Source organism: Microtus oregoni, unplaced genomic scaffold (assembly GCF_018167655.1).
Source record: "Microtus oregoni isolate MIOR12 unplaced genomic scaffold, Mior012 000038F_ref0000394, whole genome shotgun sequence".
In the NCBI taxonomy this organism is placed as follows: domain Eukaryota; kingdom Metazoa; phylum Chordata; class Mammalia; order Rodentia; family Cricetidae; genus Microtus; species Microtus oregoni.
Genome location: NW_024543097.1, coordinates 2,754,369 through 2,898,547, shown reverse-complemented (window position 1 = coordinate 2,898,547; position 144,179 = coordinate 2,754,369). Strand labels below are relative to the sequence as shown.

The 144,179-nt window shown below is 40.9% G+C and overlaps 2 protein-coding genes across 4 annotated transcripts; one reads left to right on the top strand and one right to left on the bottom strand.

Moving 5' to 3' along the window:
• Positions 1–7,527: 7,527 nt before the first annotated feature.
• Positions 7,528–24,495, bottom strand: LOC121433471 (sp110 nuclear body protein-like). 3 transcript variants are annotated; one of them, XM_041631897.1, is made up of 10 exons: positions 24,364–24,495; positions 21,652–21,816; positions 20,984–21,152; positions 15,974–16,240; positions 15,367–15,450; positions 14,319–14,396; positions 14,127–14,210; positions 12,676–12,960; positions 9,390–9,458; positions 7,528–8,061 (listed from the first exon to the last, which is right to left on the bottom strand). In XM_041631897.1, the coding sequence occupies exons 2-10, from the start codon at positions 21,796–21,798 to the stop codon at positions 7,910–7,912; spliced, it is 1,335 nt and encodes a 444-aa protein (XP_041487831.1). In that variant the 5' UTR covers positions 21,799–21,816; positions 24,364–24,495; the 3' UTR covers positions 7,528–7,909. The 3 variants fall into 3 exon arrangements, with proteins under 3 accessions (XP_041487831.1, XP_041487832.1, XP_041487833.1); XM_041631898.1 differs by having other exon boundaries at positions 21,652–21,799; positions 24,364–24,489; XM_041631899.1 differs by lacking the exon at positions 14,127–14,210.
• Positions 24,496–26,864: 2,369 nt separating this feature from the next.
• On the top strand, positions 26,865–82,124 carry LOC121433451 (nuclear body protein SP140-like protein). Its single transcript, XM_041631873.1, has 19 exons — positions 26,865–26,997; positions 32,862–33,024; positions 33,909–34,074; positions 36,120–36,203; positions 38,959–39,036; positions 39,435–39,518; positions 43,716–43,811; positions 44,530–44,583; positions 52,007–52,072; positions 53,949–54,026; positions 55,684–55,788; positions 57,712–57,854; positions 59,673–59,720; positions 61,947–61,985; positions 78,039–78,148; positions 78,853–78,958; positions 79,234–79,311; positions 79,501–79,644; positions 81,524–82,124. The coding sequence occupies exons 1-19, from the start codon at positions 26,966–26,968 to the stop codon at positions 81,620–81,622; spliced, it is 1,773 nt and encodes a 590-aa protein (XP_041487807.1). The 5' UTR covers positions 26,865–26,965; the 3' UTR covers positions 81,623–82,124.
• Positions 82,125–144,179: the final 62,055 nt, after the last annotated feature.

Below are 144,179 nucleotides of genomic sequence, written 5' to 3'. Positions count from 1 at the left end.
CCATTTGGGCAAGAAACTGCTCTTGCCTGGACTATTGCATAAACTGGACACAGAGAACCCGCAGAGAGAGGACTACTGAACTTGCCTAAGGTGAGATGATCTTTCGGGGTTCCTGATTCATGAAAGAGTCTGCGAGACATTCTGCAGGACACAACAGATAGTGACTGAACTGACTTTGAATTTTCCTGCTTTATGGAAATGTCTGCTGGATACCATGGGCCTGAAGGCTTGAAGATGGATGCCCCAACGGTACAAAAGAACTTTGGGTGACTGTCCAGGCAGCGAGATTTCTTTGTCATTTCTAGAGTTTGAAGTTTCTTAGTTCTTGTTTACTTAGGTAATATATCTTTCTGGAGTCTTTGATGGAGTTAAGAATAGTTAGTTGTAGTTTTCCTTAGTTATGATAAAGATTATTGTAACTTTTACTTGATAACTGTTTTGTTATATGTAATTTTGCTATGTTAAAGCCTTTTTTTTTGTTTAAACCGAAAAAGGGGAAATGATGGAGGAAGGTCATTGGCTAATAAAGGCACTGCCCTGGCCCATTTTATTGGTTAGAGGATAGGTGGGAGGAGTAAACAGAACAAAATGCTGGGAGGAAAAGGAAGTGAGCTCAGAGACTCCACCGCTCTGCTCTCGGGAGCAGACGCCTCAGGGAGACGCCATACTCCCAGCTCCCAGGCAGACACACGCCATGAAGCTCGACCCAGGATGGACTAGGCTAGAATCTTCCCGGTAAGACCGGTGCTCACCGATTATTAGAGATGGGTTGATCGGGATATCAGAATTAGCCAGTAAGGGCTAGGGCAGAAGGGCCAAGCAGTGATTAAATGAATACAGTGTCCGTGTAATTATTTCGGGGCATAAGCTAGCCGCCAAGCAGGCAGCCGGGGTGCTGGGGATGCAGCCCCGCTGCCCTTATTACTTCATTCGGAGGAAGAGATGGGCAGGCACCAATGCAAGAATTCACCCAACAAGCTGAAAAACAACATGAAACCACCAGAACCCAGCAACCTCACAACAGGAGGACATGAACACCTTAATCAAGAAGAAGTAGAAAAAACTGACTTTATAAAAGTGATAGAGGCCCTTAAACAGCATATAAAAAACGCCCTTATAGAAATAGATGAGAAGTATAACAGAAAGTTTGAGGAATTGATTAAATCAGTGAATGATACCCTAAGAAACCAAGGAAAAACAATCAAGCAGATAATGGAAACAGTTCAAGACTTGAAAACTGAAATGGAGGCAAAGAAGAAAACACAAACAGAGGGCTGGCTAGACATGGAAAATCTAGGTAAACGAATAGAGACTACAGAAACAAGCATAACCAGCAGAATACAAGAGATAGAAGAAAGAATCTCAGATTCTGAAGATAATATAGAGAAAATAAATGCACTGATCAAAGAAAACAGCAAGTCTAACAAACTCTCATCACAAAACATTCAGGAAATATGGGACACAATAAAAAGACCAAACTTAAGAATAATTGGAGTAGAAGAAGGAGAAGAAGTGCAGTTCAACGGTCTAGAAAATATACTTAATAAAATTATAGAAGAAAACTTTCCCAACCTGAAGAAAGATGTACCTATGAAGGTTCAAGAAGCATAAAGAACACCGAATAGGCTGGATCAAAAAAAAAATCCCCTCGCCATATAATAATAAAAACACAAAGCATACAAAATAAAGAAAGAATAGTAAGAGCCGCAAAGGAAAAAGGACAAGTTACTTATAAAGGTAAATCTATCAGACTTACACCTGACTTCTCTATGGAAACCATGAAAGCCAGAAGGTCCTCAATAGATGTACTGCAAAAACTAAGAGACCATGGATGCAAACCCAGACTACTATACCCAGCCAAGCTTTCGTTCACTATAAATGGAGAAAACAAAATTTTCCAGGATAAAAACAAATTTAAACAATACGTAGCCACAAATCCAGCCTTACAGAAAATAATAGAAGGAAAATCACTAACCAAGGAGTCCAACAATGACCACAATAACTCAGACATCTAGAGACCCTTCACCAGCGCAACTCAAAGAAGGGAAACACACAAACCCTACTACTAAAAAAAGTGACCGGAGTTAACAACCACTAGTCATTAATATCACTTAATGTCAATGGACTCAACTCACCGATAAAAAGGCACAGGCTAAGAGATTGGATACGAAAACAGGATCCAACATTCTGCTGTTTACAAGAAACACACCTCAACCACAAAGACAGGAACCTACTCAAAGTAAAGGGCTGGGAAAAGGCTTATCAAGCAAATGGACCTAAGAAACAAGCAGGTGTGGCCATACTAATTTCTAACAAAGTTGACTTCAAACTTAAATCAATCAGAAGAGATGGAGAGGGACATTTTATACTCAAAACGGAAACAATTCATCAGGATGAAGTCTCAATCATGAATATCTATGCCCCTAATATAAAAGCACAGACGTACGTAAAAGAAACATTACTAAAACTCAAGGCAGCCATCAAACCGCACACACTAATAGTAGGAGACTTCAACACTCCTCTCTCACCAATGGACAGGTCAATCAGACAGAAACCTAACAGAGAAATTAGAGAATTAATGGAGGTAATGAAGCAAATGGATTTAACAGACATCTATAGATTATTCCACCCAAAGAGGAAAGAATATACCTTCTTATCTGCAGGTCATGGAACCTTCTCGAAAATTGACCACATACTCGGTAACAAAGCTAACTTACACAGTTACAAAAAAATATTAGTAACCACCTGTGTCTTATCAGATCACCATGGATTAAAGTTAGAATTCAACAACAATGCTACCCCCAGAAAGCCTACAAACTCATGGAAACTGAACAGTCAACTACTGAACCATACCTGGATTAAGGAAGAAATAAAGAAAGAAATTAAAGTCTTCCTTGAATTCAATGAAAATAAAGAAACAACATACTCGAACTTATGGTACACTATGAAAGCAGTCCTAAGAGGAAGGTTCATAGCACTAAGTGCCCACTTAAAGAAAACAGAGAAAGCACATATTGGAGACTTAACAGCCCACCTGAAAGCTCTAGAAAAAAAAGAAGCAGACTCACCTAGGAGGAGTAGAAGACTGGAAATAATCAAATTGAGGGCTGAAATCAACAAAATAGAAACACAGAAAACAATCCAAAGAATCAATAAAACAAAAAGCTGGTTCCTGGAGAAAATCAACAAGATTGATTAACACCTATCCAAACTAATCAAATGGCAGAGAGAGAATACGCAAATTAATAAGATCAGAAATGAAAAGGGGGACATAACCACAGACACAGAGGAAATTCAGAGAATTATTAGATCTTAGTACAAAAGCCTATATACCACAAAACTGGAAAATGTAAAAGAAATGGGCACTTTTTGAGATAAATAAAATATACCAAAGTTAAATCAGGACCAGGTGAACAATCTAAACAGATCTGTTAGTCGTGAAGAATTAGAAGTCGTTATAAAAAACCTCCCTACCAAAAAAAGCCCAGGACCAGATGGTTTCAATGCGGAATTCTACCAGAACTTTCAAGAAGAGCTAATACCTATACTCCTTAATGTATTCCACAATATAGAAACAGAAGGGTCATTAACAAATTCCTTTTATGAAGCTACAGTTACTCTGATACCAAAACCACAAAAGACTCAACCAAGAAAGAGAATTACAAGCCAATTTCACTCATGAACATCGACGCAAAAATCCTCAACAAAATACTGGCAAACTGTATCCAAGAACACATTAGGAAAATTATCCATTATGATCAAGTAGGCCTCATCCCAGAGATGCAGGGCTGGTTCAACATACGAAAATCTATCAATGTAATCCTTCATATAAATAAACTGAAAGAAAAAAAACCAGATGATCATTTCATTAGGTGCTGAAAAAGCATTTAACAAAATTCAACATCCCTTTATGATAAAAGTCTTGGAGCGATTAGGGATACAAGGGTCATACCTAAATATAATAAAAGTTATATACAGCAAGCCAACAGCTAACATCAAATTAAACACAGAGAAACTCAAAGCCATCCCGCGAAACTCAGGAACACGACAAGGCTGTCCATTCTCGCCATACCTCTTCAATATAGTGCTTGCAGTTCTAGCAATAGCAATAAGACAACATAATGGGATCAAGGGGATTCGAATTGGAAAGGAAGAAGTAAAACTTTCGTTATTTGCAGATGATATGATAGTGTACATAAGCGACCCCCAAAACTCCACCAAAGAACTTTTACAGCTGATAAATAGCTTTAGTAATATGGCAGGATACAAGGTCAACTCCAAGAAATCAGTCGCCCTCTTATACACAAAGGATATGAAAGCAGAGAGAGAAATCAGAGAAGCTTCACCTTTCACGATAGACAGAAACAGCATAAAATATCTTGGGGTAACTCTAACCAAGGAAGTGAAAGATCTACATGACAAGAACTATAAGGCATTGAAGAAAGAAATTGAAAAGGATACCAGAAAATGGAAGGACCTTCCTTGCTCTTGGATTGGGAGGATCAACCTAGTAAAATTGGCAATTGTACCAAAGGCAATTTATAGATTCAATGCAATCCCCATCAAGCTCCCATCAAAATTCTTCACAGATCTGGAGAGGACAATAATCAACTTTATATGGAAAAACAAAAAACCCAGGATAGCCAAAACAATCCTATACAATAAAGGATCTTCTGGAGGCATTACCATCCCTGACTTCAAACTCTTATTACAGAGCTACAGTAATGAAAACAGTGTGGTACTGGCATAAAAACAGAGAAGTTGACCAATGGAATCGTATAGAAGACCTGGATTTTAACCCACAAACCTATGAACACCCCCTTTTCGATAAAGGAACTAAAAGTATACAATGGAAGAAAGAAAGCATCTTCAACAAATGGTGCTGGCACAACTGGATGTCAAGCTGTAGAAGAATGAAAATAGACCCATATCTATCACCATGCACTAAACTCAAGTCCAAATGGATCAAAGACCTCAATATCAGGCTGAACACACTGAACCTGATAGAAGAGAAAGTGGGAAGTACCCTACGACAGATGGGCACAGGAGATCGCTTCCTATGTATATCCCCAGCAGCACAGACATTAAGGGCAACATTGAATAAATGGGACCTACTAACACTGAGAAGCTTCTGTAAAGCAAAGGACACTGTCACTAAGACAAAAAGGCAACCTACTGACTGGGAGAAGATCTTCACCAACCCTGCAACAGACAAAGGTCTAATCTCCAAAATATATAGAGAACTCAAGAAACTCGACTCTAAAATGCTAATTAACCCAATTAAAAAATGGGGCACTGAACTGAACAGAGAATTCTCTACAGAAGAATTTCAAATGGCCAAAAGACACTTAAGGTCATGCTCAACCTCCTTAGCAATCAGGGAAATGTAAATCAAAACAACTTTGAGATATCATCTTACACCTGTCAGAATGGCTAAAGTCAAAAAACACCAATGATAGCCTTTGCTGGAGAGGCTGTGGAGGAAGGGGTACCCTCATCCATTGCTGGAGGGAATGCAATCTTGTGCAACCACTTTGGAAATCAGTGTTTCGGTTTCTCAGGAAATTCGGGATCAACCTACCCCTGGACCCAGCAATACCACTCTTGGGAATATACCCAAGAGATGCCCTATCATATGACAAAAGCATTTGTTCAACTATGTTCACAGCAGTATTATTTGTAATAGCCAGAACCTGGAAACAACCTAGATGCCCTTCAATGGAAGAATGGATGAAGAAAGTGTGGAATATATACACATTAGAGTACTACGCTGCGGTAAAAACAATGACTTCTCAAATTTTGCATGTAAATGGATGGAAATAGAAAACACTATTCTGAGTGAGGTAACCCAGACCCAAAAAGATGAATATGGGATGTACTCACTCATAATTGGTTTCTAGCCATATATAAGGGTCACGGAGACTACAATTGGTTAACCTAAAGAAGCTAAATAAGAAGGTGAACCCAAGGAAAAACATATAGTTATCCTCTTGCCTATGGGAAGTAGACAAAATTGCCGGAGAGAAAATTGGGATCTTGGGGGTGGGGTGGGATGGGGGTAAGGGGAGATGGGGAGAGAAAAGTGAGAAGGGAAGGAGGGGGGAACTTGGGGAAACAGGAGGATTGGGACAAAGGAAGGTTGGACAGGGGAGCACAGAAGCACAATTCTTAGTTAAGGGAGCCACCTTAGGGTTGGCAAGAGACTTGACCCTAGAGTGGCTCCCAGGAGCCCATGGTGATGTCTCCAGTTAGTCTCTTGGGCAGCTGAGGATAGGGAACCTGAAATGACCCTATCCTATAGCAATACTGACGAATATCTTGCATATCACCATAGAACCTTCATATAGTGATGGATGGAGATAGAGACAGAGACCCACACTGGAGCACTGGATTGAGCTCCCAAGGTCCCAATGAGGAGCGGAAGGAGGGAGAAGATGAGCAAGGAAGTCAGGACCACGAGGGGTGCACCCACCCACTGAGACAATGGGGCTGATCTATTGGGAGCTCACCAAGGCCAGCTGGACTGTGACTGAAAAAGCATGGGATAAAATCGGACTCTCTGAACATGGCGAACAATGAGGACTGATGAGAAGCCAAGGACAATGGCACAGGGTTTTGACCCTACTTCATGTTCTGGCTTTGTGGGAGCCTAGCCAGTTTGGATGTTCACCTTTCTAGACATGGTCGGAGGGGGGTGGACCTTGGACTTTCCACAGGGCAGGGAACCCTGACTGCTCTTTGGACTGGATAGGGAGGGGGAAAGGAGTTTGGGGGAGGGGGAGAAGGGTGGGAGGAGGGGGAGGGAACTGGGAGGCTGGGAGGAGGTGGATACTTTTTTTTCCTTTTCTCAATATAAAAAAAAAATATCTAAATAACCCAATTTAAAAATGGGGTACCGAACTGAACAGAGAATTCCCAACAGAAGAATTTCAAATGGCCAAAAGTTATTTAAGGACATGTTCAACTTCCTTAGCTATCAGGGAAATGCAAATCAAAACAGATTTGAGATACCACCTTAAACCTTTCAGGATGGCTAAAATCAAAAATACCAATGATAGCCTATTCTGGAGAGGATGTCGAGTAAGGGGACACTCATCCATTGTTGGTGGGAATGCAAACTTGTACAACCATTATTAGAATATCCCACTCTTTCAACTTCATGGCTTTGTGATGGTAGATTTTCGTCCTGTCCTCAGCCACAGCCAATCATAACTGTGTGAATTCAAGAACAACTCTAAGACTCTACCTGTCGCTCATGTAGCCCAACATTACCAAGGCCTACAGGAACATAGATTGATACCAATCTTCTATTTTTTTTTTGTTCAGTAATACTTTGTAGTTGTCGTTTTTTGCTTTTTGTTTTTCCAGAAAGAGTTTCTGTCATGGAAACAGTTCTATAGACCAGGCTGGCTTCGAACTCAGAGATTCCTCTGCCTCTTCTTCCCTGAGTGTGAGGATTAAAGGTAAGCGCCAAGGCTACCTGGCTCAGAAATACCTTTTTATACAGTTATATGACCAAACAACTTATTTCATTTTAAGTAAAAATTTTTAATTATTGGTTTTTAGCTATAAACAATGTACAAATAGGTAGACATAAACAACATAGACATGGACCTTTGAAAGTTCTTAGTTATCTTTAAGGTTGTAAAATCTAAAGGATGGACACTCTTTCTCTGCCTTAGGTCTCAGCTGTGATGACCTGTGGCTATGATCTTATGACCTGTGGTTATGTTTCTTTAACAAAAACTCCTCAGCCACAGTAGACCATTGCCTCTCTTTGCCCCCTCTCACCTCCATCCTCATCCTTTCTCTGTCTTAATATTGAATTCATGAATCTTCCCCACCCCTGTGCCATCTCTAAGGGACCCTGCCATACTGAGCCTTTCCAATGGCAGGTCCCACTGCAGCCTTATCCTGTGCTCTGGATATCTGAACATCCAGTCCTTGCCTTCTGAGCCCTGGTCACCATCCTCAAATTCCTGGTTGAGGCATTCTTCCTCTGAGTCTTCTGATCCACCACTTTGAGCTTCTTCCGGACTCCTTGTCCAGGTGAGATCACCCCTGGGCCAAGAGAGACACATGAATGGATGTACCCAGTGGAACTTTCCTTCTTTCAGATTTCTTTCCCCATTCCACCCTCCCTTCCAGATCTCCGTGCCTCACTTTTCTTTTACTGTTTTTTTTTCTGATGTGCATCATGCTTTCTCCCCCCAAGTATGTTCTCCCTATGTTCTCACCCCAGGGAGCTTTCAGAAGAATTAACTAGATTAATATGGGGTTATTGGGAGGTTGCTTTCTGTTTCATGCTTGTAAGACTCCTGAACCATGAGATGGTCCCATCAGAGCCCTGGGATTCTTCAGGTGGGGAAGGAGAGCCTTCCATGTAGCACGCATATGCAGAACAGACAGCATCCAAGACCACTAGACACCTCTCCTGGGTAAAGCACACAGAAATACAGGAGGGACAGGCGTAGTTCCTGCCATGAAGTCAGCTCCCAGGAGTGCCACTGGAGTGTGTGGCTGAGGCCCAGAGGCTCTGCTGGAGGACCAGTAGGCTTCACTGAAGAGAGGGAGAGCACAGCGCTTTTCATTGCTGGGACTTAGGAAGTGGACATCACAGGACAGCCACAGCCCACTGTCACAAGGGCTCCTCTCCAGAGCTATTCTGGCACTTGTCTCATGAGCTGCCTGGGGTGGTTTCAGAGAAAATGGCCCCTAAAGGGAGTGGCATTATTAGGAGGTATGGCTTTGTTAGAGTAGGTGTGGACTTCTTGGAGGAGGTGTGTCTCTGTGGGGGTTGGCTTTGAAGTGTCATACATGCTCAAGCCATGCCCAGTATCTCAGACCACTTCCTGCTGCCTGCAGGTCAAAATATAGGACTCCCAGCTACTTCTCCAGCACCATGTCTGCCTGCAAACCATCATCTTGCACCATGATGATAATGGACTAAATCTCTGAAAATGTAAGCCACCCAATTAAATTTATTTCCTTTATAAGAGTTGCTGTGGTCATGGTCTCTCTTCACAGCCAAGAAACCCTAAGACACGGCCCCTTAGGGCTAGGACCCAGGCTCTTTTACATTTTATCTCACAGAATGAAGTTGTTAATTCCCCCTTTAGTTTGGAAGGATGGTGCCATCCTCATGAACATAAAGAGGAAACCTGTCGCTCTCCATCCTTCCCCTTGGACCACTGCAACCTCCCATCAAAACAGAGTGCACTGGTTACCCAGTGACAAAACTGGTCGGGTGAAATTTAAACCAGATCACCACACTATCCAGAACACCTGTGTGCCTTCTCATTGAGTTTACAGCAAACCTCATTTCTTCTATACCAGATTTTTGGCCCCTCAGGAGCCCCCTCCAGCGTCCCCTTGCCTCCTTATCTCACCTTGTGTGGGTCTTTTCTTCTGACGTCTTCTTTTGGGTGTTGACCAGATGTCTCTTTTCCTTTTTTTTGCTAAGAAGAAAGAATACAAAATCTTTTATAGTCACAAATATAGATCTGTCAGTATTTTTTATTTAGAAAAATTAAATAATATTTTTTGTTCAGTAATTGTGTGTGTATGTGTATATGTATGTGTGTGCATGTGTGTGTGTGTGTGCTTGTGTGTACATATGTATGTATGCATGTATGTGTGTGTACGTGTGTATGTATGTATATATGTGTATGTGCATGCATGTGTATGTGTGTATATGTGTGTGCCTTAACCTTGAGACAGCTCTCCAAGCTCACCCCTAAACCTTTAAAAAATCAGCTGGAAAGGAGAGATCAGAGGTTGAACAAGAAGAAACAAACTTCAAGGACTGCTGTAGGACAATGGTTTTTTATCCTGTCACTCATATTATTTTCAATAAAATGCTGATTTCCAGTTTATAATTAATGTAAGCCTCTGTGTATTTCTTTGGGACTGAATGGCTGCAGGATGGGACATGACAAAAATCTCAGTCAACAAATGGTGCCCAACGTGTAAACAACTGCATCCACATAAAGCCTGAGAGAACTTGGGAAGTAATTCTAGACAGAAGAGAATAAAGTTAAGCAGGGCTCATTGACAGCAGGATTTTCTCAGGTGGGATCTGTTTGCTGGAGGCCAATGTGTCACTTTTAAGAGAGGCTTCCTGATTCAGCTTTAGCTGCAAAAACTGTGCAGCCCTTTTAAGAGGCCCCACCACAAAATACTTAAATGGTATTTATGAAGAGCTTACAGCATGCTTCTTGGTGGTTGCACAGAGACCTTGAAATACCATAGAGTTGTGGCAATAAACATGGCTCTGGTTAGTGTCTCTGACATGAGGCTAGAATCTCAGAAAGCTAAGGAATGGGCTGGATTCAGCTATCAAAGCCACTGCTTTAATCCTAGCCATATCACTTAGCAAATAATAGACTCATGTGGTCAGGAAAAGAGAGATACAGTAAAGATAGTTTCAGGCAAAATAGCCTCTAAACAGTTTACAGTGTGTTTAAAAATATATGTAGGCTTTGGAAAGAAAAAAAAAAGAAGGATAAAGCCTTTAAAAGAAAAAAAAAGAGAGTAGTTGGGTGTGGTGGCACACACCTTTAATCCCAGCATTTGGGAGGCAGAGGCATGCAGATTTCTGTGAGTTCAGGGACAGCCAGGTCTACAAAGTGAATTTCAGAGCAAAGATACACAGAGAAACCCTGTCTCAAAAAGCCAAAAATTAAAAATAAAAATAAAAGAGTTTAAAATAAAGCCATGTAAAGATGGAAAACACACAGGGAATCTGGATACTGTATGTTATCATGCTCTCTTTGAATTGTCTGAATGCTGAGGAAGGAACAACAGCTGCTAAAAGATATTCGTTTATAAATGCTGCTGAATTAATTCAAGATAGGTATTTTGAAAATAACTTGACATCAAAACTGAAGTTAAAAGGTATGTTACTTTGAAGAGGTTTTGCTTTTGTTTTCACAGGAAATGAGAGGTTGTGGATTGATTCCTGGATAAGAAAAATCAGGTTTAACCAAAGAAGACCTCCTGAGAAATCTCTGATAGGGGTGGATGGCCCAGATGTCTGAGTTCTACCTACATCCAGAACAGATTCAAGACTGCTGCCTGAGATGATCAAGCCTCATAGGATACGCCAGTCATGACTTGATCATAATTCTAAATTTTCTTTAGGTCCCCATAAGATTATCAGCACCCCCAATCAGCAAGAAGTAGCCTTGAAAACTACCCCCACATTCCCCCCAAATGGACTATGGATATTTTCCTTTGTTTAGAAAGTTGGTTACAAGTAGTTATGGATAATGGTCAGAAGAAAAGCTAAACAAAGGATATTAGATTCATAGTTCTTGCTTCTCTCTCTCTCTCTCTCTTTTTTTTTTTTTTGAGGGGGAAGTGCTGCGGACAATGGCCTTTTATTCTGTTACTTGTATTATTTTTAATAAAATGCTGATTGGCCTAGTAACTCAGGCTTCCTATTAATTAATTCTTACATCTTACATTAACCCATTCTTGTCTGTGCTAGCCACATGGCTTGGTACCTTTTTTGGTGAGGCAGTCACATCTTGTGTCCTCTGCATCTGGGTGATGACTGCAGACTGAAACTTTCCTCTTCCCATAATTCTCATTGCCATGCCTGTACTTCCTACCTGGCTACTGACCAATCAGCATTTATTTAAAATACAAGTGACAGGGTACAGACTATTGTCCCACAGCAGTACCCCCCACTTTTTAAAACAAGTGTTAAAGTAAAAATTCTTGTATTAGTTATTGGGAAATTAAGCTAGGTTTGAATAATGGTAGGGCCTATGGATGGTTTCTGGACGCGAGAAACCAAGAATTTGTGAAGGAAAGAGTAGCCAGATGCGAGGAGATAAAGACTGGAGCAGCTGGAGTACTGGGTGGGTTGCCTGCTATCTGCAACTCCCTGAAAGCATCCAGGACCAGCCTGCTACCCATGATGCCTTGAAGGCATCCAGGACCATGGCAGAAACTGAAGTGGGAGAAAATTAGGCTTAAGAAGCTCCAGGAACCCCAATGGGGAAGCCATTGGAGGACAGTACCAGAGTAGTCACAGAGTTTACTACTATCATTACTGTTATTATATTTTTTGGTTGTGGGGGTGTTGGACACATGTACCGTGGTACCCATGTGACAGGCAGGAGACAACTTGAATGAGTAGGTTCTGTTCCTCTGCCTTATAGATTTCAGGGATCAAATTCAGATCATCAGACCTGGTACCAGCCACCTCTAACCAATGAGCCATCTTGCTGGGCCAATAACAACACATATTTTAGCTGATTGGTGACACCTTAAGAAAGAAGCAGGAAATCAAAGAGTGAGATAGAATGTAGGTAGCCAGGTGGCCATCCAAGCTGCTTGCCACCATAAGGTGTAAGAGTGAAGGATGGCAGAAGCTGCCTGAACATGACTCACGAGGAAGCAGTGTTCTGACCAACTGTAGTTAACGAAGTTAGTGGAACAGACACGCTCAGCAGTTGTGGGATAGGAGTCTGTGACTCTGAGGACGTTTAATTCACTACATCTAAGTGCCTTCTTGTTACCTATCATTTTCACGAGGCCTTTGAGAAGGTGGAAGGAAGAGAGACTGCAGAAATGCTGTGATTGTAGAACTGGTGGCATTGTAGATGCTGGGATGTGACAGAGCTGGAGAAGCAGGAAGCATCCTGAGGGAAAGAATGGCTATACCTTTTTTCTTTGCAGAAGTGCTGGTTGCTTCCTGGGCCATTTCCAGGTCATCTGGTGCTGGAGAATCCCCTTTCTGCTTTGCAGGAGTGCTGGTTGCTTCCTGGGCCATTTCCAGGTCATTCAGAGCTGGTGAATCATTTTTCTGCTTTGCAGGAGAGCTGGGTGCTTCCTGGGCCATTTCCAGGTCATTCAGAACTGGAGAATCCTTTTTCTGCTTTGCAGGAGCGCTGGGTGCTTCCTGGGCCATTTCCAGGTCATTCGGTGCTGGAGAATCACTTTTTGCCACTAGCAAAAGAAAACAGAACCCACCTCAGAGCTCAGAGTGTACTGAAGAGAGTGTGTGAAGAAAGACAGTAGAAGAACTCTACCGAAAGGGAGTGAAGCCAGGGATCTGCCAGGCAGCAGGGCTCTGCCTTCATCTGACCTTGTTAATCTTTCTAAAACTTTTTGTACCTGAGTGTTTTGCCTGCATGTGTGTCTGGGTACCACATGTGTGCCTAGTGGCCACAAAGGCCAGAATAGGGCACCATATCCTTCAGGGCTGGAGTTACAGATGGTTATGAGCTTCCATGAAGGTGCTGGGAATTGAACTCAGGTCCTCTGGAAGAGCAGCCCGTGATCTTTGCCACTGAGCCACTTTTCCAGCTCTGACCACCTTGCTGTTGCTACCTATGCATCTGTTAACAGCAAATACATTTTGAAATTCTGCTAACTTTGATGCAATAAGAAAAACAAGGGGGCTTGAAGCTGTAACAGATAAAAGTCCTCCTTAAGGCTGTCTGCTGCTTACACAACACAATGAAAATTGTCTTAACTTCTGGCCAGATACCTGAGGCACACTGTACACCGTTTACAGTTTACTATAGAATTACTACTTTCAAAGTAATTTTTCTTTTCATATCATTTAATAACAAGCATTCTTAGCACTCTATACGATAAAGAATTAACCAGCACCGAGGGTCTACTCCCACAGTCAGGGTGATGTCAAAGTTATCAATACCAATTGCATCACCCATCACTGGGGACACACAGGGTTTCTGCTGTCTGTCTGTGTGGCATTTTGTTGGGGTCATTTTGAGTCTTACTTATTGCAGTGACTTTGTCACAGAAGCAAGGTCACACAGTCCAGCCCTGCCTTGTCCTCTTCTCTCCTGGAGTCTACCACAGTCCTTTGTGGCTGAGGAATTCTCTCTGTTAGTTAATACCTTAACATTTTAACACCGATTCTTGAGCAACATTTTAGAGTCTGGCAGACGTGAGTGGGCTTTCTGATCTTTGTGATCGGTTCCTACAAGTCTACCTTCCCGGTCCTTCGCCCTTGCCTTCCCCACAACTCTCTCTCTCCTTTCAGGAGCTCAGGGTTCCTGACTCCATAAGCACCCAATCAGAGGTAAGTTTAAACTATCCCAATCAAGACTACTAAGAGTTAAATCAGCCTTAGCCAGTGTTACCTTGCACAGCACCAGGGGAACAGAGAGGCTGCCCTCCTGAGGCTTCTTCCTCCTTAACCTTGGATGTTAAGTTGCCTTTGTTCACTGGAGGAGGAAGGAAGATCGTGGGTTACGAGGCCTGGATGTCAAGGAGGAGAATGGGTGGTGTAAATGCCCCAAAAAGGATGTCCGTTTAGGCCAAAGGCAAGTTACCTGGGATTGGGCCTGGCCGACTGTGGGGCATCTCTGGAGAGTCATCTTTATCATTTCTCTGTGGGTCCACGGAGGATGCTGAGCAGAGGGAAGAAAAGAATCAAGGCTTTCAGGATGAGCAGGTAGGGACCAGAGTGGTAAAGAGAACAAATGTGTTTCTAACTGACCAGCGAGGAACGCAGGCAACCCGGGTAAAGCAGGATAGAGAAGCAACAGCGAACGGTTGCTTACTCTTAATTAGCAACTCATTAATTTACTAACAGTATTTCTTCTTTAAAAAAAAAAAAGGCAGAGGATGAGACCTTCTATTGCTGTTAGCTTTCTGATTCTGTTGAACTTTAAGTGGCATGTTTCAGAGGAGTGGAGGAAATGTCCCTGAGTTCAAACATGACTCTTTTATTCTCAGGCCTGGAGAGCAGGGAGTCCATAATACATATCTTTGGCAATGTCAGTAATACATCCTGCTATAGTTAATGTAACCAAACTTCATTATAATGGTGGTTTGGGGAAGGCAAGTGGCACAAGTCTGGAAGCTAAATCAGGTCCCACAGACCATTAACATTTTTATAATACTTTCTAATAGTTTTAATAACATACATATGCGCTGGAATCGAATTTATCTAAAAATAAATACGGAGGGTTGGGCATGTAGGTCAGTGTTTGTCTAGCATGCAAGAGGCCTTGGGTTCTACCCTTAACGTACTATAAAATGAGTAAGGCTGAAACTCAAGGCTTCTGTAGTCAGCGAAAAATCACCAGTAAGTGTATTCACATGTTATGTGCCATTTCAGAACAGAAAGTGGGATTCTATATACTAGGGATTGAACCCAGGAGTCTCACATCTACCAGGGGAGTGACCCTCCACTAAGCTACACCCCCAGTGCCCAACAGCAGCCTTGAAGATTTCCTTTGCAGTGTGAGTCTGCAGAAAGTCCCGTCTGTGTCTCTCCCCATTTATTCTCATGCCCATCTATTTCTCCTGAAGTTCCAACCACAGCCTCCCTTTGGGCATGCACACGGTCCCCATCCACAGCCCAGTCAGTGTTACCTTGTCCAGTGCCAGAGGAAATTCTGGACGTCCTTTCTGAGTCTGCTTCCTCATCAGTTGTAGCGGTTAAATTGTTAGAGGCAGCTGAAGTAGGAAGGAAAACCATGGATTACAAGGTTGGCTATAAGGAGGAGACTGACGAGCCTAAAGTAGCAGTTCTCAACCTGTGGACTGCGACCCCTTTGGCAAACCTCTATCTTGAAAAATATTTGCATTACAATTCATAAAAGTAGAAAAATTACAGACAGGAAGTAGCAATGAAAACAACTGTTATGACTGTTATTACCACAACTTAAGGAACTGTATTAAAGGGTCACAGCACTAGGAAGGTTGAGAACCACTGCCCTAAAGGCTCAGGGAAGGTGAAGTACCAAGGCCAAGGACAGAGGCTGGGGTGTCCAGGTGTACCAAGAAGGTGTTCTGGGATCTGAGCCTCCCTGGCCGCTGGCGATGCTTGCTATTATCTTAGAAAGGGTTGTATGTTGGTGGAGACGAGGGTGCATAGAAAGGAACAGATTAACAAAAGACAGCAATCCGGGGTTCTAAGAAACAGGGAACAAGCATCTCAGGTATGGTTACAAGTTGTAGGAGAAGATCTGTTTCTTGCCTGGAGTGGTCTTTCCTTCCTGCACGAAGCCAGCGGGAGGCACAGCTCGGGGAGAAGGACTGGGCTGCTTATCCAGGATCTCAGTGATTTGCTGTGAGGCTGCTCGGGGCTCACCGACTCTTGGAGCAGAGGACGGATGGCTTGGTGGAGATGGTTGTGGCGGTGGCAATGGCAGCAGAGTCTGGAAAGAGCGCCCTTCTGCTAGGACAGCTGGGGCTTTCGGTAAGGTCTGCGTACTTCTCTTATTCCTTTCATATGCAGTAACAACTGGAATTAGCAAAGGAACACACATCACGACACTGGACGTTATCTGGCAGATAGGATTGCCTAGTGCACCTTCTCCCACAGCACAGGAGGCAGAGTTACTGATTTTCCCCAGGTGCACAGAACAGGTTCATCACCATCCGTGTCCATTTGTGGCTGCTTTTAGCTTTTATTTCATTTGGACACTCAGTGCTATTTAGTCCCTGATATATCACCAAAACTTGGGTGGACCATATAGAAACCCACTACTGTAGAAGCTCGCTAAAATATACACAAATATAAGTTGAATTTAAACAAAGTTATCATATAACAGGGGAGACAATGCCCTGATAAGTTATCATATGCAACCAAATAAAACTCCTAGCTCCAGGAAAACGTCACATCTTTTTGAGTCATTGTCCAAAGAAGTACCAGAGGTTCCCCTGCCCCAAACATTACAGATCATTACCAGTGATATTGGTTACTCTCCATAACCTGCTAATAAGACCCTATTGCTGAATGCACCATACACTTATGCCATGTTGCAGGAAGAAATCACGCTAGTGTTCATCGAGAAGCTTCACCACCACGGACTAGCATTCTTAGTGCTGGAGAAGGTCCTATGCACACTACCAGAGGTGAAAAGTCATCATCAGTCTCACCCAGCTAGGAATGTTGTGAGCTACAATAGTGAGTTACAATGCTGCGACCTGCTGTACTCACTACGGCAATAGTGGCACAAACGTTATGGGGGTGACCAACTACCTTTCTATTGGATGTAAGGGCAGTGTTATGAGATCGAACCCACATTCAACACTGTTAATATGTCCAAATATCTAAGACTAGATAAGTCATGGACCTCAAGTAAAACCTACTACGTTAATTTTCTAAATGAGCATAGCAACACAATCACTACTCATGATGTTTTGCTATATTCATCGTGATGGCTATTATTGGCCATGAACTTGACTACATCTGGAATTACCATCTTTTTAGGTGGTAAGCCCCACCTCTAATCTGAGACAATTTTCTGGCAGTTTATATAAAGGACATGGAAGAAGGAAGCTAGCTCTCTTTGCATGATTGTTCTTTCTGGCAAGAACTGGCAATAGAGCTTACTTCTTTGGGATTTCAGAGTATACTGAAGACCAGCTAAGATACCCAGCCTCTTTGGTTGAACAACTACTGTATTATTGAACATTCCATTGGTGGACAGCCATTGTTGGACTAGCTGAGCTACAGCCTGTAAACCATTTTAATAAATCCTCTTTCTATAAATTCTATTGTTTCTGTTCCTCTAGAGAACCCTAATACACCCATAGATCACTGCACTACTCAACCCTCGCCAGAGAAGCTTCTTCTTGTGGAAGATGGGAATTAACACAGAGACCCACGGCTGGACAACATTCAGAGAGTGGGAGATGTCTTAGTTAGGCTTTCTATTGCTGCAACAAAATACCATGACCAAAAAGCAAGTTGGAGAGGAGAGGGTTTATTTGGCTTACACTCCAGCATTGCTGTTCACCACTGATGGAAGTCAGGACAGGACTCAAATGGGGCAGGATCCCAGAGGCAGGAGCTGATGCAGAAGCCATGGGGGGGTAGCTGGCTTGCTCCCCATGGCTTGCTCAACCTGCTTTCTTATAGACTCTAGGACCACCCACCGTGTGCTGGACCCTCCCAAATTGATCACTGAATAAAAAATGCCCTTCACCTGGATCTCATGGCAGCATTTCCTCAACTTTGGAGTACTCAGTCCTAAATGGGATATCTGTCACGTCCTCCCCTCAAAGCTCAGGGGAGGTACAAAGAGGAGGTACAAAGATCATAAGACCAGAGGTGGTAGATAACTCCATGTAAACAGCTTCCTTTGCACACAGAGGGACTGGTGCATACTGAACTCACAGAGAATGTGTCAACTTGCCCAAGACCAAGTCCAAACCAGACAAACATCTGAGCCCTTAGAATGGGAAGTGGGCACAAAGTTCTGCTTCTAACAAAGAAGCTATTTGTATCTAATACTTGATGGAAAAGGAAAAATCAGTTTTCATCAGTGAAATGACACTGGATATATCAATAACACTCCAGGTCAGGCCCCCATGCTGAGGAATAATTGGCTAGCACAAGATGGACTCCATTTTTTTCTTTTTCTTTTTCTTATTTTTTTTTTTTTAGTTTTATTAGTGTCTATATGTGCTTTTTGTCTGTTTGTTCTGATTTGGGTTTTTTTTTGGGGGGGGGGTTGTTTGTTTTTTGTTTTTGTGTTTTTTCTAACATAGGGTTTCCTCTATGTAAAAGCCCTGGCTGCCTTGGAACTCACTCAATAGACCAAGCTGGTTTCAAACCCACAGAGATCTACCTGCCTCTGCTTGCCAAATGTTGGGCTTAAAGGTGTATACTGGGCTTGAGCTTCCTAAGAGAGAGAAAGACTATGAAGTGGGGTGGGTAGAATGGGAGGAGCTGAAAGGAGTTGAGGGAGGGGAGAGGATGTGACCAAATGTTTGGAAAAGGTTTTGAAAGATAACAGCAAGAGTAAATAAATAAATAAATAAAAGAAAGAAAGAAAGTTAAGCAAAACTGGTTTTGACACATAAAATTGGATATTTTGTACCCAGGGATTTAAGTTCCTGTAATTTTAGTTTATAGAACTTAGTCAATTGTGCAAAATTTTAACATACAATTTTAATTGTGCAATTTTAACAAAGGTTCCTATTTTAACAGATAAATATATCTCCTTGGAGTAAATGAAACAAAGTCTTCTTAGCAGAGTGCATTGAGACCTTGATCTTCTAGTTTCTGCTCATTCCTGCAGGTCCTATTGCACCCTACAATCTGGTCACTTCAGTGGGTTCGACCTATGACCTTTGTCTCCATCCCAACACCAGGCCCTTGGCTTTGCACACACTGTTCCCTTTAAGAGATTGGGGCTGGTTTCTCTTAAGACTGTTCTTCATCATTTATTTCAGAAATAAAGATGCCTTGACCCACGAATGGGAAAAATCATGGACACAAACAAGATTCAGAACAAAACCACAGAGCTGCACTGGCAAAGAGATGAGCCCAGTCAGGTCTCGGAGGACTTCAGCCTATACTGGAAGCTCGTGTTCTCCTGGTCTTTCCAGGGACAGATGCCTGGGCAGCTGCTCTGGTTTTGAGGTGCAGCCTACCCGCCACTGTTCTCTTAGCTTAAGGAATCATCTGTCCTCTGGGGAGGAGCCTTTAGATGGTGAAGTGTCATCAATAGTGACCCCAGCGACGACAGTGTCACAATGCAGTGTGACTGTGTTTGGACTCTGCTGAGTATGTTCTCTCCAGTCTCCATTGGTTTTATAGCCTGATGGTTCTCTTCATCCCACTTCAACTCGCCAGACCTGTTTCTGCCCTTCTTTTTATTCCTTTATTTATCCAGCTGCTATAGTTTAGATATCCAATGTCCCCTCAAAACTTAGACGTTAAGGGTTTGGATTCCAGGGTGACACTACAGACATGGTTCTTGACCCTTTTGGGGCTCATATGACCTTTTCACAGGGATTGAATTTCAGATATCCTGCTTATCAGATATTTATATTATGGTTCATATCTGTAACAAAATTACAGTTATGAAGTAGCAATGAAAATAACTTTATGGCTGGGGGTCTCCACAACATAAGGAGCTGTATTGAAGGATGGCAGCATTAGGAAGTCAGGGAAAGGGTGATACTTGAAGAGGAGGGGCTGACCAGCCCTGTTCGGTCACTGGAGCATCCCTTGAAGGGGACTATGGAATCCAAGTCTCTCTTCATTTTCAGAACACACAGTGAATAGTTTTACTTTGCCACACATTCCTGCTGTGACACACTGCCTCGCTACAGGCTTCAACCATGACAGGCCAGAGCTCTCCCAAACCTATTTCTCATTGTAAGCTAAATTATCTCAGGCATTGTGGGCCAGAAATGGGGCTCTACAAACGTCCCAGCTCTTCCTGTTCCATCACCCTTCATGCTCCATCCTTTCTCCTACCCTCTTTCCATGTCTGTGTCTGTCTCCCTCATCTTTGCGAGCTCTTTCTTCTCTCCTCCAACCTTACAAGCTGCTTTCCTGATGGCTCTGTTGCCGTAGTGGTTACTATCTTAGCCTCTGTCTTGGGAAATCCATATAGGCGTTCCCAGTCCTACTTCTAAAACAAATCACTGTGGGAGTTCCCGCCGAACTTTCCTTGTCTGTCAAGAGCAGTTAACCATGACATCATAGGTTGTTTTAAGGACACATGAGATGATCATAGAAATTGTGCTGCACAACCGCACTGTCTCAGAGAGATGCGCATTGAACCCGTTTCTCCCCTCTCCGTCTCTAGAGCTCGCTGTTTTTTTTCCACATCTGACCTCTGGCATATCTGTCACCTCAGGTGCTCCCTGGAGATGGCCCAGTACCCTTACATTTTCAAGACTGGCGTGGCGGGCTCACACCAGTAACACCAGCACTTGGAAAGAAGACCAAAGCAGAAGGACTACATCATGAGACCCTGTCACAAACAAAGTTATACCTGAACAAAAATTCACTGAGTAGCTGCAACAAAAACATCTGTGCCCAATAAAAATTCACCTTGGGGCAATCAAGATCAAGGCAGCACAGGCTACCCCCTCCAGCTGCTTTTGTGAGTCAATGCAGTTTACCTGTTCACAGGAAGAGCAGGCATTGGGATGCATATTCCACAGTGGAAACAAACCCAGGCTTTTAGTACAGTAACACTGCCCATGGAAAAGATTTTGGAGAAACCAAGCACGTTACCATTTTTGAAGCTTCTGAAAACTTCCCCCAGGCTGGGGTATTCGCGCAGGTTGACTTGGCTGAACAGTGTCAGCAGCAGTGACGGGTGGAAAGTCCGCTCCAGACTGGTGAGAACATTGTGCACCACTCTGGATACAGGGACCAGATTCCGACAAGCATCCAGAGAATCCTTCAAAGTGTGGAGCAAGGAAGAATTAGTTTGAATGGTTCTTCATTGAGCTGAGAAGTCGATATTTGTGGTTTTCTATATTGTAAGAAAGCTACTTTGGGCTGCTGAGGCTGGCTAAGTGGGTGAAGGTATTGGCCATTGAGCCTGAGGACAGGGGTCGGATTCCCCAGGATCCATATCATGGAAGGTAAGAACAGAGTCTGCAAGTTGTCCTTCGACCTCCACATCACGCATGTGCCCACCTCCACCCTCAAACAAATACATGATTGAAATTTAAAAAAAGAAAAGAAGCCAGGCTTGATGACACATGCTTTTAATCCTAGGAGACAGAGAGTCAGATCTTGAATCTTTTCTGTTGAGGCCAGCCTAGTCTACAGAGTGAGGTCTAGGACAGCTAGGGCTACACAGAGAAGCTCTGGTGGGTTATAGGCCTAGATCTCAATAGTGGAACATACTTAGTGGGGACTGGACTGCCTTGTGGAGGGTCCACAGGCCTCACCTTATATATTTTTTCAGTGATGAAGCAGTGGTCTCGGAGGGCTTCGAAGAAAGGGAAAGGCTTGTTGATGGCATAGGCAATGTCCAGCTTCGTCTGAATGAAGTGCTGGAGAAGAACGTCCTCAATGGCCTTTGTCATGGTGAACATCCTGGGGAAAGAGGCAGGCTGAGGAGACAGAGACAGAGGCTGTTCAGAGTATGGGGAGTTGCTCTTGTTGGAATGGGTACTTGAAGGTAGTCATCCTAGTCCTCAAGCATCCCTTAGTGGTCTGTAGACCCAAGTCTAAAAGATCTGTGCAGACAGAAAACAAAGGCAGTGCCCAGAGACCACAGAGGCTGAGAGTGACAGACAATAGCATGCCACCACCCTGAAAGGCATTTTCAAGCATCAAGTGGCTTTTGAAAATATCTGCTATTCCCTGAGTGGTTGTTATGTCCAGCCTTTGTTGTTAGGATTTCACTGGTAGTATCTTCCTGAGTTCACAAAGTATGCAAGATGCTCACTGTCATTGCAACTATGTAGCTGTGGAGAGCTCCAATGCAGACAAGGGTGGGGTAACTCTCATGCTAGATGACACAATGTGGACCCGGCTGAGAAGATATCAAACACTGACTTTTCTTCTGGCTGCTGGTTTACAGTTGAATGAGTGCTTGACACTGAGCAGGGTTAGAACAGATCAACACATTGCAGCTGAACCCATCCCGTACCAATGTTCTCAAGAACAGGGACCGCCAAATGTGGGCAGCTAAAAACCTAGCCATATTTAGACACTGAAAAAAACCACATATTTTTACACAAACAGGCGACACAAAATAAAACCAGGAAGAGTGTGAAAAATAGGATTGGTCAAAGTGATGTCACAGTTTGGATTTATAAATCCACTTCATTCTTCCAGACAGACCTGTACCTGTTCCCATAACCATATGATGTTCATAAAAACCGACCACTTCCAGATCATGAGGAAATAGCCAGACAGTTGTGACAGGACCAAAACTTCCTAGGTGACACAGCAATGGTAAAGTGTTGTAAAAGCAGAAACCCTAGTAAACAGTGCCATCATTTGGGGGAGCTCTTGGTACTTGGCAGTCCTGGGGACTGAGCCCTTGTGCTTCTTTGGTAAGTGCCCTATCACTGAGCTATGTCCCCAGCTAACACTGAAGTTTATTTTGTTTTATTTTTTAAACACAAAGCAGACAAGGATACCCCCTTTCATCTTTTGTTAAATAGAATATTAAACTGTAATTAGTGAGCGTTTCCAGGGATTTAATCCCAGTGGCAAACTAAGCAGTCCTGTTCATTTCTACTAATTTCCAAATTCCTTAACCTTGGCAGGGAAAAAAAAATAAGGAAAGAAGAAGAAGAAGAAAAAGAAGGAGGAGGAGGAGGAGGAGGAGGAGGAGGAGGAAGATGAGGAGCATCATCATCACCCGCTGCAGGACTGTAGGGCAGGACAATGGAAATACCATCAGTAGGCTTCAGTCCTGAGAAAATCCTGGCAGTTGAGGCCTGGTGTGAGAGAAAGTTGTTGACAGAGCTCATGTGGAGAGAGGGGAGTCCAGAAGGGATACACACTCTGGGCTCTGTTTAGGATGGCTTACTATACAGCAGGATTCAGACTAAGACTGACAGTGTTCTCATTCCTCATCTGCCATGGTTTCCAATTGATGAAAACCAGACTCCAGAGAGGTTAAGTAACAAAGCCCAAGGAAACCAATGGTACAGCAGAGTCTGCCTGGTGCTAATATTTTGTTTTTCACTGTGCAAGACACTGTATCTCAAGCCTGACAAAATGACTCATAATTTCTGTGGAGTTTGAGGCCAGCCTGGTCTACATAGTAAGTTCCAGGACAGTCAGAGCTACATAGTGAAACTCTGTCTTCAAATAAAAACAGGAAAAAAAAAAGATACTGCATCTCATAGACACCAGCATCCAAGTTTTTATTATGTTAAAGGGTCTTACAAATAAATTAGGAAAAGGCAAACACACAGTAGGAAAGACAAAGCCCAAACAAAACAATCAATAAAATAAGCCACATGTACAATAAGTGCATTAAAACACAGCAAGTGGGAAGAGCTGGGAAAGTGGGAACGACTTGATAGTAGATATTCATATCAAAGCAGCCTACAGAGAAAACGGTAGTCATAATCCCTGATAATGGTAGAAAAGTAAACCAGCTCAAGGGTTCCCTGCCTCATTTGGTAATCAGTACCATGAACCCTAAAATACGAATCCCTTTGAATTTTCATGCACAGGAATATATTTCAAGGAAATGAACATAAATTTGTCAAAACAAACAAACAACACTTCCCCCCCCCCAAAAAAAAAAAAACGAAACCTCATAACAGGCTACAGAGACGGTCCGTATTTTTCTCTTTCTCATTAGCTTCAAAATTAGGCAAATGCCTGGTAGATGCTGAAGGCACCACCCACCGTGGGCACATGCAGGGTTCAACCTCAGAAGCAAGCACAGGAAACTGTCCCCAACAGTCTTTAACTTCCCGAAAAGAAACTGTGTCTTAGCTTCCACTGCGCGCCCCTCCAGGCCCCTTATCCACTTCCTAGTAGGTCCTAGGCACCCGCCCCAAGACTCCGGAAAACACTACTTTGTCAAGAGACAGCCTGGGGACCCTAAGGTCCAGCAGGTAAAAGCTGATCCCCAAGAATGAAGACTCCAGCTTTGCAGATTTGCAGAACCCAAGAGCAGAACGCACCTGGATGCTGGGCTGTCTCCTAGGCTCACTAAAGCGGCCAGGGATCCTTTAAGGAGATTCTGGACCCTGCCAGGAGACGCCTTCCGGGAAATCTTGCTGCCTTGGCCTTGCCGCCTTGGGCTTCCAGAAAAGAAAACCGAAAGTGATCTCAGCACACAGAGCAGGAAGAGAGAGCGCCACTTCTGTCCCCGTGTCCTCCCCCACCCCCTCATCTCCCCGCCCTCCGGCCTCGGGCCTAGGGAATCCCCAGCAGCGTTAGTAGTTTGGGTTACAGAGGCCCTGCTGAGAATCCAGGCCCTTCAGGAGTGCAGTAACAGGCGGGGGAAGCTAAGGACCAGCTCCAGAGAACATGGAAGGGGGTTTCCACTGTCTCCTTCTCAATCTGTTGCCTCATTTTAAGCTTTCCTCGTTTTAATCTTTGTGGAACGCTGAAATGTTCTCAAACTGGATTGAGAATAAATTTGCTAGAAATCGTCAAATTGGAAACAACAATAACGCTAAACAGAGCTGACATGTTTAAAATGCTTAGAGTTTGTCAGGAGAAAATTGAAAGAAAAGGCAAGGAAGTGAACCCCACTCCCACCCCAGCCCCAGCAGGTGAAGCCAGGCAGAATGGGGCTGCACAGCCCTTTGAAGATCCCTGAGGAGCCTGAAGCAGGATCTTTGAGAAGCTTTCAACTGAGAGTTCTGGGGAACTCTGCTACGTTTCCCAAATGTACTGACCCACGGAGAACTTCCTCCCAGGACCCCCATGAGGACTCTGCGGCTTTAGATTTGGACCAAGGCTAGCCCACACAGGAGAGAGCCCCTCTGTTCTTATGGAGGCACCTATAGTCACATTCCAGCCAAGCACAATCAGAGCAGCAGACTTGACCCAGACTGTCCCAGGGATAGGGACTCAGAGAGGAGGGAGAACACGGCAAGTTCAAGTTCATGCAGGTTGTGTGGGAGCATGAGAGCAGGCTTGTGTGCCAGAAACATGCCCCACCCCAAGAATCCTTTAGAGCCAGAAAAGCTATTCCAGTAGACATATATAAATAAGGACAAAAGGCGTCATTATATACCAACATACGCAAGAGTATAGTAATAATGCTAAAACCTCGCCTGCTCATTCACACCAAATGAGAGCCTATTAAGACTATATATTTTAGCACAGTTTTATAGCTATGTAAAATACATTCATAAAGTGATTATTTTGGTGAATTTCGCCACAAGGAAGACACAGGTCATCTCCCCCTCCACCCCTGTCTGAGAAAGGACCCTATTCTTGACAAAGAAAATCCCTCCTGGACTACAGCCCCAGGTAACCACAGATCGACTGTTGCATAGCTAAGTTTGGTATGAAAATGTCATATAAATACATATTCATTAAGTGTACTTTTTGGTGTATGGTTTCGCTTGCTCATCGGTGTACTCTTGAAACCTGTTGGTGCAGGTCAGAAATTTTCCTCTGCAGCAGAAGTCTGAGCCTTGAATTCAGCACAAGCCTTCAGCCCCATCCACCTTTTCTTTGACACCATATTTTACGTCTATTTTCAGTCTTCTGTTTGTTGTTTGCTTATTTTATTTGCGTTTTTACTCTCCTTTCTTTCTTTCCTTCCTTCCTTCCTTTCTTTTTATTGGTGTTTTGAGACAGGGTTTCTCCGTGTAGCCCTGGGTGTCCTGGAACTCACTCTGTAGACTAGGCTGGCCTTGAACTCACAGAGCTCAGCCTGCCTCTGCCTCTCGAGTGCTGGGAATGGAGGCATGCACTGCCACTGTCCCTTACTCCTCTTTCGTTACCTTTCCACTTGAAACGAGTTTTCTGACTTACAGAAGGAGGTTTAGGTGTGAGTGATAAAGCTGTACAGAATGAATGTAATGTGCCCATCCTTCAAATCTGTCCTGTCCTTGACGGGCTACAGCCCTAGCTATGAACTCCTTACGCATTCTACAAGAAATCTCTTGTTTTCAAGACCTGGGTGAAATTGGTAAAGCCCTTTGTTGCCCAGCTTTCAAAGGCATATTTCTGCCTGGGTTTTCTGCACTGCCCTTGTTTGGAGGAGGCAGGGGAGAGGGTTTTCCTGCTTCTGGCTACATTCAGAAGCTCCAAGAACTTTAGGAGGCCACACCTTCCAACTTTTCCGAGCCTGGGGCTCAAATATCAGGTCTAACTCTACAGCTCTGGCTCACTAGGGTTCCAGGACAGCCCCAGGTCTGAGAGATTGTGGACAATTTACTCTTCCTTGTCCTTCCAGGCACCACCCCAGCTAAGGACAAAGGAGACACTTTTTTCCCTTTTCCCCGCAGCCTGAGCCCTGAGCTGACAGACTCTCCCACCGTTCCTTAGAGTGAGAAAAAGGATCTATAGAAACTTGAGTTGTCTTTGCTCCTCCAGTCTGGGGAAGAGACTGGGCAGAGGCAGAGTGGACAGGGAGGAGTGCGGGGGAGGGCGCGGCCGGGAAAGGCCATATGTGAATGCAACCACGTAAGTCACAGCTGAGCGGTTTCACTTTCTTTTTCCTCCTCTTTAAAGGACCTGGAAAGTGTTCTCTCTGAACATCGGAGAGGCTCAGAGGTGGTACAATCCTTGGCTCAAGGCACCTTCAGGGTTGTGTAGGGGATGGCAGGAGGAGACAATGGATCCAGTAGCAGGTAAGTCCTTTCCCCTCTCCTTATCCTGTGTCTCTGCTAAGATCTATGTTTGTATGTGTTACCAGGGCCTCTCAGGCAGGGTCCTTGTGTCCACGGGAACGTGAGACAATGAGATCACAAGGAGATTAAGAACTGGGACAAGCAGTTGTCACTGCTGTTGGCTAGCTATTGGAGAGTCCTATAGCCACCTCAACTCACCTCACTTCATTTCCTTGTTCCTGTCACATAACTGGACTGACACTGTGTGGACTTCTGGGAGCTCCTGTAGGAATGGCTGGCTCATAGGGGCTCTGACATCTCATCTCTCCCTAATTATCATTCTAAAAGATAACTTTGTCCAAAAATGATCACTTAGAAAAAGTGAAAACTTAATTCCTTCTGTTGCCAAGTTTTTCTCAGTCTGAGTGAGGGGACAGCTCACTCTGAGCCCTCCTGTGTGGCTTAGGTCAGTTCAGGAGTTCCATCCCTGACATGGAGGAAGGGAAAGGTGATGAAAACCAGGCAGGTGGGGAATGGGTGTTGCCTTTACGCCTTTAACTTTTTTTTTTTAAATCTTTGCTGGTTACATAGTGATTAGAAATGGATCGAAATTATATTACCTTACACACACACACACACAAACACACACAGAGAAAGGGACCGGAGAGATGGCCCAGTGGTTAAGAGTTCATAATGCTGTATTAGTGGACATGGGTTGGGTCCCCAGCACCCATCCTGGGGCTTCCGGCTTCCTGTGACTCCAGCTCCAGGAGACCAGACATCCCCTTAAGTCCTCCACAGGCACTGTGCTTCCATGCAGGGGACACACACTGAGACAGACACAAATATACATAATTGCAAAGGAAAAATAGAAGAATTAAGACAAAAGTGTATGGAGCTAATTGTCCTCTAACAGTGACTCAGTCAAGGCTACCTCTGGTCCTGCAAAAGTTCTGAGAAAGCATCGCTTCTCCTAAGAAACTTGGTCAAGTCCAATAGTGATGCCGACAGACCGCTGAATCTTTTGGGAGTGGGGTGGTATAAATTACTGGTTCAGTTTCTTTACTACACGTGTGTTTGGGTGACAGGTCTCTCAGAGCGTGAATTTTGGTAGTTTCTGTTTTTAAATACATTGGTCATTTTTGTTGCTGCTGTCATCCAGTCTGCAGATACAGGATGACTGCTCTATCTCGTCTCTGCTGCCCTTTGAATGTCTGAAGAATTCATAGCTTGTGTCTTGTTGTTTGTTTGTTTATTCCTTGTTAACCTGACTAGAGATATAATTTAAAAAGATAAAGATAAATTTATCGATCTTTCCAAAGGAGTAGTGTTTTAGTGTAAGGATAATGCTAACTTATTTTAATTTTATAGAGTTCTACTTATATTTTTATTACATCTTTTGTTTTCATTTGGGATGAAATTGTTTTTCTTATTTTCCTGATTCTTCAGAAGATTTTCATATACTCCTCTCTTAGCTTTTGATACCTACATTTAATGCTACACATTTTCCCCAGCCACTGTCTTTGTTACATGTCTGCTTTAATTTTTTTTTTAACTTCAGGGCAGGAGGAAGGGCGACATTTTTACCTGTATACACCCATAGGGTTTGTTTGTTTTTTTTTTTTGATTATATTAATTTATTGTATGTGTGCAAGTATACACAGTGTGTATATTGAGGTCAGAGGACAACTTGTGGGAGCTGGTTCTCTCCTTCCTAATGAGTTTATGGGGATCAAACTCAGGTTCTCGCTTAGACCTGGTGCAGGGTCTTTATCTACTGAGCCATCTCACCAGCCCCTAAAATGACTCTATTTTATTTACATTAGTGGCAGTTTTCAAATGTATTCTGTTTTCAATGATTATATTTAGACCATTCACATATAGACCGATTATGAACAAAGAGTAACATCTACCATGTTTATAAATGCTTTCATTTTACATTTTTCAGCCTTTCTTTCTTGTAACATTAACTCTAATTGTTCTCAATAAAAACTTTCAAGTACTGAGATTAAAGGTGTGAGCCACCACCACCTGGCTCTGTTTCTCTTTTAGACTGGCTCTATCTTGTATAGCCCAGGGTGGCCTGAACTAGCAGAGAGTCCTCTGCCTCTGCCTCCCGACTCCTGGGATAAAAGGAATGCCACTGCCTGGCCTCTAGTGGTTTAGTTCTGCACTCTTATCTCTAGGCAAGCTTTGTTTATTAAAACACGAACAAAATATCACTGCACTTTCTTTTTGGGCCTTTTGGCTTTAGTCAACAGCACTTTATGATTGATTCTTTTTTCCTTGATTTCCTTCATCATTTTTTTTGTCTTGTTTTGTTTTGTTTTGTTTTCTTTTTTTGCAGTACTGGAGATTTCTTCTGGGCATCCTCTTGAGAATGATGTTTGGAGAAACCTCTGTATCTTATGGCTCTTTGTTTTTGCTGAACAGTCTATTTTCTTCACTGCTCATTGCTTTGCGGCATTTGTAGTTTAGTTTTAACACTGCGGCACTCTTGGATTTCTGATTAATTTGCTGCACTGCTCCAGTTTGGTCACAGCATCCAGTGTGAAACTGTACTGTTTTAGTTTATCTTCTGTGAAATAATTCAGCTGTAACTCCTGGTTTTGCTCCAGTTCACTTATAAGGAGCTGAGTTCAGATCCCTAGAACTCACATAAAATCTGGATGTGGTGGTGTGTGTTTTTAACTCCAGAATTAGGGCAGCGGACACAGTTGGCTCTCTGAAGTTCACGGGCCAGCTAATCTGACTGAATTAATGATATTCAGGTTCAGTGAAAGACCTTGTCTCAAAAAAAAAAAAAAGGAGAGCACCTGGACTCCTTACCACAACACACACACACACACACACGCACACACACACACACACACACACACACACACACAACTTCTTTAAGTTTAAGATAAAAATTATTGTATAGTTTTGTTATATTATTACATGTGGAATATAGACTCTTTGTGAAACATAATGCTTCTGAAGTTTTTTGATATTGGATATTTTTTATATCCTTTATGTTTGTCGTGTAGCCCTGACGAGCATGGAATTCACTATGTAGACCAAGCTGGCCTTGAATTCATGGTGAACCTCCTGCTTCCAGCCCTGAAGTGCTGGGATTAGAGGTGTGCATAACCACATCCTTTTTTCCTTAAAAATTGTGGGGAATGTCTAAAGCTAGTTTTCTGGGTTAAATCTAATGTGAGTTACCATTAGTTACAAACTTCAGACTTTTAGATTATTTATCCTTAAAAGTAGTAGCAACGGACCTATCACTATCACAGTACTGTATTTTTATGGAAAATAACAATATTTTCTAAAATAACAATAAAGGAGGGGATGTAACCTTGCTTTACCTTCTTGCAAATGCTTTTACTCTCCTGCTTAGGCAAGCTTCCCAGACTTCCCTGGTTACATCTGTATCTAATCTGCTGTGATGCCATAGCCCAAGGAACCTCTGAGAAGCCCGCTGGATACTTTCGGGAGGAGGAGAGAGATAAAGAGCAGGTGGTAGTTCAGTATTAGTCTGAAAAGAGCGTGTCCTCAGTGACATCCGAAGAAGCCTGGAGCAGTGTCAGGATTGCCCAGACTACACTCCACAAGTCACCATTCTCAATGACTTAGCATTAGGTGACATTTAAAAAAAAGTTGTATCCTGAGTGACAGCACCAGTTGATGTGCTGGTATGGATGAGGGAGGGCCGCTCACAAGGCCCCACCCCTAGATGAAGAGCTACAGGGAACTGACGGCTGCTGAGAAGGAGAATCAACCAGTATCCTCTAGGGATAACCTAATTCTGTTAGGTTATCTAGTTCCTAGTGGTTAGCCCTAAACACATATGCATAGAGGCAACACTAAAAGAACTCAGCAGATTCTATCATCTATCTGTCTATCTATCTGTCTGTCTGTCTGTCTGTCTATCATCTACCTTTCTCTGTATATATATATATGTATATATATATATATATATATATATATATATATATATAATTTAAAAAGGTATTTCAGGGGGGAGTGGAGAAAATCACTGGGGAACCTGAGGGGGAAAGGGAGAAGTAGAAATGATATAAATACAGCATTCATGTATGAAATTTTCAAAAACATGATAAATTTCTAAAAGTAAACAAAAGGCAAAAAGAAAGATGCACCGTATTTTTTTTTTTAGTTTTGTTTTTAATTAATTATTTAGGTTAGCATACAAAATACTGGTTCTCATCACGGCCTCTTCATACTTACATGCCATAGTTTAACTTGTCTCCTCCCCCACTTGCAGGAGCTGGTTCTCTCCTTCTACCCCGTGGGTTCCAGGGTTGAACTCAGATCATCACACTAGAGGGCAAGCTCTTTGGCCACTGAACCATCTCACTAGCCCTCCGGCCACTTGTTGTGTAGTAGAAATTTGCTGGTCGGTATTGATTTCTTTCTTCCATTAATTGAGACGGGGTCTTGCTAGATAGCGCAGGCCTGCCTCGAAGTCACTAGGTCAGGGCTAGCAAATGCCTCAGTGGATAAAGGAGCTTCCCAGGCAACCTAAGTTTGATGCCCAGAACCCATAAAAGAGTGAAAAGAGAGAAACAACTCCACTCCATGAAGTTGTCCTCTGACCTCTACATGTGCTAATACTGTGAAGTGTAAATACTCAGTAAAATTATAAAGAAAGCAAATCACTATGTAGGCCATGATGGTCCTTCTGCTTCAGCCTCCAGGATGCCACGACTACAGACCCTTGTACTATGCCCAGCTCTCTTGCTTCTGCCATTGTATTATCCAACATGATTTGTTTCCATTTGTTCACCAGAATGAGGTCAATAACATGAGCAAACAACTCCCATGTCTCTTTGGGCTTCTGGGCCTCCTTTCCCTAGAGGGTCCTTTCCCTGGACTCTGTCTTTGGGCAGAGAGCAGCGGCCACCTGCGATGTTAGGCACTGTGCTGAGGACAGCATGGTTAATAAGCGCTGGTTCTAAGTTGTTAGAGAGACTCTCCCCCATCACTGCAGGGAGGTGGGGAGCAAGGAGGAGAGAAGAAAGCATGTGGAGCAATAGAGGATGAGCCACTCAGTGTGGGCTTGGGTAGAACGCTTTTTCCATCCTGGATCAACCGCTGATCAATTTTGCCTGCACACATGAGCTGGAAGAAGAGGGTGTACCAGTCTTTGCTGTTTCCTGGTACCCTGCGGTCGATGGATTGTTTCATTTCTGCGGCTGTGATAAGAGACCCTGACACAAAGTGACCTGGTGAAGAAGGAACTTATACTCTCATAGGGCCAGCTTACAGTTCATCATTGCACGGAAATCTAGGCTGGAACTTGAAGCAGCTGGTCATACCCATAATCCAGAGCAGAGAGAAGAGAATGCAAGAGTGCCTGTCAGTGTTTAACTTATTCCCAACACTTAAGGCTGCCCAGGATCCCCCTACCTAGGAATTGGTGCTGCCCACAGTGGACTGGGGCTTCCCATAGCAATTAGCATAATGAAGACACACCCAGACTGATGGATCCATAGACCACCTTAACCTAGACAGTCCTTTAAGACTCATATATCCCTGATGGTTTTAGAGTATGTCAGGTTGACAATTTAAACTAACCATTGTGTTGGGCATGGTGGAGCGTGATTTGAATCCCAGTCCTCAGGAGAGGCAGGTGAATCTCTGAGGCTAACCTGGTCTACATAGCAAATTCCAGGCAAGCCACACTTACAGGTGATAGCCTGTCTCACACAAATAAAACCCAAAGCATCAAAACTTGCACCACTATTTTAGATGTTTAAAGTTTCAATTTTACTTCAAATCATTCCTTTTAGTGGACCATTCTTTACACCAGAAGTTATCTAGTCATTGGTAGTATCTAGTAAACCAGTTTATACTTATACATGAAATGTATCCCTTAGGGCAAGCTCAGAGTACCTGAGCGAAGAGGAGTCACCTGAGTATGAGCTCACTTTCAAGTACTTTAAAGAAAATAAGGTGGAAATCGCGAGTGCCATCACAAAGCCCTTTCCTTTCCTTATGAGCCTCCGAGACCGTGGCTACATCTCTGAGCAGAAGTTCCGGGTGAGTGAGGAGAAGGACTCAGCCCTGACAGTCAGCCTGCCCTGCCTGTGCTGTATTTCTCTGAACCTCGGGATGCACCCAACAGGCTGAAGGGCATCCAGGGAGTAGGAACCTTTACTTCTTGGAAGTCAGAGGTGACAGGAGAAGCAGGCATCACAGGAAACATTCCTATCTGTCTCTGCAGTAACCGGGGCTGAGGTACATGGTGACAGGGGAAATATGGGATGTGGGAATGCTCTAAAGGGCAGAGCACCCCAGGTTTGCTTGTGCAGTTTAACAACAGAAGCTAGAATGCAAGTAGACATGTCCAAGCAGGGCTTCTTTACAAAGGCTACTTATTCCAAATCCCAGAGCCTGAGAGCTTTGAAAGTCACAGGCAGTTGGGTCACAGGAGAATAGAACCGGAAGTCATACTTGCTTCTTGTTGTTCAGGTGCCACTAAGGCCCTAGAATGTTGGTGATGGGGTCCCCTGGGGATAATGACAAGCCTTCTCTTCTTTGTGCATTGTCTTTGCCCTGTGGCCAGGATGATCACTTGGTTGCCTTGAGCCCTGCAGACCAGGTCAGTCTCCAGGGAGCTCCTGTCTGGTCCCAGCCTCTCATGGCCTGTTAGGGCCGCAGTGGAGCATCTTGGCTTGGCTCTTACAGACACATCCTTTGATTATTCTTCAGAGCTACTCTTCCCTGTCAACTGTGTGTCAGCATCAGAGCTGCTCTCGGATAAGCACGGGTCTGTCATTGCAGAGAGGACATGTAAGATGTCACCTCATCAATGCAAAACTCAGACACTTTACAAGAAATCGAATGGCATTTGAACCATTCTAAGCCTCTCTTATAAATTCATAAATCCATTGTGACATAATTCTTCCTTCAATATTTTTAAGAATTATCAGCAAAGTTGTGAAAACCAGATGCCACCGGAAATAGTGTATGACATCCTCAGTGACCTACAGAACGAGTTTAGCCTGCCGCTTATGGAAGTGATATTCAGCCCGACGCATCTGAAGGCCTACCCAGATTTAAAGGAGACTCTAAAAAACCGCCCAAATGGTAACTATAGCTCTCACCTGCTTCCGGGAGTTCAAGACAATTTCATTCATTCATTCAATCACTCATTCATTTTTTTCACTGATAGTTGACATGGAATTTATTGAGGGACTGTGACATGCCAAACACAGGGGTAATGTAGGAAATACACATGGCCCATGTAGTCAGTAGCTTACACATAGGCCAAGTAACACAGAGATAAGTGTTCAGTCCGAACCTGAGTTTCATACTGTTAAGACACACTATGAATGGCAAGTTCCCTTAGAAAGGAGCTGGCTCTCTGGTACTTACAGACATGTCCAACAACCAAAATGTGTTCCTTGTATCAGAAAATTTACCACTCAGTGGAGTCCTACATTAACTTCCTTCTTTGACAAACAGAGAGATCACAAGGGAAACCCCTCTTGGACCCAGGCACCAGAGAGGGGCACTCTGTGTCAATTTAGAGTATGAAAAGAAGGTGGACTCTTAGAACTGAAGGGCTGGCATGTCGCATGAATGTGAAGTCAGCAGGTCCTGGGTAGAGAACAGCCTCTGTAGCTCCCACTGGTCCCCTGTGGCCTCAGCTTTCCAGCTCCCCTACCTCTAAAGGACTTTCAAGAAGGTACACCCTCATCAAACTCCTTGTGAAGAATATTTTTACATTTCTTGGGTATCTTTCCCCTTTTCCCTCATGTCTTCTGGGTCCTGTCTCTTCATCTGTATCAGTTGGTCACCTTGAAATGCAGCTCTTTAAGGTCCAGAGTTGGTGTTTCACTTCTCACTGGCCACCTGAGGGTCACTGGCAGCCACTTTCTGTGTTGCCTTTCAGAAAGCAGTCTTTCATTTCACCCAACCCATCCTTCCTGGGGAAGCACTGATCCCCCTTCAGGAAGAGGAAGTACTAGAGTGTCTTCCTTGACTCAATTCAAGCAAATTCTCTCTATTTCCCTCTCTACCTCCATTTCTCCCTTTTTCTTCTTTCCTGCATCCTTGAAAGATGTTGACTTTTCCCCTCCCTCCGTCCCCTCCTCCTTCCCTTCCTCCCAGCCTCCTTCCTGTATCTACAAAGTTTTATTTTTTCTACAGAAGCCCCTCTGCCTTTCTTGACGTAGCTGTGTCACTTGTAAAAACATTTTCTGCCTTTGTTTTAACCTGGAATTGGCTTTCACTGTCCTCTGACATTTTTGAGGAGATACAAACCATGATTGCTATTTTCCCACTGCTGTGTCTAACTTTCCAGGGTACCAAAGGGCCTAGAAGGTTGCCCAGAAACACCAGAGTCCAGTATGCACCTGGATATAGAACTGTGAGATGCAGCTTGGCTCACAATTCAGATTCCTAATCGCTTTTTTCCCTTCTCACTGGTTCATGTCTGCTTCTATTACATGCTCTGCAAGGAAACTTCAGCACCCACTCAAGCCTTCAGCAGGCTAGCTTGCCAAAACCATGGTTTTAGATTGAGAGGTTATTCAAGGAGTTTCCACAAATCCATTCATTTATCTCCAAAAGCTTGCAAATTGAGAGGGCAAATTCTTCTTCATTCCATTTTGTATGTTAAGCAGATGCTTAGACATATGTAACTTGGTCAGGCCAAAGTCAAGCCTGAGCAAAGGACTAGCATCCCTCAGAACACACTGTAGTGATGTTGTGTGAGGCAGGATTATGGGGTTGCTAGGATCCCTGAACATGGTTCTCATGGGAGATCTGGGGGGACATGAGGAGTGTGCTGGGCCTGATACAAAGGTGAAGAGGAGAGATGGTAGAATTGGAGCCTGTCACATGGGGATTAGAGCTCTAGGGTCAAAGGAAGCTCAGAGATGAAAGGAGGCTGTGCTAAAGAGCATTGACATCAACAAGGAAGGAAAGGGCTGAAGCATGTGTGATGCTTTATATTGTAGAACAACAACATTGGGGACCAAAAAACAAGAAGAAAGTAAGAGGGGTGAGCAGAGAGAAAAGAGACAGAGCAAGGCTTTAGATGGGTGGGGGCAAGTATCTCAGATGAGGTGCTGGGAGATATCTGCCTCATCGCTGTCTGATTCGGTCATTGCCATGTTTCTCTTTAGTGTCCAACAACCACAGGACTCCTCAGAGGATAAATGGAAGAGATGCTGATGAGAGGCCCAGACTGCCAGCACTTGTCGCAGAAGGTGATTATGTTCTTAGACTGCAAATTACCTCACTGGTGCTGTTTTCCTGTCTTCACCCTTCTCGTCTCACCATTTCCAACGTGCACATGCATGCACACAAACACACACACTCACACACACCCACACACTTTTGTTCAGCTTGTGGCTGCTGTCCCCAGTGGGAGACAAGAAGGGAAGGAGGGTGAGTCTCTGAATAGAAGAGAGCTTTTGGGTGATTAAAGGGTACAAAGTCATAAAAATGAAGATTAGAGGCAAGAACGGGAGATTCCTAAGCAGACTTGAGTTTATCTGGAATCAATCTGGCTTAATATATGGCCACATATCACTTAATAATGGGGATGAATTTCTGAGAAATGTGCCATGAAGTGAGTTCTTTATTGCATTGACACTGTAGAGTTCTCTGCCCCTAAAGATTCCAGTTACTGGGTCAATCACTCACTGATCATATCAGCCTATCTGATGTCTGTCTTAACGTGGTCCATCCTAGGTTAAAATGTTATCATATGTCACACGAATGTGTTCTCAGGATGGAGTTTGATAAGAGAGTGAAAAATGTAAACACATTTGCTAGAGATCACACAGGAACAATGAAATGTGGCATTAGGGGAAATATGCGGAAGGGGGTATAAAATTAGATGACGAGAGAAAGGACAGAAAAGGCAGGGCAGCAGTCAGCAAGAGAAGGTCAACTCAATGAGCTCCATAAATAGATGCATGGTGTAGAGTCAGCAGTGTGGGAAGATGGTGCTGGAGACGGGAAAGGAGATGGGGCCAGGAGGGCTGCTCACAGACACTGGCAAATCTTGGAGGTACAAGCATGCCCACTCTTTAGGCAGTGACTTGATAATCTCTCAGAGTCCCACCTATTCATATCAGGTATGAATTCAGGTCATTACCAGCTGTCTTTCATGTTTTTTTTCTCTTTAATGACCCAGAAACCTTCTTTACAAATGAGTGGAGAAGGCAGATCAGAAGTCCAGAAGGTGATACGAATTTCTTTTCTTTTTTAATTAATTTATTTTATTTTATGTGTCCTGATGTTTCGTCTGCATGTTGTCTGCATGAGGGTGTTAGGTCCTCTGGAACTGGTGTCGTGAGCCGCCATGTGGGTGCTGGGAATTGAACTCAGGATCTCAGGAAGAATAGTCACTGATCTTAACCACTGTGTCATCTCTCCAACCCCACTGATACAGATTTCAATGACCTATTTTCTAAGTAGCTTTATTTCTCTGTTGTTACAGAGAAGAACCTTCATTCCTTTTACCCCCTTTCTTGTTCACCAATCCATCATCCATGTACCAACACAGCCATCTAGTTATCCATCTACTGCCTGTTTATACATCTATCCATCTATCTATCCACACATCCACTGACTCACCCACGTACCAATATAACCACCCATCCACCTGCCAGTCTGTTTACCTATCTATCCATCTGTCCATCCGTTCATCCATCCCTCCAACCATTCATCCATCCATCTTTCCAACCACCCGTTCTTTTCTTTTCTCCCACCCCTCTCCACAGATGGCCAGATTATGGTCAGCTTTTGAATTGTTTTCAGGAGACACAAGCAATATAGAAGTCAAATTCAGGCTGGTTGAGATTTTCTTGAGTACAGATTGTACATCAAGAGAGGGAAGTTGAGAACTCCAGATGGAGCCATCAAATCTGGGGCTCTGAGTGATTGCTAGTTTTACTTCAATAGACATGAGATCCTAATATCACCATTTGGGGTACAGTACTGAGGAGGATTGATCCCCTTTAGCTACTTTCCCCTTGATTGGGCATGGGGAGTACACCTGAAATTGATAAAACTCTTGGAGAAGACCTTTGAAGAAGATTTGGCAAGAAGATCTCCTTCTTTGTCCACGGTGAACAAGACTTCCTATGACATGAAAGGATGCTAAAACAGAATATGCAGAAAGGGCAGAAAAGAAAGGTTTAAATTCAAATTTAAGCTGGAAAAACCAGAAACAGCAAGTTAACTAAAGAGAACAGACTGAACTAGAGAAATGAGAACAGTGTGTGTGTCTGGGGGAGGGGGAGAGCTAATATCAATTATAAAACAAGCAGAGAGCTGTGAGCTTTTGGGTGGCACTGGGAATTGAACCTGAGTCTCCTGGAAGAGCAGCAAGCACTCTTAACTACTGAGGCATCTTCCCAGCCCCTCGCTCCCCCACCGACATCAGATCTCTTGTTTTTACCATACAGTATTAGAGACAGCCCTTATTCTCAGGTGCCTTTCCTCATCCAGTCTTGCTCCATCAAAGGCATTGTCTCCAACTCTACAAGACACGCAGACGTGCAGTTGGCACACCCTCCTCTCCCCTTTAGTTCAACAACTTCTTGCTGTTATAAGGATTCCATTCATTTTTTTTCCCTAAAGTTCGCACCTTCCTGTCTGCCTCTCTTGTTCTTCAAGACAATAGAATGTATAAAACGTTCTTAGTTATTTTGACTCCCTGGTTCTTCTTGTATCCTTTGCCATTTGTGTGGAACAGGGAGAGAGGCTTGTGACTCCTGTTTGGAAGAACCCGATTTCTAGGAGAAGAATATGTGGAGGCTTTTTTCATGTTGAAGTGGTGGCTGATGGGGAAAGACAGTGCCTTGCTCTACTCAAGCTTTGTATTACACAGTCAATGTCACTTTGATCCCTTGTCCTCCTTATTTTCTTATATTCCACAAGCTTCCTGGTTCCCACCTGAGCAAACTGAGGTCCCCCTGCATGGTTTGTTGTATTCTGGTTTCTTTTCAGCATCCTGTAGTCCTGGAAGTTCCCAAATGAGTGATGAACAGGCAGGGGAGATACCTAGATTCCCACAACGCATCGGAGGTAAGTGAGCCTTTATTTGCCAGTCAGCTAGTGAAACTGCAAGAGAGAAGGTGTCTTCACCTGTCCCCCCATTCCCCCCACTTATCCTATTCTTATATTCTCATAGAGAAGAAACCGTAGAGGCAGCAACGGGGGTCAGAAATAATGAGGAATGAAGTGTGCAGAAAAGCAACAGATTTTGGCCAATGTTCTGCCTCTGGTGGCAGAGGAGTCATGTCAGTCTCCCCTTCAGAGTCCCAAAACAGAGACCTTCATCTAGGAGACACTAAGCCAGCTTGACTCTCCTAGTTGTCACCGGTGGCTCTCCTACTTTGTTTTGTTTTTTTTTTTTTGTTTTTTTTTGTTTTTTTGTTTTTTTGGCCATTTGAATCCACTGAGTCTTCCATTCCTTTCTACAGAGGGAAGTAGTTCTTGTGAACAAATATTTGATCGACAAAAGCCCCAGGATGACAGACCCTCATCAGCACCAAGACCTGAAGCAGGTGAGCAAGGGGAGTGTGGTGTGGTCTGCAGGGTTCTGGGCACTAAACTCTGAGCTGGTGTTTCCTGCTGCGTTTGCTCTGCACACATTGTGATGAAGAGATGTTCATGCCCTGGCTATGGTTCTTTATAGTGCCCACAGCATTCTGGGAAAATTCAAGGAGAAAAAAAAAGTCTTGAGAAACATCATGAAGGAATATTATTTGTGGTAAGGTACTCACATATCAATTTAGTAGGAACCTGCGGGACCAGACAACACTCCTTGCCTTTGTCTTTCCACAGCCACTAAGACCACACTATATTGAATTCATAGGACAGTTTCTTGCTCTCATTTCTTATTCTCTATGGAAACTAAGAAGCTCATAACTTTTAACGTCTATGCAGGTTGATCATTGTTGTTGTGTTTTCATAAACTTGTAAAAGTGCTCAAAGAGGTTGGGAGAGTTTAACTCTTAAATGTCAGGCTCACAACCAAATATATATATGAGGAGGGCCCGCTTGTTCGTCCTGGCCACCCAGAACCAAAATAGTCACTAAAATTAAATCACTGCTTGGCCCATTAGTTCTAGCTTCTTTTTGGCTAATCTCTTATATATTAATTTAACTCATCTATTAATCTGTATATCACCACAAGGTGGTGACCTACCAGCAAAGTTTCAGCATGTCTATCTCTGGCAGCAGCTCCATAGCATCTCTCTCTCACTCTGCCTTCCTCCTCCAATGCTATAGGCCAAGCCAGTTTTCTTTATCATTAACCAATAAAATCAACACATAGACAGAAGTACTTCCCATACCATTTCCCCTTTTCTGTTTAAACAAAAAAGGAATGCTTTAACTTTAACATAGTAAAATTATATATAATAAACAGTTATCAAGCAAGAATTACAGTTACAATATTTATATCTACTTTATCTCTTACCATAACTAAGGAAAACTATATCTATTCTTCAGGTCCATCAAAGACTCTCGAAGGATATAATATTACCTAAGTAAACAGGAAGTTCATTGCAAGCAACTTCCAAAATTCTAGAATTGCTACCTGGACAGTCATCCAAAGTTCTTCTGTAACGCTGGAGCATCCATCTTCAGCCTACAGGCCCATAGTATCTGACAGACTTTTCCACGAAGCAAGAAATTTCAAATGCAGTTCTGCCTATATTGGCAGTTTCACAGTCACTTTCTTCTGTGTCCTGCAGAATGTCTGACAGACTCTTTCATGAGTCAGGAACCCTGAGGGGTCATCTCACCTTTAGGCAAGTTTAGCAGTTATTTCTCTATGGGTACTGCATGTCCAGGTCATTAAGCAGCCTCTTTGATGCCCATCTTCCTCTTGAAGTAGCTTGTGCTGCCAGGAGCAGAAGTGTCTCATTGTCATGAAAAATTCTAAGTTATTAAAACATTTTAAATGCCATATTCTGAAGGTCTCTGAAAGATTTGAAGAATACCTATCTCACTGAAATATATCTAACTGAAATGTATCTCTATACATATAGAAAATCTAACATGACTACAAGCTTGACTATTATAGATGAGTATTAAGTTATATTTCTTAATTATGCATTACATTTTTAAATTTTATGTGAACTACACATACACAATACCTTAATCAAAGGCAGAAATATACATATACAGTATAACAAAATTTACCTTAAATTTGTATCAATAAACCAAGAGCCATACCAAAGCAAATTATTCATCTCTATATCATATCCCTCTTTAAATGTAAACAAACAATTATGAACAATATTTGGGAATATGGGCATAGTTCTGTCCATACTGCTTCCTGCTGTTTGGAGGTCACTGTTAATCAAGTCTTTCATGGTGAATTCTATGTGCTAGGTTCATCTCAGTCAGCAGTTGGGTGAAGTAATTTTTGAGGGGTGTTTTAGGCAACCTTCAGGGTGTCTTGTTTCATCAGACCATACCAGTATGGAAGCAATCCAAAGGTTCTCATCCTCTGTGGAAACAAGAGAAGAACCTCTTTTCCAAAGCAACATATCCTTAGACCCAAATTTGGAAGTCATGATACCTTTATAATATACATGCTGATTTAGCTTAGCAGCCCATACAATGAAATGTCTCTCTGTACTTAGCTCATTCACAGTCAAAAAGTTCAAAGATAACACAATAACATACATAAATTCAGAGACTCTGTTTGACTTTTCATTTTTACATGATTTATTTTTCTTTACTGCTTTTAATCCATGCCTATCTGTACTCTCTCTTTAAAGATTTTACCCGTTTTTAAAGCATTAACTTTATTTTGTGACCCTCTGTACTCTTTTTTTTTATAGTGCTCAAAGAGGAAGTATTGTATCATCTGACTGATGTAATTTAATGAAACCCAAATCTATTCAATCAGTATTATTTGGGCACTTTCCCTACATTCTTTAACACACATGTCATCCTGCCTTCCCTTTATTCTTAAAACCCTTATCACTTTGTCAAGAAGGGAACTGTTATAGTTGTAATTCTCTAGAAGCACAGGAATCAATAAGTTTCTGGTATGTTTTAGAACTTGACAATGACAAGGAGATCAGAGGTCAAGTTTCCAGATGGTCTTACCTGGGCCTAGGTGGCTAGATTCTCATGATCTGAACCCAAAGTTTATGTCTTTGACTACTCAGGGGAGCGAGCCCGCAAGGGTCCAGCAGAAAGAGGTTTTTATTTAGCAAATAGGGTTTTTTAAAGAGAGCAGAAGAAAAAACATTATGGAGAATTACAAAGCATGTGAATAGTTTTATATGAGATAGTGGAGTCCCAGAAGGATAGCGCTAGAAACTATTAACACAAAGGCAATGTAAAATGTGGTGCATACTGAGGAGGTAAAGAAGACAGTAAACGTTAGGAAGAGAAAATCCAGAGAGCTAGTGAGAGGCACAAAGACCTTCCCAAGCAGCATTGAAAATGGAATTGCTAGGAGAAATAGCTACCACCTAGTGTTAACTAAGGAACAGCTATGCTTGTGAGTCCTGTTCTCTATGAGGCAGGCTGGGGCTGGCTGGGAGTGGGAAGAAAAGATTGTGTTCAAAGCACATGGCTCCTAGGCCACAGCTAGATTCACTTGGAGCTTTAAGAAGAAGGAAGCTCATTAAAGGGGGTAGGGGAGAGGCAGGAAGTGAAGCAGAGAAAAATGTAGAGCTCAATAAAAATCAATAAATAAAAGGAGAAGGTAGCTCAGGGGCTTAGACTCTACAAAGCAGAAGTGCTTAGCAAAGGCTGCTATGGAGACATCAACCCAGCATTTGGAGGGTGACTGCTGCTGATAGGCTGGATTTCAAATTTGTATCATTGCTTCTGATTGGCTAGATTTCAGAAGTTTGGTTAGTGATTAGGTAGTCACTGGCCAGTTTGGGATGGGTTTGAAACTGGTAAAACTAGCAAAAGTTATCCTTTACTATTTACAGAGAACAGTTTTATTTTTGTCACAGACTATAAGAACTTTGAAAATCTTTCAACGATATGTAGCAAATTAAAGGAAATTTAATTTGGAAAAATGGAAAATAATGTATGTTATGGAAAGAGATAGCTCCATTGGATCCTGGGTGTGACTGCTACAGCAGATTTTATTTGTTTTTGAGTTTTCGTTGTTTTTGGTTTGTTTGTTTCCCTAGAAAATAGCTCTCTCCTTCATTCAGAATCTACCTTGCTGTGCAGTCAGAGAGCAGTGGGGGCTCTTATCTGACACTGTCTCAGGATCCACGGACAGCAATGTTGTAGTTAGGGTTACTAGCCAGAATGCTCGATCACCGGGTGAAGAATGAAAGGGGGTAGGAGAGCTTGATTCTAGCCTGCTGTTCGATGACAGAGAAGGCAACTCTGTCCTAAAATAATCACAGAGATGCCATTCTGATAAAGGGGGGCAAGACAAGAGAGGAAAAAATAAAAAAGAGGAACTGAAAGTCAGACAAAAGGAGAATGCAGAAATATTTTGAAGGAATAAGAAAAGGCAGTGGTTCAGTTTAGATATAAAAAGGCCATGTGTCCGATGCTTGGAATGGCAATAAAAGACCCCAGTCAAGTGAGTTCAAAGTCATCCAGGAAAATTAGTTGGCACCATGTCTAACAATGAACACAAAGAAAACATGTGACAGCATAGCCCAGTGGTAGACTGCTTGCCTAGAATGGGTGAGGCTCTGAGTTTGGTACCCAGTATTGCAAAATTAAATAACAAACCAATACCTACAATTTTGGCACAGGAGCAGAGCGATCCACAAGTGGAAATAAGATGTGTTCCTGTGTCATGTGTCTCCCAGCAAAGGACCCAGAAGCAAGGATGGGAAGTAGCCAAGCAGGTAACTAATAGACAAGGCTGCACAAGGTTGTGGGTTAGGCATGGCTGAGAGAATGCCATAGCATCCAGCTTGTGGTCCAGTCCATCCCTGAATCCAGTTCTTTGCACTTGCCCACTTGGAGCTGGAGAGAAGCAGGAACCCTTTGCAGAGCCACATTTGAGAGGATGGAGGAGGTTGATCTCATGTGGATGAAGTAGAAGCAATGCATTCTTAAAAGTTACCTTGTCTGCTGCCTTGATGTATTGAATGGCACCAGTGCTTTCTTGCCACCCAAGACAGCAGGTAAACGTCTGCAGCTAGATAATGGAGTTGCTTTGTTAGGGCCTTAGGAAGGACCTGAACGAGTACTAGCTGCTGCTGGTGAGGAGGAATGAGTTCAGGCCAACTCTTCCCAACCCAGTGTGCATTTCCAGCCAGACTCCTCAAGCGTGTCAAAGAACTAATCAGGGCTTGCCCAGAAATTTCCCCACAAAATTAGTATTTAATCTGTGAAAAAAAATATGTTAAGATTTAAAATGTCCCATTGGGGGTGGGGGAGTCAAAAATGGCCAGCACCCTCCCTGGATTCCTAGTTCTCAGTTCAGCAGCCTTAGGTTCTTCTAGAAGGAGGAAAGGAATGACGGTTCGAACACAGATGGAAGCAAAGACTTTGCAGTATCCTAAGATTTGTAATTTCTCTTCATTATTTCTTACCTCATTGCCATTTATTGTTTTCTAGATACCATGGAGACTGGAAACAACCCTACTGTAGAAAAATCCAAGGGGAAGAGTGGTAAGGAAACAGATGAGAATTTGTGTGCCTTTGGTGTTGCTGATAAGTTATTTAGTGCTAGAATTATTATTGTTCTTGTGTGTGACAATGGGGTAGACTGTGGTGACCTCTCCTGAGTTCCTCCTTGCCCTTGAAACCTCTTCTCCTAATGATAAAGACCTTCTACACAAATGATCAAGATAAGGCCTTGTTTAGTGGGGACAACGTCTGACTGTTGGTGTAGGGTGACCACTCTGATTTTATGGGTCTGAAGAAGTGAACCTTCTTTAGGTGGTGGCATATGCCTTTAGTCCCAGAATTCAGGAGGCAGAGGCAGGCAGATCTCTGGGTGTTTGAGGCCAGCCTGGTCTACAGCACAAGTTCCAGTACAGCCAAGTTTACACAAAGAAGCCCTGTTGGGAAAAACAAAACAAAACAAAGAGGAGCCTTTCTTAGATGCAGAGAGACGAAATGGCTGTGGAGGAGTCGTCAGAAAGATGCAAGACTGAGGATGCAGGAAGGGACCAAGGAACTTGGGTGAACTTCAAGACGTGGAAGAGGTGAGGGAATAGGTTCTTCACGAGGAACAGATGAAGGGCTGGGGACACCTAGACTCGAGACTGGTGAGATCCAGGTCAGACACAGAACTGACATAACTCTTAAATAAACCCGTGATGTTTAAAGCTACTGAATGTTTGGTAATTTGTTCTCAGAGAAGTAAAGAGTCGTACATATTTTGGAGTAGTGAGGAATTATGTAATAGTCTTCATGACAGTGACAGACCACATGTATGAGAGTGGTCTCATAAGATGGCTTTACTGTGTAGGGTTGCAGCTGACTTAGTCTGTAAGTACATTGATGATCTCACAGTGAGAAGATTCTAACAACACATTTCTCAGGACGCACCCCATTGGTAAGCAAAGAATGAGTTTTCTGGAAGTGAGATGTAGCCCTTACATAGTCATAAATATTCAGAAGTAGTATTGAAGTTAGGCAATGAGGAGAGACTAAAGAATTTGTTTGTCATTTGTCTTTTTTTGACAGGGTTTCACTGTATAGCTCTGGCTGGTCTAGAGCCTGCTGTATAGACAGATCATGTTGGCCTTGAACTCATAGAGATCTGCTTGCCTCTGCCTCCTGAATGTTAATATTAGGGGAAATCCTCACTCAGTTTCTGGGCCCTTGAGGAGTAATTTCAAATTAGAAAAGTCTTAGAATGCCCCAAGCAGTGAATTCAAAGACTCAGGAGGAAGTGACAAGTGCTCTGGAGAAAACCTACATTCATTCAGTTTATATCCTCTTGATATTTGATCACATGGTCATTAACCAGGGCTCAATGTTCTTTGCAGTTCATATTTAAGATAAAATTTATAGTGAAAGGCCCAAATCCTAAGTACACCCTTTGATGAATCCTGCTAACTGCATTATTTTTACAAATAAGTCTTATGGCAGGGCTGGAGAGATGGCTCAGTGGTTATGAGCACTGGCTGCTCTTCCAAAGCACCTAGATTCAGTTCCAAGCACCCACATGGCAGCTCTCAATTGTCTGTAACTCCAGTTCCAGGGGATCTGACATGTTTGCACCAATGCACATAAAATAAAGTTAAATAAATTATTTTTTAATAGTCTTATGGAGACACAGAGCATAAACAGGAGCCTGCGAAGGTTCTCTGTGTCCTTTCCGCCCACTACCCATCAAGGCAGCCACTTTTTGTTCAAAGATAATTTAGGTTGATTTGTAAGTACTTTATAAGTAGGATTTTCCCAGCATGCTCTTTGCTGTGAAGTTTCCCTCCCTCCATAGAATGACTTTGCTATTAACTCACAGTGAGGTACGCAGTGCCAGTTGGCTCTTTTTATTGCTAATGAGTATATACATTGTCTGAATAGCTCTAATTTGTTTGTGTGTTCTCTCCGACGTTTCCTGCTTGGGATACTATGACGAGGCTGTTAGGAGCATCCTTGCAGAAGCCTCTCTGAGGCCATGTGCTTTCATATTCTTACAGGGTAGATGTCTTCTTGTCCCTCTGCCAAGATCCACAAGGACTGTGATCCGAAGCAGGCTATGTAGATGCTGCACACATAGGTCTATGTGGGGACAAAGAGCATGGCATGCCCAAAGTCCCTGTCTTATAAGGCAACGGTGGCAAATGTGACCTTTTCCCTGTGGCATCTAACAAAGTTGATAAAGTATAATTTCTGATTGTCTCTGACATCTCTAAAGTTAAACTCTCTGTTTCTGTAAGGGGGAGTATGTGGAATGTTTGGCCTTCACACAGGTCCTAAAAAAGAAAACATGTCCCTAAAAAGGCACGTTTATAATAGTTGGGCTCCTCTAAACAAGAAATTCTGAAATTACTGAGTGCGAACGAGAACAGATCATGAGGCACACAACAAAACTCATTTTAAAAGTTTAGAGAGAGAGAGAGAGAGAGACAGAGAGAGAGAGAGAGAGAGAGAGGTGCACAGGCCTGAGGAAGTTGGTGCAGGAAGAGAGCATGGGGCTGGCATGCCGGGCAGTTAAAGACTGCCTAGCACATGCGCACATGGACTTACGTAGTTGAGGCATGCATAAATCACTTGACCATGCTACACATAGGTCACGTAGGGCTTGAGGGCCTTGGGTGGCTATGTAAGTTGCTTGAGCTCTTGATGGCACATGCACGGCCCAGAACCTGGAAATACCATCACTTGAGGTGGCTAAGCATTTGTCAAAGTGCTACGCGATGGAAATGATGACATTTCACCTTTTTGTTCATTATAAAAATTTGGGAGGGGTTAGGAGTGTGGAAATGGGGTGTCGGATCTCTCGAGGCTACTTCCTGCTGGCTGGTGGGTGTCAGAGAGTTGGGGTGCTTGGCCACGTCTTGGGGTAGTTGGTTACTTCCATGTTTTCCAGGCCTTGTGTAACTGTCTGGCTGGCAGCTTGAACCTGACAAGATGCTGGCCAGGTAGAATATTGTGTTTAGAAAAATTTTGATCCTGGTGACTAACGGAGGAGGGTCCCAAGATGGAGGATAGAGTGGGGTTCCCCAGGGTTCCCAAGATGGAGGAGAGAGTTTCCCAGGAGTCCCGTAACCAAGGAAGAGTTAAATGATTCTTATCCTAGGTGATCAGGGAAGAGTTAAATGATACCCTGGGCCAGTCTGGTCTGTTCAAGTGGGTCCTGCTCAATGGGTCCTTTTGTATAAAAAGGTACCAGGTATAGGTGGCCTGAAGCAATGTGCCTTCCTGTATGTGTGAGGGGTGGGGCAGTAGTTCCTCTAAGGTTTCCATGCAGGAATGAGACGGGGGAATAGTTAGTATTAGGTTGAAGTAGGAGATTTGAGATAACAAGGGGTGGGCAGCATTGGAAAGTGAGTGCAGCATCTTCCACTAGAGCCACCTGGATGGAAAGAGCTTGGGAAGGAGGTAAAGTTTGTAAGCCTTGGTAAGTTAAGAGATGGGACAGATTGTAGTGGTAGAAAATAGTGATGGGTGACCCAAAGGTTAGTTTTTTTGACTTATGATTAAGGAGCTCAGCAGCTGCTAAAGCACATTTGCAGGGTGCTCAGCCCCCAGTGGTAAGGTCTAGCTTCTTTGACAGGTACGCTATAGGCACAAAAGAAGGTCCCAACTGATGCCCTAGAACCCCAAGGGCATATCCCTCCTTTTCTGTTACATAGAGGGAGAAAAAATGAGTTAGGTCTGGGAGATGGAGAGTTGGGACCTGGATAAGGGCTTGTTGAAACCTCTGGAAGGATTTAATAATGGGATCGGGGAGGGGCTCATTCGCAGAACTAAGACCATCTTCATATATGGGGTGGGCAAGAAGAACAAAAGAGGGGATCCAGGAACACAAGAAGCCAGCTGTTCCTAGGAACGATAAAATCTCCTCTTTTGTAGAAGGGACTGCAAGAGACTGGATTAGTTTTTTCCTCTCTAAGGTAATAGCTTTTGGGGTTGGGATAATAGTTAATCCCAAGACTATGACCTGAAAGATAGACAGTTGGACCTTAGAAGGTGAGACTCTCTAGCCCTTTTTGGACAAGAAATTTGAAAGAGCAGAGATATTAGTTTGGCTGATCTCTAGGGACAGACTGCAAAGTAAAATATCATCTACGTACTGTATGAGTTTAAAATTGGGGAGAGACAATGAAAGTAGACCAGAAGCTAAAGCTTGATCAAATAGATGTGGGCTGTCCCGAAATTCCTAGGCAGGACAGTTCAGGTGAGTTGTGTGGAGAGGTGAGTGCTAGGGTCAGTCCAGATGAAGGCAAAGTTATCTTGAGATTGAGAGCTAAGAGGAATAGAGAAAAAAGTCATCTTTGAGATCCAGAACTGAAAAATGGGAGGCTCCTGGAGAAATAGTGGAGAGAAGTGTGTAAGGGTTTAGGTACTACAGGATAAAGTGGGACCACTGCAGAGTTAATGAGCATGAAGTCTTGAACAAGGCGATAGGCTCTGTTAGACTCTTTAACAGCAAGTATAGGGGTGTTAAAAGGAGAAGAACCGGGGTGAAGTAGCTTAATTCTTAGAAGGTCAGAGATGATAGGTTTAAGTCTCCTAAAGCTCTGGAGTTAGAGTGGGTACTGAGTTTGGGTAATGTACCTGGTAGGATCCTGTAATTGGATAACAATGGGGGAATGGTGTCTAGCAACAGACGCGTTTTGTGTGTCTCAGACTTGGGGTTTTACCTGAGAGGCTGGTAGAGGAAGAGATACGTTGAAGCTGGGAGGTTGGGAGGCTAGGAGGAGAAGGAGAGGAGCTGCTGGCGAGCCTGGGGTGAGGTGAATGGGAGGAGCAAACAAAATAGAAGCTCCCACTTCAGCTAAAATAATCTCTTCCCATAAGAGGTCCAGGGTAAGTTGGCATGCCTAAAAATGAATGAATGAGAGGAATGCCTTTGAAAATGCAATTGTGTGGTGGGGTCTGATGAGTTAGATAATGCTGTCCTCCTACCTCAATAATAGGGAAAGTAGAAGGAGATGTGGGTACCCCAAACTCTCTAAGTACCAAGTATGGGGCTCTGGTATCCAAGAGAAGGGAGATGGCCCATCCTGATACTGTGATATTTACCCATGGCTCCCTATTACACACGACAGTCGTGGTCGGGTCAAGGGAGCCTGGGCAGCCTCAGTCATCCAGGGCCAGACTGAGAAGGTTGGTTTGGGAGTTATCTGGGTCTGATGTCTCCATTCCATTATGTGCATGAGGACAGTTGATCACCCAATGTCCTTCCCTATGGCACTTCAGACACAGTCTTGTTGGACCAATATGAGGATTAGGGCATGCCCAGGCCCAATGCCCCGTTTTACCACATTTAAAACATGGGCCCGGTGGCTCTTGAGCCCCAGGGTGCAAGGGAGTGGCACAGGCAGGATGGTCAGTTGCCTAAGCCGGTCAAATGGTCTTGGCCAGCATTTGACATTTCTGTCTACGGTTCTTATCATGCCTTCCATGGCATACCTTAAAAGCCAGCCCTAAGACTTCTGCCTGTGGGATATCAAGGGGCCTTTATCCAAATAATTAAGTTTAGACCTAATGTTGAGGAAGCTCTGGGAAAAGAAATGGGTTATGAGGAGCTGTTTGTCCTCTGGGGCCTCTGGATCTAAATTAGTGTACTGCAAGAGAGCCTTTGTGATGTGCTCTAAGAATGCAGATGGATTTTCATTTGGGTCCTGAACAACATCTAAGAGTTTATCATAGTTTACTGGCTTGAGGGAAGCCTTAAGGAGATGCACCAGGAGGCAAGTTGTAAACTAGCCTCTAGCTAAAATAGTACCTGGGGTGTTATAATCCCAGTGTGGAGCCCACTCAGGGATGGCTTCTGCCCCAGGGAGGTGTGCTGCATTAGTCTGGTGAACCTCATCTGCATGTACTCTGGTCTGCTCCCAAACTTGCCTGTGCTTCTCAGGAAGTAGGTTATTAGTTAGGATCATGAAAATATCATGAAAGGTGTGACTATAAGATTGAGTAATGTATTAGAGTTGTTTTATGAAAGAGGTAGAATTAGATGTGTAAGACCACAGTTTTTGTTCTACGTGAGAGAATTCTGAGAGCGAGAAAGGAACGTATGCCTCGACCATTCCATCCACACTGGCTACCTCTTGCAACAGAACTGCTGCTGGTTGGTTTGGTCAGGGTCGGGTCCCTTAGCAGCACGCGAGCTGTGAGAGGAGGGGTAAAAGTGAGTGCTAGAATCGGGGCAGCTGCCGCAGCATGGCACTGGAGAGGAGGAAGGATCCAGAGGGGCTAACGGAGCAGTTGATGGAGGAAAGAGAGAACTGGAGAGGTAGAAGTAGCTGTCTGCTGAGGTTGGAAAGGTGGGGGTTCATTAGCAGGGTCCAGAGTGGAAATGGGGTATTCCTGCAGCTTAGATGGTATAGTCAGGAACATGTGAGCAGGTGAACAGCTTGTAAGGACAGAGGGCTTAGAACTTAGATAGAAAAAGACTTGGATATAAGATAACTCTTTCCATCTTCCTGTGCGCTGACAAAAGTTAGAAAGTTCCCTCAGAATATTGGGATCTAAGGTACTGTTAGGTGGCCACTTTAGGTTATTATCTTATGTGTACTTAGGGTATTTCTTAGTATAAAGGCAGATAATCTTGGGAATCTGTGAGTAAAGCATGAAGAATTGAGGTTTTAGGGTCTCTAAAAGACATCCCAGGGAGGAAGGTGGACTGATAGTTTTTGAGGGTTTATTTCCCATGGCTAAGAATGTGAAAAAGGTGAGGACCCAATAGCAATTAACCATGAACATCTTTGGGATAAAGCGAGGGTTAAGGGCTAGGTCAAAGTCAATTTGATACCTGTCCATACAGGAATTAAGGACTGGATAGAACCACTCTGAGTGGCCCGAGAGAGGACAACAGTCAGAGAGATGAGGACAAAATTCAAGTGGTGAGGAGTCAAATCTCAGTCCTTAGCCAAGGGGAATAACCAGGGATGAATGTCAGCGAAGGGCTTAACCATAGCCTTGAAGGTTCCCCCTCGTTTCTTGGAACACCATAAGGTTGCCGGGAGATCAATGGTTAAGTCCTAGGGTTCAGACAAACAGTTAAGCTGACCAGAAGGGAAAAAACTCACCGATCAAAGCCACTGGATACTTGATAATTCCTTATATCATGTTAATGAAGTCTGTTGCCTTCTCCCTCCCCTTTTGGAGTGAAGTGTATAAACATGCAGAAAATAAATAAATTCTTCCTGGTGCTTTTATTTCTTTCATATCTCTGTTCCTTTTGCTCGGTAATTCTAATCCTCATGCTTCTACCTTGGAATGTGTGAATTTCATTGAGGCTGGACCACCATGAACCCTCACATGACTAAACTGGTTGTTAGAGTTTTTCCTCATTTCTAAGATCTGAAATTTGAAAACAGTATCTGAATATGGCTGACATATAAGGCTTAGAGAATTACACTTATATCTTTGAATAATTAATTTTATTATTTTTGTTTTGTAGGAGAAAAGAAAGCTCACAACTTGTCAAGAGTAAAACAAAGAAGGCCACAAACTGTACGGCCAAAAAGTAAGCAAGCAGCTGGACGGAGTTACAGCTGTTGAGTTTTGTAAGGTGTTGTCCATTGCATGCTTGGAGACCTGTGAGTTTCTGAGCCTTAGTAGTGTGTGTGTGTGTGTGTGTGTGTGTGTGTGTGTATGTGTGTTGTATTTACACTGGGCATATGGGTACACATACTTGCACCTACAAGTATAGGCCTGAGGAGGATATTGAATGTCCTGCTCTCTCTCTCTCTCTCTCTCTCTCTCTCTCTCTCTCCTTTATTCCCTTGATGGTTGTCAGCCAGTAAACCCCACTGAGCTTCTTGTCTCCCATCCCTTAACACTAGCATCATAGGTGCACACATACATATTTTTTAAGTGGATGCTGGTATCTGAACTCAGGTCCTTATGTTTGAACACTGGTGGCTCTTAGCCCCTGAGTAACCTTCACCCTCCCACAAAAGGTTTATGTAGGTCGTGTTCCAAAGAAGGTTTAATGAAGCAAACAGGTTGCAGGTGTATATGTGCAAATGTGTGTATGTGCCCCACCTATTCATTCTCCTGCCTCGCTATGGGCTGTTCAGCTCTTTATTAGACCAATCAGTTGTTTTAGACAGGCACAGCAACACAGCTTCACAGAGTTAAACAAATGTAACATAAAAAAATGCAATACATCTTTGCATCGTTAAAACAAATGTTCCACAGCACAAACTAATGTAACACATCTGAAAATAATATTCCGCAGCATGAAACCATTCATTTTGTTTATAAATCCAGGCCTTTCAATGTAACTATTGATCTGTCTAGAGAGGGAGATGTACGTAGATATAGAAAAATAATCGACAGTCCATTTTCACAAATGTTCATTGAAGGGCTGGTGAGACGCTCAGTGGTAAAGTGCTTGCTACACAAGTTTGAGGCCCTGAATTTCGATCCCTAGCACCCACATAAAAAAATGACATGATTACACATCTGCAATCCTTCACCATTGAATCCATCAGGTTTGCTGAACAGCAAGCCTAGCCAACCAAACTGATGAGTTCTGGTTTTGGTGTCAGATCTTGTCAACAGTTAAGATGGAGAGCCACTGAGGAAGACGCTTGACTTTGGTATCTGGGCCTCCACACATACATACAGAGGAACACAACGTGTATACATTTGTATGCAAAAATGCATGCACTGGTTATATTTGGCTATTAGAATAGAAGTGATGTCCATATTTTTATTTGTGTTTAAAATATTGAACATGATCAACTTTTGTCATTAGAGGAGAGAGAGAGAGAGAGAGAGAGAGAGAGAGAGAGAGAGAGAGAGAACAATCAATCTTAGAAGATTTTTGAACAAGTTAATCATGGTGATGTTTTCTACAATCTTATTCCTATAACTTGTATATATTTACAAACAGTACCCTACCATCCGATTTTAGTAATGGTCTAAGGGATTCCTTCTTGATGGACAAAAGCTAAGTGTCTTTTTCTAAATGATTATCAATTTTGCATCAGATCCATGAAATTGGCTTTGGAATCCCATTCAATATTTATTTCACCAAACTAAGAATCATACACTCTTGACAATGACCCAGCTGTGCTCTAGATTGATATGTATATTTTTTTGTTTAGAAAGGACAAGTGGTGGTTTTGTCTATCTTTTTGAATACATATTTTGTAAACCACATTTTTATTCAAGTCTCTGTGTAGACAGATTTCTTTCTAATGTGTTAATACAACAGAATCCTTCACAGGCTTTAACTTTGACTTCTACTTGCTTAGACACAGCTCCTTGTTGTGAGCTCTCATCCACAGTGTGTTCAGAAAGTACTCTGACTTAACAGAGTGGCCTCCCTTGCTACTTCCCGTTTTCAGTTGTTGCTTTGCTCAATCTGCATTTGTCTGTATCTCTCCTAGATGGCAGCAGAGTTGGTCGCCAGGCTGTCAGGAGAAAGAAAACGAAAAAGAATCCAGGCCGTTCTGCCAAGACCAGGGGTAAGATGGCCTCTGGGGGTCTTTCCCTACACCCATGAGTGCACACAGACTTTGTTAGGATTTGGGGAAAATCTAAAGCCTTAAAAATTTCTACTCAGGCTTATCTATCAACTTGAGAGCAGGAAAATCTCAAAGCAAAGTTGTTTGGAGCAAGACTGTGAACTGTATTTATATCATCAATATTATGTGTCCTAATTTCTTCCTTACCTTTGAGTTGGTCTCTTAAAGGCTATTGGCTGAAGGAGTGGAAAAAGCCCCTACAGCACCACACATTGATTATTAAAATGTCTAGACTTGGTGAAGTATAAGCAGAAAGCAAATGTTCTCTCTCATAGCCCTTTTCCTCCTCCCTTTGGGTGAGTTCTTTTTAATTTTGAGCAGACCATGTAACTTCCCAGTTCCTAGAGCTGGAATGGAGGATGGACGGCTGCAGGGAAAAGTTTTCCCAGTGGGCTATGGGTGTGGGCTGTCAGAAGGAGAGAGAGGAAGGAGGTATTCTCAGGCATACTTTACCCTTCCAGAGTCCTGGTGACATCCTGGGTAAGAGGGAGGAGACTCCCTTGGAAAGTTGTTCCTGAGTGGAAGCCCTTCTGTTGCTGGTGCTCCCACCATGTACAGAGAGGAAGCAAGGGCATTAGTTTCCATGACAGCTTTATGTAGCTGAACTAACCACGGAGACACTGCCTGTTACTCACTGTCTCTGAGAAACTAGAATCGTGATGATACAGCTGAAAGAAGACCAAGAGCTCTGGGCCACGGTAATGCTGCCTCCATTCACCGGGAAGAGTGGAGACAATCTCTGCCATACGCGGGGTATCACCCACCAGTGAATGCACATCAAGGTGGCCCAGAGTGGTGGGAGAGACCTGGGTCCAAGCCTTCTCTTCTATGACTACATGGACTTCGGCCTATCCCTGGGCTCTTCTTTCCTCAATTTCTCCATTACTAAAGAGGAGGGTGATTTATGTCAACCATCCGATGTCCATTGTAGTCTTGATCAGCTACTGCTCAAATAGTATCAGCATCACAGACAGTTCTCCCCTCCCACACCACGGTCTCTGCACTGATGACAGGCAGGGAAAATGTAACTCCTCATCTCTCCGAAATTTGTTTGAGGAATTTTCATCTCTATTTTCTATGGAGTTGCAGCTCTGCTCTACATAAGAGCTTTCAGATTATTCTAGAACTTTTGGGGGTTCTCTCTGTTACAGACAGAAAATGCTGTTGTGAGGGAGAGGTGGAGCAGAGCAGACAGAAAAGGAATTCCACCCAACTCTGCTAGGTTGCCCATCATCTCTCCCTTCTAGTAGTCCAGTCAGTGCTCAAATGGGGGAGATTAGAGGACCATCTCTGCCTACCATCGTTAGTACAATAGAAGAGTCAGGAAGTGCCTATTTCATGGCCATGTAGCCATCAGAGTGAGAATAAGGACAGTTTATCAAAGCCAAAAGTCTCTGGTAAAGCTTGTTCTTTTTAAAAATATGTTAGAGGTAAAATATTTGTCATTATGTATCCAATATGCCACTTGCAAAAAGGACTTAGAAGTTAGAGATCTGAGGAGCGAAGTGTTCCTAGTGTTAAAGGAATGACCCCAAGAGAGAAGAGGGAACGTGCACACCTGCAAAGAGACAGAAGAAGAAATCTTCTTTTTTTCCAGTTCCGAAAAGGTGCAGAAATAAAAATGCAGGTTTCAGTGCTGAGCTGCTTCCCGTGACATGTGGTAACGTGAAGGGAACATTACACAAGGATAAATTCAAGCAAGGTAGGTATCGTGGATTTTTTTTTCACAACTGCTAAATAAAAACATCACAAGCAATAATGGAATTACTTAAGGAACTAGAAGAATTGGCTTGAAAACAGGAAGGATCCTAATGCTTGAAGAAACCATGCCTAGTAGATGCTCGCAATAACATGTATGGAGCCATGATGCCCAGAGAACCAGAGAAACTTCCATTAAGAAATGGAAGCTATTGCATATTTTCCTCCCAGTCAGACATAAATGGGGAGGGACCCTCAGCCTCTACCTCCACATCCCTGTGTCAATAGCACCAGGGCAGGGCACTTGTCATGGTGAGAGCATCACAGGATTGAGAATCAGAGAACCCAAGATCTAGACTCAGCTTTGCCAAGAGAGGAGGTCTCTTTGTGTAGTGTGGGAAGGACTTTCTTGGCATGAAATTCCTCATTTTTAAATAGAGTACAATAATATAAAGCCTGACCCATAGTATATCCACGAGGATTAACTTATATTATTGGTATAACATATTCTGGTTTGCAAAAAAAGAAAAAAATAGACAGCCCCCCCCCCAAACCATAACCCACTATGATGGACTTCATCTCAGATCTCTTTTATTATGAGCCTGTGGATGGCAGTAGATATAAATACATTGTCACTATTTTTAACAGCTTTACTGAGTTATAATTCATATACCATATAATTCAGCACTTGGAGTCTATGATCATTAAGGGTTTCTTTTTTTGGTACACAGAAGAAAAATTACCGTGCAAACATATTTGTCCCCCTCTGTCTATTAGGAGTTGATACTCATTCCTAGTTCCTTCTACCGAGCATTCACCCAGCTAATTCCTGGCCTATAAATCTGCCTCCTTACACACTTCATACAAGTGACATGCCTTAGCGTATGGCACTTGTGACTGCCTGCTTTCACTTAGCATGATAACATCAAGCCTCATCTGTGTAGTTTATGCAATATATGCTTCAAATCACAAATAATGTCATATTCCATTGTATGATTATTTCATGTTTCCCTCATTTATTCAATTTGCCTCATTCTGCCTTGGGTTATAATGAATAATGCTGTTTTGATAATTTGTGTATACCATTTATGTGATATAAACACTGAGTTTGAGGCACATACACAGAAGTGGAATTGCTGGGTCATAGGATGATTATATGTTGAACTCAGTTATGAATTACCAAATGTTTTTGGTATCGGTTACATTGTTTTATATTCATATCATCAGTGTGTGAGACCTTCAACTTCCCTACAGTAAATAGCTACTATTTCTTGTTTTTTGTTACGGTCATCTTGGTGGTATGTAAAATGGTGTTGTGATTTTGCTTGCATTTTCATAACAATGAAGATGCCCAAAACATAACTATTTTTTTTATTAACCATAGTCTGTATTTTCATCAGACAATATTTACTTTTGTTAATAGTACTTACCTCCAACTGCAGTGATGGCCAAGCACCTGTTCAATAGTCTCATAAATTTGGTTAGACAATGATGCCACAGAACTCCCGAGTTGCAGAATCCAGCTGCAGCCTCAGCTCTAAGATGAGGACTCCACCTCCACCTTGCCGGGGGCCTCCTGGGACGGGTTGTTCTCCAGCCTGAGAGATCAACACCAGGTTGAAATCCACGCACCCTGAGCAGTCAGTCACTACCTTGTCCCTTTCTACATGACCCTGAAACAGTTTTAAAAAGATATCTATTGGTGGCAATTGTCATTTTCTTCACGCATGAAAATCAAAGAAGCATGAAAGGCTTCAACAAAGCCCTTTAGGGAACTCCAGGGCTGAGCTGGGACTCCTGAAGCCAGAAAGAAGGCCAACTCTATTGACTTTGAGCACACTTTGGGTGGTTCCAATTCCAGTGTGGGCCATGAATCTGAGCTCCAGGGACAAAGCAGGCTCATGATCAGTCTACTGCGGTCTTACAGGGATCTTCGTGAAGTCCATACAGAGTGAAGCTGGGGGCTGGTACACACCCACTGAGTTTGAAAACTTGGGAGGCCATGGACGATCAAAGAATTGGAAATTGAGTGTGCGCTGCTACAAGCGGCCCCTGAAATTCCTGATCCAGGTATTGCAGTGGAGGGGGGAGGGGGGTCAGTGCCTCTTCTTACACTGTTTATGGATCAAATAGCTATGAGATATGGGGAATCCCTAATGCCCATAAGGTTTGCCTGTCACTCAGGAGAGAGGCAGCCCATATTCATAGCCTCATTTCTGGAGGTACACCTTGCTGATGCTGACAAATGATAGATACAGAATCTCTAAGAAGGAAATGGCAATTCTTGGTTGGGGTTCTTGAAGAGAAATTTCTGCATTGAAGCCAAAGGAGGAGTTGACGGCCAGACAAGTGAAAGAGAATCTAGAGAAAGGACTGCTAGCAAAGGCAATTGTATGGATACAGGAGATGAATAATGTGTCATAAATCATCAACTCAGGATGTCTGTGCAGGAACTTAATGCCATCCTAATGACCTCAAATTTGAAACATTGACAAGGAATTAGTGATGTCCTTGAGGTTAGAAATTGCAGATGAAATGTATGATCATCATTGTCACCATTATTTGGTGTGAAGGGGCTGAACTCAGGGCTTCAACTAAGCTAAAAAAGACATCAGCTCTCTGCTAACCTCAACCTCTGGTTCTACTTTGCTTGCTGTGTTACTATGATAAACATTATGACCCAAAGCAACTTGGGGAAGGAAAAAGTTTATTTGGTTATAGGCAGCAGTCCATCATGAAGGGAAGGCAAGGCAGAAACACAGGGCAGAAATATGGAGGCAGAAACTGAAGCAGAAACTACAGAAGAACTGGCTTGCTCCTTGGTTCATGTTCAACTGCTTTTCTTATTCAGCTTAGGCCCACTTATAAGTGATGGCACCACCCACAGTGGGCTTGGATTTTCTGTATGAATCCACAATGAATAAAATGCCCCCACAGACATGCCTAAAGGTTATCTGAGACAGACAGTTCTTCAGTTGACATTTGCTCTTCATAGGTGTGTCAAGTTGACAATCAAACTAACTAGGACACATCTGCAATGCTGTTAGTAATGGACCATCATGGACATGATTTCCTCATCTCCCTATCCTTCAAGCTAGTTTTTTTCCCTAGAATTCTTAGCTTAAATATCTCACCTCTCTTGACTGGGCCCTCACCTCCCAGAGACCCTTCTTAAACTGTTGGAGATTAGAGATTGATTCTCTGTGCTGATGGTTGTGGCATACTCTTTAAATCCAAGCACTCCTAAGTCAGAGGCAGCTGGATCTCTGAGTTCAAAGACAGTCTTGTCTGCACTGTGAGTAGGTTGCCAGACCTCCACAGAGAAGCCCTGTCTAAAAAGAAGAGAGAGAGAGAGAGAGAGAGAGAGAGAGAGAGAGAGAGGGAAGAGGAGGAGGAGGAGGAGGAGGAGGAGGAGGAGGAGGAGGAGGAGGAGGAGAGGAGAGGATGTGTTTCTTCCACAAACTTTCTCCATTATCTCCCATAACCAAATTTCTGTCATGTGCTCCAAATTCATCAGAACATGTGACACCCTATATGCATGAAACACATGTCTGTTAACTGCCTAGTCCTGTGGAACTAGTTCCTAGTGGAACACTAGTTCCTAGTGGAACAAGTTGAATTGTGTCCCGTGGGAACAGAGAATGTGTAATGGTTGAACAAGGGATTGTGAGGAGAAATTCTCAGCACTTGAGGAAGAGGGATATGAGGAGGTCTTTCCAGCTGCCACAGGCCAGCATCTCTAAGTTGTATGCGATGAGAGGGGAATGGAGTTGGACAACGTGGGTCTGTATGGAAGATCCAGGCAGAACTTCTGGAAGGAGACTGACAATTCCCAGTGCACACTGCTGAAATACAGATAACTACATGCTCGATCCTTCTATCTTGCAGAAAAAATTTCTCCCCAATTTTCCACAAACTTATGGCAAGAGAAAAAAGGTGAGTTCTCATCATGTGGTTTTACTCACAAAACTTTTTAATTTTATGGTGTCTTGGTTAGGTTGTCATACTTAAAATCACCTCTCCTTCCTTCCTCTACTACTTCTTTTCTGGTTTTCAGCCTGTGTCTTCACTCAGGCTGTGTGTAAGGCCAGGTCTTCCTTTGAGCTGGAGATGATAAAAAATCACCAACATAGGCTTCAATAGGCCATGAAACACTCCACACTGGGCTTCATAGCTCACTGAAAATTTGAACTTCAGGCCTGTATATTATTTGTCATTTGCATTATTGTCTGACTGGTTTGGACTCTGAACCACTGGGACACATCAATCACTCAGTTTTCTTGAAGGAAACTAACTCCTAACCTGGTCAATGACTACTTTAAAGTCCATATTCTCTACCTTCCTCTAAATTCTAAGAGTATCTCTTTTTGAATCACTCAAATGAGCTAGAATTGTCCAACCCACAGAACCATTTTTAGTCCTGGATGCAGTGTTTCATAACAACAGGGGCACTTGCCTCTTCTTTTGAGCCTCAATTTGTAAGAACAGGATTCTCAGAGAAACAGAAGCCACAATCCATTTCCACTTTCATAAGCCTCACAGAGCTTCTTCACCTGTTCAGAGTCATGGGTTCTGGAATCTTCCTTGTTACTCTCGGTATCACATGACAACTTCCCAGCTCTTCCAGGACCATTTAACCTTTCTGGTGGTGGCTGATGTGTGTCAGACAGTCTGGTATGGTTTCCAGAACCATCGTTTCTGTATGCTAACATCTGCATTGAGACACCTGAATTCTCTTTTCCCAAGCGAAGCCATGTTTACTCATCTTTTAATGCACAATTGCTAACTATACACAGAAGACCCATGGACTGGACAAAAGATAGAAACAGTAGCCCTGAGGGACCTCAAGGATTGTGTCCAAGTCATTGTCCACATTACAGAATAACAAACAGTGCGGCCTGGGAGACTCTAGAACAGTGGACAGTAAGAGCGCCCTTCTCAGGTGATTGTAACGCAGATCCTGCTTGTTTCCAGCTCTCGGCCCTGGACTGGGGTTAAGGGTTGAGATGGCCTGTGTCACAGAAGGGAAGACTGACAAATCTTTCCAATGAATGTGCAAAACAATGTGAAGTCCTTTTTTTGTGTCTAAATGTGCTGCTGGCCTACCTGCTCTTTGAGTTGTGAATAGAGGGCGGAAGGCCATTAAGAGAAAGCTGCAGCCCTGAGTGCCTTAGGTTCATTTGATTTTCAGGGCTATGGCCCATGGAGAGCTACAGAAGGTGATAGATTTCCTCTCTAGGATCACCCAGACCCCAGAACTCGTTGAGCCTTATGTGTTCTGGGCTATGATTGGTCTATCACAGCTTCAGGCTCACCTCAGCTGCTCTGAGGTGAGGTGCTGGTGGTCATGGCTGATACATCCTGGATGGTCAAATTGAAGAAAAAAATGGCCGAGAGCCATTAATGTTGGAGGACAGGTAGAATTGTTCAAACCAGCCTATAGAAACCAGACGCTGCCTCTTTGCCTGACTCCAAAAAGGCATCCTGAGGACCAAGAGCCAGGAGGTGGAACTCGCTTTAGGTCCAACAATAGTTTGACATCATCTCTTTCTCTGAAGAGATACACAGGTCCATAAAAATAGGTATGGAAAAGAAGTAGATATATTTAAGAGAAACCCTCTAGACAGAATGAATTATACCAATATTTTCAATCAAAGAATTCAAGAGTGAGAACCCTCTGTCAAGTGGGAGGGACCATGGGAACCCCCTACAGGTGCGTGAGACCATGGCTTCTAAAGGCTGAGGTGAAAGTGAAATTGAGAAATACTTTGGAGTGGTCATGATCAAAAATCCTTAGTGGGAGATTAGGTGCTGGCCTTATGAGGCTGAAGCTGATTTTGCTGTTGGCATTAAGCTTTAATTTGTTAGATGGGAATGCTTGAGCTGTTCCTATCAAGTTGATTCTTAGTAATAATACTAATTTTAGCCAGGGATGATGGCACATGCTTGGAATCCCAGCACTCCATGTTCCATATGTAGAAACATGAAGATCAGTAGTTCAAGTCCAGCCTTGGTTATATAGTGAGTCTAAGAGCAGCCTTGGCTACCTGAGACCTATCTCAAAAATAACATCAATAATGCTGGTGGTGATAAAACTAATTTAAACAACTATCATTTAAATCTTACATTTAACATTGTCATTGAAATTTTCTCTTTCTGCAGAGAATACAGTATTTGTCCAGTGCCCCAGCTAACGCTCATGTAAGTACTGACTCTTAGCTACAATCCCTGGAAAGTCCTAGCCTTCACCTTGGTACATTGCCTGTGTCGTGGTTGCCTCTTCCCTGAAGGGGGATCCCTGTCAGCTTGGGTGCGCTGCTCTGGGAGATGAACCAAGATTACCAGATTTGCTCCCCACCAAGGTGGGAGGAGCCAGTCTGGGTGTTTGGGCCAGAAGCTTCCTACCATGGGTTTCACCATGTGTTCTCATGTTCCCATCCTACCATGTGCTAGCGCGTGTTCTCATGTTCCCATCTTACCATGTGCTAGCGCGTGTTCTCATGTTCCTATCCTACCATGTGATAGTGTGTGTTCTCATGTTCCCATCCTACCATGTGCTAGCGCGTGTTCTCATGTTCCTATCCTACCATGTGATAGCGCGTGTTCTCATGTTCCCATCCTACCATGTGATTCACTACGTGTTCTCATGTTCCCATCCTACCATGTGCTAGCGCATGTTCTCATGTTACTATCCTACCATGTGCTAGCACATGTTCTCATGTTCCCATCCTACCATGTGATTCACTACGTGTTCTCATGTTCCCATCCTACCATGTGATAGCGCATGTTCTCATGTTCCTATCCTACCATGTGATAGCGTGTGTTCTCATGTTCCCATCCTACCATGTGATTCACTACGTGTTCTCATGTTCTCATTCTACCATGTGCTAGCGCGTGTTCTCATGTTCCCATCCTACCATGTGATTCACTACGTGTTCTCATGTTCCCATCCTACCATGTGATTCACTACGTGTTCTCATGTTCCCATCCTACCATGTGTTAGCATGTGTTCTCATGTTCCCATCCTACCATGTGATTCACTACGTGTTCTCATGTTCCCATCCTACCATGTGATTCACTACGTGTTCTCATGTTCCCATCCTACCATGTGCTAGCGTGTGTTCTCATGTTCCCATCCTACCATGTGCTAGCGCGTGTTCTCATGTTCCCATCCTACCATGTGATAGCGCGTGTTCTCATGTTCCTATCCTACCATGTGATAGCGCGTGTTCTCATGTTCCCATCCTACCATGTGATTCACTACGTGTTCTCATGTTCCCATCCTACCATGTGCTAGCGCGTGTTCTCATGTTCCTATCCTACCATGTGCTAGCGCATGTTCTCATGTTCCCATCCTACCATGTGATTCACTACGTGTTCTCATGTTCCCATCCTACCATGTGTTAGCATGTGTTCTCATGTTCCCATCTTACCATGTGTTCTCATCCTACCATGTGTTAGCATGTGTTCTCATGTTCCCATCCTACCATGTGTTCTCATCCTACCATGTGTTAGCATGTGTTCTCATGTTATTATCCTACCATGTGATTCACCATGTGTTCTCATGTTCCCATCCTACCATGTGATTCACTACGTGTTCTCTTGTTCCTATCCTACCATGTGCTAGTGCGTGTTCTCATGTTCCTATCCTACCATGTGATAGCGCGTGTTCTCATGTTCCCATCCTACCATGTGTTCTCATCCTACCATGTGTTAGCATGTGTTCTCATGTTATTATCCTACCATGTGATTCACCATGTGTTCTCATGCTACCATGTATTAGCATGTGCTCCCATGTTATCATCCTATCATGTGTTTCACCACGTGTTCCCATGTTCTCATTTACATGAGGGATGGAGATGGAAATCTAGATCTTTGGGGTCCCTGGGACAGAGCCTGGAGTGGCAGTGGGCATGGCTGGCTGTGGATGAAGGGTGAGGAGCAACTATGAGAGGAGACAGCATCTGTAGAAGGCAGTGTGTGTAAAGAACACGTCCCAGCATGCATCCCAAGTGCAGGCAGAGTTCAGGAGAAACAGGCCAGGCTTCATGCATGCTAGGTCTGGATCGTTCCACTACATACAGAAAGTTGCCTGCAGAGTAAGTTGGTCCTCATGCCTCATGAATTCCCTGGGGTCACTCTGAAGTGAGCCATCAGGGACCCATCTGGCTAGGACCAAAACCATCACCACTGAGCAATTCACAGAGTATTTTCCCTCAGTCACCTTAGATGGTTTTCAAGCATAGGTACACCATTTGTATTAATCAGGGTTCTCTAGAGTCACAGAACTTATAGAAGGAATCCATCTCTTCATATATATATATATATATATATGTGTGTGTGTGTGTGTGTGTGTGTGTGTGTGTGTATGTATATATATGTATATATACATATATAATAAATTTCAAAAATATTTAATACATTATATGAATAACTTTAATATATATAGAATTTATTGGAATAACTTAAGAGCTTCAATCCAACTAACCCAACCAGGGCTTTCTGTGAGTGGAAAGTCCAAGAATCTAGTAGTTGCTTAGTCCCATGAGGCTGGGTGTCTCAGCTGGTCCTCTGTACATGCTGGAATCTCAAAGAAGTAGGCTCCACTCCAGTGCCAAAGAAGGGATGGATGTACTAACAAGACAACAGCAAGCAGGTAAAGAAGAACCAACCCTTCTTTCTTCCATATCCTTATATAGGCTTCCAGAAGAGGGTTTGGACCAGATTAAAGGTGTATCTTCCTGCCTCAAAGTCTGGATTAAAGGTGTGTGTCATTCCACCTCAAGATCTGGATTTAAGGCATTCTGTCTTCCTGCCACAATATCTGGATCAATCAGAGATGTGCCTCCATTTCTGGATTGTTCATTCCAGATACAGTCAACTTGACAACCAATAATAGCCACCACAATCCACCTCTTGTCAATCATATCTCCTTGTGTCATGATTAATTTCCAAATAAAAACAAGAACCATGTCATAATAATGCCTAAACATAATATAACTATGCCATGTACACTCACACGCACATTATATATTAACCTGTGTTGTTAGTGTCCTCTTGTTTGTTCCCAGCTGCTCAGCTCCAAAATAACCGCACAGAAACTATTAATTACAGCACTGCTTGGCCTATTAGCTTATGCATATTTCTAGCTCACTTTTATTCTTAAATTAGCCCATTTCTATTATTTTATATTTTACCATGAGGCTTGTGGCCTACCAGCAAGGTTCCAGCGGGCAGCTCACGTCTTTCCCCTCTGGCAGCTCTATGATGCCTCTCTGACCCTGCCTTCTTTCTCACAGCACTGTTTAGTTTTCCCTGCCTACTTCTCTTCTGTCCTGCTATAAGCCCAAAGCAGTTAATGAATGAAATTAATTTTATTCATTAATGAATAAAAGCAAAACATTTCCCCTTTTCTGTTTAAATAAAAAAGAAGGTTTTAACTTTAACAGAGTAAGAGTAAAATTGCATATAGCAAAACAGTTATCAAGCAAGAATTGTAGTTACAATATTTATATCTACTTTATCTCTTATCATAACTAAGGAAAACAATAATCGTAACTATTCTTCAACCCCGTCAAAGACTCCAGAAGGATAGAATATTGGCTAAGTGCACTGTAAGCAACTTATAAAACTCTAAAATTGACAGAGATATCTTACTGCCTGGATAGTCACCCAAAGTTCTTCTGTACTGTTGGGGAATTCATCTTCAGCCTACATGACCATAGTATCCAGCAGACTTTTCCATGAAGCAGGAAATTTCAAAGACAGTTCCACCTATATTGGCAGTTTCACAGTCACTTTCTTCTGTGTCCTGCAGAATGTCTGGCAGACTCTTTCATGAAGCAGGAACCCTAAAGGACCATCTCACCATCTTTAGGCAACTTCAGCAGTCATTTCTCTGTGGGTCCTGCATGCCCAGTTCATACAGCATAACACCAAGCCGTGCAGGCAAGAGCATTTTCTTGCCCAAATGGCTAACAAACTCCATAAGGAGCCTCTTTGATGCCCATCTTCCTCTTGAAGTAGATTGGTGCTGCCAGGAGCAGATGAGTCTCATTGTCATGAAAAGTCTTAAGTTAATAATTTAAACATTTTAAATGCCATATTCTGAAGGTCTCTAAAAGATTTGAAGAATACCTATCTAGCTGAAATATATCTCTATTTGTCTAGAAAACCTAACATGACTATAAGCTTGTCTATTATAGATGATTATCTATTAATCTATATTTCTTAATTATGCATTAAATTTTCAAATGAACTGCACAAACACAATACTTTAATCAAGAACACACACACACACACACACATATATATATATATGTGTGTGTGTGTATGTATATGTATAAAACAAAATTGATCTTAAATTTGTATCAATATACATCTCTATTGCAAACCAGGTCATACTTATACCTAACATGACATAACTATCCTTCATACAACCACAAACAAATTTTAAATTTAGAATAGGTGGCAATGTCCCTTAGAGGACATCCTACTACTAGCATTCTCTTAGTTGTTATAACATATGATAAGGATATTGAAATAACAAATACCTGCACAAACACATTCTTACCAAAATACAACAGAAGCACTCATGTTGGTTATAATCCTCATTTCTGCAACTGATCATGTGGTCTTAGATGGTCTTTAGATTGGCTTTCTTCTACTACCTATTCTGTATTTCCTCTACCTGAGGAAAGCCTGTCAACAGATCTTTGCTCTTTTACCAGAAAAAATGACCCATACCTTCATTTCTGATGGGTCTGTGCCCTCTATCATCCTGCCTGGATTAGGTTGCTGTAATTTTCCATTGACTTTAATCATGGGGCATGTAGCACTAAGAGACACCCTAAAGGATCTCCTGCACTCCAGACATCTTCCTTCTTACTGCCTCTGTGGAGAAGCAATCCAATCTTCCCATGGTAATCTGGATCTATCACTTCTCCTAACAGTGTTCTTTCTTTCTTAGCCTGTTGGTTTAAGGGCGATAGAAGCCCAGAGTGGCCAGGGGGAAATTCTGAGATCCAGTTCAATGGAATGTTTGCTGTGGCTTTTGGTAGGAGCACTCCCTTCTCTGGAACCAAAACTTCAAGGCCAGCAGAACTTAGGGATGTGGGAAAAAGAAACAAAAGCTTTCCTAATGGGTCACCAAAGATGATAGTGAGCAAAATTATTTCCTTTTCCACCCCTGTGGATCCTGGCTATGGGAGAAACGGTACCATATATTGGACACTGATTCAAAACATATACTGCCTTCTGGAGACCCCTATGCCAACCCTCCATCCTGCTGCCACCTACTTTTCACTTAACTGTGACTTCAAAAGGCCAATCTGTCTTTCTCTCAGATCAGCTTCTTCAGGATGGTGAGGAAGATGGTAAGATCCGTGGGTTCCATGGTTGCAGGCCCACGTCATATTTCTCTGGCTGTGAAGTGACTTCCCTGGTCAGAAGCAATACTGTTAACCAAGTTAGTGGATTAGGCATTCTGTGAGCACAGATGGTGGTTTTGGCAGAAGTATTAACCAGAATAAGTATCAACTTCAGTAAGAAAAAAGTATTGTCACTTCCATGGAGGAATTTGTTTAATGTAGGCAACCTGCCACCACATGCTCGCTGGTCACCCCATGTTGTAATAGGGAGCTGCGGGTTGCATCCCTGGCACCTGGCTGCCCACATGGCTAGCTTATGCCCCAAAATAATTACACAGAAACTGTATTCTTTTAAACACTGCCTGGCCCATTAGTTCCAGCCTCTTATTGGCTAGCTCTTACATATTAATCTAACCCATTTCTAATAATCTGTGTAGCCCATGAGATTGCTTACCAGGGAAGATCTTAACCTGCATCTGTCTGGAGTGGGAGAACCATGGCGACTCACTGACTCAGCTTCTTTCTCCTAGCATTCTGTCCTGTTTACTCCGCCTACCTAATTTTCTGTCCTATTAAAGGGCCAGGGTAGTCTCTTTATTTAACCAATAAAATTAACACAAAACAGAAGACTCTCCCCCATCATTTCCCCCTTTTCTGTTTAAACAAAAAAGAAAGACTTTCACTTTAACATAGTAAGATTACATATAACAAAACAGTTATCAAGTAAGAATTACAGTTACAATAATTATATCTATTTTATCTTTTATCATAACTAAGGAAAACTATAACTATAGCTAACCATTCTTCAACTCCATCATAAACTCCAGAAGGATATAATATTACCTAAGCAAACAAGAAATCCAAAGCTCTAGAAATGACCGAGACATCTCTCTGCCTGGACAGTCACCCAAAGTTCCTTGGTACCATTGGGGCATCTATCTTCATCCAGCAGACATTTCCATGAAGCAGGAAAATTCAAAGACAGTTCAGTCACTTCCTGCTGTGTCCTGCAGAATGTCTTGTGAATTCTTTTATGAAGCAGGAACCTGAAAGACCATCTCACCTTTAGGCAAGTTCAGCAGTCCTCTCTCTGTGGGTTCTTTGTGTCCAGTTTATGCAACAGTCCAGGCAAGAGCAGTTTCTTGCCCAAATGACTATCCAACTCCATAAGGATCCTCTTCGATGCCCATCTTCCTCTTTAAGTAGATTGGCATTGTCAGGAGCAGATGTGTCTCATTGTCATAAAAAGCCCTAAGTTATTAAAACATTAAATAGCATATTCCATAGTCTTTGAAAGATATGAAGAATGCCGATCTAACTGAAATATATATCTATATATCTAGAAAATCTAACTAACATGACTACAAACTTGACTATTATTAATGATTATCCATTAACAACCTATATACATTACATTTTTAAATGAACTACACAATCACAATACCTTAATCAAGATCAGAAACACATATACATATAACAAAATTGACCTTAAATTTAAATCACTAAAGCAAAATCCATATCAATGCAAATTATTCATATCTATATCACTTCCCCCTTTAAATGTAAAAGAACATTTATAGACAATATTTTGGGAACATGGGCGCAGTTTTTTCTCTCCAAACTGCTTCCTGCTGAATGGGGGCGTTGTTAATTAGGTCTTTCATGGTATAACCTGTGTGCTAGTTTCATCTCAGTTGGCAGTTGAGCGAAGCAATTTTCTGAAGGTATTCACAGCAACCCTTCAGAAAGGCGTGGTCCATCATACCAAATTGGGATAGAAGCAATCCACAGACTCTCACCCTCTGTGAAAACAAAATAAGAAACTCCTTTCCAAAGCATCATGTCATTAGATCCAAATTTCAAAGTCAAGGCATTTTCAAGATATGTATGTTGGATTAGTTCAGCAGCATTTATAAACAAATATCTTTTAGCAGCTGTTGCTCCTTCCTCAGCATTCAAACAATTCAAAGAGAGCATAATAGCATACAGTATCAAAATTCTCTGTGCATTTTCCATCTTTGTGCATTTTATTTTAACCTCTATTTTGTTTATTTTTATTTTTTGCTTTTTGAGATAGGTTCTCTGTATCTTTGACCTGGAATAACTCTGTAGACCAGGCTGTCCTTGAACTCTCAGAGATCCACCTGTCTCTGCCTCCCAGGCATTGGGATTAAAGGTGTGCACTACTACACCTTAAACGCACAGAGATCTGTTTGTCTCTGCCTACTGGGCACTGGGATTAAAGGCATGTGCTATCACACCTTGAAGTCACAGAGGTCAATCTCCCTCTGCCTCCCAAGTGTTGGGATTAAAGGTGTGTACTACCATACCCAACTACTCTCTTTCTTCCCTTTTTAATTTGCTTTTTACTTTAAGAACTTTAATGTTTAGCATGCATATATTTTTAACACACTGTAAACCATTTAAACATTTTCTTTGACTTTGAATCTTTCTTTTACTCTATATGTCTCTTTTTTGACCACATGAGTCCTTAATTTAGCAAGCAATATCAGTAGGATTAAAGCCATGGCTTTGCCAGCTAGATCCAGTCCATTCCTTTGCTTTCCATCCTCATGGCTGAGGTACTGGCTGTAGCCATGTTTACTGCCATAACTCTATGGCATTTCAAGGTCCCTGCCAGCAAGTAAGTTGCAGCATTATGTCCACAGACAACACACAAGTCCTCTCTCTGTAGTCAGCCCTCCTGCCTCAAACAGTCAGAGTTTGTCCTGGCAGGATGACCCAGAAAGCCAGCATTTTTAAATGGCGCAGCTTTTTTCCTGCTATGGCTGAAAACCGAAAAGCATGCGTTCAGATTTTTGTCAACACCGTTTAAGTGTTTCGAGGCAGGACCTCTTAAAAGAGCTGCAAGCTTTGCAGCTAAAGCTGAGTCAGGAAGCCTCTCTTAGATGAGAGCGCTTGCTTGCCTCTGGCAAGCAGAGTAGACCCGAGAAATTGTTGCCCCACATTGGCTGCCACTCTGTTGTAATAGGGAGCTGCGGGATGCGTCCCTGGCACCCAGCCGCCCGCATGGCTAGCTTATGCCCCAAAATAATTACACGGAAACTGTATTCTTTTAAACACTGCCTGGCTCATTAGTTCCAGCCTCTTATTGGCTAGCTCTTACATATTAATCTAACCCATTTCTAATAATCTGTGTAGCCCACGAGGTGGCTTACCAGGGAAGATCTTAACCTGCATCTGTCTGGAGTGGGAGAACCATGGCGACTCACTGACTCAGCTTCTTTCTCCCAGCATTCTTTTTTGTTTACTCTGCCTACATAATTTTCTGTCCTATTAAAGGGCCAGGGCAGTCTCTTTATTTAACCAATGAAATTAACACAAAACAGAAGACTCTCCCCCATCAACCCCAGAGAATTGTGCCATAGCTGGGACTCAACGTTGGTGTGCTGTTGGCAGACCTGACTCTCAGCAGCAGCTGTAGCAAAGTCAGCCTTGGTGAACAGAAGCCCATGTTGTTGAGCCCAGCCATAACGCCATCTCAGTTATCATGGCCTCTTTGTTCAAGGGCCCATTGGGCAATGACAGGAATATCTGGGGAAAGAGGCTGACCACTACCTGATAATTGAACTCCTCCTTAGCTAAAGTCACTTTTTGATGGGCATTTACATGGGACACAAGTGTCTTTGCATCGTTTGCCCTTTGGATAGCTCTATCCAAATACTTCTTCCCCAGATGTCTTTCTCACCAGTTTTCCAATCATGCACATTCCAAGTCCCTGACTATTCATTGGCTACAGCCCATGCATGAATCAGTGAACAATTGCACATCTGGCCATCTCTCCAAACAAATTGTAATACCACATTTACTGCCTGAAGTTCTGCCCACTGTGAAGATTTTCCTTCACCAATATCTTTCAGGGTTTGTTGCAAGGAGGGCCCGCTTGTTCATTTCAGCTGCCCAAAACCGAAAAAACTACACAGAAATTGTAGTAATTAAATCACTGCTTGGCCCATTAATTCTTGCTTTTTATTAGCTAATTCTTACATCTTAATTTAACCCATTTCTAGTATTCTGTGTAACACCACAAGGTCATGGCCGACCAGCAAAGTTTCAGCTTGTCTGTCTCCAACAGAGACTCCGTGACTTCTCTATTGACTCCTCTTTCTTTCTCCCAGCATTCAGTTCAGTTTTCCTTGCCTACCTAACTTCTGCCCTGCTATAGGTCCAAAGAAGTTTCTTTATTCATTAATGATAATCACAGCATACAGAAAGTAATCTCACATCACTGGCCAGGATTGCCTTTTGCCATGACCAAATGTAGCCTTCCTTTTCTATGTTTGAGGATTTTTCAACTTATACAGGTCAAACAGAACTGCAGTAGGTTGTTTTAACTGTGTGATATTCCATATTAAACCTAGAATCTCCACTTAGTGGGCCCCTACCAATAAACTCAGCTGAATCCAGTTTTATGCTCCTTCCACTATTATCCCACACTTTTAAGATCTATATCTATATATATTCCCCAGATTTCTGCTTGAATGAATTAGCAAAATCCTTAAGCTCCTTAGTAGTGTAGCACATTTTTTCACAGACTACATTTTCTACATCTGCTCTAGGAGCCTGCTTTGCCTTGAGTCTGGTTATAGGTCTAGAGGCAATTACTGGTAGGCCTTGAGGGATATCAGTATTGTCTTGCTTGGCATTTCTTTTAGAGAAAGTCACTGCTTGTTTAGCAGACACTGAAGGATTGATTACCTCAGTAAAAGGTGAAAGGGTGGGGTTGAGAGTACTACTCCTTCAGGTGAGATAAACCCTTTAGAATCTGAGGGTTCAAAGTTCTCAACTTCAGTAGGTTCTTCCCACACAACTGATGGAGGAAGGTCATTGGTTAAATAAAAAGAAACTGCTTGGCTCTCATTGGTTAGAGATAGGTGGGAGGAGTAAACAGAACAGAACGCTGGGAGGAAGAGGAAGTGATCTCAGACTCCACAGCTCTCCTCTCGGGAGCAGACGCCTCAGAGAGATGCCATGCTCTGCTCCCGGGCAGACGCACGCGATGAAGCAAGCCGCCAGGTTAGAAATGCTGAACCTTTCCCGGTAAGACCGGTGCTCACAGATTATTAGAGATGGGTTGATTGGGATATCAGAATTAGCCAGTAAGGGCTAGAGCTAAAGGGCCAAGCAGTGTCTAAAAGAATACAGTTTGTGTGTTGTTATTTCGGGCATAAGCTAGCCGGGCAGGTGGCCGGGGTGCTGGGAATGCAGCCCCGTCGCCCCATATTACTACACACAACCCCACCCCAAGATATAGGATCCCATTATTTACCAATTGACATCCTTACTTCCTCTTGTGACCCCCTGAGACTAAAAATTGGATTCAGACTCTAATTCAGGCAACCTTATAAGAGATTCAGTTTGCCCCCAACTTGAGCTCTGTGGCTACTGGCGGGAAGATTCTCTTCCAAGGCACACATAGAAACTTTTAGACTGTTTGTCCACATCTGGAGCAGGTCAGCTTTAAGTTCATTGTCCTTCACTGCATTCTGAAATTGATTAATTTTATTGTAGAGCTCATTCCTATCCTTTTATCAGTTTATCCAGGGATGCAAACTGTAAAAAGTTTCATATATAGGGTCACCAAATCCTTTGCCACTCACAATTGCTTAATCTAGATAGTCAAGGGCATTTATATTCTTAAGTTTGTAACACAGTTCACACTATTGGCTTTCAGTACTTTTTGAGCTCCCAGGAGATGGAGTGCCTCTGGAGAGGCTTCAGTACCTGAAGGGGCTGGTGAATTAACAAAACCTATTCTAGATACTTAAAAGATTCATCCTTCTATTTCTGTTTTGTAGAACCACTCTGGCACCAAAATCTGTATTAGTCAGAGTTCTCTAGAGTCATAGAATTCATGGAAAGAATCTATCTATCTATCTATCTATCTATCTATCTATCTATCTACACAAAAAGGGACTTTATTGGAATAACTTACTGACTGCAGTCTAAGTAATTCAACAAGGACTAGTTGTAAATGGAAAGTCCTGAATCTAGTAGTTGCACAGTCCCATGAGGCTGGGTGTCTCAGCTGGTCCTCTGTATATGCTGGAACCCCAAAGAAGTAGGTTCCAGTGCCAGTGAAGGAATGGATGTGCAGGCAAGGCAGGAAGAGAAGAATGGATGATCTCTTCCTTCTTCCATTGTCCTTATATAGGCTCCCAGCAGAAGCTGTGGTCCAGATTAAAGATGTATCCTCCCACCTCATGATCTGGATTAAATGTCTGTGTCTTTCTGGCTCAAAATCCTGATCAAAGGCATGTTGTCTTCCTGCCTCAAGATTCGAATCACAGATGTGTCCTCCATTTCTGGACTGTAGTTCATCTCAGATATAGTTAAGTTGACAACCAAGAAAAGTCATCCTAATCCTTCCAGTCCTGTCAATGTTTTGCACTCACCAGCATCCTTGTATTTTGTGGATCTTGGTAAACAAAGCAAAATTTGAAATAAACTTAATAATTAGCGTTCTTGAGGACAAGAAACTGGATAGATTTGGGAAATGGGAGATGGCATAGAAGCAGGATGGACTCCTAAGTTTGAGGTGTATGAAGCATGTTTTCTAAAATGGAAATGTCAAAGAAAGAGAAGGGTGCAGCAGGATGATGGCTAAAGTTTAGCTGATGAGTTTGAGGTGCATCTAGGGGGTTTTGGAGGAGACATTGCTGAGCATTAGGACACGTAGAGGTACAGAGGAGAGATGAGACACTCTGAAGCCGAGGACACCAAGGGAAGCCTGCAGCTGGAGAGTACCTCTGATCATATGGACAGAATGTGGCCAAGGATGGAAATCTAAGGAACTTCAATCTTTGTTTCTTGAGGAGGAAGAGGAGAAGGACCCAGGAAGGAAAGTGGTCCAGTAGTTTAGGTGATAGAGCAAAACCAAGAATACTGATACCTCAGGTCAGGCTTCTCCTAAAGGCAGAGATGGTGGAGGGCACAGATTGGTTGACCCTCTCACCTTCCCTACTTCTCTTCTTCCCACCATTCACTCAGTGGTGGACCAGTACTCAGGTCAGTCTCGTGTTTGTCCTTCAGACGGTGACAAGAAGGTAGAATTTTCCCAATAGCCCATGGACTACAATGGGTGATTTTTCTTTCACATCATCTCTCCTCCTTTCCCTCTCTTTCATCTTTTTTGATTTTTTTTTTTTTTGCGATAGGATCTTATGTAGGCTCAAATGACTTCAAAGTCACTACGTAGCCAAGGTTGGCCTTGAACTCCTGATCCTCCTGTCTCAACTTTCCAGTGCCTAAATTCCTGGAATGCTCCACCATGGGAGTTATCTATATGGGCATAGAGTTGCCACCCAGTTCTCCAACTGTCACCATTCTTTCTGAAGGTGGCACCAGTAACCCATGTGCTCCTGTCCATGAGAACTCAGACACTTTCTGATTCCTGTGTCAAAACTGACCATAGGAAAGGTCCACCAGCTTCCCAAGGGAGGATGTGAGATACCCATTTGAATAGTTCTCTGGGTGACAGTGAACTGTAACCTGTCAATCATGAATGATAGGGATTGCTAGTTAAGGGACTTCACCCATAGAAGGAGAGTGCGGAGAACTTATAGATTGTTTTAGACCGTTTCAGTTATGTGTTTTTTTGGTACAGAGGTTTCAACTTGTCTTCAAACTCATGATTTTTCTGCCTTAATGTCCCGAGTGGGTGCCTTAATCCACACACTCCACTTAGAACATCTAAGTTTCCTTGCTATCCAGGCAGTGTCTAATACTGAGCCTTAATGTTGGTGTTGTGCCACGCTTTCTGCACAGCAGTGGTTCAGACATAAACCGCTTAAACACCTTGAGCACACGTGTATTTATGTACCATATGGTGGATATGCATTGCTCTCTTCAGCATTGCTCTATACAGCCTATTGGTTTTAATAAACAGACCTTAGTTTGTAGTAACCAGTTACAAATACTGTCAAAATTGAACTTCTCTAGATGAAAACTGAATTTGTGCCGGAGGCCATCCCTGGTGGTAGACAGGTCCCAGCAGAGGATGTTAGGAGTTGGCTAGGGAAGAAGGTAAGCCAGGCCATGGTGGTCAGGAGAATCTTGCAGCCTGCCTGACTCTCAGTCAAAGTGCGTCTTTGTTTATGCAGAATTTAGTAATCAGGCATATATTCATGTTGTTCCAAAACATAGAGCATATCAAATTTTTTGGGACATGTGTGTTAGTTCCTTTTGCTCATCTCTTAGTCATCATTCATAAACAATGACAGAACAGAGTTATCATTTCCATTCATTATCTCTCATGATTTGACATCATTAAAAAAAAAGAGTTATTTTTACTCATTAACCCTATAACTCAATTTTTAAGAACCTAGAGGCATCCCAAGATAAGTCTTCAGGCCAAAACTGCTGCAGTTATAATTCAAATTCTGGTATAATACAATGTTTATATTTTATATTTCTATATTTGTCTATATATCTAATCCTGACATTCTGTTGTTCCTTGGTCACACTACACCACAGTGACACTGTATTGCTAACTTTTCTAAGAAAGGAGATCCTGACATCTCATTCTTTTTATCATCACTTCAGTCCATACTTTGACAATCAGTATAACTTCAGATAATCTAACTTTGTTGTTGTATGTGCCACGTAATTATCAGAGTGTACAGTGGGAAGAGGCTTGATCTGTGGTCAACTCCTCTAACCCACCAAATTTTGTTGACCTTTTTAAGGTTACTTTGTTTTTATTATCTTGGTGCTGAGTAACTACAGGAATAGATGCTTTAACAATATCTCATAGCCTCATAAAGAGACCTCTGGTTTTTTATGTATGTCACAACCTCAAGGAAGACCTTGGAGGTAGATAAGGATATTTCCCTATAAGCAGAGAGGTAGTATGTTCAAGACTTTCCTGGGGAAGTTTAGAAGCAGTACTCCTGGGAGAAGGCATAAATGATTCATAAAATATTTAACATCAATTTAATATTCCCAATATGTGTTGTGTAAGGTTTTCTGACCTGCCCAGTTCCTGCAGTCATTAAATCCCAAAGAAATAACATAGAAATCTACATTAGTTATAAACTGATAGGCCTAGTAGCTTAGACTTCTTATTTACTTATTCTTATAACTTATGTTAGCCCATTGTTCATGTCTGTGTTAGCCACGTGGCTTGGTACCTTATTCAGCAAGGCACTCACATCTTGCTTCTTCTGTGGCTGGGTCAGGACTACAGACTAGGACTTCTTTCTTCCCAGAATTCTCCTGTTCTCATTGACCCACCTGTACTTCCTGTCTGGTTGTCCCACCTATACTTCCTCCCTGGCTACTGGCCAATCAGCATTTATTTAAAATATAATTGAAAGAATACAGACCATATGTACAAATATTAAAAGTCCCCAAATACACAACAAGTGGAGATAAAAATCAAATGTGGCTGGGCTTTTGTTGTTCTCATCAGATGTGACCATGCCAAATTTGACTAAAAGCTCTCTGTGTTAGACCTGGAAAAAAGTCCAAACTCCATTGATTTGGGGAGGTTTTTCTCTTTCATAGAACAGAGATCTCTTTTGTGTTTTGACGTAGGAGTGTCTTTATCTATCTGTTGCTTTCATTGGTTAATTAATAAAGAAAACTGCTTGGACTGATAGGGCAGAATTTAGATAGGTGGAGTAGACCTAGCAGAATGCTGGGAAGAAGGGAAATGAGACAGTCGCCATAGCTCTCCTCTCCAAGATGGATGCAGGTTAAGATCTTCCTGGTAAGCTACCACCTTGTGGTGGTACACTCATTAATAGAAATGGGTTAATCAAGATGTGAGAATTAGCCAGTAAGAGGCTAGAGCTAATGGGCCAAGCAGTGTTTAAAAGAATACAGTTTACATGTAATTATTTTGGATAAAGCTAGCCATGCAGGAGCCGGGTGGCGGGAAGTGACCCGCCGCTCCACACTACAATGTTTCAAGAACATGATGGCAGAGCCATCCTTGCAGGGGAGTCAAGGTGGGAGAAACATAAAATAACTGCTCCCATCACATCCACCAGCAGGAGCACAGAGCACAGAGTTAATGTGTGTTTATGATCACTACACTTTCTCCACGCAACACTCCAGGAACCCACAGTACGCAGGTCTAACTGTAATTAATATAATCTCTACTAGACATGCTCAAAGGTTCACAAATAAAACCATTCTAGTCTCCACCCTGGGTGGTGGCCATGACTACAGACTTTGGATTTTAGAGATGGTGACTCCAGGCCTTACATGTGCATTTTCTTGGGTCATGTGGAATCTTCTATAAGATTCCAACAGCCATAGAGTCCTTTGCTTTGTACCCACTTGGCTGGTCATTTGCACTCATATCTTGTCTTCTCAGAGTCCCTACCACTAGCTCAGGGCTCTCTAGTTATAGAACCCACTGTCTAAAATACTCTTCTACAGACCCTTTCTTCAATTCATTGCGTGTTCATGCTCAATTACAGGATGTGATATTCTCTTAGATTATTCTCCATCCAATTAGATTCCTAGTACATCTCCTTTTGATAAGTTGATGCCATTGCTGTATGGAAAAATGGACTTAATATTTTATTTCAGAAACTCATTTTCTGTATATGATAGAAAAATTAGTCAGATTATGTAAAATCTTGTTTTGTTGCTAGTCTTTCTGTGTCAGGATCTTTGGTTTTCCAAGAAAGATTGTTTTAGGATTGGTTCATGGCTTCCTTCCATCAAACATTACTGAAGAGCAGCAAGTCTTGTTCTGCAATTTACATTCCAAGCTGTTCCTTAGTGTTCCAGGAAGAAGCATCCATGCTCTTGCAGGTTCATGTAAAGGCCACACGTCGAGGATTGCCACAGTAGTGGCTCTGTGGGTCTCATCTCTCAATGATGTAAATGTTCTACTCTCTACATGCAGAACTCAGATGAATGCGAGGTGTGCCAGAATGTAGGGTTGCTCTTCTGCTGTGACACTTGCCCCAGAGCCTTCCATGAGGAGTGTCACATCCCTGCGGTGGAGGCTGAGAAGTAAGTGAGTTGTGGTCCCCATTCTGTCTTCTCCTAGACACTCTTTCCTTGTCACACACATTACCTTTGTAGATTGTGAACTTATGCCTCAACAGGGGGTAAGCAAGAGCTCTTACTAACAGACACCAAACAGGAAGATGCAGAGAGCTGTTTCTAGATGCTGTCAGCAAAAGGTTGATATTCTCTGTGTTAGGGGAAGCTTCTCTTCTGTTACAAAGGCTGGACCCTTTGTCTACAGACTAACTACTGCCTTTTCCTCAAAGGTGTTCACCAGAGCCCCTTGTGCAAGGATTGAGAGTGGCATATGCCAAGTTCTTTTGTTTTATATTTATTCATAAAAGAAGGAAATATGACCACGACCCACATTTACCCAGGTTGTAATGGACCAATCAAGGTCTAAAGTTCCAAGAATTTGTGGAAGACCATCTTCTATGTACAGACCTAATAGCCTAGCCTCTCTGCTCCCAGAAACCAGAAATGTGGTTTCCCCCACTGACCATAAATCCCACTTTTTCCAAGGACTGGCTCCTACCACAACTCTGATGGGAGTAATGGCAGCTTAAGATCCTACATGGGGTTGCTCAGAGCCCAGGGACCTCTCCCCCAGATGACATCACCAGCCATTCTGAAAGCACAGTGGCAGGCATACAACAATCGCTGTTTTCAGGTCTTGTCCCCTACTCACTTCATGTTCAACTTTTCAGGACACCATGGAGTTGCATCTTCTGCAGGATGCAGTCCTTAGGAAGCCAACAGACTCATCCAGAATCTGAGGTACTACAGAGGCAGATGGCGCCCCAGGAGCAGTTGGTGAGTCCCTGTGAACCCCACACTTTCTCCTTTCCCCTGGAAGAGCACAGAAGAACAGCAGCAATGGAGCCTGCTTCCCCAATCCACATTCCATCACGCTGCTGTCACAGCACAACCCATTGGCTGAAGAACTAACTCAGCCTTTATAAGTCTGTAACCAAGAGACACTCGTGTTGGGGCACATTCCAGATATGTCTGAGTGGTGCCTTTCTCCTGGGTATGTGTATGGATTCTGTCTTAATAAGTCACTTTGACTAAGTGTTCTTTTCTCGCAGAAGTGTGAATTTGTCCTCTTGAGAGTCTACTGCTGTTCTGAGAGTTCCTTTTTCTCCAAGATGCCATATTATTATTATGTAAGTAATGGTGGTGAGCCTCCCATCACTGGCTACTATGATGTTTCATGAATGTGAGGGACATTTGTGGGATTGGGATCACAATCTCCCAGGACCACAGACTCTGTTGTTTCTGTGGCCTTTCTAGAGCCCTGTGGAAGGTAAGCTGAGCCATGTCCATCACTCTCCCATTGTTATTTCTGTCACCAGTTTAGAGAGACATCTGTGGGTATAATGGAACCTATGTGGTTGAACTTGATCAAGAAAAAGCTTAAAGGGAGAAAATACTCGCACGTGAAAGAGTTTGTGCAAGACATGAGGCTCATCTTCCAGAACCACAGGACCACGTTCAAGGTCAGCACCCTCTCTGCCTGCATCTCATTTTCTTTCCACTGGGTTGGTTACTCTTTCCTTAATTTCTGGTACCTGTAATGAGGTTGCATAAGCAAGAAGTCAGAGAGTGCCAGACACAGTGGGGCATGCCTGTGATTACAGCCTTCAAAGGCTGAGGGAAGAGAATTGTCTTGTGTTCAAAGCCTGCCTTGTCTATAGTATGAGACCCTATCTCAAAGGGAAAAAAAGTCTGGAGGTGAACAATATTTCTCTTTTTGATTTAACATGAATACTATGTTTCACTAACAGAAAGGTCGCCAGCACCACAGAGCTCTTTTCCTTCCCAGTCTATAAGGCTAGAGGACCAGAAAGAGGACAATTAAGCTGCAATGTCCCCCGACAAGGGCATTTATTTCTATTAATTGATTAATTTTTTAAAAAATATATGTATTTCTTTTTTGTTTCTTTGAAAATATATGTATTTTAAAATACATGTGGCCAGGCTTTTGTGGCCCACCAGCTCTCAAATAATGACATGGAGACTTATTATTAATTATGAAAGGTTGACATTAGCTTAGGGTTTTTTTTCCCACTTGCTCTTAAGGCTTAAATTATTAAAGATTAAATTATTAATTTATGTTCTGCCATATGGTTTATTACCTCTCACCAGTAATGTGAATATGACTTCCTCTGCATCTGGCTGAAGAATCCCTCGCCCTTCTTCTCATTCCCATGTCTTCCCAGAAGTCCCCTCTTATCCTCTCCTGACTAGTTGTTGGCCATCCAGCTCTTTAGTAAACCAATCAGAAGGCACGTTAGGTAGCTGAACTAGTACAGAGTCACATCTTCAGAGTGTAAAAAAGATTATTTCACAACACAAAGTGTGATGGCACAAGTTTTTAATCTCTCTCTGTGTGTGTTTGCACATGTGTGTGTGTGTGCATTTGGCAGAAATGTCACAGTGTATGTGCATGTGAGTGTAGTTACCTGTGGAGGTCAGAGACCTCAGATCCCCCAAAGCTAATGTTACAGCAGCCTTCATGATCACCAAGCTATTTCTCTAGATCCTAGTTGTCTTAGTTAAGGTTTCTATCATTGTGAATAGACAGCATGAGCATGCAGTTCTTCTAAAAGAAAACTTATTTAGAGCTAGCTAACAGTTGCAGAGGTTTAGTTCACTAACACCATGGTGTATGATACACAGGCAGACATGGTGTTAGAAAAGGTGCTGAGAGTTTTACATGTTGATTCACAGCAGCAGAAGGAATATGTGTCTAACTGGATGTAGCTTGAACATAGGAGAGCTCAAAATGGGCCCACAGTGACACACTTTCTCCAACAAGGCCACACCTACTCTAATAAAGCCACAACTCCTAATAGTGCCACTCCCTGTGGTGACCATTTTTTGGAAACCTTCACACTAGTTTAAATATATATGTGTGTGTATGGACATGTGTGATATATATGTATACATGGGTGTGTGTGTTCATGTGTAAATGCAGATGCATTTGTGTCATACTACACATGAGGATCAAGTTAGAGGGCAACCGTGGGTGTTTTTCACATATCATCATGTTGAGACAATCCTTTTGTCACCACTGTGGTGGTGGAATTACTGATGTGTGTTACCACATGAACTTTTCCATGGGTTTTGGGGATCTGAACTCAGGTATTCACACTTGTGTGGCAAGCATTTGCCCACTGAGTCAACTCCCCAATCTGAAAATGTTTCTGCTTGTTACTTTATAGAGACATGATTCTCAGAAATAGCAAAGTCTGAGTTAACTTACATGTGACTAGACCATGAAGTGAACAGGTTCCATCAGAGGTTAGACATGCTGAGGAGATGGTTCTCTCACTGAGAATGAGTACCATCATTCTTGCCTTTGTTGTTTTCTAGGACCATAACTTTGGCCAAATGGGACTTAGACTGGAGTCTGAGTTTGAGAAGAATTTCAAGGAAGTGTTTGCTATTCAGGACACAAATGAAAACAGTTGACTGATGTCACAGATGTTGCTGGTGTCCTGGCACCATGTCCTTTTCCTGCCAGGTCTTCCTATCTGTAGTAGTGAACATTCTTTACCGATGCCATCATCTCCAGGGGATTCTCTGGGTCACATGGGGACAGCTGCAAATGGGAGTTACACCTCCTGGTCTTGTGGTCCACCCCCCCTGCCTCCAGCGGGAACAAAGGGTGTGATAGGTTGCTGTTCTTTGCTCCCCAAGGATCTAGGCTAGAGGCAGTCTCCAGATGGCCTGGCCCAATTTCCCCTGTGACACATATGTTCCTGACAGCACTTCATAGCTAACCATTATCCTCCAAGATGTCAACTCATGTGGTGAGACACTCCTGTAGTCCCAGCCCTTGGAATGCTGAGGCAGGAGGATAGCTGCAAATGTGATGCCAGCCTGGGCTACATCGTGAGTTTCAGTGACTTTGGTAATAAAGCAAGGTCCTAGTTAAAGAGCAAATAAACAATTCACCAAATAAAATTTTAAAAAGGCCTTATATTGTGGTATATTATTTGTGTTTTAATAAATAAAGCTTGCCTGAAGATCAGTGCAAAGCAGCCACACTTATTCATACAGGCCAGGCAGTGGTTGCAAACATCTTTGTTCCCAGCAGCCATAGCAGTTAGCCATAAACACTGGGCAGTGGTGATGCACGCCTTTAATGCCAGCAACAAAGAGGAATATAAGATGGAAGGAGACAGGTCTCAGTCTCAGTCTCTATCTGAGGATAACTGGAGGCAGTATTGTCCACTTCAGTCTGAGGTAGAGGTAAGAGCCAGTGGCTGGATGCTTGGCTTTTCTGATCCTCAGGTTGAACCCCAATATCTCTCTCTGGATTTTATTATTCATGTTACATTTGGTGCCAGCACTTGGCATACAAATTCACAATAAAGCCTTTTGCCTGTGGCATTACAGTCACTGGTATAGGCCAGAGCAACAAGCGGCCAGAGTCACTGCCCTAATAGCTAGGTTTTCTTTTTTCCTCTCCTGGAGGGCTCTCCCTGAACTCCCTTTTTGGGATGCTGCCAAACTAGGTGGCTGCCTTGAAATCCAGTCAGGCTTTTACTGTTCTACACAGCAGCAATCAGCCTCACATCTTCATCAACATCATCGGCAGCTTTGGTAAGACAATTGGAAGTTCTTAAAGAGAGGAATTAGTTAAAAGAGAGAGTTTTTTTTTTAACACATTAAAAAATGGGAAACACCATGAGAAGGAATTTGTGTCTCTGTATGATAATATGATGGACAGTTTGAAAATGGAATGATTAAATAAGAGGATATCTAATTTTGATAGGATTCATGTAATATCAATTATAAACATTATCAGCTTTATCATTTTTGTCTTATGACCAACAAGTTAGTTAATCTGAATGCTAAGATACAGACCTCAGAAAACTTAATAAAACAGACCACAGAGATATTCAAATTAAGACAGAGGAATTGAATGGAGAACTAATGTCAGTGTTGCATTGTAAGAATAGAGAGGAACAGCCTAATGTTTTCAAACAACCAACCTTAATATATCCAGTAACCTTACAGGACTTGCCAGATGACAGAGGCTCTATTACATCTAACTGGACTCCTATGCCAATTTTAGATTCAAGGAAATTCAAGGAAGCAATAGTCTTAAATGCCACGCATTGTAGCAGCGTAAATGAATGCAGACAGATTGTAAAGAATATATACAGCTTTAATGAAGAAATAGACTTACAGTACCAGGGTTCCCGTGGAAACAGGAAGCAGAAGGGAAGGTTGGGCGCACGCTGGGCAGATTTATATAGGTAAACATTAGCCCCAGGCGAACCCGCCCCCAGAGGGCGGGGCTTAACCCTACAATGCATTCCCCTTTTGTGAAGCAAATGTTAACCTCATGGTCAGATTGTAATAGAATTATTACTAAAGCATGGATAGAGCTGGTTAAAGCTATTTTAGAGCCTGTTCCACAATTACAATAGAGTAACTGGTTCAGAGAAGAGGCTAAGAGTATTGGACAACAGAGGAAAGCTAGAGGTATGGAAAACCCCTAAGATCAAATACCTGGAAAAGGAGATTATGCTACTATAGAAAGGCAATCTCTATATGATGTTCACACCCTGGTTTTATGACATGCAGCTTTAAATGCTTGGGGCAGAATTGAAGAAGTGGAAAAAAATGATTAAATCATTTACTAAAGCCATATAGGGCCCAAAAGAAATCTTCACAGATTTTCTTACAAAGGATGACATCAACAATAAATAAATAAATGATACCAAATTCAGAAGTTAGACAAATAATAATTGAACCTCTGGCTTTTGAAAATGCTAATTGTCTGTGTGAAAGGATAATTAGGCTACTAAAAGCAAGGTCAGCACCTTTGGAGGAATGGGTTCAAGATACAATTAATATTGTGTCCCATGACCATGTTGATGCATGGTAGGAGAGAGGTAATTTCCAGAAATTTGAGGAAAACTTGAAATGTCAAATGTTATAATTGTGGCAAACAAGGTCACCTTAAATAGGATTGGAGAAATGATGTTACTAGAAACAATTTTTTCAAAGCATAATCCATTCACAATGTCCCTCCCTTCTGGTTTATGCAGAAGATATGGCAAATGCAGGCATTAGAGTAATAAATGTAGGTCAACAAGGGATAGTCAAGGTAATCCTTTGCCATTGGGAAAATCCATGAGGGGCCTCTTGCTGGCCCCTATGTCAAAGTGGGTTAGTCATTTCCTGCCATTGCAGAGGAGCCTCCTTCTCAGAGCAGTTAAAGAACCTAATGTCTATTATAAGAAATCATACTGCTCTGGATGATAGACTAGCTATAGAAGAAAGAACAAAAAATTCAGGAGAAACCATAAAATGAGTATTTTGGCAAACTTCTATAAAGAAAAAAAAGATCAAAGTTTAAAATTACAAATGAATGACATCGTCATTGAAGGTCCGTACACAGGTACAGATGCAACAATAATTTCTTCAGAATCTTGGCATCCAAATTGACCTCTTCAGGAAGTAAATGTTCAGCTTTTAGGGATCAAAACTTATCTCAGGTAAACAAGAGCACAAGATAGGTTGCATGTATAAGGCCAGAAGAACGAAGAAGAATATTAAACCGTATGTGGCTAACATAGCAATGAATTTGTGGGGATGTGATTTGCTACAGCAATGAAATGCTCAAATTAATATTCCCCCAATCTTAGAAACAAACCAAAAATTAACATATGTTTCTGGGAAAATATTACAAGATACTATAAAAAAACAGTCACTACTCAGGTTGTACAAAATCAGGGCACAACCAGTTGCTAATCTTCTAAAGGTACCAACAGCTCTACCTTTAAAATGGTTATTAGAGAATTATTAAAGAGACCACAGTTTCCAGCCCAGAATACTATACCCAGCCAAACTTTCTATCTCCATAGAAGGACAAAACAAGACATTCTATGACAGAAATGGACTTAACCAATACCTAGCCACAAACCCAGTACTACACAAAGTGCTACAAGGAAAACTCCAACCCAAGAAATTGTCCTCATCAACATAAACACAGACAATAGATGATCTCACAGCAGCAAATTACAAAGAATGGGAAAATACACAAAATAACATCACCAACAATGAAAACTAAAATAACAGGAGATAGCTATCCTCGTCATTAATATCTCTTAATATAAATGGGCTCAACTCATCTATAAAGAGACACGAGCTAGCAGATTGGATATGAAAACAGAATCCATCCTTCTTCTGCATACAAGAAACACATCGCAACATTAAAGGCAGGCATATCCTCAGAGTAAAAGGGTTGGGAAAAAATTTTCCAATTAAATGGACCTAAGAAACAAGCTGGCATAGATATCTTAATATCTAACAAAATAGACTTCAAACTAAAACCAATCAAAAGAGACAACAAAGAACATTTCATATTAGTCACACGAAAAATCCATCAAGAGGAAATCTCAATACTGAACATCTATGCCCTGAATACAAGGACACCCTCATATGTAAAAGAAACACTACTAAAGCTTAAGTCACACATTAAACCACACACACTAATAGGACGAGATGTCAACATTCTACTCTCACCTCTAGACATGTCTGTCATACAAAAAATTAACAGAAAAATAAGGGAACTAAATAATATAGCTTCCTTTAAGCATCTCATCAAACCTTTATAAAAACTGACCACATACTAGGTAACAAAACAAACCTCAAGAGATATAAAAAAAAAAATTGGAATAACCCCATGTATCTTGTTGGATCACCATGGCTTAAAATTAGAATTCAATAGCAATACTAATTCCAGGAAGCCCACAAGCACATGGAAATTAAACAATACTCACTTGAATCATCAAGGAAGAAATGGAGAAATTTAAGACTTCCTAAAATTTAATGAAAGTGACCACAGAACATACCCAAATTTATGGGACACAATGAAAGCAGTGTTAAGAGGAAAGTTCATACCACTAAATAAAGAAGCTGGAAAAATCCCACATTAGTGAATTAACAAAACATTTGAAAACTTTAGAACTAAAAGCCAACTCACCCAGGAGAACTAGATGGCAGAAAATAATCAAATTGAGAGCTAAAATCAAAAAAAAATAGAAACAAACAAACAAAAAAAAACCAATACAAAGACTCAAAGAGACAAAGAGTTGGTTCTTCAAGAAAATCAACAAAATAGACAAGCTTTTATCCATTCTAACCAAAATGCAGAGAGAGAGAGAATATCCAGTTAACAAAATCAGAAATGAAAAGGTGGACAAAACAACACACATGGAGGAAATTGAGAGGATCATCAGGTCATATTTTGAAAACCTGTACTCCCTAAAACTGGAAAACTTAAAGGAATTAGACAACTTTCTGGATAAATATCACTTACCAAAATTAAATCAAGACAAGATAATCAAATTAAATAAACCTATAACTGCTAAAGTAATAGAAACAGTCATCAACAGTCTCCCAACCAAAAAAAGCCCAGGACCAGATGGTTTCAGTTCAGAATTCTACAAGATTTTCAAAGAACTATACCAATAATCCTCAAATTGTTTCACAAAATAGAAACAGAAGGAATATTGTCAAATTCATTTTATGAGGCTACATTACCCTGATACCCAAACTACATATAGGCATTACTAAGAAAAAGAATTACAGACCAATCTCACTCATGAACATTGATGCAAAATACTCAATAAAATGCTGGCAAACTGAATCCAATAACACATCAAAACATTATCCAACATGATCAAGTTGGCTTCATCCCAAAGATGCGGGGCTGGTTCAACATACAAAAATCAATCAATTTAATCCATCATATAAACAAACTAAAAGAAAAAAATATGATAATTTCATTAGATGCTGAAAAAGCATTTGACAAAATCCAACACCCCTTCAAAATAAAGGTCTTGGAGAGATCAGGGATACAAGGAACATATCTAAATATAATAAAAGCAATATACACCATGCCAACAGCCAACATCAAATTAAATGGAGAGAAACACAAAACAATTCCACTAATATCAGTACAAGGCTGTCCACTCTCTGCATATCTCTTGAACATAGTTCTTGAAGTTTTAGCAATAGCAATGTGACAACCAAAGTAGATCAAGGGGATTTAAATTGGAAAGGAAGAAGTCAAACTTTCATTATTTGCAGATGATATGATAGTATATATAAGTGATCCCAAAAACTCTACCAAAGAACTCCTACAGCTGATAAATACCATCAGTGATGTGGGAGGAACAAGATCAACTGAAAAAAAAATCAGTATCCCTCCTATACAGAAATGATAAAGAAGCTGAGAGGAATATCAGAAAAACATCACCTTTCACCATAGCCACAAATAACATAAAATATCTTGGGGTATGTAACACTAACCAAAGAAGTGAAAGACCTATTTGACAAGAACTTTAAGTATTTGAAAAAAATTTGAAGAAGATCCCCCATGTTTTTGTATAGGTAGGATCAACATAGTAAAAATGGCAATCCTACCAAAAGCAATCTATAGATTCAGTGCAATCCCCATCAAAATCCCAACACAATTCTTCACAGAACTTGAAATAACAATAATCAACTTCATATAGAAAAACAAAAAATCCAGGATAGCCAAAACAATCCTATACAATAAAGGAACTTCTGGAGGCATCACCACCCCTGGCATGAAGTTATATTACAGCACTACAGGAACGAAAACAGCTTGGTATTGGTATGAAAACAAAGATGTTGACCAATGGAACTGAATCAAAGACCCGGATATTAACCCACAAACCTATGAACACCTCATTTTCGACAAAGGAGCAAAAATTATAAAATGGTAAAAAGAAAGTGTTTTTAGCAAATTATGCTGGCATAGCTGGTTCTCAACCTGTAGAATTAAAATAGATCCTTATCTATCACCATACACAAAACTCAAGTCCAAGTGGATTAAAGGACTCATTATAAGTCCAACCACACTAAACATGATAGAAGAGAAAATGGGAAGGAAGTAGCCTACAATACATGGGCATAGGAGACCACTGCCTATGTATAATCCCAGTAGCACAGACAATAAGAGCAACAATGAATGAGTGGGACCTCCTGAAACTGCAATGCTTCTGGAAAGCAAAGGACACAGTCATTAATTCAAAAAGGCAACCTTCTGAATGGGAGAAGATCTTTACCAACCCCACATCAGACAAAGGTCTAATCTCCAAAATATATAAAGAACTCAAGAAACTAGGCATTAAAATTCTAAATAACCCAATTAAAAAATGGGATACTGAACTGAATAGAGAATTCTCAACAGAAGAATTTCAAATGGCCAAAAGATATGTAAGGACATATTCAACTTCCTTAGCTATCAGGGAAATGCAAATCAAAACAACTTTGAGATACACCTGTCAGAATGGCTAAAATCAAAAACACCAATGATAGCCTTTGCTGGAGAGGTTGTAGAGAAAGGGGTACACTCATCCATTGCTGGTGGGAATGCAAACTTGTGCAACCACCATGGAAAACAGTGTGGCAGTTTCTCAGAAAATTTGGGATCAACCTACCCCAGGACCCAGCAATACCACTCTTGGGAATATACAAAAGAGATGCCCAACCATACTAAAAAAGCATTTGTTCAACTATGTTCATAGCAGCATTATTTGCAATAGCCAGAACCTGGAAACAACCAAGATGCCCCTCAATGAAAAAATGGCTAAAGAAAGTGTAGCACATATACACATTAGAGTATTACTCAAAGATAAAAAATAATAACACCTTGAATTTTGCATGCAAACGGATGGAAATAAAAAACACTATCCTGCGTGAGATAACCCAGACCCAAAAATATGAATATGATATGTACTCACTCATCACTGGATTCTAGCCATAAACAAAGGACATTGAGCCTACAGTTTGCAATCCTGGAGAAGCTAAGTAATAAGGTGAATCCAAAGAAAAACATATATAGATCCTCCTGGAAATTGGAAGCAGACAAGATCTCCAGGCAAATGTTGGGAGCATGAGGGTGGGGGTGCAGTGGGAGGAAGTGGAGAGGGGGAGAGAGAAGGGAGAAGGGGAGGGTTGGTGAGAGCTTGGGGGAGTGGGTTGGTTCAGATGGAGGAAGGACGGATATGGGAGCAAGGAAGAAAATTTTAATTTTAATTAAGGGAGCCATTTGGGGTTGGCAAGAGGCTTGGCTCTAGAGGGGTTCTCAGGAGTCCATGGGGACATCCCCAGCTAGAACCCTGGGCGATGGAGGAGAGGGTGCCTGAACTGGCCTTGTCCTGTAGTCAGACTAATGACTCTCTTGAATATCACCATAGAACCTTCATCCTGTGACAGATGGACATAGAGACAGAGGCCCCACATGGGAGCACTAGACTGAGCTCCCAAGGTCCAGTTGAAGAGCAGAAGGAGGGAGAAATTGAGCAAGGAAGTCAGGACCAAGAGGGGTTGGTCCACCCACTGAGACAGTGTGCCTGAGCTAATGGGAGCTCACCAAGCCCAGCTGGACTAGGACTGGATGAGCATGGGATCAAACTGGACTCTCTGAATGTGGTTGACAATTGGGGCAGACTGAGGAGCCAATTATAATGGCACTGGGATTTGTCTCTACTGCATGTACGGGCTTTTTGGGATCCTATTCTATTTGGATGCATACCTTCTTAGCCTGGATGGAGGTGGGAAGGCGTTTGACTTCCCAAGCAGGGTACCTTGCCCTCTCTTAGGACTGGAGGAGGAGAGGAAAGCAGGAGGGAAGTGGGAGGAGGGGAGGAAGTGGAAATTTTGATTGCTATTATTTATAAAGTAATAAAAAATAATCTGCTGAGAAAAAGGAATACCAAATAAGTTTAAATCGTGCAGGGTAGATTACGATTATTATCAAATTCTTGACATGGACCAGTGAGGAAAGTCCTTCTGTATGTGTGTTGCTTTTATTGGTTAATGAATAAAGAACCTGCTTTTGGCCACTGTCTTAACAGAGTGTAGCCAAGCCAGAAAAGATAGAAAGGGAGAGTAGGCAGAGTCAAGGAGACATCATGTAGTCCAACTGGAGACAGTCTCCAGGCACAGAACTTTAGGTGGTAAGCCACAGCCATGTGGCAATACACAGATTAAAGAAATGGGTTGAATTAAGATATAAGAGCTAGTCAAGCTCTCCCTCCTTCTGCTCCTCATTGGGACCTTGGGAGCTCAGTCCAGTGCTCCAGTGTGGGTCTCTGTCTCTATCTCCATCCATCACCAGATGAAGGTTCTATGGTGATATGCAAGATATTCGTCAGTATTGCTATAGGATAGGGTCCTTTCAGGTTCCCTATCCTCAGCTGCCCAAGGAACTAACTGGGGCCATCGCCTTGGGCTCCTGGGAGCCACTCTAGGTTCAAGTCTCTTGCCAACCCTAAGGTGGCTCCCTTAACTAAGAATTGTGCTTCCGTGCTCCCCTATCCAACCTTCCTTTATCCCAATCCTCCTTTTTCCCCAAGTTCCCCCCATCCTCCCCTTCTCACTTTTCTCTCCCCATCTCTCCTTTCCCCCATCCCACCCCACCCCCAAGATCCCAATTTTCTCCCCAGCAATTTTGTCTACTTCCCATAGCCAAGAGGATAACTATATGTTTTTCCTTGGGTTCACCTTCTTATTTAGCTTCTTTAGGTTCTCCAATTGTAGTCTCCGTGACCCTTATTTATGGCTAGAAACCAATTATGAGTGAGTACATCCCATGTTCATCTTTTTGGGTCTGGGATACCTCACTCAGTATAGTGTTTTCTATTTCCATCCATTTGCATGCAAAATTCGAGAAGTCATTGTTTTTTTACCGCAGCGTAGTACTCTAATGTGTATATATTCCACACTTTCTTCATCCACTCTTCCATTGAAGGGCATCTAGGTTGTTTCCAGGTTCTGGCTATTACATATGAACATAGTTGAACAAATGCTCTTGTCATATGATAGGGCATCTCTTGAGCAGAAGGAGGGAGAACATGAGCAAAGAAGTCGGGACCACGAGGGATGCACCCACCCACTGAGACAGTGGGGCTGATCTATTGGGAGCTCAACAAGGCCAGCTGGACTGTGACTGAAAAAGCATGGGATAAAACCAGACTCTCTGAACATGGCGAACAATGAGGGCTGATGAGAAGCCAAGGACAATGGCACGGGGTTTTGATCCTACTTAATGTGCTGGCTTTGTGGGAGCCTAGCCAGTTTGGATGTTCACCTTCCTAGCTATGGACGGAGGGGGAGGACCTTGGACTTTCCACAGGGCGGGGAACCCCCACTGCTCTGTGGACTGGAGAGGGTGGGGGAGAGAAGTAGGGGAAGGGAGAGAAGGGTGGGAGGAGGGGGAGAAGGGTGGGAGGAGGGGAAGAAGGGTGGGAGGAGGGGGAGGGAAATGGGAGGCTGGGAGGAGGCAGAAACTTGTTTTTTTTTTTTCCTTTTCTCAATAAAAAAAAAGAGCTAGTCAATAAGAAGCTAGAGCTAATAGGCAAAGCAGTGATTTAATTAACACAGTTTCTCTGTGTAGTTATTTCAAGGCTGAGCAGCCCGGAACAAACAAGTAGCCTCCTACAACAATGGACTGTGCATCCATTTTATTTTCCTACTTTGGGAACACTTCATATTTTCCAGAGATAAAGATATATAGAGGCTTGAGTGAGAAAACATAAGTAGGAAATACAGGTCCTTGAGGTCGTTCTGAAACTGCGGAAGTAGGAATCAACCCTACCTATGGGATTGTCTGACTTGAACTCATAGGACTGGCCAGAAAAGGCACAGTTTCTGCTGCCATTCTTTTTTTTTTCTTTTTCTTTTTTTATTGAGAAAAGGAGAAAAAAAAAAAAAACAAGTTTCCGCCTCCTCCCAGCCTTCCATTTCCCTCCCCCTCCACCCCCCTACGCCCCCTCCTCCCACCCTTCTCCCCCTCCCCCCACTCCTTTCCCCCTCCCTCTCCAGTCCAAAGAGCAGTCAGGTTTTTCTGCCCTGTGGTAAGACCTAGGACCTCCCACCTCCGTCCATATCTAGGAAGGTGAACATCCAAACTGGCTGGGCTCCCACAAAGCCATCACATTACGTAGGATCAAACCCCCGTGCCATTGTCCTTTGCGTCTCATCAGCCCTCATTGTTCGCCATGTTCAGAGAGTCCAGTTTTATCCCACGCTTTTTCAGTCACAGTCCAGCTGGTCATGGTGAGCTCTCAATGGATCAGCTCTACTGTCTCAGTGGGTGGGTGCATCCCTCGTGGTCCCGACTTCTTTGCTCATGTTCTCCCTCCTTCTGCTCCTCATTGGGACTTTGGGAGCTCAGTCCAGTGCTCCAGTGTGGGTCTCTGTCTCTATCTCCATCCATCACCAGATGAAGGTTCTATGATGATATGCAAGATATTCGTCAGTATTGCTCAAGGATAGGGTCATTTCAGGTTCCCTATTCTCAACTGCCCAAGGAACTAACTGGGGACCTCAGCTCCTCTAGGGTCAGGTCTCTTGCCAACCCTAAAGTGGTTCCCTTAACTAAGAATTGTGGTTCCGTGCTCCCCTGTCCAACCTTCCTTTATCCCAATCCTCCTGCTTTCCCAAGGCCCGACCACCTTCCCTTCTAACTTTTCTCTCCCCATCTCCCATTACACCCAACCCACCCCACCCCAAGATCCCAATTTTCTCCCCGGCAATTTTGTCTACTTCCCATAGCCAAGAGGATAACTATATGTTTTTCCTTGGGTTCCCCTTCTTACTTAGCTTCTTTAGATTCACCTATTGTAGACTCCGTGACCCTTATTTATGGCTAGAAACCAATTATGAGTGAGTACATCCCATGTTCATCTTTTTGGGTCTGGGATACCTCACTCAGGATAGTGTTTTCTATTTCCATCCATTTGCATGCAAAATTCGAGAAGTCATTGTTTTTTACCGCTGAGTAGTACTCTAGCGTGTATATATTCCATACTTTCTTCATCCATTCTTCCATTGAAGGGCATCTAGGTTGTTTCCAGGTTCTGGCTATTACAAATAATACTGCTATGAACATAGTTGAACAAATACTTTAGTCATATGATAGGGCATCTCTTGGGTATATTCCCAAGAGTGGTATTGCTGGGTCCAGGGGTAGGTTGATCCCGAATTTCCTAAGAAACCGAAACACTGACTTCCATAGTGGTTGCACAAGATTGCATTCCCACCAGCAATGGATGAGGGTACCCCTTCCTCCACAACCTCTCCAGCAAAGGTTATCGTTGGTGTTTTTGACTTTAGCCATTCTCACAGGTGTAAGATGATATCTCAAAGTTGTTTTGATTTGCATTTCCCTGATTGCTAAGGAAGTTGAGCATGACCTTAAGTGTCTTTTGGCCATTTGAACTTCTTCTGTTGAGAATTCTCTGTTCAGATCAGTGCCCCATTTTTTAATTGGGTTAATTAGCATTTTAAAGACTAGTTTCTTGAGTTCTCTATATATTTTGGAGATCAGACCTTTGTCAGTTGAGGGGTTGGTGAAGATCTACTCCCAGTCAGTAGGTTGCCTTTGTGTCTTAGTGACAGTGTCCTTTGCTTTGCAGAAGCTTCTCAGTTTAAGTAGGTCCCATTTATTGAATGTTGCTCTTAATGTCTGTGCCTCTGCCGTTATACATAGGAAGCGATCTCCTGTGCCCATCTGTTGTAGGGTATTTCCCACTTTCTCTTCTATCCTTTTCAGTGTGTTCGGGCTGATATTGAGGTCTTTAATCCATTTGGACTTGAGTTTTGTGCACGGTGAAAGATGTGGGTCTATTTTCATTCTTCTACAGGTTGACATCCAGTTGTGCCAGCACCATTTGTTGAAGATGCTTTCTTTCTTCCATTGTATACTTTTAGCTCCTTTATCAACAATAAGGTGTTCATAGGCTTGTGGGTTAAAATCCGGGTCTTCTATACGATTCCATTGGTCGACTTCTCTGTTTTTATGCCAGTACCACACTGTTTTCATTACTGTAGCTCTGTAATAGAGTTTGAAGTCAGGGATGGTAATGCCTCCAGAAGATCCTTTATTGTATAGGATTGTTTTGGCTATCCTGGGTTTTTTGTTTTTCCATATAAAGTTGATTATTGTCCTCTCCAGATCTGTGAAGAATTTTGATGGGATCTTGATGGGGATTGCATTGAATCTATAAATTGCCTTAGGTAGAATTGCCATTTTTACTATGTTGATCCTCCCAATCCAAGAGCAAGGTAGATCCATCCATTTTTTGGTATCCTCTTCAATTTCTTTCTTCAATGCCTTAAAGTTCTTGTCAAATAGATCTTTCACTTCCTTGGTTAGATTTACCCCAAGATATTTAATGCTGTTTGTGGCTATCGTGAATGGTGAAGCTTCTCTGATTTCCCTCTCTGCTTCCCTATCCTTTGTGTATAAGAGGGCGACTGATTTTTTGGAGTTGATCTTGTATCCTGCCACATTACTAAAGCTGTTTATCAGCTGTAAAAGTTCTTTGGTGGAGTTTTGGGGGTCGCTTAAGTACATGATCATATCATCTGCGAATATCGAAAGTTTCACTTCTTCCTTTCCAATTCGAATCCCCTTGATCCCATTATGTTGTTTTATTGCTATTGCTAGAACTTCAAGTACTATATTGAAGAGGTATGGAGAGAGTGGACATCCTTGTCGTGTTCCTGAGTTAAGCGGGATGGCTTTGAGTTTCTCTCCGTTTAATTTGATGTTAGCTGTCGGCTTGCTGTATATAGCTTTTATTATATTTAGGTATGACCCTTGTTTCCCTAATCTCTCCAAGACTTTTAACATAAATGGATGTTGAATTTTGTCGAATGCTTTTTCAGCATCTACTGAGATGATCATATGGTTATTTTCTTTCAGTTTATTTATATGCTGGATTACATTGATAGATTTTCGTATGTTGAACCAGCCCTGAATCTCAGGAATGAAGCCTACTTGATCATAATGGATAATTTTCCTAATGTGTTCTTGGATTCGGTTTGCCAGTATTTTGTTGAGGATTTTTGCGTCGATGTTCATGAGTGAGATTGGCCTGTAATTCTCTTTCCTGGTTGAGTCTTTGTGTGGTTTTGGTATCAGAGTAACTGTAGCTTCATAAAAGGAATTAGGTAATGACCCTTCTGTTTCTATATTGTGGAATACATTAAGGAGTATGGGTATTAGCTCTTCTTGGAAGTTCTGGTAGAATTCCGCCTTGAAACCATCTGGTCCTGGGCTTTTTTTGGTAGGGAGGTTTTTGATAATAGCTTCTAATTCTTCGCGACCAACAGGTCTGTTTAGATTGTTCACCTGGTCCTGGTGTAACTTTGGTATATGGTATTTATTTAAAAAAGTGTCCATTTCTTTTACATTTTCCAGTTTTGTGTTATACAGGCTTTTGTAATATGATCTGATGATTCTCTGAATTTCCTCTGTGTCTGTGGTTATGTCCCCCTTTTCATTTCTGATCTTATTAATTTGCGTATTCTCTCTCTGCCGTTTGATTAGTTTGGATAGGGGTTTATCAATCTTGTTGATTTTCTCCAGGAACCAGCTTTTTGTTTCATTGATTCTTTGGATTGTTTTCTGTGTTTCTATTTTGTTGATTTCAGCCCTCAGTTTGATTATTTCCAATCTTCTACTCCTCCTAGGTGAGTCTGCTTCTTTTTTTTTTTCTAGAGCTTTCAGGTGGGCTGTTAAGTCTTCAATATGTGCTTTCTCTGTTTTCTTTAAGTGGGCACTTAGTGCGATGAACTTTCCTCTTAGCACTGCTTTCATAGTGTCCCATAAGTTCGAGTATGTTGTTTCTTTATTTTCATTGAATTCTAGGAAGACTTTAATTTCTTTCTTTATTTCTTCCTTAATCCAGGTATGGTTCAGAAGTTGACTGCTCAGTTTCCATGAGTTTGTAGGCTTTCTGGGGATAGCATTGTTGTTGAATTCTAACTTTAATCCATGGTGATCTGATAAGACACAGGTGGTTACTAATATTTTTTGTAACTGTGTAAGTTAGCTTTGTTACCGAGTATGTGGTCAATTTTCGAGAAGGTTCCATGAGCTGCAGAGAAGAAGGTATATTCTTTCCTCTTCGGGTGGAATAATCTATATATGTCTGTTAAGTCCATTTGCTTCATTACCTCCATTAATTCTCTAATTTCTCTGTTAGGTTTCTGTTTGATTGACCTGTCTATTGGTGAGAGAGGAGTGTTGAAGTCTCCTACTATTAGTGTGTGCGGTTTGATGGCTGCCTTGAGTTTTAGTAATGTTTCTTTTACATACGTGGGCGCTTTTATATTAGGGGCATAGATATTCAGGATTGAGACGTCATCCTGATGAATTGTTCCTGTTATGAGTATAAAATGTCCCTCTCCATCTCTTCTGATTGATTTAAGTTTGAAGTCAACTTTGTTAGAAATTAGTATGGCCACACCTGCTTGTTTCTTAGGTCCATTTGCTTGATAAGCCTTTTCCCAGCCCTTTACTCTGAGTAGGTGCCTGTCTTTGTGGTTGAGGTGTGTTTCTTGTAGACAGCAGAACGTTGGATCCTGTTTTCGTATCCAATCCCTTAGCCTGTGCCTTTTTATAGGTGAGTTGAGCCCATTGACATTAAGTGATATTAATGACCAGTGGTTGTTAACTCCGGTCACTTTTTTAGTAGTAGGGTTCGTGTGTTTCCCTTCTTTGAGTTGTGCTGGTGAAGGGTCTCTAGATGACTGAGTTATTGTGGGCATTGTTGGACTCCTTGGTTAGTGATTTTCCTTCTATAATTTTCTGTAAGGCTGGATTTGTGGCTACGTATTGTTTGAATTTGTTTTTATCCTGGAAAATTTTGTTTTCTCCATTTATAGTGAACGAAAGCTTGGCTGGATATAGTAGTCTGGGCTTGCATCCATGATCTCTTAGTCTTTGCAGTACATCTATCCAGGACCTTCTGGCTTTCATGGTTTCCATAGAGAAGTCAGGTGTGAGTCTGATAGGTTTACCTTTATAAGTAACTTGGCCTTTTTCCTTTGCGGCTCTTAATATTCTTTCTTTATTCTGTATGTTTTGTGTTTTGATTATTATATGGCGAGGGGATGTTTTTTTTTTTTGATCCAGCCTATTTGGTGTTCTGTATGCTTCTTGAACCTTCATAGGTACCTCTTTCTTCAGGTTGGGAAAGTTTTCTTCTATAATTTTATTAAGTATATTTTCTGTACCGTTGAGCTGCACTTCTTCTCCTTCTTCTACTCCAATTATTCTTAGGTTTGGTCTTTTTATTGTGTCCCAAATTTCCTGGATGATTTGTGATGAGAATTTGTTGGTTTTGCTGCTTTCTTTGATCAGTGTGTTTATTTTTTCTATGGTATCTTCAGTGTCTGATATTCTCTCTTCTATCTCTTGTAATCTGTTGTTAGTACTTGTTTCTGTCATTCCTGTTCGTTTACCCAGATTTTCCATCTCCATTCTTCCCTCGGTTTGTGCTTTCTTCATTGCTTCCATTTCATTCTTCATGTCTTGAACTGCTTCCCTAACCTGTTTGATTGCTTTTTCTTGTTTCTCTTGGTTTTCTTGCGTGTCTTTGAGCGATTTATTCATTTCCTCTACCTTTTTGTTTGTAATCTCTAATTGTTTATGGCAGTTTTTCACCTCCTGTTTAAGGTCCTCTATTATTTTCATATAGTTCACTTTTGAGTCGATTTCTTCTATTTCTTCAGGAGTAGGGTGTACAATTCTTCTTATTTCGGGATCCCTGGTTTCTGGTGGTGTCATGTTGCCTTTCAGATTGTTGGAGGAATTCTTGTATTGGCGCCTTCCCATCTCTTCCTTCAAATGGAGCCAGGAGAGGCCTGGTCTCTTGGTCCAGTCTTTGCTGTGATTGACTCTCAGGGTATATCTCTTCAGTGTAGAAGCAGGAACCGTTCCCGTCCAGCTGGGATTCCTCAGCAACCGTCCTGATGGGATTCCTCAGCAACTCTCTGTTGCCATTCTGACCACAAAATTCATGTTCATTTGTCCTACGATGGGAAGTTAGGCTTAAAGGAATTTAACAGTCTAAACTGCTCCCATTACGTTTAATACATGCTGTCCGATGTGAGTAAAAGACATGATTGGACCTAGAATTAGAATTAATAAATTGTAATGTTGATTTTTTAAAATTCTCATTGGAGAAATCCAGCTTTACAACCCTTTGCAGTTCTAAGATGCTACTCTTGATATCTTACCATCTGGCCATTAAGATATACCACTTGGATCATCTTTCACAGAGTGAACTTTCACCACTCAGAAGCTGAGGTGAGGATGACTCCAGGCATTCTCAGATTGCCTGCTAAGAATAGACAAGAGATAAAATAAGTTCAAATTGAAGATAAAGTCTAAGAATCTCCATTCAACTGGGTGGGTTTTTACCTAGACAAAGCAACAAGCTCACTTCTCAGTACATCTTCTGCCTCTATGAGCTCTATCTATGGTACTTTCAGAACATAGCTTCCTCAATCTATAGATTCAATGCAATCCCACATCAAAATCCCAACACAGTTCTTCACAGACCTAGAAAGAGCAATACCCAACTTCAAATAAAAAAAAAAGCAGGATAGTCAAAACAATTCTGCACAATAAAGGAACTTCTGGAGGAATCACAATACCTGACTTCAAGCTCTATTAGAGAGTTATAGTAATAAAAACAGCTTGGTATTGGCATAAAAGCAGGCATGTAGTATAGATAGCCAAATATTAATCCACACACCCATGAATACCTGATTTTTGACAAAGAAGCCAATATTGTACAGTGGAAAATAGAATGCATCTTCAACAAATGGTGCTGGCATAACTGGATGTAAACATATCTAACACATGCACAAAGCTCAAGCCAAATAGATCAAATACCCTAGCATAAATTCAGTCAAACTGAACCTCACAGAAAAGAAAGTGAGAAGTAGCTTTGAATACATTGGCACGGGAAAGCACTTCATAAATATAGCACCAGTAGCAAGACACTGAGAGCAACAATCAATAAATGGGACCTACTGAAACTGAGAAGCTTCTATAAGGCAAAGGACACTGTCAATAAAACAGCAGACTACAGAATGGGAAAAGACCTTCACCAAGCTCATATCTGACAGAGGGCTGATATCCAAAATATATAAAGAACTCAAGAAACTAGACATCAAAATTCCAAAGAATTCAAAGTGTGGTGCAGATTTAAACAGAGAATTCTGAAAAGAAGAAACTCAAATGTCCAAAAGACATTTAAGGAATTGCTCTACATCCTTAGCTGTCAGGGAAATTCAGATCAAAATGCCATCTTACACCTGTCAGAAAAGCTAAGATTGAAAGTACTGATAATAGCTTATGCTGGAGAGGATATGGAATAAAGGAAAAACTCCTCCATTGCTGGTGGGAGTATGTCACGTCCACCCTCGACCAGCAAGGACAAACGCAACACCCGGAGCTCTTCTTGCAGCAGTTTTCAGGACTTTATCCACAGCAATTTATCTCCTTCTCCTTCTCTTTTCTCTCTCTCCCCTCTTTCCTTGACCTCTCTCCTTTTCTCTCTCTCTCTCTCTCTCTCTCTCTCTCTCTCTCTCTTCTCTCTTTGACCTCTCTCCTTTTTTCCTCTCTCTTTGGGCAAACCTCTCCCAGCCCTTAAGTAGGCATGGGCTGCCAACCCCGAACTGCCAGGTGGGCACTGCCCATAGGGTCACGCATATGCAGGCAGCTGATAATCATTGTGTGATCATAGTATAGGTCAGGCCTTAGCTATCTCAGGAGTTGATTATACATCTCCATCAGGTGTGACACCACGCAGCTCGCTACAGGAGTACAAACTTATACAGTCACTTTGGAAATCAGTATGGCATTTTCTCAGAAAACTGGAAATCAATCGACCTCAAGATACAGCAATACCATTCTTGGTCAAATACCTAAAGGTGCACAATCATACCACATGGACATTTGTTCAACTAGGCTATTAGAGCTCAACTTCTAATAGCTAGAACCAGGAAATAACCTAGATACTCCTCAAAGGAGGAATGGATTAAAAAAATCAGGTAAATTTACCCAAATAAAGCATATCTGCATTAAGAAATTAAGCATGAGCATATCACACACACACACACACACACACACACACACACAGAGTGCTGCAAAGAGCAGGAATGAAAATTAATTGCACCCACACACTAAGACAATGGGGATGTTCTATTGGGATCTCACCAAGGCCAGCTGGCCTAGGTCTGAAAAAGCATGGGATAAATCCGGACTAGCTGAACATAGCGGACAATGAGGAATACTGAGAACTCAAGAACAATTGCAGTGGGTTTTTGATCCTACTGCACGTACTGGCTTTGTGGGAGCCTAGGCAGTTTGAATGCTCACCTTACGAGACCTGGATAGAGGTGGGCAGTCCTTGGGCTTCCCACAGGTCAGGGAACCCTGATTGCTCTTCGAGCAGATGAGGGGGGGGGGACTTGATCGGGGGAGGGGGAGGGAAATGGGAAGCGGTTGTGGGGACGAGGCAGAAATCCTTAATAAATAAATAAATTAAAATAAAAAAAAGAAAATTAATTTCAAATGCACACTTGATTTTTTTTTAAAAAAGTCATAAAATTATATAAATCTAATATTAAAACATGATGTGTTTTGAGCTTTGCCTGGTTTCTCAGCTTTGCATTGTATAATATTAACCTCAAATAACTGAGAACACTCTCAATGTTTTAAAAATAAATTATAAATCAACCACAGTTACTCATAGCCATCATGGATATTGGAGTTGTTAGATACACACATAAACCACACACACATATTTTCATATGCAGTTTGTAACATGCACAGCAGGGGTAGGTGAAAACTTTACAAAATATATATACTTTAGTCTACCTTCACAAAGAAGTGTGGAATTGGGTTAAGTGGTCAGTTAGTTCAAGGCATTGTTTAGACCAGACAAAACAGACACTTACAGAGCAACAATAAAAATCCTGATATGTCAGATAACAAAAACTGATATTGTAAAGAGGCATCTATCTGCATTTTACACATAGTTGAATTATTGTGTCTTGATTCCATATATGTCAAACAGTGATGATGATGATCACAATACTATCAGTAATATTGATTGTCACTAAATATTTATTCTAGCCCAAATATTATTCTTAATATTTAACTTGTGGTAAATTTATGGTTCACAGCATTCTAAGGTGCTTACTTGCCAATCATTACTCCAGTTAAGAGGTGTGAGAGCTGGAACTGTGACCCAGCAAAAGGAATACTTGCCTGGATTTAATCACCAGCACCTCATAAACTAGGCATGGTTGTGTACAAATATAACCCCAGAACTTGGGAGGTACAGATAGAAATATTAGAAGTTCAAGGTCATTCCCCGCTACATATAAAATTTAAATATAGCTTGGGCTACATAAGTCCCTGCCTAAATAATAATAATAATAATAATAATAATAATAATAATAATAATGATAATGATAATAATATAAATTTATAGATGAAGCACCGAGAAATTGAGTAATTTAACTCAGGATTATGCAGTGAGTGCTTTCCATCATGATTGCTGATCCACACACATTTCTTTATTCAAAGGGTGCCTGCTGGATACCTACTTTGGCAGAGGATGTATGGGGTTGGTGAAAGGGATGGGTGGGGGTTGGGAGATGGACAAAATCTGAGGGTGAATCAAGTTAGGTGCCACCATTCCTTTATCAAAATAAAAGGTGTTTTAAGATGCAAAGTTATACTGAAGTCAGACAGTGGTGGCACATGACTTTAATCCCAGCAGTCAGGAGGTGGAGGCAGGTAGATCTCTGTGAGCTCAAGGCCAGCCTGGTCTACAAGAGCTAGTTCCAGAACAGGCTCCAAAGCTGCAGCAAAACCCTGTCTCAAAAAACAAACAAACAAAAACAACAACAGCTGAAAAAAGAAGTTATACTGAAATCTGTTTTGTGAGTTTATCTCTTTTCTGAGTCTGGTAGCAAGGTGAACTGTATCTAGACTCAGTATTGGTTCTGGAAGAGTGAGGTTTGTGACCTGAATTTTACACCGAGAACTGAGAAGGCAGTTGAAGCCTTGATTCCTCCTGTTAAGCTGGCAAAGCTATCAGACATCATTGAGAAAAATAAATTTTATCTTAGGTGATGATTAAAGATGGCAGAGACTTACTCATTGGCCACCCAGATAGCCACTCCCCAGGGTTCTCCATGGTGACTGAGGGAAACATCAGTCTTCTGTTGTTAGGTCTAGGCCTGACAGGCTTCAGAATATCCTAGGAATTAGGAGCTCATAGGAAGCCCAGCCTACCTGTTGTCTAGGCCATGTGAGGCAGTTGATTCCAGTGTCCCATGGTCCACAGTCTGAAGATTATAAAAGCAGCCTGTGCCTCTATCCATTCTTCCCTAAGTCACTGGTATAGACTTAGAATCTCCCCTACCTCAGATATTGCAAAAGGAAATTTTTTGTTACTCCTTTTTCTTTCTCAAGCATAAATCTAACCTGCTAAGTAAGATAAAACCAGTTACAGTCAAGTTGGAGGACTCTGGGTAAAACATTCTTTCACAACCTCTGAGCTTTGATCCAGCTCTCCAGATTATAGGCTTAGAATCTCCCCTACCTCAGATATTATTATTATTATTATTATTATTATTATTATTATTATTACTTCAATCAGCAGTTGAAGTAAAAAGCAGTCTCAGTGCCTAGTGCTTTCACTTGTGAAGCAAGCTCTGGGCAGAGATTCTTCTGTTCCTTCCATCTTCTTTGGAGAAAATGTAGGCACTACCAGGAGTTGACTAGTCTTTCTATTACAAAATCCTTTTAATTAAACATCTTAAATGTCATATTCTCCAGATCTCTGAGAATTTGAGGGCTGTCTATGGATGTGCCTGAGTTATGACTACAAAGGCATTAGCACAGGATCTGTCTGGAGAGCTGGATCAAGGCTCAGAGGTTGTGAAGGAATGTTTTACCCAGAGTCCTCCAACTTGACTGTAACTGGTTTTATCTTACTTAGCAGGTTAGATTTATGCTTGAGAAAGAAAAAGGAGTAACAAAAAATTTCCTTTTGCAATATCTGAGGTAGGGGAGATTCTAAGCCTATAATCTCCAGCATACCAGAGACTAAGGGAAGAGTGGATAGAGGCACAGGCTGCTTTTATAATCCATCAAACACACAAAGGCAGGGGTCAGAGCTACCCAGTCCTGGGTCTTTCGAGCAAAGCCAAAAGGCATGAAACCACAGCCAAGAAACAAATCCTTAGTCAAGGAAACATTGCTAGAGGTGGGGGAGGGGGCATACCGTTACTGCTGATTCTGTCAGTGTTAGATGGAGAACTCTGGAGATCCTTGAGTTTGATGAGTGACCAGGTTGAAGGTTATGGAATTTTGGCTGTTCTCAAACTGCCAACAGGCAGGAGGAACTGCCAGGAGTGCTTGCTTAGTACCACGGAACCAATGATAGGATTCTGCATGAGAGGGAATTGGTCAGGTTGAACAAAATTACGGTGAGGGACAGACATGCCATGCAGGCGGTGCTTAGGTGAGGAGTTTATTGAAAGAAAAGGGAAGGGGAGAGAAGAAAAGCAGCCCCTGACCCCTGGAGACAGAAATTGTGGGAGAGAGAGAGAAAGAGAGAGAGAGAGAGAGAGAGAGAGAAACTTCATCACCTCTTCAGTAGAACAGTGGGAAAAGAGCAGAAATGGGCTGAACTTGTCTCTTAAATGTATAGTCGGAGGCTGTTTCTTCATTTCCTGACCACCCAAACCCAAATAATAATACTAAAGCTATATTAATTACAACACTGTTTGGCCAATAGCTTATGAGTATTTCTAGGTAACTCTTACATCTCAAATTAACCCATTTCTATTAATCTGTGTATCTCCATATGGCTGTGGTATACCAGTAAGATTCTGTCTGGCATCTGTCTCTTTTGGCAGTTACATAGTGTCTCTTTGACTCTGCCTACTTTCCTTCTGTATCTCTGTTTGTGTTTCCTGCCTGGCTTTACTCTACAAAGTCATTGACCCAAAAAGCTTCTTTAATAACCAATGGTAATGAAACATATTCATAGCATACAGAGGGGAATCCCATATCATCTCCCCCTTTCTTTCTAAATAAAAAGGAAGGTTTTAACTTGAACATAGTAAAATTAAATATAACAAAACAGATATTAAGCAATAATTATAGTTACAATATTTATATCTACTTTATCTTTTATTATAGCTATCTATTCTCCAACTCCATCAAAGACCCTAGAAGGATATAATATTACCTAAATAAACAGGAAGGGCATTGTAAGCAGCTTCACATCATCAGGAATATTTTGCATCTATGTACAGACAACATAGTGACAAAGCAATCTTAAGACCCAGGGCTGGCTCGGGTACTACCTGAGTGCCTCCTACCAGGTAACAGGGGTGAGCAAAATGCCTGAATTCTAACAGCTATTGTACACATTTTTATCCCTTTATTAAAGCCCACACAAAATTTCACAAAGAAAAAGTCATTGATATTGAGAATCATTAAAAATGAAAATAAAATGTGCTGGAGAAGTGTGGTCCTCAGTGTTGAAATGCTGAAACCATGTCAAACAGCAATGTCACCATGTAGTCCATACCAAGCTCCTTTGGTTCAAATTGCTGTGTCTGTTCACCATCCTTATAAAATCATTCTCTGGTCCTCATAATGCACAGCTCAGGCCACACAGACCTGAAGGGAAAGATAACAAGTAACAGTGTCAAAATCAATGCCAGGGGTTAAATAAAATTGTTAGTAATTTATTTTTCAAAACAAAAGTGAAACAGTCAGTGATTTATTTAAGGAGAAAAGTGACAACAGCAGTATAAAAATGAAAGCAATTTTATGATAATAATATATTCATATTCATTCAGATGAATGAATTAGTCAAAGGGAACAAAGCTATGAACAGAGGGAGAAACAGATAAGTATATGGTCACGATGTTTAAGAATATTCATGTTGAGACATATAATAAGGATGCAAAAGGAGAAAAGCCTAAGCTGTCTATAATGATATAAACTTCCTACATAGAAAATCGGATGCAACAGAAAGGAAAAGCTCACTTAAACTATGGGCTTTGTCAGACATATGTCCACATGAAATGTTACATAGCAGTGTTTCTCAATTATGTAGACATTCCAGATTGTTTGAATTTATACATAATGTCAGTAGTCAGACCAAATCAAGCATGTATGTATTGGGATGATTGAGCAGAGTTAGATTCATGGACTAGTTAAAATGATGGGAAATGTACACCGTAGGTGTTCTTGAATGGCTTCAGTAAGGTGTAGAAAGGAATTTGTAAGATTTTAAGTTTTGGATAGTTTGAGGCAGGGTTCAGAAAAGACAGATTTTGCTTGGATGGAATGATGTCAGTCAATCGGGGTAACTATAGGGTTGATCACCATAGAAATTTTCATCTAGAATGTGAGAAGAATGGGGAAAAACTAATACTCATGCTGGTTCTTCAGCATGAGTCGGGATATGAGAAGTGAGAATGTCAGATATTAGATCTGTATGTTATTCACATCGTTTATTATGTGTGTATTGAATGTGACCATATTTGGTCTTAATTTATTGTGATTACAGAATATTTCTGATATTAATATTCTGGAAAATTGGTTTTGAGGCCACTCTCCTGCATGGGGAGACAAACTCCCATTAAAAAAAAAAACATCCGAATGGATAGAAAGACAGGAGAAATTATTGAGACACAGAAAGAAAAGGAGTCCCCCACTTCGTTCTGAGATTGAGCGTCATACCAGTTGAGAATAAAGAATTCCAACACAATTAACATTTACTTAATGCTTTTATACTTCCCAAGCTGCAGCCCTGAGTTTTCTAGGCATCTCATCACAAATTCCCTTAATGGTAAAATGAGGTATCCTAATTCCCTATGCAACCCCAGTGACCCTGGCTTGGACTTACGAACTTAAGATTTTACCTGAGGCAGCCCAGAGTCATCCTACGATCTCACTTATCAGAAATAGAGGAAAGAAACGATTTTAAGGAACTATTTTAGATCCAACTTAAGAGCCAAAATAAAAAGGAAACATAACAAAACAGTGTGTATGAGTATTGCTAGGTCACTTATTAATAATTGCTACTCTCCCTTGAGAAGCAGGTATCCACACTTCAGAAGTATGTTTTAATCTTTCCCAAAAGGTCTCTGTTTCCTAACCCTGTACTGAAAATATAGGTTAAAAATGTCCTGTAATAAACTGCAACCCCATCCCCTACCTTAAGAGGCCTATTTTCACAGCTGGGAGTATCCTCATCTTTCCCTGGAGACCCTTTCTCTTACTTCCATCCTTATAGTCTGTTTTAAAGGATGTCTTTAATAAGTTGTAGGTGTCTCTTAGGAATGCCCACACATGCTCTTGGGTGCACTCACTCTTTCCTAGTATGTCCACTAACCCTGAAATTCTTTCCTTCATTGAAGCCACAAATCCTGGTTTTGCCTGGATTAAGATCTCTGAAGGCACTGCCTTAGGCCAATGTCATTGACAGTTTGGTGTGAAGTTGTGTTTCTGTCCTAGTCCCATCTGACACAGGATTCACTGATAGCTTAAATTCAGTTGCCAACCTTGATCTTCTGTTCTTGTTGCTTTTCTGTTTCTTAAAGAAAATTTTTACCCCTCTGTGCTAATACAACAAAAAACATGGGACTAGGTAATTTATAAATAATACAAAATCATTTCCCACATTTCCGGATGTTAGGAAATAGAAGTTTAAGCTGTAAGGCTCAAGGCTGCTTGGCTATATTGCTACCATGACAGGCTCGATAGAAGTCAGTCAAAGAGTAGATCTAAATTTCAATTTACTCTAAGGCAATATCTGGTGCCAGGAAAGACCAAAACTGATATCATCCAGGGACCATCCAGTGGGGTAAACTCCTTCAGCCAATGTCCTTTGAGGTTGGGCATGGCCTTGAGTCATTCTTCAGGCAGAGACCTGATGGTATCAGGTTGCCTTGTCTGTCTTTTGCTGATCTGCATTCATTGGTCAAATGTTGTCCTTTGCCACACTTCCTACATAATACAGAAGTTTAATACCTTTTATTTTGCCATTCCCAGAAGAGACATTATTTCTAGGAATTCCTTGTCTACAATCCCTTCTAAGATGTCCTATTCTACCACAATTAAAACATTTTGGCATCTTGATGTCTCCTCATACTTTTGGAAATTGCTTCTCCTACCAAAACTGAGTATCATAGTCAAATGTCTCAATGTTCATTGTATGCAGGATCCATTCATTGATTGGCACTGATCTAATCTTTAAAGGCCCAAGTATCATTTTGCATTCTAAGCTGGAATTTTCAAAAGCCAGAGATTCAATAAGTACTTTTCTAGACTTTCAATATGGCAGAAGTACCTTACTGAGAGCTCTGGGATAGCCAGGTAGGAGCCATACACACCACCTCAATTCAGGGTAGCACCGTGCAGCATATAAACCCTTTGAATCTGATTAAAAGCTAAATCTGCCAGGCAGCACAGTGCATAGTCTGGAAATATCTCTGTGTATGGTGGTAGGAATCTACCATGCTCTCCTGCTTGTGTACTCCTAGCAGACTTGATCCCTTCACCTGCCCAGGGAAGGAGCGCTGATCAGTGGACATAGTACCAGCTACTTTCCTCTTGACAGCAAGTGGACACACAAGCACCCAGACCCAAAGTGGGTGGCAGCCATCAGTCCCAAAAGATTGGGTGCCATTCTGTAGGTGGAGACCTGCTTGTTTGTTTCCCAGATGCCCAGACCTGAAATAATCACACAGAAACTATATTAATTACAACACTGCTTGGCCAATGACTCTTGTATATTCCTAGCTAGCTCTTACATCTTGAATTAGCCATTTCTATTATTTTATATTTTACCTCAAGGCTTGTGGTTTATTGGCAGGATTCCAGGGCATCTGTCTCCTTTGGTGGCTACATGGTGTCTCTTTGACTTCACCTACTGTCTCTCTACATCTCTGTTCAGATTTTCTGCCTGGATTTACTCTGTTAAGCCATAGGCAAAAAGCAGCTTCTTATTAAGCAATGCCAATAAATCATATTTTTGAGGAATCTCACATCACCACCCACTAGCAGACAAATCAGCATCCAAGAAAAAAATACCTATCATTCCAACAGTTGTAGAGAGAATCGTCAGATGCCTTCGCCCAGCATGTACCTATCCCCTTTCACCAGAAGATCTCTAGACACATGTGAGCCCACTGGGGATCCTAAAACCTTGAAAATCTCCTCACCCTTCAAGTTCTAGTATGATTAAAAACCCTACCCCGCCTAGGATTGGCATTCTCTGATTGTACTGCTGTATCATGAACATGGAGGGTCCTAGCTCAAGCTTGGTTAAAGGTCCTTTGCTTTTGTATACGAGTTCAGACTCCATGTCAGTTTTGGGGGGACCCTATGATGGTGTAGGAGTTCCTTCTGTTTATGTGTTGTTTTCATTGGTTAATCAATAAAGAAGTTGCTTGACCTGATAGGGCAGAACTTACGTAGGAGGAGAAGACAGAGCTGAATTCTGGGAGGAAGAAAGCAGAAAGAGTCAGAGAGTCACCATGCAGATGCCAGGTCAGACATGCTAAATCTTTCCCGGTAAGCCATGATCTCATGGTGAGTACAGATTAATAGAAATGTGTTAAATCAAGATGTGAGAGTTAGCTAATAGGAGACTAGAGCTAATGGCCAAGCAGTGTTTTAATTAAGACAGTTTCTGTGTGATTATTTTAGGTATAAGCTAGCTGGGCAGCTGGAACAAGGGGCCCCAGTCCCTGTAACAATTGGTGCCTTCAACGTGGTCAAGTAACTCCATGTAAAACCTGAGAGGGCTTGAAAAGGAATTATAGACAAATATAGAGTTTAACACAGCTTTTTGCTGTTTGCTGACTCACCAATAGTAGCAGAAAAAAAGCGGTACCATTTTAAAACTAGGCTTCCTGGGCCCTGCCGCTGGTGCAAACTCCAGCTACGGATCATTTGTGGGCCTGGGTGTTTGTGTGCCCACTCGGGGTCAGGAGGAAGGTAGCTGAGACCATGCCTGTGGCTAGGTTCTTCCTGCCTGGGCAGGTGGCAGGATCAGGTCTACTAGACTTGGGCAGGCAGGAGAGTATGGCAGATTCCCACCACCATACAGAGAGATGTTTCTAGGCTGCACAGTTCTCTGCATGGCAGATTTGGCTATAACGCTATGATCTGGCCATAACATTTGTGGGCTCATCCTGGATCCCTCAAGATCACCAGGAACACCGATTTTAAAGTCTTGAGTCAGTCAGAAAGTTTTCTGTGTTTACTTTCATTCTGTATCTTTCTGCTTTAGAAATCCTTCTGTAAGTAAGGTCAGAATCTGTAAGAGCCTTTACACAGTCTAAGCAGACATGCAGGAGGACAACAGGTGGGGTACCTGAGAAGACATGCAGGCCTTTCTGCATGGGATTGGATCCCTCTGGGTGTTTTGGGTGCCAGGGCTCTTCTGAATGAGATTGGATTCGTCTGATTTCTGTAGAAAGATGGAAAGGGTTGCTTCTGCGTTCCATCATGAAGCTAGCATCTTCGGTTCAGTTTTGCCTCTAGGCACCAGAAGGACTACGTATTGTTCTGTGTAGTGTTTTATGTTTGTTTGTTTGTTTGTTTGTTTTGGTCTCTTTTTTGTCTTCTTTCCAATTTAGGAGACTGGTATAATGTGACAGACTCAAAGCATGACTCCTTGATTTTGATATATTGGATCATTTTCAGGACTTTAGAGACAGAGCCGTAACTGTAGGGTTTGACATTTTAAAGGCTATATTTTCCTGGAAGGGATGATGCAAACAACCTCTACCCACCTTGAGTATTTCATTGAGAAGTGGCAGCCTCCCTCTATTGCTCTTGGTTGGTAGCATGCAGGCAATGCAGGCAGGCAGAGCTGGGCTTGCCTTGGCATGCCATACAAGCTTCAGCAGGGCTAACGGGCAGCTTGCTCCTGAGGGTGGTGTGGCTGGGCTTTAAAGATTTAAAGTAGACTTAAAAATCATAAAACATTATTGAAATGGCAAGAGCCTGAGTATTTTACATATAACAGGAAAGTACTGGTGACTCTGGCCCTTAGGAAGTTGTGCTGCACTGGATGTGGTCAATTCTATACCAACATTCTAATCTTCTCATGTTTCTCAAAGATCCCTTCCCAATTTGTATTTAGAGTGGTGTTTTGCTGACAAGAGAAACTTCAACAGGACATGCAAAGGTAAAGAAGAAATTACTCTCATGAAGTCACTTCATAGACACCTCAGAAATATTCACAGCTCTGCCCCTCATGTCTTTGTACTTCTTTTTAAGAAAAATCCTAATATGAGCTGCAACCCCAACACAAAGAGCTCCAATTAGACCAGATTAAACCAAATTAAATGCTTGTGTTAAAAAATTCCTTGTTCCTTTATTAAATAGCACCTCCCACTATACTTACAGTGTCTCCATAGTGTGGCAAACATTGGCAAAATGTCTCTAGCCAACTTCTTTTGAAGTCAAAATTTCCCCCATTTAATACATGAATATATTTGACCCTACACTTTATTCCTCACTAAACTTGGAACATCTAAAGTAAGGTAAAACACATTGCTCAAAATGATGATGATTCTTTATTAGCACGGAACTGTCTGAATTGTCATAAATCCAAATTATTTCTAAATAAATTTATTAAATTTTTCTTTTTATATTTGATTTGCTTAAAATTAATTATTCAATTATAGGCATGATAATTATATTTTTAAAAATGAGAACACTGATTTAGTATTCTATTTATCAGACATACTAAATGATATAAAATAATTACTAAATAGCATTTCAAAATTTACAAATCTAGACCTTTATAATCAAGGTTTCAAAAATAGAGAATAATTTTCATTTGGTGAATTACAAATACAAAAATGCATATCCTTCCCTCTGAGAGTGAATTAGTTCTACATTAATTTTCATTTCATATTTCAAGGGAAAGTGCTCTGGAAAGGATATCCAGTTTTGAGAGTAGATGTTTGAGCACATTCCTGACAAGCCACACTTAGTTGAGATGCCACAGCAGCTGACAGTTTCTTTGATAGAAATATTTCTGTCATGATCCATTTTAGGGTGGCAATATTTAGCCACTAGCTTACAACATGATTAAAATTTTAGCAATCTGTCTCACACAGCAGCATGAGCTAATACTCGTGCATCACAGTTATTTCTGATAGCCTGAAGAATCACCAGAGGGGAGAACCATAGATGCAATAGAGGAATGTTGTCACAAGGAAAGCAAATGTGTTAGAATATGATTTGAAATATGGAAGAATACTTGTTAATTCTGGGGTCTATCCCACTTCTTTTAGTCCCAGCTGTAGAAACTGAGAGCAGCATAAAACCTAAACAAAATCTCTCTCTCACGCAATTCAGTTACCACGTCCATTGAGGAAGAACCTGGCTGTCCATTGTGTTCTATCCAATACTGGGACTAGGGAAGCCCCAAAGCATCAGAAAGATGTTCTGTGAATATGAAAGTGGCTTCACAAACCAAACCAACGCTTTAATTCACAGGGAGAATTACGTTGACTGGGAGAAAATGTCCGGGATATGCAAGTTGTAATGCTTGCTCAATCAAACCAACTATTAATTATCTTTACTGCCCCTTGACCAGTTGGTCTAAGATGAAACATGACTGAGTCCTTTATAGCAGTCTTTTGATTTGATTTCTTCTGTTCCCCTAGAAGTAACAAGAGAATTCAGGCCTCTTTGTTCAACAAAGACAAGTTTAAAATGTATTTTCCTCATTTGGGATGGAGTGACTTACATCAATACAATGTCCTCATTTAAACAGTTGTTTTGTCTTTTCTGTTCTTGTTGACAGTGGCATTTCCATTTCTTTCTCCACAGACCATGGAAAATGAGGCAAATAGTGACTTGTTTACTCTTTCACAGTTATCCCTATGCAGTGGCAAATAATTTGGAACCTTCTTTGTACCAGAACAATGAAGAAGTAGCTATATTTATGACTGGGAAGTTGCTTCTCTTGAGAGGCTCAAGGTTTTCTTAGTCTTACTAACAATAGTCACCCATGGGAAATTAAATATTCTTTAAGTTGTTTTGTTTGATTTAAACACTCTTTTTCAAATAAGTTCAATGACTGCAGTGCTATCTGCTGTACAAAAGTCTAATGAGATTGGCAGCAAAGAGACTTAAGGAATAGAATACAGTGGCTGGAAAATGTGCATTTTCATAAACACTGTAAGCTCAAAATACTGGAGTTGAGAACTTTTTTTCTGTGTTTATTCAGAAATCACTGTTGTCACAATGCTGTAAAAAATTTCTGAAACCTGCCTTTTCATGTTTTATTGAATTTTCCAAATAAGCAGCTTACTACCGCCTCTGTCAAGTGCACATATAACAAAGTCTTCACCGTCTTTCACATCCTACACTATCTAGGATAAGAAAGAGTCAGGAAACACAGCACTGTGGTTTTTTTCCAATTGTATAGTCAGAACTCTATATACTGGCAAAGATACATTATAATAAAGATTTACACACATAAGGAAACCTGTAACATAAAATACATGAAGGGTGCATACGGCAGGTCATCCTTATCGAAAAATATTGATGTATGTTTAGTTAAACCTGGTCTGCTGCTTTTAAAGACTGAGCACTGGATTTTTACCATGGTGAGTTATAAGTGGGAATAGGTTAAACTTTCGTAGGGTTAGTATCAGGGATTTATTCTTATCCTAATCCTTAATCACTTAAATACTCTTTACTCTTTCGAAATTTTGCGCTTCAATTCAACTAATTTTTATGTTAATTCTCATTTTGTTTATCCAGCTCTTAGTAACATCTAGCTTATATTACCTTTTATTCAGTTTCCAGAAAATTAGACCTACATTGACTGTTTCTTCTCTTTTTATTAGTTTCTTAACTCTGTAGTATTTTCAATAGTTAGAATATGCATTATCTTTTCAATTAAGGTATGTCTACTTGTCCTAATGGCCAAAATCTGTTTCTGATCGTGGTATTGTGGTATTATAAATCTAATGTAGAGTTTCAAAATAGGGCGGACACCAGTCAACCCATCCATCAGTTCTATTGCTCCCACTCCTTTTTTGTGCCTTTTTCATTCCTTGGTTTAGACTCACATCTAGTGTCTTTGCAGAGAACTGGTGTCTTTACAAAATGAAACAGCAGGGGTGAGTCAAAAGCAAAGTGTTCAAGTGAAAATGTGGGCAATCCTTGGCCAGACTAGAAAGAGAAACCATCATGACCTTGGATTTCCAGCCTCTAACATGAAGAGAAATTTTATTTCTGTTGTCTTGCCCACAAGTTCTATACAGTAATCAAGACTTAAATATGAGTTCTCTTTATCTAAAGAAGTCCATAGGAACACAGATAAGATTACTATGGATACTACAAGAGTGGTCAGAGATGCAGCCAGTCTACTGCATTTCTGAGGTCTTTATTCCCACCTGCATTATGAAGTGGATGCTGGAATGGACGTCATGTCCCTGAAGCAGGAGACAGAAAGAAGACAATATATGAGCATCCCATCAATTAAGAAAATTCCATGAACTTAAAACATTGCTTATCTCATTAGCCAGAATATAACACAGAAATGTCCTTATTTGAAAAAGCATGAAATGTAGCATAGTAGCTAATGCCAAATGATTTCAGCTAAAATTTAAGGTTATTTTTCCCAAAGAATTCATGAAAGACTTTTTAAAATTGTATCTATAACACCCCTTATTATAAAAAAATGATGCCATTAAAAACAAATTAACAAATGACTTCTATGAATTACATGAAGTGCTAAGCTAAGACTGATCACAACACTTGAGTTGGGTCTGTGATACAGACAGTGAACACTCTGATCTGGACATTGAGTGCAGCCAGGGCTATTTCATAAGCCAGGAAACAACATCAGACCTGGAGCAGTGTGAGTAGGATGAGAGTAACTGCAGTTTAGTTGTGTTTGACAAAGCTTCAGCGCTCCAAAATAAATCACTGAAAACACTTCATGCTGTTGTAGTTTAATATTATGTAAGAGAAACACAGAAGCATGAAAAAAAAAAACAGTGCAAGATTTTCTGTTGCAAAAGACAGTCTGGATATATTTTTATACAGTCTTTATGTAAAAATTGCCAGTGTTTTAATCACCATCTGTCAGATCTTTAGTAAAGACACCATCTCAACAAAAAAACTAACATATTTTTTTAAAGAAATATTTAAACCTATGATAAAAATAGTATGCCCATATATATTGCCATCTAATTAATTGATTAATCAAAAATTTAGTGTTTGGGTATTTAGCTTTTCAAAATAACTTTATCATGCATAAATTATTTATTTTTATATAAAAATAACACACAACAAGCCACTGCAGACTTAGTGACATTTAACAAAAAATTGTGTGTGTGTGTGTGTGTGTGTGTGTATGTGTGTATGCGAAGCGTGGTGTCCTAGAGGAGTTGGAGAGGGAGAAAGAGGGCTGAAAATGATGTAAATTTGGTACTCATGTATGAAATTCTCAAAAAGAATCAATAAAAAAAGAGAAAAAACACAAAAGACCTGGCTTGGACTGTGGTCCTCCATGGATTCTTCTCAGATGTTATGATATTATATGTTAATATATTATATTATATTAGCTAACCCAAAGTTCTCACTGACAAGCTACTGATACTTGCTAAGCAATCATGCAATGTGTGAGTTTATTCTTTATTGGAAACCTCAAATGAAATAATTGGAAGTTGAAAATAAAACAAACTAGAGCTCACTCCACTTGTAGAAGTAAAACAAAGTCATTTGAAAGTTTCTACTTTCCTTTAACTGCTGTGGGAGAATGCTCTTGTACCCTATAAAACTTATGTCACTTGATTTGGTTTAATAAAATGCTGATTGGCCAGTAGCCAGACAGGAAGTATAGGCAGGGTGACCAGACTAGAAGAATTCTGGGAAGAGGAAAGGCTCAGTCTGCACTCATCACCCAGATGCAGAGGAAGCAAGATAAGAATGCCTCACTGATAAAAGGTATCAAGCCATGTCCTAAACATAGATAAGAATTATAGATTAATATAAATTGTAAAAGATAAATAATAATCCTGAGTTAATAGGCTAAACAATTTATAATTAATATAACCCTCTGCAAGATTATTTGGGTCTGGGCAGCTGGAAAATGGAAGTGCAGTCTCTGACTACATTTAACTGAAATACAATTCTCAAGTAGCCACTTGGCCTTTCTAATCACTATTTCCTCATGAATGAAAAGGATGGATTTGATTGAGAATCCCATAGAGTTTGTTCTGGATATTTTTACTGACATGACTTGGCAACTAAGTCATTCAGCTAAGAATTAGAAGTTGGACCTGACACATAACAAACACCTACTGTTGAGACTGAAGAACTGTAGGCATTAGTATGACCTGTATCTGTCTTGAGAAAGCTAGCTTGAAACACTTCAAAATCACACATTTATATACTTACATCACACAAGGCAGGCTTTAAGTCAAAACTGACATAGGAGAGGTGATATGAATGGCAATTAACTAATATTATGTAACAATTTGAAATATATGCACTTAACACAAAAACACCTAAATATATATAGTAAGAAATGACAGAATCAAAATGAGAAACAGCTTTAAAATAATATTTAAAGCAATTTCAACATCCCATTTAGAAAAAACAAACTAGAATTTTTATTTGTTATTCCATATCATAGGTAATATAAATTGTTGGAGTTTGAACTTATCATCAAATTATTTGGTTCAAATCTTTTACTTTGTAGGAAGAGAAACCAGAGAGGTTACCAGTTACCTTAGGTCATGCTGCTAATTATTGGAAGAACTCCTAATATGTACAAAACCTGTTATGAATGTTCTGTTGAAGTGTTCTTGGAATAATTATAGTGTTTATTGTTCACACATTGTGATTACAACTTTCTTAGATTTATTTTTGTGTGTATGTCTGTTTTTTTTTTCAAAATCAAAGTAAACTCTTACCTGTAATCATCATTTCCTGTTCTGAAACAGATAAATTTAGAGAGACAAGACATAAGCATATTCACCAGAGGAACAGAATGGACACAATGACAACATTTTACAAGGGGAATTATTAGACTGGATTGCATGGTATGGGTTGGGTTGTCCAACAACAACTGTCTATACTATCTAGAAGTGACTTAGAACTCAAGGCAAGATGACTTAGTGATCTCAACTGGCAAAAATTAAGTGCTGCTAGTCTTTGTTTCACATTGCAAGGATGAAAATTTGGGTTCTAATATCATTAAATGATGAGGGCCTTACTGGCAGCAGCAGAGTAGTTGTAGTCACTAGCAAAAGAGTGAAGGAAAACAGGAAAGGCTGGTCTCGAACTCACAGAGATCCACCTGCCTCTGTCTCCCAAGTGCTGGGATTAAAGGTGTGCGCCACCACCACCTGGCAGGGAAAAGCTTTCTTGTCAGAGCTTTATACTGCACGGCATACAGAAGGCACACACACTCCAGAAAAGAGTCTTCTCTCATTGGTCCTTCCAGTAATTGCCCTAATAAACCTACTCAAATATGTGCTTATGGATGTATACCAGATCCAATCAACTTGACAAACAAGATTAGTTATCATGACATAGGGATGCATCAACTCAGCCTAGTTAGGGAGCCAATGACTGATCAAAATGAAGATACCATCAAAGTCAAACTTTGTGAACCAAGTTTATGTTGGGTTGTTTACATGAATATGAATGGTTACTTTTTAGTAGAAGAAATGACTCAAAAACAATTACATCTCCAAAATCCCACCTGAGCCCATGTGACATTTCACAAAAACTGGAAACCTGGAGCACACTGCACAGTGTGTAGGCAGCTCAACAGGTTGGACAGTATCTTTTCCAGGGAACCCTTTTAGTGTGAGCTGTTCCCAGGCAGCTCAACTGGTGTGAGAGTGTCTCTTAGCAATCCCTCCTGCTTGCAGGGGTTTGGGGGGATGGGAACTAGTAAATCTGGTAAATTGAATGTCTTTCTGGAATTTTCTGAGTTATTTTTTTTTCTTAGCTTATGAGTGCCCCTGCAAAATAGAATGTGCTTCCTCACTTAGAGCAGTTGTTCTCAACCTGTGTGTCGCAACCCCCTTGGCAAACTTCTATTTCCAAACATATTTACATTACACTTCATAATGGTAACTAAATTATAGTTCAGAAGTAGCAACCAAAATAATTTTATGGTTGAGAATCATCACAGCATGAAGAACTGAATCAAAGGGCTTCAGCATAAGAAGGTTGAGAACCACTGCTTTAGAACATCCTGTGTTTTAATTAGCTTTCCACTGAGACAAAATACTTCATTGTGGAGGAAATTACACTCAGTGTAAGGATTTTTAAGGACCACACAATATGAATGAAAACTGTAAAAGATTTTTAAGAGTAAGAGAACAAGAAGTTCTGAACACCTTACTCTCTGTAATATTTTTTCTTTATTTAATTCATATAATATGTTGGACCTCATGAGGTGTGGGCATGAGGCCCAGTGTAATTTCCTGAGCCTAACTTGAGTTTGGTGGGGCCTAGTGTAATTTCCTGAGCCTAGCTCAAATTTAAAGACCTGTCTCTGGCTAACTGACCTAGATCTGCCTCTGCCCAGTAACAACTAGTGTGGCAGAATATTATTGGCCCTTGTTCCTTACTCTGTGTCAACCCATTCCACCCCATCATAACCCTATATAAGTCCCTGCTTTGACAGACTCCTGACTCAGTGTGTGTGTTTCTCCCTGGTGCCTAGTGGGGAAGGCTGGGTTATTCTACACTCACCATCCTTCTCAGCCTCAGGGAGAGTCTAGCAGTTCCAGTTCTGCCCCTGATCTTTCTTCCAGAGAACCTGGCAAATTGGTACGCCGTGTGAGGATCTTTCTGCCAGAGAAGCTGATATAATAAAGCAGATGTGAATGTTTTTTTGAGAATGGCTAAAAGAAAACCCAGTCCTCAAACCATCTCTTTAATCCAGTGTAAGAATGGAGGGTCAGAGCTTCGGAATAGGGTGAGGGTAGCCTTTAGTCAAATATGAAGCATTTGTAAAGAACACATACATAATTTGCCTCATAAAAAGCCTGAACCTACATAATTGCAGAATCTTTTATTATTTCACTACTTAAATTACCAAGAACAGTGGCAATAGTTTGCAACATAATTTAGTTAACTTGTAGTAAGAGTAAAAATTCTCTTATTCGTGATAAGACACTTTGGTGTCATTTCTCCCACCACCTTTCTTTGGCTATCGCATCACTATAATTCTCGTCAGAAAGAACAAATTATCCAAATATTAATTTAATGTTTGAAATACCTTTGCCAAACACCATCCCTCTCATCACTTTCAGTATAAAAGTTAGGAGCAATACAAAAGGACATAGTACATCTAACAAGGTGAGGGTGTTGCTGGAAACTTGGAAATCTCTTCAAGGTTGTTATGTGTTACAGCAGAATAGCTAGGCATTTTCCTTTGGGGGCTGACAGATAAGGTAAAGTCAAAAATTAATGTATAAAATAGTTTATTATTTGATTTTAATTTCTTTTCGCATGAATAAGGAGTTGGTGAGCAAAGTAGCTGTGATTAAGTAGAAACATGGCAACCATTCATCCCCCTTAATATTGATTCTATCACAAAACTAATTGGTTGAGTCACCATAAAGATGAGGGCATTGAGGAAACATGTTTATTTCTGTCTACAGGTACTCTCCATAACACAGACACACACCCACACACCTTCTTAATGCATGACAAGAATTTGACCATTTTGGTATCTGAATATATTTCAGGATAGTTGACATCTGAAAACAAGTGCCGACTTAAGAAAGAATATACTCTTTCAGCATGTATAATTGAATCCTTTGGAATCTGTAGACCAGAGGTAACAGAAATGCCTGAATTTTGCCCAATGTAATCCTACTTTGAGTTCATCTGCAATTATTTCACAGTTTATAAAATACAATCAAAGAAAATATCTTCCGGGTTTTAATATTCAGTTACAAATTTTAATCTATGCTAGCTCTATTTATTTCCCTCCAAGAAACACAATAAGCTGATCAAGGAAAGAAAGCCTGCAGGTGTCTCCAGGAATAGGAGCATCAGGAGCTGAACTGAAACCTGATCTCTTTCCACAGCAACTTCCTGGAGTAGTGTGTCCCCTTAAGAGTCTTTGTGCAGTCCCACAAGTTCCAACAACAACAACAAACAGCATCAGAGACTGAGAGGGAATTTCTCTCCTGAGCCTCTCACCTGACCTGTGCTGGGACAGGCATGATGATGGTTCTTGTAATGTGCTGCTGGGCTGTGTGAGGAGCAGCAGCGGGCTGCGGCCCGCCACCCGGCTAGCTTTACCCGAAATAATTACATGGAAACTGTATTCTTTTAAACATTGCCTGGCCCATTAGTTCCAGCCTCTTATTGGCTAACTCTTACATATTGATCTAACCCATTTTTAATAATCTGTGTAGCCCACGAGGTGGCTTACCAGGGAAGATCTTAACCTGCGTCTGTCTGGAGTGGGAAAATCATGGTGACTGCCTGATTCAGCTTCTTTCTCCCAGCATTCTGTTCTGTTTACTCTGCCTATCTAAATTCTACCCTATCAGAGGGCCAAGCAGTTTCTTTATTAGTTAACCAATAAAAACAACAGATAAGATACAAGACCCACCTCCATCAGGTGGTGGTCCTTATGGCAGTGGAAGGAAGCCCGTTTGCTTCCCTGTTGTATCTTTGTAGTAACTGGATATGTATGTGTCTGTGAATGAAGACGGTGGGAAAAGATCATCTCACAGAAAGACTGCACGGTAAAGAATTGGTCAGCAAAAGGAAAGTATGGAAAGGGTGTTGAAAAGAAGATAACACAATAAAAGATAGATTTTGTTTTTGTTCAAACTCTTCTGTGGTTGGCACAGAATTGAATGTGACGCATAACATCTTCAAGTGCTGAGGCAAACCTCCGGCAGGAAGGAAGTCTCAGTTCACGTATTAATTAAATCTATTATCGATTCACAGGCAGCCTCCGGCCGCTGCTATCATTGGCAGCTTCCTGGTTTGGGAGGAATGACATTTGTACCTCCATGATAAAATCATTTAGATGTACTGTTCAAATTTCCCTACCTCAGAAAGCTCTATAATTTCTATGACTATGAAAGAAAATGGTTGATATTTTTTTGGAAAGAAAAAACCTAATTCTTCCTAGTGTATTTCCCCCATCCCAGGATCAGCATCTCACTTGAAACTAGAGATGACTTTTAAATTGAAATACTGTTTTGGGGAAAGAAGATACTTGGTGCCAAAGCAGACCAGAGCTCAAATAAATGAATAAAAATGCACTTGTATTGGTGATAGAAAGTGATTTTTGAGTTTAAGTCCAAGTTTTATTCACATAAATGAAACAGAGTGGATGGGGGGGTCCCTCTGGAGAGACAGCTAGGTGGTTAAGAGCAAGCACTGCTCTTGTAGAGAGCATAAGTTCAGTCCCTAGCAAACGTGTTCACAGTTGCCTGTAACTCTAGCTCAGAGAATCCAACATCTCTGGCCTCCCCGGCACATGCACTAATGTACATATAGCTGCATGCATGCACATGAATGCACATGCAGACACACACACATGCACACACAATACACACATGACTTAAAACAACAAAAGTAAATCTAAAAATAGTACTAAAAGAGGAATACAATTGGCAGGCAGTTGATAAATGTGTTCTGGGGAATCTGAACTCAAGCCCTCAGGTTTGCATGCAAGCATTTGCCTCACTGTGCCATCTCTTCAGCCCCTTATCATGGTATCTCTAACACACAGACTTGGGTCGGACAGTAATTAATCAATCTTTTGCTAGCTAATCACCTTATCTTATTACTTGTTTTCCAGTTGTCTTTCAAATATAATTATTTGGTTATAAGGCAATTAAAAAGACCTTATTCTGAGAAAATGCAGGAACAGAACAGTGCCTTACACATGGACCAATCAGTTACTCAGTAGATGAATTGAAACCAGGTGTTTTAATTCCCAATGTAGTGCCTGATCTCTTAGTAATCCCATTGGCAGGAGCAGTGATTCTCAGCCTTCCTAATGCTGCAACCTTTTAACCCAGGTTCTCATGGTGAGGTGATCCCAGACCATAAAATAATTTCAATAAAATCACACTGCAATTTTACTAAAGTTATAAATGGTAATGTAAATATCTAATATGCAGATATCTGTTATGCGACCCCTGTGAAAAAGTCAATGAACTTCCAAGGAAACCACGATCCACAGATTGAGAACACTGATCTAGATTCTAGTTCTGAATACTGCCTTTATTAAGAAAACTGCAAACACTCAAAGCATAATCATTTCTGTCAAAGTAGGCTATGTTACATGGAAATTTTATAAGATATTCTTACTCAATAAAACTGCAATAAATGGCTTTTAATTACTTGATGTAGAAACAAGGCTTAACAGTTATCTTTCTTCTCCCCCATCTTGTCCACCAAAAAACAAGAGTTATAGAACCTGAAAACATATTTCAGGAATGGAGACTCATTATGTGTACAAACGAGACATGGAAACTGAGATGGGAAGGTTAACTAATCAAATGAAACCTATGTGCTCCAGAGAATTTAGACTTTATATAATTGTTTTAATCGAAAGACAATTTTATGTAATAACGTCACAAGGCTTTCAGTATACAGTTTTCAATTTATGTTAATATTCGATGACACGTAAATATCTAAACACTAAGGAACACATACATATTTAGAAAATATCAAGGTTTCTGGTATAAAATATTCAGCTATATTACAGAAAATATCATACCAACGTGTATCCTGAAGTAATTTAAAATGAAAATTTTTATGACTTTATAATATGTTGTGCTTTATTCATTACTATTTATAAATAGATATATCTCCCTGCTTCTAACCAAATTTAACTTATAAAAATTAATATTAAATGATATGAAATCTAAAATATATTTTAGTCAAAGAAATAGATTATTATATTTTTTATTTATAGATCTGATAGTTGTTTGTAATATTCCTTTTAGTTCACTCCCATTTCCAAGTGAGTAATAAGTTCTGTGAAGAAGCTATTTTATTTGCCTCCATTTTCTACCGATATATCCCACGTGCTTCAAAGAGTCTGTCTGGAATGAAAGGAAACACAATGGGCATCTTGAGCCAGGTAACAGAGCACACAAGTGTGACAGGCAAGGCTTTCTGTGGCAGAAGATCACCATGATGACTGGTGTCAGTGCGTGCTCTGCATGATGCTGTGTGGGTGGCCTGAGGAGGACCACTTGACATGGACAGCTCTTTCCCCAGTGCCTGTCTACTATAACCCAATGTTTCACAGAAATAAAGTGGCTTATATTCTAAAAGTTCCACTCATTTGCTGTGTCAAAATCATGATGTAAACTGAATAATGCAGAAGAGATCGTTAGGCTCTGGGATGGTTTTATTTCTATCATGGTTTACCTTTCTTTAATCCTCTCAAGAGTCTTACTCCATCATACCATAGTCTATTTTTGGTTTTATTGTTTTCTCTATGTGCTTTCTTTTGCTGTCTCTAATAATCCCAAAACATAACACATTTTTAAAATAAGTGAAGTGAGTATGGCCATTGTGGTGGTGCACAGAGGAAAGAGAATCTGAAGTTTGAAGTCCATGTGTGGACTACTTGACATCACGTCTCAAAGATAAATGAATAAATAAATAAGCAAAAACTAGAAATTTCACATATTTTAACTTTATGTATATGCCTTTTCTCCCTATAAATTATTTTATGATGATAGTCTACTTTTATTAATACTGTACAAATGAGATTGCTTTTCTAGGAAGTTATGCATTTCACATGTATTTGTGTATGTTAGTGTGCATGAGCTTGTGTGTGCTGTGATTTAAGAGCCCCCCCCCCCAGCTGGTGTTAAAAACTCTTTTGAGGTTTTAACAGGTGAGATATTTAAGATGCGAATGGGTCATGAGGACTCTCTATTGATGAATGGATTGATTTACTTGTGAGTTAATGGTCTATCCTGGGTGGCAAAAAAACCACAATATTTCTGTCTTATAGTTCACACCTCATGACAAGTAATGTCCTATGACACTGTAGAGTTCTCACCAAAAGAAGTTCTATGACAGATGTGATCTTTTCACAATAGACTCCACAGTCTCCAGTACTGTGAAATAAATGAATCTCTATTCCTTATAAATTACCTAGTCTATGATAATAAGTGCTAATCATTATTTCCAAACTTATACATATCTATCAGAAAACTTAAATATATAAAAGAATACTTTAGGAAAAGCTACTATTAAACTCAATGCGAGGAGGTTGTGCAAGAAGCCAATTTTAAGATACATTAATGTGTTTATTAGGCATTTAATGGAGGTGTGAATATTTGCTTAAGAACCATCAATTTGGAGTGTGAGCATGAAATCCAATTTGAAAAAAAACTCAACAGGATAGCTAGATGAGATCATCGATGGAGAGAGGATAGACAGAAAAACATCAGTTGTAAAGAATGATCCCAGGAATATATCAATAATGAAAGATCAGAAACACCAGTGGAACTATCAAGAGAGACAGGGCAAGGTGTGAAAGAAGATGAGGAAGAATTAAGAACTGGACCTGCAGGAGACACAGAGGTCCTTGTGTTCACAGACATACACTCGGAGAGCTTAGAATGTTAGCACACAGGGTTGTTGAAAGGAAGAAATTTAATACCTGCCATCATCCCAGAGGACTAAGAGTGAACTTGCATTCTAGCCTGGTGACCTTTGCACTATCTGTGTGACCAGAGACCTAACCTGACCTTCTCCCAGATTACCATAAGCTTGTTTTTCTCAATCTATAGAACCTACCTTTATGGAAGGTGTCACATCATACGTACCTTATTAAGATCTGGGATGTTCCTCAAAGAGACTTATGCATGTTTTATTGTGCACAGAGGCTTGAGTTAATTTTCACCAGAAATATTTTTTTTTTTTTTTTTTTTTGCCAAATTGTGCCATACTTGAACATGCTGAAAGTAAACCACTTGGGGTCAAACTCTCAAAGTTTGGAAGCCCGCCTATCCTCCTCCAAACTCGGTGGAACTCTGAAATACAGCTTGCTCCAACACTGAGGGGACTTAAGTGGTGAGTGAACAGCCACATGGTGGGACACTCCACTCTATAGTACCTCCACAGTGAGACAAATCCCTGGTCCCCTCCCCCAACTCTCTAGGCTTTTCTAGCCAGCCAGCAGGGAGTTTCTTGCAGATAGGCTTTCCTAAAACCCAAACCTATCCACGGGACCTCCCAAATTACTAGCCATACCCTTCCTAAGAGCTGAAAGCTTGCTATAATACTGAGGAGACAAATAGCTTGCTACAACACTGAGGGGATTAAGAGAGAGCACCAAGAGAGCAAACCAGGAGAAAAGACCAAGAGTGCAGACTTATAGAGACCTCAGAAGCTTTCTGAGACAGACATTGACAGTACAAAGCACACCAAGAAAAACTCCCAAACACTCAGACAGCCACTGCAAGAATTGGACCAAGACACAAAGACACTGCTGGCCTCATTTGAAGGAAGAGATGGGTAGGTGCCAATGCAAGAGTTCCTCCAACAACCTAAAAAGCAACATGGTAACACAAGAACCCAGTGGTCACACAACAGGAAAACATGATCATCCTAACCCAGAAGAAGTAGAAGAAAATGACTTTAAATGTAACTTTATGAAAATTATGGAAACCTTTAAAGAGAAAATGAAAAACTCCCTTAAAGAACTGGAGGAAAAAAAAAAACTCTCAAAGTTTGAACCAACACCGGTTTCTTAGCTTTGTTGACCAAACTGTCTTCTTGCCTCCTATAGATAATCACTCTATTGGCTTTAAAATTTCAGAGACCTTATATGAAGTCAAAAGAATATTATCAGTTCAAGTATGAATATTCATTTATGTTGAATGTTGTGATTGTGTCTCCTTCTATAGAATTTCTAGATACTTTAAACTTTATTAAATTCTGAACTAATTAAAATACATATGTTAAAATTACTCTTCATTAAAATATGTTTAAGCCTTTTTAGTTACAAGAATGTAAATAGCATTGTAGATATGGATATATGTGCTATCCTTGAAGAATTTGAGATATGGCTAAAGAGCTCAGAGTTTGACTCCTCTCTCCTACATTCAGTGAAGGAGAGACAAGAGTGATGACCACAGGGCACAGTGAGGATCTCATCATATCAGTAGACTTGTTGTCTTCAAAGACTGTTTAATAATGGAGGTAGTCTAGGTAGGAAAGGAGGGATATTTTCCATGTGAAATGTCATGGTTAGTTTTAACACGGAGATTTTAGAGATTTCGGTTGCTTTGTGTCAATGAGAGGTAACTATTTTAGATTAGATGAAATCCAGATCCAGCTTCTTGGCTGTGGCTTACAACTTTTGTGGAGGCACATAACTGAATGTGGGGCCCATGAAGAGTTTGGCAATAATAAAAGTCTTCTAAATGCACAATGACAAAAATTCAGGTCATTTTAATTCAAATTCAAATGCATGTGTTCACTGTGCCTCTTGCCATGCTCACCTGTGCTCTTTCAGGCAACTTCCCTGCAGTCCTGGTTCTGAACACACAACATTCACACTTCGCATGGAGTTTGCCATCGCAGCACACATCAACAAAGCCTTGAAAGTTCTTAGCTCACACTGGAAACTACTAATCTGCAGTGTTTTCAGACATAGGTTCCAAGTGCACAATCTGGTCACTGGGAAAGACTAAACCAGTGTAAGACCACCATGCACAACCTAACATGTGATCTCTTGGCTCTGACCTGACAATGGCTGCCCAGGGCTGCAACTGCACCTGGAAATCTGTGAGGGAACACCTATGGTCCCGGCTGAAAGCAGTAGGCCGACAAGACATTTGGTTCAGACTCTGTACCCATCCAACCCTCTTTGCTTCACTTTCATTTCTCCTTTATTTATTACCCAGGGCCAACTTAGTAGGATGGTCTGTCTGGCTCTGTTCTTATAGTCCTGCTTTTTATTACTTTTTTCTCTCTATTTTTTCATTTATCTATTATTTTCTAATTTCCCAATTTTTATTTTAATTTTTAATGTTGTATTTTTATTAAGACTATACTACATGGAAAATGATAACTATGTTCTTATCAAAAATTTGTGTTAATTTGCCTTTATAGGATGAGGCAAAAAACAACACCAATAAAAAGAGCATTGAAATATCTAGGAAAGCTTACTTTCTATATAATAAAAGTAGCTATGTTATTAAATGTTAAGATAATAACTTGTTTCTTACATTTTAAGATAAATTTAATTTATAGTTATAACATTAAAATAAGAATTATTGTCTATATACTTGTATTCTTCTCTTTTCATTATTGTTTGAGAATTATATGTCTTGACAAAAACCCACCCTCTACCCCCTCCCCTCTAATTTCATCCCCATTCCCTGTCTAATTTTTCCTCCCAAATTCATGAGCAGCCATGAGCTGATGACCAAGACATATTGTGTATCTTCCACCTACCCTGTACCCTAAAAGGACTACAACTCATCCAGAGATTCATGAAATTAGAAATTGGGGACTGAAGATGAACACTTACCCTTTGAGGTATATGACTCTCTCAAAGTCTTGAGAATTCTCAGTGAAAATCATCCAAATGTTGAGTGAATGTCAGTTACAATTACGACTCAATCATATCGCTCCACAGCTGACTTGAAGACTGCGGATTAAAACAAGAGGATCCCTCAAGCCAGCACGGGAACATTGAGAGCAGTTTGTCATTCCCAGCTCCACCTTAGGTAACATCAATCACAAAATATAGGAGTGGTCATCAGAGCTTTACCCTAGCCCTAGATAACTCAGGTCACTGTACTGGCTCCTCTGAGGGAGACAGAAACTAAGGATCACCATGCTATGCACCTCTTTGGGACTAATTCTCTTTGGGATACACATACTTCATGTTTGCTCAACTTTGCTTTATTTTCATCTGGCTGTTACGTTTCTTTAAAGAAAATTTTTGTCTAACCTCCATCTCTCTAACACTTTATTTGTCTATCTCTTGCTAAAGTTCATTAATATAATTTTTCTGCACAAATACCTATTTTTCTGTACAAATAACATTCCATGTTTTCCTTTTAAGAGAAAACATAATATTAAAATAATACTCAAATTGCGGATAATTTTATCATCTCAATTTCTGCATGGACACTTATTTTATATGAGTTCAACCATACATACATAGTTTATTATATTTTATCATGTTTGCATGATCTCCTGTAATCGAACCTTTGTCAATATCCCATGAGTAACATTTAATGCTATAATGATAATTTATCATGCAATTATGACATGCTTTTGTTAGTATTAGATTCTGTCTTCCTCCAAAATATCTACTAATATATCATGTAGGTTCTTATTGAGTATCTGCTGAACTTATTGTGTATTTATTGCTTTATATTATTTAATATTAATAAATCTCAACTATTCTAAACTCAATATCTTCTTTAATAGGAAATGTGTGGTAACACATCACCTTTGCTATTTGGAAGTGAAAAAAATCATATACAGTTGTAGATGAATTACAAAAGCTTTACCTAAAGCTTAGGTTTGTCCCACTAGCTCCTATAGCTTAAAATAATCAGTTTATATGCATCTCTTTGTTACCACGTGACTTGTAGTTTTTGCCTCTCCTCCTTTGCTTCCTCTGCATCTGGCTGGCAACACTGCCTTTCTTCTTCCTAGAGCTCTAGCTGTCCAGAAGTCCCTGATACAACTCCTGCTTAGCTATTGGTTACTTCGCTTTTTATTAAATCAATCACAGTGACATATCTTTACACAGTGTAATCAAATATCTCACAACATATAGTGTATTTGCATACCTAGCCTCTAAACTTCAAAGTGCCGAAGAAACCTCCCATTAGGTGCAAAGATCCTCGGACACACGCTAATTTGTTTAAATTTGTTTGTACCTCATAACCAAGGAACGAATTCCAACAACAGTTTCCATACTGCTTGAGAAAACGTGTTTTTCTGATGACTTGAGAACTTACTAGCAAACTTCTTTCTGCCAAACTTTCCAACTTCTCCAAAAATCGAGAAGATATTTCTGTAATGCTTTATTGGTGGCTGAATCAATACAACCTTTTCTTGAGTCATACTTAAATTATCATGAGAATAGCTTGACTGTGTTCAAATTACCTGAATAAAAAGATAAAGATAGCAGGCTAGTAATAGCAGCCACCATTTGTCCTTCATACTGAAATAGTCACATTTATCATCCCTCTTTGTCTGTTTTCAATGATGATATCTACCCTTTGTGCCTAAAGAGAACTGTAAAGATTTTTGCTATTGTTGTGGTTGGGTCTGTAGTTTCTTCTGTTGTGTGTTATTTCACTCCTTTTATAGAAAAAAGTTTCTGTTTGTCAAAACTTCTGTATTTTTGTATTTGATATATAGAGATACTCGGGTCTAGATATAGACATGTAACTATTCAGATTATATTTATAAATCTTAGACTAAAATGCAGAGAATAGTTTTTATATAACCAAACATTCCCTCACGGGGAATGAATAAAACAGTCGCCAATAGTCCTTAGTGAATTACAATGTATTCATGGTATCCTCCACAGAAACATAGAAACTATAAAGAAATTATGCTGTTCGCAATCATCCTAGTGCCCTTACTGAAAATCAATGTAATCTGTCAAACAGGTGACAAGTGCACTAGGAAAGAATGATATAGCTTTATAATTAATCTTCATTTATGAAATATAATTTTGGGGAGGGGGTTGATATAATTTCTTTTCACCAAGAATGACTCAATTATAAACACCAGTGCACTGTAAATAAGAGGTAAATCACATAAAGAATATTTCAACTTGAACTGTCAGACAGATTCTTTAACTAGTTTTGATACTCTTTTAGTTAACTTTTTTGCATGTTTTAAATTTAAGATAGACTTTTGAGACTGTTGTAGGCAAATGTTCCAAATGGTTCACATAATATCAAAGGTCATTAAAATGTTCCATCATAAAAAATCCCCTGGGGTCTTAGAGGATAAGAACAGGAGGATCATATGGGGAGAGGAGATGGGGTTGAGGGAGGGAATTAAAATAGAAACTGCTAGAAACCTAGTGCATTGGAAACCTCTGAAAATAAATAAAGGCATTCCTAATGAAGTCTTCAAAAAATGGGGAAGACAGAGTACCAGCTGGCCGTCTCTTGTCACAAAATTAAGCTTCGGATACTAAGATTGGGTTAACATCCAATTGAGTTGTTGGCTAAAGGGGTCTCATGGAAATTTCTGAGACAAAAGGTTGCTCTCCACAAACTGACAAGGCCCCATTGCTGAAGACAATAACCACACAATTCATTGAACATGGAGAGACTGCCCTACTACCTACATAAAACCTTCACCCTCATGTTCTAGTGTCTATGTAATGGGCAGGTGCTCTGCAGACTACCAAAAGAAAAATGTAAACACCAACCCAGCCACAGGCACTTTGCTCTTCAACGATGTCCTTCCTGACAAATATGCTAGGGCAATGGCGGCACAAAGCTTGTGGGAGCAACTAACTAATGTCTAATTTTACTCAAGACCCACTCCATGAGCTAGAACTCATACCTGACACAGCTTGGGTGACCAAGAACTAGTGACTACATGGCCCAACGACCTATGGTGAAATCAAATACTACTGGTCTGTAATAGAAAAAGGAGTGCTAAAGTGACTCTTAATGACACCTGCTATACTCACAGATCAGTGCCTTATTCAGCCATCATCAGAGAAGCTTCCTCCTGCAGCATAATGGAACAGATGCTAAAGACCATAGACAAATATCAATACACACACGTACATACACACACACACGAGGAGAGACAGAGATAGAGACTGAGAGACAGAGAGATCTGAGTGAAATGTATCCATCAAATCCTTCACCTCAGAGCTCATGGAACCCCATCAAAAAGGAGACAGACAGACTGTAAGAGCCATAGGGGACAGAGGACACTAGGAGAACAAGTCTTTTTAAATCAACTGAGCAAAGCTCATATGAACACACAGAGACCGAAGCAGCTAACACAGGGCCTACACAGGTCTGCACCACGTTCTCTACATAAATACAGCATTTTTATGGAACTCCTGGGTGTGAAAATGAGTGGATCTCTGACGTTTGTGCCTTCTTTTGGGCTTTTTTCCTTCAGTTGATTTACCTTGTCCAATTTAAATATGATAGTTTTTGTTTCACCTTATTATATTTTATTTTGTCATCTTTGGTTGTTATCTCTTAGAAGCCTCCTCTTTTCTAATGAGAGACAGCAAGGGAGTGGAGCTGGATGAGAGGAGAAGTGGGGAGGAACTGTCAGAAGCAGAGAAAGGAGAAACTCTAATCAGGATATACTATATGAGAAAAGAATCTATTTTCATTAAAAGGGGAATAAAATCAAAACACCTGAAGTGACATACTGGTAAGTGTAGGGAGAGTTGTGACATTCCATTTATCCCCAGCTTGCCTTCCTTCCTGGGCAAATAGGCTGCTTGTTAAGATGAAGTTTGAAATAGACCTATTCCTTTCATTGGCATGAGATTCTATTGCATGGGTTTTAGTCACATGTTACTAGAAAACCGACATAGTTTTCCTGTACTAATGGATTTTCTATATAGTTGCAAATACTCAACTAACAATCTAAGTTGAAATAAACTACCACAAAGCCCTCATTTTTGTGAGTCTTTGGGAAAACTATTGCTGTTCCCTTACTAGAGGAAATCTGCCTTAACTAAGACACACTCACTCTAAACTTGGAAATCCTCTGACCTGTAGCTTAAGAACACAAGCACTCAAACAGATGTTCATGAGCATTCAAACACATGATCATGAGCACTCGAACACATGTTCATGAGTACTGAAACACATATTCATGAGCACTTAAACAGATGTTCATGAGCACTCAAACAGATGTTCATGAGCACGTAAACACATGTTCATGAGCACTTAAACAGATGTTCATGAGCACTCAAACAGACGTTCATGAGCACTCAAACGGACGTTCATGAGCACTCAAACACATAATTATGAGCACTCAAACCCATGTTCATGAACACTCAAACAGATGTTCATGAGCACTCAAACACATAATTATGAGCACTCAAACCCATGTTCATGAACACTCAAACAGATGTTCATGAGCACTCAAACACATAATTATGAGCACTCAAACCCATGTTCATGAACACTCAAACAGATGTTTATGAGCACTCAAACACATGTTTACCATCACAGGAAAAGTTGGTCTTGCTCCAAACACTTTGTGACATTGAACCCATTATTGTATAGTTGTTAAACATATTTTCAGAGACACTGGTCAGAGAAAATTAACATGTATTAGTTAATTAGTATTGTTAGAGATCATTTTTGCTGCATGGCCTGGGAAGAAGGTGATAACACGATAAAGACGTGATTGATGGCTGATGCTGAAGCCCAAAACAACTCCACGTCTCCCTTATTGCAAGCATGGATGCATATTTACTCTCCCATCACTGTGGTCAATGCATGATGGAAAAGGAATTAATAGTTTCAGAAGTTTCAGTCCATGGCTCCTTGGCTCTATAAACCTGGGAGATAATGATGCCAGTGATATTATGCAACAGTGGCTGTTGCTCCATTTCTGGTGGCAAAAATGCAGAAAGAGGGGGAATGTGGGAAGAGGCAAAGGTCAAAATAGTTCCCAACATATAAGAGCTTTACTCTATAATCCAGTCTGTCTATAACCCACCCAATCCTCTTGGTTTGGATTAGCTGTGGAATTACAGTTCTCTATTAGAACACCAACTTAAATGTCTTTTAAAATAAAAATTAGTTTTTATTATTTTTATTTATGTATGTGTTCCTGGGTGAGTGAATTCCACATGTGTATGGGTGCTCATGAAGACCCCCAAAATGTGTATAACTCCTTGAATCTAAAGTTACAGAAAGCGGTAAAATCAAACTAAAAAAATAGATTTATGTCTTCAAGTAATCTGCAGTTCCATTTTTTACCACATCCAAAAAGAAGCCTTAATATTTTAAATCTATTAAGTAACTAATTTATTAATTAAACCGGAGCTGCCATTATGTATTTCTGAAACTGGATTACAGACACATACAGAGGTGAATATATTAATTCCCTAGATGATTCTTAATGCTATGAGCCCTAGATGAATTTGTTTGTTTGTTTGACTTTTTGAGACAGGGTCTCTTATAGTTCAAACTTGCTTCAAATTTGCTAAGTAGTAGAGTATAACCTTGAACGTTTGTCTTCCTGCCACCACCTCAGAAGTGCTAAGATTCCAGGAGTACATCTTTGTGATGAATTCCCTAGATGTTTCTTAAATCAATGAAGTTGACAGTCAAAATTATCAATAAAACCCAAATGCCACCAACTTGACATGCAAACAATCAGATCATTGTAAACCATGGTATTCTACTTTGGTCCCTAAAAGTCAATCTAACAATAGAGAATATATTCAGGCTAGGGTCAAAAGTCTTCATAGTCTTAAAAACACCAATATTATTAAAACTCTAAATTCAAAGATTTTTCTGAAATTCAAGGCAAATTCCTAGCTATAGTCCCTGCAAAAACATATAATTAAAAAGTTACTTATTTCCATTACATGATGGACTACAACCCATTCCAAAAGTAAGCACAGGAAAATCGCAAGAAAATAACAGATCTAAGCAAGAGCATAGCAAACAGGTAAGAAATTTAATTCTGCAACCACATGTGATGTTATGGTGCGAGTTATAAGTCCTTGTCTGCGGCTTTGTCATTTACAGCCCATGTGATTTTCTTCTTAGACTGGCTTCATTCATTGCCTGTGACTTTTCTGTAGATGTTTTATGTTACGGACATCTCCAAAATAACTTAAGCTTTAACCTCACAGTTTCAGCTATCACCTTCTTAAAAATATTCAGTAAGGAATGGGCTGTGGTATGGAAGTCCACACCTCCCCAGACATTCCTTTGAAATCTGTGTAGAACCTTCCCAGACTTCAACTCTGTTTTTTTTTTGTTGTTGTTTGTTTGTTTGTTTTTGTTTTTGCTTGATTGTATTTGGTTTAGGGTTTCTTTTTGGAGGGGGGTTGTTTTGGTTTTGGGGTTTGGGAAATGAGTTTTGGATTTTGGATTTGGGAGGTTTTGTTTATTTTGTTTTGCATGCTTTTCAAAACAGGGTTTCTCTGTGTAGCCTTGGCTCTCCTGGAAATTGCTTTGTAGACCAGGCTGGCCTTGAACTCAGAGATCCACCTATGTATTCATGCCATTGTCCAATAAGGTCATGGAAAAATGGTCATGGCAGCAATGATAAAATTTATGAATAAACTCGTAACATGGACTTCCACTCTTGTGGTCTATCTTGACTATAGTTACTGCTGAATGACAATTTTCCAGAAGCAGAAGCAAACACTGAGTCCCTCATACAACACTATTTTCCAGGGTAGCCAGCTAGTGGCCTAGGAGTAACCTGAGTACATTGGTCTCTTCCTATTGTGAAAATCCAAGTACTTTGTCTCTACTATAAAATAATTATTTGATGTATGGATTTGCTTTTCCCACACACAATGCTTTTGCCCAAACTATCATCCATGGACTTACAGAATACCTTCCTCTCCTACCACCATCGTGGTATTCTAAACATCACTGTTTCTGACCAAGAAACTCACTTCATAGCCACAGTAGTTTAACAGTGGGTCATACTCATGGAATTCACTGGTTTTTCCACATTTTCTTTTGTCATGTAGCAGCTGACTTGAATTGTGGAATGGCCTTTTAAGATACAGTTTCAGTGCCAACTAACACATTTGAAAGGGTTATTTGGAAGGCTGTATACCCTTAAGTAAGCCCCTGATACTCTTTCCTCTCTACCCAGGTTTCGTTAAGTATGGAAATCAAAGAGTGGAGATGGAAATAGTGCCATTAACTATCATTCCTAGTGAACCACCAGCACAAATTTGCTTCCTATTCTTGCAACCTTGTGTTCAGCTGGTGTGGAAGCCTTGGTTCTAGAGTAAGCAGGGCTTTTTCCAGAAGGCACAACAAACATTCCATTGAACCAAAAGCTAAAATTTCACTCTGGCTATCTTCAGCTCCTGGTGACCTTGAATCAACAGACTGGGAAATGAATTAGTGTTAGAGAGGCTGATTGGTTTAGATTGCCAAGCAGAAATGAACCCCTGATCCACAGTGGAGGTGAGGAAGAGTATGCCTAGAGTACAAAAGATACTTAGTGTTACCATGTCCTGTGATTAAGGTTGAGACAACTACACCAAACTAACTCAGAATGGATGAACATACCCAAAATCCTCCAGGAATGAAGATATGGGTCACTTCTCCATGTAAGAAACCAATACCTGACCATTTGCTTAAGGGAACGCAACATGAGCAGAATTATAAATACCACTAAGACCTTATGATCAGTTAAAGAAACAAAGAAGTATTCTTTCTAAGTATCTCTGTTCTATTTTTTAAGAATGTATTTCTTCATAAAGTAGATATGTGTATTAAGCAAATGCATATATTGTCTTTCTTCATCTATTCCTTATCATGTACCATAACATTAACTGAGATAGCATCAGGATTTATTTCCCATTAAGCTCTTAGAAGAAAATCTTATACTTCAACTATCATCAGTGTCATTCCATAGTTCCCTTGGGTGTTGAGAAAGAAATTAGTGTATCATGTTTTGCTACTGTTTGTCTCTGGAGTGGGTTTTGTTCCCTCTATGAAAGCAATGTAGGAGTAGAGGAATGACAGATAGTGAGAAATGTGGTATTGCTCACTTAGCCCTATGCACTTTCTTCATCAAAGAACATGTCTCAAAAGAAGTCAGAGATGAACAGAAAAACCAAAGGGGAGAAAACAAAGAAACTGGATAAAGAGAAAATATTTTCAGACTATAAAGCATAGTTTTTAAGCGTATGAATGCTGAGCCTTGCTCCATCAGTGAAGTCAAAAAAATTTCACACCACTTTATGGCAACATTCTCACAACATCCTTTTAAAAGTCACTATTGTCCCAGGGGTTGAAGACAGCCCAATGTTGCTGAACAGTACAAGCCACACATTACAAATTGGGGGACAGTTAATCCTGGGATTATGATGATACTTACCAGGAAATTAAGCAAACTACTTCCTTAGCTGCTTTGAAATTACATATTGTTATCACAAACCAAATAGGAATCATTGAAAGGGAACGTATGTTGACTCATTTATGCAAATCTAGAACCACCTGTTTTGCATTACTGAAAGATTTTTAACATAATTTTAAAAACAAAACTTGAAAAGCCACTAAAAGGCAAGAACAAGCTCCCATTAAAACACAGAACAGCTTGAGCACTTCCATTTATAGTGTGCTTCATCTCTCATTCCCAGAGGTCTGAACATAGCCTAATTGGCTTTCGGTGCTTCTAATTGGATAGGCACTGTAGAGTGATATCAGAAAGTGCTCTGTTTTTCAAATAATTTGGAAAGTGTTATGGTGCTATAGAGATTTGCATTGGTATGGATCTTGGTTTATTGATACAAATTTAAGGTCAATTTTGTTATATGTATATTTCTGATCTTTATTAAGGTATTGTTTTGTGCAGCTCATTTTAAAATGTAATGTATAATTAAGAAATCCAAGTTAATAGGTAATCATCTATAATAGTCAAGCTTGTAGTCATATTAGTTAGGTTATCTAGATATATAGAGATATATTTCCTTTAGATAGATATTCCTCGAATCTTTCAGAGACCTTCAGAATAAGAAATTTAAAATGTTTAAGAACTTAGGACTTTTAATGACAATGAGATACATCTGCTCCTGGCAGCACCAATCTACTTCAAGGGGAAGATGGGTATCAAAGAGGCTCCTTATGGAGTTTGCTAGTCATTTGTACAAGAAACTGCTCTTGCCTGGGCTGCTTAACTGGACATGCAGGACCCACAGAAAAATTACTAATAAACTTGCCTAAAGGTGAGACAATTCTTTGAGGTTCATGCTTCATGAAAAAACATCCCGAATACTCTGGCTTGAAGGCTGAAGATGGACGCTCCAATGGTACAGAAGAATTTTTGGGTGACTGTTTAGGCAGTGAGATATCTCTGTCAATTCTAGAGTTCTGGAAGTTGCTTACAATGCACTTCCTGTTTACTTTAGTAATATTATATCCTTCTGGAGACTTTGATGGAATTGAAGAATTGATAGTTATAGTTTTCCTTAGTTATGATAAAAGATAAAGTAAATAGAAATATTGTAACTGTAATTCTTGCTTGATAACTATTTTGTTACATGTAATTTTACTATGTTAAAGCCTCCCTTTTTATTTAAACAGAAAAGGGGTGGTGATGTGGGAGTCCCCTCTGTGTGCTATGATTACCATTAATGAATAAAGAAACTGCTTTGGACCTATAGCAAGGCAGAACTTAGGTAGGCAGGGAAAGCTAGACTGAATGCTGGGAGAAAGAAGGACTGAGTCAGAGAGAAGCCATGGAACAGCCAGAGATAGACACTGAGAACTTTAGCCAGTAAGCCACTGTCACGTGGCAATACACAGATTAATAGAAAAGGGTTAAATTATTGTGTAAGAGATTAGGCAACAAAGAAGCTAGAGCTAATGGGCCAAGCAGTGTTTTAATTAAAGTTTCTGTGTGATTATTTCAGGTCTAAGCTAGGCGGGCAGCTAGGAAGAACAAGCGGCCTCTCTTCTTACTACATTATGATCTTGCTACTTTGTTCTGTACACAAGCTATTGTGGCTCTTGGTTCCAGAAGTCAATGATTTACCAACAAAACAACTTCTTGACAGGGGGAGGGTATAGCATCAGTGGTGTAGGAGGGTCTTCTGTCTAGGTGTTACTTTCATTGGTTGAATAAAGAGACTGCCTTGGCCTAGTGGATAGGGCAAACTCTGGTAGGTGGGGAAGACAGAACAGAATTCTGGGACAAAGAAAGAGGCAGACAGAGCCACCTGCCATCAAGCTGCCAGGTCAGACATGCTGAATCCTTCCCAGTAAGCCACGGCCTCGTGGTGACATACTGATTATTAGAAATGGGTTGAATTAAGATGTGAGAGTTAGCCAATAAGAGGCTAGAACTAATGGGCCAGGCAGTGTTTAATTAATACAATTTCTGTGTGGTTATTTCAGGTATAAACTAGCCGGGTGGCAGGGACACAGCCCGCCACTCCTCATTACAACACATCAGCATGGCTGACAACAATTCTATGAATGGTTTGCATATTCTTAGATGACCCTGCAGTGTACTTACATGATATATCATGAGCATCTTACAGATGTGGCCTCTGAAGCTAGGTATCAGTGACATACCTCCTCTATGAGAGAAATGACTTGAGTGAAGAAAGACAAAGGTTAATAAGGTCCCCTGTGAACGTTGTGAATTTTAGAGATTTATAATCTACTCCATTGATTTTTGCTTGGAAGGAATATATATTTCAGACACTGTTTAAAGATAGAACATCATTCCACTCCAAACTATTGCTATTATCAATTGCATGCATAAATTCTATCACGTTTTCTCTGAAACAATCCTCCCCTCCAAGATGATATTTATAAGCTAAGATTTAGACACTTGCAGTTTTCTTCATGTAATTCTGTCTTCATCCATATGTCCCCCAGGCCATGCTAGCGAGGAAACAAACAAGAAAGAGAAAAGCTCACTTTGTTTCTTTATGCCAGAAATGGGGCTTACTTCCAACCATCTTCTATGCTGGCATGAAATGTGAAAATCCACTCGGGTTTTGATGGGCTGGTAACTGAAGATACCTGTGGTCCAGGGATGCATGACGAATGGTATTCCCTGACACACAGACTTTTCACGATTGCTTTGAGGACATTTTTCTTCATTAGGTAAAAGGATTTCTTCAAACATCAAAAATCAGTTGATCATCTGAGGTTGCCAGTGAAATAGTCACAGACCTGAGTTCTCAGCCGTTTGGTCACTTTTGTATGGTTTCTTTGCTCTTTTTGTGGTTTCATGGTCTTCATGCCAAAGGCTTCTGTGAAGAAACAAACAGCCGAGAGTGAGAACTTATTCTTAAAGTAGACTTTGAAAGATTGGCAAGCCTTTGAGTCCTAGTTTCCCTTATTTGTTCTCCCTTCACTCTTAGATGAATCCTTCCTGTGGTCTAGTTTTTGTGTATTTATTACCTATGGCTCGAATTTGCTTTCTGAAAAATGTTGATATAAGAATGGGAGGCAACAAAGGAAAGAAAACAAAAAAAAATATTTCATTGAGAAAAGTACATGTGAAAAAATGTTGTGCTAGAGAGAACTGATTAAGAATAAAAAAATCTTTTATTTGTGTTTTTTTCATGTTTTATTTTAATTCTTTTTTATTTTCCAACATTTTTATCTTTCTTTATGTTTTTAGCTCTTTTTCTTTTGTTTTCAAGTAAACAGGCATTAGTAATTCTCCCAGTGATAAGAGCAAAGAAAAATCACCCCACAGAAAGTCAGAAGATTCTTGTAAAACTGAGAAACAAAAGCATCTCGTTGCCTGACAATGGTGGTGCACACTTTTAATCCTAGCAAGCGAATCTCTGTGAGTTTGAGGCCAGCCTGGTAAACAGATTAAATTTAGGAACATTCAGGGCGACACAGAGAAACCCTGTCTTGAACAAACAAACAAAAAGAATATCATTGATAACTAGTCTAAGCAACTAAAATGGTACATGTTCAAGTGAATTCACACATACACTTTCCTATTCATTTTCTCAACTCTTAATTCAATACCCTATAACTAGATTAATCAATGTGTATTTCAGAATGCCTGATAAACTTTAAGACTTAGTCCAAACTTCTCAATGTTCATTAAAAACCATCCCAAACAGAATATATAGAAAGATGTGTAAGAACTCTTTGCCCTTGACACCGTCTCTTACAGTTCTGTAGTTGCTGTAGACATCTCACCTGCCTGGCCTGCAGCCTTCAATTTTTTTCTTTAAGGATTATTAAATTCTACAATTAATTCTCATTATTCTATTTTTCATACCTGTATACATTATCACTTATACCTTATCCTCTAGCAAGGCAATATTTACCATAATGTCTAGATATCATATGAGAAAAACAGATCTATATATTTTGAATATGGTAGACAGATGCTCTTGAGAACACAAAGGTTTAATTAGGTTTATTGGTGGAAGAGAGGTGTAGGTTATAAATTGGTTTCCATCAATAGAATATGGAATCCATAAACCACTTATCTTTAGTTGGTTTACTGCTGTATGTCTCTCTCCCTTTCCTAATATAATAATGCCTAGTCTAAATTAGATACTTAGTCAATGCTATTTACTCAGTAAAATAATTTATTATTTCTACCATTCACACCTTTCCCAACTGCATTGATTTCTTCCGAGCCCCCCCCCCCAATATTCCATGATTTACATAGTTTAATGTGGTATCATAGGATAATTTCCTGTAGGAACGTCTTGTTATTGATATCGTTGGAAGTATATTCTGAGAAGAAAGCTTATGTGGAAACCCTTGACTAGAAGGAGTTGAAGATGAGAGGGAAGGAGGAATGAGTGAGAGAAGGGAATATGAGAATAGTCTAACCAACTGGTTACAGGCTTACAGTAAGTGCGTTTTGACTTGTTACTATCAGAATATGGCTTTCCCAAGGGTTCATAAACAATGGAAGTGCAAAATAGCCCAGGTGCCTGGGAGAGTAAGGAAGAAACAAGCTCACTGGCTTCTTCTGACTCCCTGTCTTCTCTTGGCCCAGGTTTCACACTTTCCCTGGCCTCTTTGAGGAACTATTGAGAGGAGAGAAATCCTAAAGACACAAAGTAGCCCTTACATCATGTTGATGGTCACTCTCTACCAGTGTCAAGGCAAACTACATGGACAGTAGAGCATAACCCTGGCTTTAGATCTCAGGCCAAACACAAAATTTCTCTATCAAGAAGACTGGACAGGTGTGTCTGAACAGGTTTAGTGTTAATTAATTAGTCTCTGTCAATAATCCAGGTTTGAGATGCTGTGACCTGCAAGATGAGAATGGCTGAACTGGGACCGCAATCTTAGGTATCTGACACTGCATTTGCCTTCTCCCATGTGTTGCTTTCTTCTCATTCCAGTTCTAGGTATTTACACTAAAGTCAGGAGGAAAATAGACAACACATTTTAAGGAGAATCTAAATCACATTATGTAAATGTGAGTATTGATCGAACACCTGCATGTACATGCATGCATGCAAGTACCAAATGAATATGTACTATAGAAGAGCAGTGTTTTTTAAACTCAATTTTTGGAAGGGAAGAAGTTCTTAGCTTCATCAACTAATTTATTTTCAAGCACTCAATTAAAATACAATTCAAAGAATCATATTCTTTACTTTTTATCTATTTAATATATTACCACACTTTATGGTAATATACTTTCAAATAAGTGGGAACTAATAGAAATAAACATGCCATCACCAAGGTCTGTTATTTAATGACCAGCCATGTGTTTAAATAATTGGCAACTTAAAACAAAAGAACTCTTTGCTCACTTGATTCTAGGGTATTCTGAGAAATCAGAAGACACTCAGGGTTTGCCCTTTAATTTATGATTATAGTATTTATATAGCAGCGAGATCCAATTTGAGTTTGAATCATGATGCTCTAAAGCCAGCTATAGAAGCCCTCAGAACACTCCCCTATCATGCAGGACAGCAAGGGCAGTTACCATGCAGGACAGCAGGGGCGGTGCAGCAGGCATTACATTTACCCCAGGCCATTGCTACACATAAATGAACAAGATTTAAAAGAATGATTCAGTCCCAATTTACAAGTAACCACCTCAGCCCTTTCTGAAGACCTAGGTGGCACCGGTGAAGAATTCTTCTGATCAGACTAACTACTCTCTGGGGACGATACATAAAGTGTACTTCAAACACTTTCTCTCTCACTTCTGTTCCCCTCAACCATCTGAAAGAATTTGTCTTTACCTGTTAATGTAATTTATACACTATGATAGCAGTTTCACATCAACTTGATACAAGCTAGAGGCATATGAGAGGAAGGAGCCTCAGTAGAAAAAAAATGCCTCCATAAGATCAGACTGTAGGCAGGTAATTCTTATTTAGCAGATTTATGTGGGAGGGCCCAGTCCACTGTGGGTGGGGTTGCCTCTGGGCTGGTGATGGTGGGTTTTATAAGAAAGCATGTGTGTTAGCCAGGAGGTCCAAGTAAGTAAGCAGAACCCCTTCATGGCTTCTGCATCAATTCCTCCCTCCACGTTACTATCTGATTTTAGTTCCTGCCTTTGTTTCTCTCAGTGGATTATGCTTTGGAATATGTAAGCCAAATAAACCCTTTCCTCTCCAATTGCATTGGTCATGGTGTTTTATCACAAGAGTAACCTGAAGACATATACCTATGACCTTTAAGACAATCCTGTGTTTTTGCTGTGTTTTTGTTCCAGTATGCTTACAATACTCTTTAAACAAATCAAGCAAATACTAACTGTACCATGTACTGCACTGTATTATACTACATACTAAACTTTATTATAAAATTAATTAAAAATAACTTAAAATAGTTAAAGCACTTAGTAATAGCCACCACAAATTAGGACATTTGTTTTCACATACTGCTTTCCTTCTTTTAGAATAATTTAGAATTTCAAATGTGCACGTTATCAGTGATTACTTAAAATAATACCAAAGTCTATTCGGATGCAATGCAAATATGACTATTCAAATAAATATACTAAAATCTTTCAATTAGTCTTCTATGAGTTCGTAATTGGTATGGGTAGCGCAGTCTATGCTGTAAAAGATTTATGAGTCTATAAATTTCTGCTGTTCTAGATAAATTTGTGGGGAAGAATCTAAGTTACATGTAAAAACACCAGTTCAAACAAAATGAGAAAAACTCTATCTAAGACTGCTGTGGTAATGTAGGAAGCTGAGCTCAAGTTCACTGAAACAGAAGGCAGAAGAGTTGAAATGCTGAGAATTTTTCGTGGAAAAGTACTGGCAAGTATTATGGAAGAAATTGAAGGCAAAATTAGGTAACATTTCTTGCTAAATTGTGACCAGATTAGGCCACCGCCATCACACTGGATTGAATAGGACATAGAAAACCTATCTTTCTCAGTGATTACATCTCACAATGATGACTTCCAGGGCCTCAACAAAAGATTTATCTTAAAGGAACCCAGAAGAATGTATAATTACAAGTTTTCTGGTGTCTCAGAGACCAGAAAAAGTGGCAGAGCATTTTCAAGAGCAGAAAGGAAAAAACTGTCAAATTCAAATCATACATTAGGAGACTAAATCTTCAGAGAATGAAGAAGAAATGAAGATATTTTCAAAAACAACAGCAACGAAAAACCCAAGAACATTTGTCACAAGCATGCCTAAGATTTTTAATTATGTTCTTCAGATTATAATATAATTACATCATTTCCCCTTTCCAACCTTCATATTCTCCCACATATTCCTTCTTGCTTTTATCAAATTTATGGCCTCTTTTATCATTAATTAGATACATATGTAAAAAATGTATGTATGTAACAATTGATATATTCATATGTGTCATTACATAAGTAAGTACAAATTGCTCAGGCTATACATTACCTGTACGTATGTATATTGTCAGAGCTGATTACAAGCAGACCTGGCTTTAATAACTGCTAATGAATTGTTTCCAACAGAAAGGTAATGAAGAAGGCAGCTTCATACTTTGGGGATGGGCCTTAAAGAAGCCTCATCTGTATTGAGGATTCTGAAGATCGATTGCTTGATGATTATGAGATCAGCAAAGATTTGAAGCTACCATATTGCTTAGCCAGAGTGACAGAGTGATAGGCTCCCTCCTGTAGCCCTAGTGGACAGAGGCAGGCCGAAAGACCAAGATAGCTTCTCATGAGGAAAAAAGTGGCAGAGAGACAGATTTCTCAAGTGTGGATACTTGTCCCTCAAAAATTGGAGCTGTCTTTCTTCTCTGCCAATACAAAGGCATCCATTGCAGACTGTCAATTTCTTTTGCAGACTGATGCATGCAATTTTTTTTTTTTATTGAGAAAAGGAGAAAAAAAAAAAAACAAGTTTCCACCTCCTCCCAGCCTCCCATTTCCCTCCCCCTCCTCCCCCCCTACGCCCCCTCCTCCCACCCTTCTCCCCCTCCCCCCACTCCTTTCCCCCTCCCTCTCCAGTCCAAAGAGCAGTCAGGGTTTTCTGCCCTGTGGTAAGACCTAGGACCTCCCACCTCCGTCCATATCTAGGAAGGTGAACATCCAAACTGGCTGGGCTCCCACAAAGCCATCACATTACGTAGGATCAAACCCCCCCGTGCCATTGTCCTTGCGTCTCATCAGCCCTCATAGTTCGCCATGTTCAGAGAGTCCAGTTTTATCCCATGCTTTTTCGGTCACAGTCCAGCTGGTCTTGGTGAGCTCTCAATAGATCAGCTCCACTGTCTCAGTGGGTGGGTGCATCCCTCGTGGTCCCGACTTCTTTGCTCATGTTCTCCCTCCTTCTGCTCCTCATTGGGACTTTGGGAGCTCAGTCCAGTGCTCCAGTGTGGGTCTCTGTCTCTATCTCCATCCATCACCAGATGAAGGTTCTATGATGATATGCAAGATATTCGTCAGTATTGCTCAAGGATAGGGTCATTTCAAATTGGAACATAAGATTGTTCTAAATGTGATGATATAAACTGGAATGTCCACCATGTGACCATGGGCATCAAGACATTTGGATGAACACCAAACTATAAATGTACTTAAAACAATATGCAGTTTTTGTGTAAAATTTTGGTATTTTGTGATTTTATTTTGGGGTTCCTGACTATAAATTTCTCCATAGCAATGTCATATCAAAATGTCACACAAAATAAAAGAATGCACGCCCTTAAAAAAAAAATTGGAGCTGTCTTTCTACTGAAGAAGACTGACAGATTTATGTCTCATCAGTTGCCTCGGTCAATGTTCATTCTTGCAACTTGGAGTTGCTTTGTTCTCTGATAGGGCAGTGAATACATAAGCCCTTATAGATATCCAACAACTGTTAGATGAAGCTAGCCCTTCGTGTACAGGATGAATGGGCCAGAGACAATCACTGAGGTTGTGCCTAGCCAGAAGATAGAACTTGGCTCACATAGTCTTAGTACAATTCACCTGGTCTAAAACTTACTT

Bases quoted from the DNA above. Each gene is read 5' to 3' on its own strand.
- LOC121433471 (XM_041631897.1), bottom strand. From the start codon at position 21,798: ATGTTCACCATGACAAAGGCCATTGAGGACGTTCTTCTCCAGCACTTC. The intron at 14,211-14,318 runs GTAACTTGCCTT...TTCCTCCTCCAG, and splicing joins TCGGCCAGGCCCAATCCCAG to TGAACAAAGGCAACTTAACA. The intron at 12,961-14,126 runs GTAACACTGGCT...TTCTTTTGCTAG, and splicing joins TTCCCCTGGTGCTGTGCAAG to TGGCAAAAAGTGATTCTCCA.
- LOC121433451 (XM_041631873.1), top strand. From the start codon at position 26,966: ATGGCAGGAGGAGACAATGGATCCAGTAGCAG. The intron at 39,037-39,434 runs GTAAGTGAGCCT...TCCTTTCTACAG, and splicing joins ATTCCCACAACGCATCGGAG to AGGGAAGTAGTTCTTGTGAA. The intron at 79,645-81,523 runs GTCAGCACCCTC...GTTGTTTTCTAG, and splicing joins ACCACAGGACCACGTTCAAG to GACCATAACTTTGGCCAAAT.